The sequence below is a fragment of the Rhinopithecus roxellana genome, chromosome 9 (assembly GCF_007565055.1).
Source record: "Rhinopithecus roxellana isolate Shanxi Qingling chromosome 9, ASM756505v1, whole genome shotgun sequence".
Taxonomy (NCBI): domain Eukaryota; kingdom Metazoa; phylum Chordata; class Mammalia; order Primates; family Cercopithecidae; genus Rhinopithecus; species Rhinopithecus roxellana.
The window spans coordinates 21,568,070-21,689,965 of NC_044557.1; the positions used below are offsets into that span (position 1 = coordinate 21,568,070).

Below are 121,896 nucleotides of genomic sequence, written 5' to 3' on the forward strand. Positions count from 1 at the left end.
TAGAGAACTCGAGTTCTAAAAACATTACTCCCAAATTTAGGAGTATTTATAGACTATTGAGTTTCAGAAGACACATAAATATAAATGTCATTAGGAAAGAACCCTGACGGGTGTGTTATCTCAGCTGGAACTGGGCAGGACACCTGCTGCGTGCGAGGATCCTTTCTGCCGGTTGCACAATTTCCAGCTAAAGTCGTCAGCCACACCCTTTCCTCTCTTGGTCACTGCCACCTGTTGGCACAAAACGTCCTACACTCAGTAGTTCTTCATTATCCCTCACAACCAGGACCATCGCTGTTCTGGAGACAAAGCTCTATCACCCTTGCGTTCTGAGAAACAGACACAACGACAGCACTACCCAAAGGCTCATCTCTCACAACCACTAACATTTTCAAAAAGACAAACATCACCTTCAAAATCAAAAATATTGTTCTAAAGTATTTTTTCTAAGAAAGGATCTTGCTATTTTGCTCAGGCAGAGCTTAAACTCCTGAGCTGGAGTGATCCTCCTGCCTCAGCCTCCCAAAGTGCCGGGATTACAGGTGTGAGCCACTGCACCTGGCCTAGGAAAGGACTTTTTGCAGCAGGTAAAGAAGTTGACAAATTATGCTTAAGGAACTGAATTTAAAAGAAATCAGTATCTGCTCTTGGGGAAAACATTTCTGCCTATTAAAAATGGAATGAAGATGACAGTCCACCAGCAGGGTAAGTCACAATTTCCTAGAAATGTTTGAAGCAGAGTTCAGTCTGAGGATGTAAAACAAAGTACCCATTAAATCTGAAATTGATGAAGTTCGAAAATCTACAACTGGTGAGGTCCATGCCATTCAAAGACCCGGTTGGATAGCCATCAGGTTCCACATCACACCTGCCCCAACTTTCCTCGGTGAAGGTGGGCAAGATAGTTATTTAATCTCATAATCAACCCTGTGGAAGAGCTATCGCCTCAACCTCACAAATAAGTAAGCGAAGTCAGACTGCCAAAGAGCCACTGTCTCACCCTAAGGAAGCGGAGTCAGAGAGAAGCGAGATCATTTTACTTCAGGGCTCTGGCACTGATCACGACACTGCCATGAGTAAATAATCGGCTTAGATCATTTTCATTACTGAAACATATTGTGGTTGGAGCAAACAGGGATTGAATATTTTGTACTGAACTCTCAGTATTTAGAACTTAAATAAAATCAGCCGATTAGAGCAGCAATCAATGAACTTGCATTTATTTCACTCCACCAGCCAATGAGATGTTGATGATATGGAGACAGACAAAAATGTTTTAGGCAATTCTAGAAACAGTCCACTCTACCCAGAATCAAATAAATCCTGCCTACCAAACAGAACAATTGAGGATATTCTCTCTCCACAAGATCACTATATAACAATTTTCCTACCATCCTACTAAAAATGAGATATAAGATGTTCCAGTAACCATTGGAGACAGTAGGGAAGCTACTGGCCCTCTGATTTGGGAAAACAGCAGGTGAATGAATGAATGGTAGGTCAGGGAAACTTTCTGGATAGCATCTGCTTGTTTGCTGAATGAAGCCTTGGGCCAACCATGGAAAAATGAACCAAGTTCTAATGTTCACTTTGCCTCACAAAAGCCAGCCTTTTATTATGTGGGGATAACTGTATCCTTTGTGTAAATTTAAATGCATTTCCTAAATACCAAACCTGTGCCAACATTTCCCCTCTTCTAGTTACCCTCTCCCTTTTTCACGCAAACCATGTCACTGTTCACAGAACACATCAAAGTCAATGGCTGGTAGGTCTCCCCTGCCAGTCTGCCTCGAGGTTACTGCCCCCTGCATCCTTGCTTCTGAGGCTCTATTCTGTACCTCTGCTGTGACACCCCTCTTAGTATATTACCTCCTTGATTTTTCACATATCTGCCTCCCAACCAGAGAGAGGGGCTTTGTTATGAGGAATAAATGATAAAATGCCTCAAACAGCAACATGGTGGATAAGGTCAAATGAGGCAAATAATTGACACTATAAACACCTGTTCCAAAGTAGGACACCATGTAAGCCCGTGACTGGAGGAGGAAGGAACAAGAAAGGCTGCAGGTTGTTCCCTGGTTGGGGAGGGGTTGGTGGGTTAACCACTCTCAGGAGGTCAGCAAAGGGAAGAGACCACTGGCCTCCCTTTCCCCCCAGCTCCCTGGGCCACTAGAAGGAAAAGGAAAGGGGAAAATAATGGTGAGGAAGTCCCAGCTTCAAGGGAGTTTTGCAAATGTCTGCTTCCTGAAATTTCTGGTGGGGACAATGAAGCTCTGGCTCAGGAGAGCACTTTTCCCTGAGACTATGGGAGGGAGAGCTCAGAAAACTACATGTGGCTTATCCAGGAACTGGCACTGTCTGCATGCTGTGGGAGGAACTGAGAGCATGCAGTGAATTTCTTTGCAGTTTTGGCTAATTTTGACATAAGCACCTATGTTGGGGTCCGCGTGTTTCCTAAACAAAGGAATGAACACACAAGACAACACAAGACAAGACAAACATGGCGGCCGCCCCGAAAGACACGCTCTGCTTTATTTTATACAGTCGTTTGTGGAATGTTACCAAGTCACAAGACACATTGTTGTTTTTCTGACCTTTCCCTGACTTTCTGGATTTTCAAGGTATTTACACATAAACAAGCCCCCAGGGTCTGCTGTTTGCAGCTGGCTCCTATCGGGAACGCCCTGCTTCGTTTGCAAGAGCAGGACTTATCGGGAACGTCTCGTTTGCGAGCACGTAGTCCTCTACACACCTATAGTATCTTCAAGCTGCTGTGCCTGCGTATAGGACAAACCAGACCTCACTCCACTCGCCATGTGTGCTGGACATTCTAATGCTTGTGTTCAGCTCGTGTTTTACAGTTTAAGAATTTACTTTTCTCACCTGAAAGGATGTTTTACTTGTTTTTAACTCCTCGACCAAATAAGCCCTTGCAAATTGGGTCTCATCAGGTTTCGTGTTAAAGAAATAAGATAAAGTAACCTTTCAGAAAGACTGTTATAAACATGAGAGAGATAATTATAAGGTATCAATTGTGAAACTGATTAGGTTAATTGTTCCAGGCAGTATATGGTGTTGCACTGTGTTTTAATTAAACTCATAATCCTAAAATGTTCTGCCAGGTGGGATATGAAGTAACCAGAAGAAAAGATTTAAAATCAAGAACAAAAACACATAAATTTTCTTATCCCATAGATGCTTTACGAATAGTGATGTTTCAGTGCATATAATAAATACCAAATTTATATGGAAAACATACACACACACATTAAATATTTAAAAGAAGAGACAATGATTCAACAAAGAGAGATCTTGCCATGGCCAGGTGATGGTGGATGGCTTTGTGACAGGGCTAGATCCTGAACAGGCAGGTGCAGAAACTCCTCAGAATGCCAAAATATACTGCATCTGCCCATGATTACAGCCAGCCCAGGGACAAGGCACTGCATAGCCTTAGAGGTCCTCAATGAGTGTAGGTACTCAGAAAATAACACTTTTTTAACCCCCTGTTCTCAAATAATGTGCAAACGTTTATTAAACTGAAATTGTAGAAACTTGACAAAAAAGTGACCTGTTCAATGGAACTATGAATTAAATTGTCATAATTGACATGTAAATAATACCATAACTTTGACAAAGCTCTTTCATGAATATTTTTCTTATTCTAGATACCAAATGCATTGAAGGGAATATAAATAAACTTGCTGAGACTTAGCCCAGATCTCTGCTACCCTGGTGGGATTTTTCTGTCTTTGATTAGATATGATAGTATTTGATGTATTCTTTCATCCCTTTGACCTTGCAAGTAATGTTAGGCAACAACCACATCTTTGTCATGCATTGACAATTTTGCTCAAACGTTATTATGTATGTAAATAAGAGTCTAAATCCCTCCTTTCCTTGGAAAGTCCTCATTTTACTTAGATTACTCAAGCAACCATCAAGTTCCACCTCTTGGACATAGCAAACAATCTTGTCAAACTCTGGAGTGGCTAATTTTACCATCCTGCAGATGAGAAAATGAGAGTCATTGGCTCATACCTGACATTGCTGCCGTCTTTGAAACTCAAGATTTTCTGGTTCCAAGATCTCTGGACTTTGTTCTTGCCTTCACATTGGATGGCACCCAAACAACAAAAATATTAAAATATTGCAAAATGTTAATTTATACCACTCCTTAAGCTATTATTATAAGGCAGGTCTAGTGGTGATAAGTTTCCTTAGCTTTTGTTTATCTGAGAAAGTCTTTATCTATCTTTCATTTTTGAATGGCAGAATTGCTGAGCATACTATTCTTGATCAGAAGGTATTTTTTTCTTTCATCACTTTGACTATATCATCACACTAACTTCTAGCCTGCAAAGTTTCTCCTTATAGTCTTATGAGAGTTCTTTGTACACAGCAAGTCACTTTTTCCCACTACTTTGAAAATTCTCCCTATTAGCAATTTGATTATAATGTGTGTCAGTGTGGATCTCTTTGTATTCATCTGACTTGCTATTTGACTTCTCAGATTGAGGTTTCTATTTCTTTCTCCATGTCTCAGAGTGTTCAGCCATTATTTTCATGAATCAGCTTCCTGCCCTGTTCTCTTCTCCTTCTTGAACTCCAGTAATGTGTCCATCCACTTGATGGTGTCCCACAGGTCCCTTAAGCTATCTCCACTCTTATTCCTTATTAATTTTTTCTCCTCAGATTGATTTCCAATGCACTCTCTTCAAGTTTGCTGATTTTCTCTTCTGATTGATATCGTTTGCTATTGAAGCCCTCTATCGAATGTATTAGTTCAGTTGTATTTTTAGCTCTATAATTTCTATTTAGCACTTTTCAATATTTTCTCTTTGCTGAAATTCTCACTTTGTGCATGCATTGCCCTCCTGACCCCAGTGAGCATTTTTATCACTGTTATTTCAAATTCCCTATTGGGCAAATCACTTATCTCCATTTCATAAGGGTCAGTTTCTAAAAATGTATCTTGTTCTTTTATTTGGAACATATTTCCCTGTCTATTTTCTTCAGCTCTCCATGTTGGTTTCTGTACATTGGATAAGACAACTACCTCTCCCATTCTTGTCAGAATGGCCTTCTGTAGAAGATGGACCTCACCAATCAGCCTGATCAGAGATTCTAGGTGCCTTTCAAAACTTTGTGCTTGTCTAGCTGCTCTCTTTGCTCATAATGGCCCTTATGAGATTGGTGTGGGCAACATCTTGTCAGCCCTACAATAGTCAGGAAAGAAGCTGGTCCCTCAAGACACAGCTGGGAAAGCTGGAGTGGTAGATGTGTGCTCCAGTACTTTTGATCCTCAGGCAGAAGCTGAGAGCTGGAGTTTATCTCCCACTTATTCTGCATTAAGCCTAGGAGAGGATCCGTGGCAGACGGCTGCACACTCATTCAGACCACACACTCTGATCCTAGGTGGTGTAGCCACTGGACACGCTTGCACACCTGTTTAAAACTGACACATTTGTTCTCTGTGATCTAGGGAGACTTGTGAATTCCAGGTACCTTTTGCTTCCAAAGCTAGGCAATTTAGGAAGCAGTTCCTCAGGTGGGAGCTGTAAAAGTTGGGATAACCAATCTGTGGAAAAAAAAAAAAAAGAAAAGAAAACTTCCAGGGAGAATCTGGATTTATTAGTAGAAGGAGCCAGGGAAGAAAATGTAAAAGTTCACCAATTCCTGTTCAGGCTCCTTCACACGCTCTTGTTTATCTGCCCTGTAGACTCTCAGATGCAGGCTAGTGAAAGCTTGACCCTCAGGTATGTGCAGAAAAGCCCCTCCCAGGAAGAAAATGGAAGCCGTGCATTTTAGTCTCTTCTCTGCACTAATTCTGGGGTGTGTTGTCACTGAAAAGTCCTCAAAATGCTCCCTTAAAACCACCTCTTTGCTCTCTGTGGTCTAGGAATGCTCACAAACGCCCAGTCCCTTTTGCTTTTAGAGCTAGGTGACTTACAAAACAAAGCCTCCAGGAGAACCATAAAAGCTGGAGCACCATATCTGTAGTTGAAGCCTTTCACTCCTCAGGAGTAGTTGGGAGCTGGGGGTTCCTTTTTGGTTATATTGCACAGGGCTTGGGGAGGGATGTGTGCCTGGATATGGCTCATCTTTTCCTACATGTTTTGATGCAGATGTTTTCTCAGTGACCCATGGTGTAGGAGTGTCTCAGCCAGTTTCTGAATTCTCTCAGAGGAAATGTTCCACATGTAGATGTTTATTTAGTGCACCCATGGGAGGAGGTAAAGCCAGAAGCCTCATTCTGTAACTCTCCTGACACCCTTCCTCCTGCTGCATTTTTCCATCAGTGGAATTAGAGGCCTCTAAGCAGCATTTTTGTCTGTCTGTGTGGTTTGTTGTTGATGCTGTTGTTTGTTTTTGCATTCTTTCTGATAAGACAGGTGGTCCAACACCAGCAAACATTTAGGCGATGCCTACAGTGTGCCAAGGACTGCACTAAACCCTCATATGCTTCTTTGGCAATAGTATCTCTTTAGTATAGAAAAAGACAAGATTCAGCTGATCATTTTTTTTTTCCTGTTGGGCAAGAAAATATTTAAGGCTTTATCTTCAGCTTACTCATATCTGGGAAGAGTGTTATCTTAAATCTTTCTTTTCCTGGTTAAAAAAAAAAATAGTAGCCATGAAAAAGATTTCCATAACCCTTAGGTTTAATTTGTTCCCAGGTTAGTAATAGGTGTTCTGTTGAGAATCACCTTTACTAGAGTCTACCAAAAGAAACACTATTTATTATTTTCCTTCTATTTCTATGGTCAGTAAATCGGTGTTAAGAGTACCATGTAAGGAAATATATTTTATTTGCATTAATTTTAAAAAGTTATCCAACCTCGATGAAATGTCTGCAATAACCCATTCCTACGGCATGGAAGTGGTTTTGTGGTTAAAGGATATGAGGATATGTGGCCTAATTTTCAGTCCTCACACAAGTGACATGGAGTTGGCTTTGTGTTTGTGTAAAAGGGAGCTGATGGGAGACCGAGCAAGGTGAACCCCAGGCCTGCTCAAGGAAGCACACGCTTCCCCAGAGAAGTGCCTGGACACGCAACTGATCCACTTCCAGTTTCTCAGAGTTGGAACGGGAGAACAGGTCCCATCTCATGGAGTCATGAACGCCAACCACAGAGGTGACTTAAGGCTTCCATGGCCAGCCTGTCAGTGGTGCAGCCCCTCCTGGGAGTCCCTCTGCTCTGCTGACCACTGGACATTACCTCCCACGAGCAAGGGAGGTCCTCTCTGGTTGGCCTACCCTTTCCTTCCATTTCTTCCCTTTCTTGCTCCTATTTTCATAAGGAGCAAGTTCAATCACACACCCAGGTAAACTTGTAGTAAGCATCAACCAAATACCCTGAATCTAAAATAAAAGTATAAATATATCTAAATATTTCAGTTCTCAAGTTTCCATTCACTTTTAGCAACTAGTGACTTGTTTCTTCTAACATACAGAATGTCTGATATTCCAATCAGGATAATGATTTAAAAGCAATGTTTATGGGATCCTATCATGTGACATGCCCCGAGTTAAGTATTTTACAAATGCAATCTCATATATTCCTCATGGAGATCGGAGGAAAAGGTGACATCAGCCCCAATGTACAGTAAGGAGTCTGAGGCCAATGAAAGGGGCCTGCAGCCCTGGTCACAAAGCCAACCAGATCAAAGCCAGCCTTGTCAACGTGAATATCCACATGCTTTCATTGAAAAGTTTTGTTTTTGAGGCCGAGACGGGTGGATCATGAGGTCAGGAGATCGAGACCACCCTGGCTAACACGGTGAAACCCCGTCTCTGCTAAAAAAAAAAAAATACAAAAAACTAGCCGGGCGAGGTGGCGGGTGCCTGTAGTCCCAGCTACTCGGGAGGCTGAGGCAGGAGAATGGCGTGAACCCGGGAGGCGGAGCTTGCAGTGAGCTGAGATCCGGCCACTGCACTCCTGTCTGGGCGACAGAGCGAGACTCCGTCTCAAAAAAAAAAAAAAAAAAAAAAAAAAAAAAAAAAAAAGAAAAGTTTTGTTTTCTCACAGATCCAACTTCCCTGACTTATATTATTGTTTTGTGCTGGGTACCTAAATCATATTTCTTCTTTGCCAAGGCAAGAGTGAATTTTCACTGAAAATAAAGACAAGCTGACTTGAGTGCAAATCTTGAATCAGGTTAAGGGAAATACCACCTATTATGGTCAAAACCTTAAATATATACAATTTTTACATTTCAGTTATACCTCAACAGAGCTGGAAAAATAAGATTACTACAACCTCAGCATCAGTGTTTCTACCCAATTCCAGTGAAGAACACATGATCCTTTAGACAGATAAAAGGGGCGCTAACTTTCTCCCTAGAAATGTTCATTTTTCTTCTGTATTTTCCCTTTATCTCAGTTGTCTTGTTTACTTTTACATAATTTTATAATAACAGGAGCTCTTCTTGAAATAAATATATATATGACAGATATGACAGCAACAACTTCTAGGAAGCAACTTGTTGATCAAATGACTATATATTTATAGAATTCTGTTCAGTTAATGCCATTTTGGTGCTTAATGTGTGTCACAGAAATATTTGAGGAAAGATGGCTGAATATCAAGGCATTTCTGTTTTCTAAAGCTCCACAGCAAATAATGAACTCACAAATTAAAGCCACCTAAGGGGAATATTTGAGTCTGAATTGAAGGCAAATGACATGTTGATTGAGAAGCACTTTCGACAAAAATCAACGAGAATAAGAGTGTTCAAGGGAGCAGAAAACTCAATGGATCCCTGGAGGACCACACCCTCCAGTTCCCTTGGAGATGGATCATTTAGCTCAAACTTCTTATTATCAATTACTGAGTAATATCACTGAGATACACTAAGATACAATTTCTGTCTGATACATTAAGTATTAATGTCCCTACCCAAATCTCATGTCGAATTGTAATCCCTAATGTTGGAAGAGGGGCCTGGTGGGAGGTGACTGAATCACCAGGGTGGATTTTTCCTTGCTGTTCTTGTGATAATGAGTTCTCAGGGCAGCTGGTAGTTTAAAAGTGTGTAGCATCCTCCCCTGCCTTCACTCTCTTCCTCCTGCTCCAGCCATGTAGGACTTGCCTGCTTCCCCTTCGCCTTCCACCATGATTGTAAGTTTCCTGAGGTCTCTCCAGCCATGCTTCCTGTACAGCCTGAGGAAGGAAGGAAGGAAGGAAGGAAGGAAGGAAGGAAGGAAGGAGGGAAGGAGGGAAGGAGGGAAGGAGGGAAGGAGGGAAGGAGGGAAGGAGGGAAGGAGGGAAGGAGGGAAGGAGGGAAGGAGGGAAGGAGGGAAGGAGGGAAGGAGGGAAGGAGGGAAGGAGGGAGGGAGGGAGGGAAGGAAGGAAGGAAGGGAGGGAGGGAAAAAAAGAGGCAAGAGAATGTTATGTATCAACTTCAAACAAGACAGTGGTAAACTCTGGAGTGGAAAAGAGGGAAAGGATGGGCGTCCAGATTTAACGACCTCGAATATTTAAGTGTGTGCACATGTGCCTATGCGTTTCCCTGTCACATATTTTTCTGAAGTATTCTAAGTGTTTTAAATTTTTAATTATAAAGCTATAAAACTAAGATAGATCAATGCATAGCAAACACAGAAGGGAGAGAAGGAGAAATGGAGGGAAGAAAAATAGAAGAGAGTACCCCAGCAAAAATTTCCAAAATTATCCTTTAAAATTTACAAAGTGGCACAGTTGTTCTTGATTTGGCTATATATACAGGGAGAATAAGCTCATCTGGGTTGATAAATTATAATATATGCAGTCATGTTTGCTTTAATATGTATCAGGGCTGATTCACAGGTTATTTTTAACTAGATATTTCCTCAAATGTCTCTAGTCCTGCCAGGTGGACTAATAAGAACAAATTTAGCAGAGGCTCTGACGTGATTTGCTTTGATTTGTTTACACTTTAGGTAATATTGGTGAAGCACCTGTTGTGGGCCAGGCAGGACTCTCAGAGCAAAGGTGCAGCTGTGAAGAACACAGGTGTGCTGCCCTCATGGCACCATGGCACCTAAATACTAAGGATTCCGTGCGTTAATTGCCGCATGTTTGCAATAGTGCTGTAAGTTTACCGGAAAACAGAGTTAGTGAGCGTAAACATTTCTTCTATGACCTTGTTCACGTTCACTCTTTTGCTCAGTAAATCTTTTGCTCATGGATAATCCTAAACAAAATTTACGTTGGTGCCAAACTAAGTTATCTCACATTTCACGGTAAAGGGCCCAAAGAAAGTAAGATTGTACCAGCATTGTGCAGATCAGTCAATAACGTGAACTCTTGCTGTAATAAATGCAGTGTCCACCCACTGGCAGACTGCTTGATTCCAACCCCTAGTGAGCAACTATTCTGTGCACTGACGGCACTAAGAGGCAGCGGAGCCCAGGGCTGGGTGGTCTCAAATGTTTGGGGAATGAGCGATGGAATGAATGAATGGTGTCACTGCTTGGATAGAGGCAGGACGTATTTTCTCAAAACACTGTAAAGCAGGTAGCAATGGTGTAGACATGGAACATTTTTTAAAAGCTTGCTTATGGCCGGGCACAGTGACTAACACCCGTAATCCCAGCACCTTGGGAGGTCGAGGCCAGCAGATAGCTTCAGCCCAGGAGAGACCAGCCTGGGCAACATGGTGAAACCCCATCTCTACTAAAAATACGAGAACTAGCCGGGCGCAGTGGTGCATGCCTGTAATCCCAGCTACTCTGGAGGCTGAGGCATGAGGATCACTTGCACCTGAGAGGCAGAGGTTGCAAGGAGCCCAGACTGAGCCACTGCACTCCAACCTGGGCGACAGAGGGAGATTCTGTCTCAAAATAAATAAGTAAATATAAAAATAAAAGCCTCCTTGTACTCAGGTAGCCTAGTTGACAAATAGAAGGACTTGGGGTTTTTTCTTTGTTTTAATCTTTAAAAGAAAAAACATAGAAATACATACCTGCAAGTTTTCCTCTATTTGGGCAAAAGAACTGAAGCCATACTGAAAACAGCCACTCTGTGACAGCAAATGGCAGCCTGGAGGTGGGGTTGGAAGGTGCCCACTTCTGGAGCAGGCTCTGCTGATGCAGGCCCCACCCACCTGGTGGAGCTGACCACGCCCACCTGCTGAAGCATGTCCCTGGGTTCCTGTCCCTCTGGCAGGCTGCAGCCTGCCTGAGGCTACCACAACTAGCATACAATCCCTTTCCAAGTCAAAGAGCAAGAAGGTTGGTGCTGGACCCAGGCTCCCTTCTGTGCCACCAGGGAGCTTTGAGATCGCTGGTGCCAGAGCTCCAGAAGATTTAGTCTTATTTTGCTCCTAGGTCTACACCCTGCTGCTGTCCCCACTGTCCCGACATCCAGTCTGGCACTTCCTCAGCACCTGCCTGGGAGGCACTCTCTGCCTCATTAGCGAGCTCACCTGGGCTGGGTCCTGGGTGCTGCTCCCTCCTGTCTGGGCCTGATTTCTGCTGGTTGCAGGTGAGTCCTGCAATATCAGGATTTACCTGCTCAAATACCACCTGATTCTTAGTTTCTCACTGAGTGGGGGCCTGGAGACCCACCATCCTCATTAGTATGGTGATCTGTTTCTTTAAACGTTGTTAACGGTTTGACTAGCATATGGGAATGAAGAGGAAACAGACAAATGGTGAGGGCTGCTGTTACAGCCGTGTGTCTGAATTGATGGTGCAGCCTCTGCTATCACTGACCCAAGAGAAGATCTCTAATGGACTTGAGATTTCTGCAAACTGACTTGGACAAGGAGCCATGAGTGGTCAGTGCAGAAGGCCAAGGGCAAGGGTGTGTTTATTCCCAGACACTCACCTGATGGGCACAGCTGCGTTCAGCCCTCAGCACAGCTAAAGGTTAGGAGCAGAGATTTTGAATTTGCTAGTAATCAAAATGAGAAAGACAGAAATTATAACGCCTTAAAATTTTAGATCTGAGAAGTAGCTTAGAAAACCTTTGAACTACATGATTCTACCTGAAAAACAAAGACCCAAGAACCTTTGGGAGAGGATTCTTGTGGGAAAGAGCAATATACAAGACGAAACCCAAGCCTGTGACCAAGGGGTGTGACCGGGGGGTGTGACTGGAGAGTGTGACCAAGGGGTGTGACCAAGGGGTGTGACTGGGAGGGTGTGACTGGAGAGTGTGACCAAGGGGTGTGACTGGGGGGTGTGACTGGAGAGTGTGACCAAGGGGTGTGACCAAGGGGTGTGACTGGGAGGGTGTGACTGGAGAGTGTGACCAAGGGGTGTGACTGGGGGGTGTGACTGGAGAGTGTGACCAAGGGGTGTGACTGGAGAGTGTGACCAAGGGGTGTGACCAAGGGGTGTGACTGGGGGGTGTGACTGGAGAGTGTGACCAAGGGGTGTGACTGGAGAATGTGACCAAGGGGTGTGACCAAGGAGTGTGACTGGGAGGGTGTGACTGGAGAGTGTGACCAAGGGGTGTGACCAGGGGGTGTGACTGGGAGAGTGTGACCAAGGGGTGTGACTGGGAGGGTGTGACTGGAGAGTGTGACCAAGGGGTGTGACCAGGGGGTGTGACTGGAGAGTGTGACCAAGGGGTGTGACCGGGGGGTGTGACTGGAGAGTATGACCAAGGGGTGTGACTGGGGGGTGTGACTGGAGAGTGTGACCAAGGGGTGTGACTGGGGAGTGTGACCGGGGGTGTGACTGGGAGATGGGGGCCACAGCAGGGGAAAGCAAAGTCCCCTTGGGCACGTGAATGGAGCTCGATTTGAGAACTGCTGACCCAACTTTTACAGAGAAGAAAACAGGCACAGAAAAAGAAAAGCAATTTGTCCAAGGGTGCGGTATTAGTCTGTTTTCGTACCGCTATGAGGACTGCCTGAGACTGGGTAATTTATAAAGAAAGAGGTTTAACTGCCTCACAGTTCAGCATGTCTTGGGAGGCCTCAGGAAAGTTACAATCATGGCAGAAGGTGAAGGGGAAGCAAGGTGCCTTCTTCACAAGGTGGCAGGAAGGAGAAGTGCCGAGTGAAGGGGGAAGAGCCCCTCGTAAAACCATCAGATCTCGTGAGAACTCATGATCAGGAGAACAGCATGGGGGAACCAACCCCGTGATTCAATCACCTCCACCTGGTCCCTCCCTTGACACGTGGGGACTATGGGCATTCTGGAGTGAGAATTCAAGATGGAATTTGGGTGGGGACACAACGCTGAACCCTATCAGGTACACAGCCCAGGCTCCAACAGAGCCAGGACCAAAGCTGGATTCTGTGTTCTTCCTGTTGCACTTCAGGTTCACTGTTTTTTGTCAGCAATATATTAAAAGAAGTGATGTTTGTGTTACTGGGAAGTAGACTCACATCTTAGTAACATAAAAGCAGATATGAATGAATGTGAATGATGAACCAGAGTGGACACAAGGAATTAAAGAAGCATGGGGGGCGGGGGGCTGGGTGTTTCTTTTGGTGTCATAAAGTTCAATCAGTTTGGGATTGTCTATTTTAATTTTCATTTTAATGTACCTTTCTAATATTCCCTTTTATTATTCCCTTCAATATACCTTTTAAATATGCCTGCTTTGTTTAAAAAAAATGGTCATGATCCCACAGGTAAAATGATGTCTAAGTAGAATATTCATCTATTTTTAAGCCAGTGAAAAATGAGACTATTACATGCAGTCTTTCTTTCCATTCATTATTTAACTGCAGCTCAAAAAGGCAATTTAAAAAATAAAGACCACAAGTGTTGACCATGTTTAGCCTCTACAAAACAAAGGATGAGAGAAGTTTCTAATGGCTCCCAGCCACTGCTTTATCCCAAACATGAGAAAGTCTTTTTGAAAATTGAGAGGCAGAACCACCACGGAGAAAATGTTCAAGGGCAGATCAGGACACCGAGGTGAACGCAGTTCCCTGAAGACCCAGAAACTCCTGACTCAGGTCCTGCCTCGCCCTGTGAGAGCTTTGCAGCATCATATGCTTAATGCGAAGTATTTCAATGCTGTAATTTACTGCTTTGAAAAATGAGTGAGCCTGCTCCCTTTGACATGCCTCTTTGAAACATGGAATATTTAAAATTCATACCCAAACTTAATGTATAGATAGATCACACATTTTTATGACTTCACTGATATAATAAGAGCCTTGTAATATCTCAAAAGATATGTTTTATCCCTCCTAATGTGTATCATGTGCAGATTAAGAAGCTATATTATTGCCTTCAAAATGACCTGCTATTTCCTGGAAACTGTAATTTGCTGGACCTGTCCTTGTCACTAGGGTAAGGATAATGCCTTTAATAATCTTCCATTCACTAAGTGATGTGTTTGCATCAAAAAGACGGATCTGGCTTGGTGGTGGGGCAGGCGCTCCATGTCTGTTCTCCCAGTGACATCTAGAGGCTTCACAGGGCCTGGAGCAGAGGGAAGCAGGTTGGAGGACTTTTCTCCAGGTTCACTGAATTTAGTCATAAGAATGTTTTAAAGACTGAGAATGACAGCATTTCAGGGCACGATTGCCTCACAGCATGACTCCCAAGGCACGCAGAGAGAGAAACCGGGTGAGAGGCAGTGTCCACAGGAAGGGGTCTGGGCAAATCGTATGAAAACACAGAGAAGCCACTGAGAGCTCTCCCATAAAACGCCACCCTCAGTTGAGCTCGAAACTCCAAGACACTGCAAACTAGCCTCGGAAGGGCTTTGATACAGAGTTCCTTTCCTAACAAGGTGGACATCAAAGGTGATCTAAGCGAAGCAGATGTGTTTTTAAAACACCCTCACACCTGTTTTCCCAGCACTATGGGAGCCCTGGGCAGGTGGATCACCTGAGGTCAGGAGTTCGAGATCCGCCTGGCCAACATGGTGAAACCCTATCTCTACTAAAAATACAAAAAATTAGCCAGGTGTGGGGGCAGGCCCCTGTAATCCCAGCGACTTGGGAAGCTGAGGCAGAAGAATCTCTTGAACCCAGGAGGCAGAGGTTGCAGTGAGCCAAGATCAAACACTCCAGCCTGGGCGACAGAGTGAGACTCTGTCAAAAAAGCAAAAAACAAAAAACAAAACAGCAACAACAACCACCAAAAAAAAAAAACCCACCCCAAGTGGCCCATGCTTTCAGCCCGAGAGTCTCAGAAGAAAGCACAGAGGCCCGTGTGATTGGCCAACGTCCAGCCCACCTGCCCCAGGCCACACTGTGCTTGAGAGTGAGCCAGAGCGGCCAGTAGGGGCATCTCAGCACCAGGGCTATCGGCTGGAGTTGACTGCAAGCCGAGGGCTCCACACTGAGTCACCTCCTGTGTGCTGTAGTGCGCGTGTGCCCCAATAGACAAAGGTAAACCTGGGTGTCGGTGATTTACTTTATGTGGGAATCACAAATGTCATCTATAGTTTTATCTAGACATTTGTGATGGAGATACATACTTCAACCAGTTGTGTTAATTTAATTATTGCCAGCAATGTATGCAGAAGTGAACTTTCTACTCCTGGGGGTACAAAACAATTTTGAAAGCAATGAAGAACAAGCCCAACTTTCCCACAGCCTCATTTTGAAAAGGATGTGAAGAGGAAGCCTAAGGACAGAACAGATATACCCCTCAACATCGATAAGACCACATACAAGTGGGACAGGAGGAGAGACCCAGACGCCACATAAAAACTTCCATGAAGATAAATGGTAAACAGTGACACAGGAGAGGGAGCCCCGAAACACACCCGCACACGTATGGTTGATGGTTTTTGACAAAGGTGCTGAGAGCACACAATGGAGAAAGGACAGTGTCCTCAATCAACGGTGTTGGGGAAACTGGATCTCCACAGGCACAGGGTGAAATTGGCCGTTATCAGACACCATATGCAAAAATCAACTCAAAATAGATGAAAGACTTCAACGTAAGACCTGAAACTGTGAAGCTCCTAAAAGAAAACAGGGGAAAGCTCCAGGACACTGGTCCAGACAAAGATGTTTTTAGATATGGCCCCAAAAGCACAGGCAACAAAAGCAAAAATAAACAAAAGAGATTGCGTCAAACGGAAAAACTTCTGCACAGCAAAGGAAACAACAGAACAAAGAGGCTGAGGCAGATGGATCACCTGAGGTCAGGAGTTCAAGACCAGCCTGGCCAATATGGTGAAATCCCATCTCTACTAAAAATACAAAATTTAGCCGACTGTGGTGGCAGGTGCCTGTAGTCCCAGCTACTCGGGAGACTGAGGCAGGAGAATCACTTGAACCTGGGAGGTGGAGGCTGCAGTGAGACAAGATCGTGCCACTGTACTGCAACCCGTTCGACAGAGTAAGACTCTGTCTCAATAAAAAAAAAAAAAAAAGAAGAAGAAAGAAAGAAAAAGAAAAGAAAATATTTGCAAACCATTTATCTGACAAGGGACTATTATCCAAAAATGCATAAGGAACTCAAACACCTCAGTAACAATAAAAGAAATAACTCAATTAAATACTGGGGCAAAGGCTCTGAACAGACATATCTCAAAAGAAGATATCAGAATGGCCAATCTGAATAAAATGCTCAACATCACTAATCATCAGGGAAATGCAAATTAAAACCATAATGCGCTGTCACTCACACACACCTGTTCAGACACTGTTGTTGAAGAGACGCCACGTGTTGGTGAGGGTGTGCAGAGGAGGAACCCCTTGTGCTTTGTTAGTGGGGATGTAAATTAATACAGCCATCCTGAAGAGCAGTGTGGAAATTCCTCAAAACACTACAAATAGAATTACCATACAACCCAGCAATCCCACTTCTGGCTACGTACCCAGAGGAAATGAAATGAGTGTGTGGAAGAGAACCTGCACCCCCGTGTTCATGGAGCGCTGTTCACGGTACCCCAGACGGAAAATCAACCTCAGTGTCTATCAAAGGATGAAAGGATAATGGAAGTGTAGAAATGGAATACCAAAGTGAGTCTTAAAAAAAGAAGGAACTCCTGTCCTTTGCGGTAACATGGATAAGCCTGGAAGACATTCTGCTAGGTGAAATAAATCAGGCTGAGAAAGACAAATACCACATCTTCTCATTCATATGTGGAATCTAAAACAGTCAGACTCATACAAGTAGAGGGTAGAATGGTGGTTAAATGGTGGTTACTGGAGGCTGGAGTGAGGGCTGGATGGAGAAAGGAGAGATGATGGTCACAGGGTACAAAGTTTCAGTAGGACAGGAGGGATAAGCTTAGAGACTGATTGCACGGAACGGCCAGTATCATAGATAATAATGCATTGTATATTTCAAAATTGCTGAAAGAGCAGAATTTCAATGTTTTCACCACAAAAAAAATGGTTAGTATGTGAGGTGATGGATGTGTGAATTAGCCTGATTAGTCACTCCACATGGTAAACATATAGCAAAACTTCACAGTACACCCTGTAAATATATAGTAGTTATTATTTGTCAATTAAAAAATATTAAAAAATAATCATGTAGACACACACGCACAAAGAGAAATGGTAAAGAATAGCCTAAAATTGGATGGGTGAGGTGGCTTACACCTGTAATCCCAGCACTTTGGGAGGCTGAGGCAGGTGGATCACTTGAGGTCAGGAGTTTGAGACCATCCTGGCTAACATGGTGAAACCCTGTCTCTACTAAAAATACAAAAGTTAGCCGGGCATGGTGGTGGATGCCTGTAATCCCAGCTATTTGGGAGACTGAGGCAGGAGAATCGCTTGAACCAGGGAGACAAAGTTTGCAGTGAGCTGAGATTGTACAACTGTACTCCAGCCTGGGTGATAGAGTGAGACTTTGTCTAAGAAAAAAAAAAAAGTATACACAAGTATGCATCTGTTCCTTTGTTGAATGTCATCATTACTGTAAGTGTACTTTTATGAAATTTAATTCCTAAATCTGCTTATGGTTTTTAATTTTCTAAGTCCTTAAAGTTCCCATGATGACTCCCACTGTATTCCTGGGTTAAAGGTTTTTGGGGGGAAAAAAAAAATACATGCTTGACCGGGCATGGTGGTTCACATCTCTAATGCCAGCACTTTGGGAGGCTGAGGCGGGCAGATCACTTGAGGTCAGGAATTCAAGACCAGCCTGGCCAGCATGGCAAAACCATGTCTCTACTAAAAATATAAAAATCAGCCAGGCGTGGTGGTGGGCGCCTACAGTCCCAGCTACCTGGGAGGAGAAGGCTTGAACCCGGGAGGCACAGGTTGCAGTGAGCCGAGATCAATCATGCCACTGCACTCCAGCCTGGGCAACAGAGTGAGACACCATCTCACAAAAAAAAAAAAAAAGAAAGAAAAGAAAGAAAAAAAGAAAAAAAAAATGCATGCCCTGCCGTCAGCCACATATTAGTCACCCATGGAGTGAGGCTGGCGTGTTCCCTGTGTGTGGTGTGTATTTTCACTCTCAGCCATCGAAACACATATAGAATGATCCTCCTTTTCAGAAAATGGACGTGCAGTTGTGATACAGTATCAGGAACAGGTCTTGGCTTAATGTTTGTACAGTAAAGAAACCTTGTGTGAATCCTTCAGAAAGTAGCCAATTTTTAAATAAATGGTATAAATGCCTCTTCGTCTATCTGCAGTACATCTCCCTGTTCCATATCCATTTAACGTAAAATGAAGTCTACTTAATCCTACAAAATAAATGGTGTCTGTTCCTGGGTCTCTCTCTCTCTGCACAAAGCAGCACTTCCTCCAACATGCCCTTCTGAGGCATGGAAAAAAAACGTGGTTCCCAGTAAGGGATCTTGGGCTCATTTTGTAATCTTTTTTTTTTTTTTTTTTTTTTTTTTTGAGACAGAGTCTCGCTCTGTCGCCCAGGCTGGAGTGCAGTGGCCGGATCTCAGCTCACTGCAAGCTCCGCCTCCCGGGTTTACGCCATTCTCCTGCCTCAGCCTCCTGATCATTTTCTAATCTTACACAGTTTCATTCTGGCGAGGCCTGAGAAGGTAGAGTTGAAATGAATTAATTGGCTTCAAAATTATTTCTTAAAAATGGGATATGACCACTTCTCTGCCTTTGGCTAAAATCAAGCCTAAAAATTAGTCTATGGGCAGTCTTACTTTCTTACTTCTGTAAAATGCAAAATCCTTCTGTTTCTCACATGACCTGAACACACTAGCACATTCTCCAGGAAATAAGCAGGAATGAGTTAGTCTGCAAAAAATGTTTGTCTCACTCTTGTTAGCCCTCGCCTCCGTTTTGGAAGCCAATGACTCCTAACATTGTTAGTTTGATGAACTATTGTTTTTTTTTTTTTTTCATGCTGAGTCAAATTTCCACTATTTACACTCCCACAGACACAACTTTTACTCTCTTGGGCTCAGCATCTCCCAGGAAGATCACTTCTTCAGCTGGGTGTCCGCAACTTTTATCTAACGATTCTCAAGAGGTGGCCACAGAAGTTGTTGAACTGATAGACATTTTTAGCAGATACTTGATTTATTTAAAAAGCCTCACTTCCACACCCACGCCCCACATTTCATAATCATGTGAATGCCAAACTCATTCTTTCTGTAACTGAGCTCTCAGAGTACACGTGCAGTCACACACCCGGGATGCACAGTCACACCCCCAGGATACGCAGCCCCAATGGAGTCAGGAGGAGCCCTCGGCAGGCCCCGGCAGGAGAACTGCTCTGTGGAACAACTGGCCTGCGTGCTCCAAAATTACCCACGTGACTAATGACAAAGCAGGGTCTTCCAGAGAAATAAAGCTGTGGCAACTAAACCTAACATGTGAGCCCAAGCTGCATCCTGAACTCCAGCTGGGGAACCCCTCCAGGGACGTTGTCGGGATGACTGGCGAGGTTAGCCTATGGATTTACAGATGGCGCTGCTGTGTGATGGTCGGTCCCTCAACGTTGAGAGCTGTGCTGTGGAAACACAAGGGAACACTCTGCTCCTTGTTCCTGGGAAGCAACCAAGACAGAGAAGTGTGACGCCGACGATGTATGAAATGTATTTCCAAATGGCTCTAGGAAAAGTTAATTTTTTTTTTTTCACAGAATCAATACCCCGGCAAATGACTCTGTACCCTCCCGGTGTCATCCTCACAGCTGTCAAATGAAAAACTCAAGCAGCGAACTCCGACCACCGCCCTCCCCGTGCTGAGCCTTTGCTGCCTCCCCTGCCACATGCATGGATTCATAAAAAGCGACGAAAGGGCGAACACTTCCTCCGAGAGGTAAGCCCAGTATTTCCAGGGACAGGCAGTGGGCGATCTAGATGCCTTTCCAGGTGCCCAGTTCTCCTGAGGTGGCCGTGGGTGATCCGAGTGGCATCACCTATATCTTGAGACATTCATTTGCATAAACACAGCAGCACCCAGATCTTGGCTTCTAATCCCACCCTCCAGTAAAAGGAACCAGGGGTCGTTGGAGAAATGGGTCTAGGACCAGGGCAGGGAACACACAGACGAGCCTGGGTGTCCTACAGCGCCAGAAAATCAGGCTGTGCCCAAAGACAAAGCCATGAACAGATGCAGGAGGCCGGCAGCAAAGGGCTCCCCATGGCCAACACTGGAAAAACCTGAGCAAGAAAGTAGGCTGGGCATGGTGGCTCACGCCTGTAATCCCAGCACTTTGGGAGGCTGAGGCAGGTGGATCACCTGAGGTCAGGAGTTCAAGAACAGCCTGGCCAACAAGGTGAAACCCCATCTCTACTAAAATACAAAAGTTAGCTGGGTGTGGTGGCAGGTGCCTGTAATCCCAGCTACTCAGGAGCCTGAGGCAGGAGAACTGCTTGAACCTGGGAGGCGGAGGTTGCAGTGAGCCGAGATCATGCCACTGCTCTTCAGCCTGAGTAACAAAGGGAGACTCTGTCTCAAGGGGGAAAAAAAGGAAAGAAAGAAAAGAAAGAAAGGAGGGAGGGAGGGAAGGAAGGAAGGAAAATGCACGGCGGAGCATGGGTCACATCCCAGAGATGAAACACAGCACAAGAGTCCATGCAGATATCAGTAAATGACGGGATAAATAAATCGGGAGAGGAGACAATCTTTCTTGCAGAAGAATTATAAATAACAGAGGTAGATGCTCCTGCTCCGAGAGGTGAACGTGATTCCATGCTCTTCCTTCTTTGAGGGTGGCCTGGGCTGAGACAGGCTCCCAAGGAATAGAAGGAGAAGAGGAAAAAAGAGGCATTTCATGGGAGACAGCAGGCAGACATCACCTGAGCCAGTGACGAAGGTTAGTGGATGTCGGGCGCCATGGTGTCACGTGACTCCTCTTCCCAAAATCACTCACCCCCAATCTCATCACAGGAAGATCGTCTTCCATGGACTGGGAACCTCGACTGGGGAACATCCTACAAGATACCCAGCAAGCCTCCTCCAAGCCACTAAAGTCATGAAAGGCAAGGACAGACAGAAACCGTCGCAGGCCGGAGGGGCTGGGAGACGTGACCAGCAAATGCATCTGGTGTCCTCGATGGGTCCTGGGACAGAGAGAGGGCGCTGGGGAAACCCAGCAAGGTCCAAAGGCCGCGTGGAGGTGAGGCCATCATCTCGCCCCACAGCAACACAAGAGGTGAACAACAGGAAGACTGTGTGGAGTCCACTGGGGCTCTGCACTGTTGTAAAGACACTTCGCTACATGTCTGAGACTATTTATTTAAAAAAAAAAAAACTTATTAAAAAAATATTATAACTCAAAACTATAGAGGCAGTAAAACGCTCAGGGACTGAAGGGAAGAATTTTATGCCAGAGAAAAGACTGTGCGTGATGCAACAGTGGTGGACATGAGTCCTGGTCACCCAACCAAACCCACAGAGCCAACAGCACCAGGAGTGAGCCCGGAGGAACTCCAGCCCCGGACAGTGGTGAGGCTTCAGTGTGTGTGCAGTGGTTGTAACAAGTGCCAGGAGTGAGCCTGGGGTAAACTCCAGCCCCCGGCAATGGTGAGGCTTCAGTGTGTGTGCAGTGGTTGTAACAAGTGCTAGGAGTGAGCCTGGGGTAAACTCTGGCCCCTGGCAACGGTGGCACTTCAGTGTGTGTGCAGTGGTTGTAACAAGCACCAAGAGCAAGCCCAGGGTAAACCCTGCCCCGTGGCGATGGTGATGTCAGTGCAAGTGCAGCAGGTGTAACAAGCACACCCCTCTGGTGGGAGGTGTTGGTCGTGGGGGAAGCTGTGGTTGGGGTAGGGGCTGGAGTGGAGATCTCTACCTTCCTTTTAACTTTGCTGTGAACCTAAAACTGCTCAAAAAGGGGATCTATTAAAAAGAGTATAGATGGCTTTAAGAAATTCACAACCATTTGAATTCTTTCCCATGAACCACAATTGCTAAACAAAAATGACTGTTTAAACTGGAAAATAAACAAAATCTGTTTACCTAAATCAAGGTCAAATGGAGACAAGCCTGTCTGTGCCTACCCTCGCCAAGCCACTTTGGAAAATGTGGCTCCACCAGGCAGTAAGAACAAACTCCGCTGAAGTTCACCTGCTTGACAAAGGGAGAAATAATAAAAATAAAATTCTTGCTGACATTCACTTTACTGCCATGGAAACCAGCTCAGCCAGCTTTATGTTACTGGGACATATTTAGTTCTCAGGATTTGTATTATTACCTTAGAAAAATATAACAAAATCTCGTAAAATTTGGATTGCCCTTAATGAGACAGAAAGGCAAAACATTCTTAATTATCAAAGCTTTTCCTGTTATAAAGCAACAATAAAACTAAAATACTGAAATGGGATTTTTATGCCAGAAGAATTTCAGCCTCTTTCCAAACAAAGGAAGAAGAAGTTCAAAGAGAGGGTATGTTCCTCCTAAACATGTTTTTTAACTTCACCAAGAGGCCTTGTGTAGGCCGCCAAGTTTTTATTTTTCCTCCATGGCTACTACAGTGATCATTCCAAAGGAGTGCCTTTTTTCTTTTGATATCCCTCCCTAATTCATTAGCACACTGAAAAAGAACAGAGCCATCTATGCATTTTGTTTTCCCTGTGGTATAATCACTAGGTGACCTTTCTAAGCCTTGCACAAAACGCACACTTCTTAAGACTGGTGCTGTCTTGGGTGCCACTTGGGGCTGGCAGCCCAGCCCCACAGGTCGGAGGGGCTTTGGAGGTGTGATTCATCATGCCCTACCTCTGGAGTGTGAGTGCACTGTCTGCACCCCACCAGCCACGAAAGTGCATGATAACCCATAATTAAACAAGCCAGGAGGGTGAGCAGGTGCAGGTAGGTGTGATTTGGCACAGGAAAACCACAACAAGGTAATTTTTGAAGTTTTATTTGCCTAAAGCAAGAGAAAACAAGCTTAACCAGGTAACACACGCTTCAAAGGCTCCACAGCCAGGATTTCAGAACTGCTAGATCCCGCGGCCCCCAAAGAGCAGCACGGCGGCTTCTCGGTGGCTTCACACAGACCACCACATGCTCCACACGTCCAGGTGCCACGCCCATATGCCCACACCCGTGCAAATGCTAGTGTGTCATCTGCCAACCCACTCTCTGTCAGGTACCTGCCGTCTACCCTCGTGTAAACACGTTGTTCAGTCTTGTGGAAAATATTAGCTTTCTCCCTTAGACGAGTATAATCATCACCAAACGCAAAAATCAAAAGCACAATGTGTGATCAACTACCGGCCCACACAGGATGCCACTCGGACACCGGCTGCTCCTCTGGAACAAGCACACAGCACTCCTGTCTCTGCCACGCATATTTTCCCATCTCCAGGCCGGGAAAACGCCTTCACTGGCCTGGCGCCGAGGCAGATGCTGGGATGAGCTTGGGTTTGGCTTGCTGGGGTGGGGCCACGTCCGGGATCTTCTCCCCGTGTTTGTACACGCTCACCGTCACATCAATCTTCTCCCCACCATACTTGTTCTTCACGTTGATGCTGTACTTGCCCGAGTCCTCAGAGGTCACGCCTTTGATGGTCATGCTGACGTACTTGGCCTGCTCCACCTTCACCGAGAAGTGCTCGCTGAGCTGGATGTCCTGGTCATTCTTGAACCAAACCACTTCGGGGTCAGGGTTTCCAAACACCGTGCAGGTGAGATTCAAGGTCTTTGGAAGGAAGAGGTTGGTGGAGAAGGAAGAGTTAGGAAAAGGAAAGTCCTATCACTCCCTCAGACGGTGTGCTCCAGGTCACACTCAGTGACACCCCCTCAGACGGTGTGCTGCAGGTCACACTCAGTGACACCCCCTCAGACGGTGTGCTGCAGGCCACACTCAGTGACACGTATTGGTCCTTCAATCGTTTGTTTAGCAACAAGTCTTTATGTACATAAGCGCCACTCTAGACAGAGCAGCCAGAGGACATCAGGGAACAGGTTCACTATGTCACGGGGAGCTCATAAAAAAAACAGTGAGCACATGTCCTATTTATTCTCAGCTTTTATCCATAGCCTAAGTCAATTAACTAATTTGAAAGTAATTTAATTAAGCTCTATGTTTTATAGTAGATATAGCCAACCTGCTCCCAAATTCCTTTCTATTTAGACGTATGGGTCCCTTTTACCAGTTCCTCTGGCAGACCCCATGAATATATTGTCTTATAACTGGTAAATTGGAGGCAAAAAAAAATGCATTCTTGAAGCTTAGTTAAAATACGCTTTCAGCCTAGAATAAAGTGAAACGATTGCTAATTTCTCAATTACATCCTAAGATGACATCTCAAGAGCTCTACAGGCTTTTCCTTTAACTGCTAAAGAAGAGGTCTATAAACTTTTGTCTTCTGGCCTAATAAAATTCTCTCAAGTATCTCTGTCCCTGTGACATTGAGTCAGACCCGCTGAAGCAACCAGAGAAGTGTCAATTAGATATCAATAATTCTCCTGACAGGCAACAAATTACACTGCAGTAAGTGGCTTCCACGATGTGTTCCACAGTGACCTTGAGAGTGGGAGCAGAGATTTTTTTCTTCTGTGTAGTAAAAGCTGTGTTCTTTCACACGGGAAGAGGGGGCCTGCACCTTCATACAGGCAGGCAGGCCACAGCGGGTGTGGCCGCCTCGTCCTGCACTTGCTCCTCTGGGTGAATGGCCACAGGAGCAGGTGGCACCAGACCCCGGCAGACCCTGAGGGCCTAGAAACACCCATAGCCACAGCACCTGCCCTGAGGTGCCCAAGTGGCACAACGTGTTCCTGTGACCACAGGTTTGTGGATTCAGAATGTTACGCGATTCCTTCCTTGGAGAATACAGGGGTTATCCCAGGCCGTCTAGGAGGGGCAGGAAAGTAGGGGTGACTATGGGTTCCCTGCAGGTTGAGTGAGGACACAGAAGCCCCTCGCTGGGTTCCCTCTGCTCTGCCCCAAAAGGAGGGGCTGCATGCACTGCACCGTGCTGACGCCCCGCCCCGGCCGAGTTTAGAATCCTCACCTTCCCTTCCATGATGGTCACCACATCAGGCAAGCCGCCAATCAACCTGCCACGATCTGCGATGGGAAAGGAAAAGCACTTCAGTTAGGAAAACATATGTGGGACGTTCCCGCGGAGCAGGGGCCGTGTAAGCAGCAGCGGGTACCAGGGTGAACGTGGGGAGGAGTTTATGCTCAGGAGAGAGAGCACCAAAGAAAAAGATTTATACGTTGACAGTTGAGGGATAAACCAAAGCCAAGGGAAGGTAGGTGAGGAGATAATAGACTCTGTGAAGGCGAGGGGGGTGAAACACTCCAGAGGAAATGTGAGATAGGGGCTGGTCTTGAAGGGTGAAGAATTCACCAAGGACTGAAAGCCTGGAGAGCCGCGTGTGTCCGAGTTGGGCAGAAAATGAAGGGGTCCTGGCCGCGCCTGGTGGCTCACGCCTGTAATCCCAACATTTTGGGAGGCCGAGGTGGGCAGATCATCTGAGGTCAGGAGTTAGAGACCAGCCTGGCCAACATGGTGATACCCTGTCTCTACTAAAACTACAAAACCTAGCCGAGCATGATGGCGGGAGCAAGGCTCTGTCAAAAAAAAAGAAAAAGAGAAGAGAAGAGAAAAAGGGACAGGGACAGGGAAGGGAGGGGAAGGGAGGGGAGGGGAGGGGAGGGGAGAGGAGGGGAGGGAAAGGGAAGGGAAGGGAGGGGAGGGGGGAGGGGAGGGGAGGGGAGGGAAGGGAAGGGAAAGAAAAGTGAAAGGACCCTGGGTGTCTGGGCTGCAGATTCCGCAAGGGAAGACGGAGGACAGGAGTGAAGGTGGGGGCCCAAGGGGTAACGGGGCTAAGGCCAAAAGCAGTGCAGGGACCAGCAGTGCAGGACGTGGGGCTCCAGGACAGGGTGCAGTGTTGGTGGCATTGTTACATCAGGGTGGGGGGTTGCTGGTTATTATTTAATACACAAAGTTGGTACTCTAAAATATAGACCTTTTTGCCCCACCCAAAATAATTTACCATCCTGGTTACAATCTAACAGGTACTTACTCTTCTCTGCAAAAGCAGCAGCTCTAAAAGTTAAAGGGGACAGAGAGGAGAGAATGAAAAAAGAGTATGAGAAAGTGCTTCCAACAAAATGTACAGCTGAGAGACTCACTAGCGATGAGAGCAAAAGAAAGAAGGAAATACGTTGTCATTCTCTTAGAAGAACACGTTCAGATCACAGGATCCCAGCATGGATATCATCACTTTTCCTGATGGTTCCCACTGCCCATTTTGAGGTGGAAAATGCCCTATTATCCAGATGCTAAAACCCACAGAAAAGTTTAGCATTCCAGTTCACAGGTTGAAGAGATTTTTTTCTTCCACAAATTCACCAGATTGCACTGGAGACTTGAGATATTTTTGGAACTTGTCAGTTTCTGATCTATCTTGCTCATCCCTGTACCCAATCAACAAATGTTTATTAAATAAGCTAGCACAGGCCAAGGACTGTGGTCAGCTTTGGATGTGCGAAAACTCGATCGTGCATTTGAAAACCCCGAATTTTCCTTAAAAAGTTGCTCTGTGTGATGTGCAGACTGATGATAATTGACAGCAGCAGCATCACCATCTTGGACTAGCATCGCCATTTTAAGTTTTCCTTGATTAGAAACCGCCTAAGTCCAGCTCAAAAACATCAGCTTAAAGGCTAATGTCAGCAGGACCATAAACCACAAATGACACCTCCAACCAGAAACATACCAACCTTGGGATAACCAACCCTCCAATCAAAAACATTCCCACCCTTAGATAACCTCCCCTCCAACCAGAGGCATTCCAACCCCACAATGAAACTCTCCTTCACACAGAAACACTCCTAGCCTGAACCAGAACCTTTAAATACCCTTAGTCTGTAAGAGAAAGTGGTTCTGACCGAAATCTGCCAGAAGACCCACTCAGGTCTATTCTCCAAAATAAACCTGTCTTTGACTGTTAAGCTGCTTTGCGTGTCTCTTTCCTCTTTCTTCAACTCTTACAATAATGATTTTCGAAATTCATCCAGGGTTCCGATGACCCTGGACAGTCCGTTGATAAATGCATTTCTGGTTTAGGAGAATGCCCACCCCTCCACATACTGCATTGCTTAAATTGCCACTTCTGTCCCAGGAATGGCTCTTTCTTTGGGTCACCCAGGCTTCCATACAGATTCCCACATGCAGCCAAATTGACTGGGACTCAACTGCCCCCAGGATGATATCACAGTAACCAAATACGCAAATCTTACTTGAGTTGCTGGAATTCTGCAAATGCTTCATCAAAAGCTGTAAGGAAATAGTTCTTATGTTAGTAACCATTTCAGTGTTCAGATTTTATTTATTCACTCAAATATTCTACCAGTGAATCTGGTTCATGAAAACTGATATACTGAAAGAATGAATAAAGTGATTTTTTCATTTTCTCTAAATGAAAATCATAAATTCCTATTGTCTCCTGTATTCATATCGTATTCCCTCCCTTCAGCATCTAAATGGATTTCTAAATAGAGATTGTTAAATGCTAAAGAAGAATTCTCTTACCTTGGCCGGACAGGTCGAGGGAGCGTTGATGGTTATCTTTGCCATCGAAAATCTCAAAAGTGTATTTTCCTTTATCCTTCTCTGTCGGCTCACATATCTGCAGCCAGGCCATCTCTTCACTCCCCCCGATTCTCATATGCTCACTGGATGAGATCTTAGCATCTCTTTAAAATAGCAACAGGAATGTATCCAAGTTAGGGTCTCCATGTCACATGCACAATGTCTACGGGGCAATGTCCTGCTGCTGTGACAGCCTTCTCTAACTTGCTGATGCCAATATCACAATAGATTATTCTGGCTGTTACGAATGTATTGACCACATCAGTAACTCAGATCTGAAAACCTTCAAACATTAAATGATACTTAATTTTCAAAGGTATATTATTATTTACTTGTCACAACATAATAGACTTAACATTATTCTCTACAGTATGGTAGTTCCTCAAAAAATTAAAGCTAGAACTATTATATGATCCATTAATTGCACTTCTCCATAGATGCCCTGAAGAATTGAATGCAGGGTCTTGGAGAGAGATTGTCACACCCACATCCTTAGTAGCATCGTTCACGACAGCCCTGGTGGGGAAGCAGCCCAAGCGTGCATTGGTGATGAATGGATCAACAGATTGTGGCCCATAAATACATGAGGGAAATCCCAATGCCTGCTGCAATGTGGATGAACCCTAAGGACATTTTGCTGAGTAAAATAAGCCTGTCACAAAGAGACAAACATGTACTCCTATGAAGGGCTTAGGTAGTCAGATTCACAGAGACAGGAAGTAGAACTGTGGGTACCAGGGGCTGGGGGAGAGGAACAGGGAGTGAGGGTTTAATGGGAACAGAGTTTCGGTTTGGGAGGATGAAAAGGTCCTGGGTGGTGGTGGTGGTGGCTACACAATGATGTGAATGTACTTAACACCACTGAACAGTACCCTTAAAGATGGTTAAAATGCTAACTTTTACATTATGTGTATTATGCCACAATTTTTTTAAGGTTAGATAAAAACAAGGTGCTCATACCATTCCTGCCTTCTAAGATTCCCACATCTGCAACGTATAAGGCCAACCTGTTTACTGCAGACAAATGGGTATAAGTTATTTCCTAACATTACTTCAGTTTAGAGGGAGCCTGAGAGATTTGTGGAAGTCGTAGTCACGGGCGCATGAAAACAGGACTGACTCCAGGGCCACACAAGAGCTGGAATGTGGACCTGTTTCTCTCAGGCACCAGCTCCAGAACAGCTGGAGCTCGGGGAAACGGGCTATGTCAGTTGCACAGAAAGCTAGCTGTGGTGCTTGTGGCATCTTTCATTACCCTTGCCGGCAACCAAGAATGCCTTGAGTTCCATCAGGAAAAAGAATTCTCCAGCCCTCCTCACCATCATAGCCTTTTTCTCTGTTATTCTTTCCTTCAACAAACATATCTTAAGCCTATAATAAATGCACAGCTCAGGCCGGGTGCAGTGGCTCATGCCTGTAGCCCCAGCACTTTGGGAGGCCGAGGTGGGAGGATCACATGAGCCCAGGAGTTCGAGACCACCCTGGACAACAAAGCAAGACTGTCTCTACAAAAATACAAAAATTAGCCGGGCATAGTGGCAAGCACCTATAGTCTCAGCTACTCAGGAGACTGAGGCAGGAGGACTGCCTGAGCCAGAGAAAGTCAAGGCTGTAGTGAGCTGTGATCACACCATCGCACTCCAGCCTGGCCAACAGAGTGAGACCCTGTCTCAAAAAGTATATATGTAAAAATAAATGCTTGGCTCTGTGTCCTGGTCTCTGGTGGTGGTGCTGGCAGTGTGTGTCAGAATCGAGTCTGTCCAGATATAAAGTGGGAGCTCACTGAGGGCACAGCAGGATCCTGGTGCACACTAAGCCAGAGAGGACGAAATGGCTGCTCCCAGGGATGGTTTTGTGAGATTGGCTTCAGCCTGAGACTTAGCATCTCAGATCCTGGACAGAGAAGGGAGGATCTAACGCTGCCCATGTGGGGTTGTTTTAGGAATCCAAGAAGATATGATCAACATCTATTGAAGCAACTCTGGAACATAATTGATACACATTTGTCTACAATAATCAGGTCGGCCTCCCCTGTTGCCGATGTGGGACGAGCTCGTGCTGCCTTAGAAGGCAGGGCAGTGTGAGCACTTTATTTATATCTAAACTTTTAAAAATGGTGTTAGAATGCACATCATGTAAAAGGGACCCCTTTAGTCCTTCACAATATGTTAATTATCTCCCTTTTCCCATGAGCTGACCCTCCCCGGAACGAGGCAGGAGAATCGGACCGGGCAATCCTTCAGGACTCTCTCAGTCCCACACCTGGAATTCTGTACGTTGCTGACCCGGGAGCCTCACAAAGGCTGAGCCCGCAACAGAGCCCCGTGCTCTGCCCAGCTGCTCTCAGTCCACCGTCAGCACGGGCTGCGCGGGGAGCGGGGGAGGGAAGGAGAAGCGATAAGGCCAGGACCCCAGGACCCCAGGACCCCAGCACTCCGGAGCCAGAGAGGGCCAGGCCGACAGTGCCGTGTTTGCAAGCTGCAGGCTGGCGCTCACATTCCAGGCGACACGGACTCGCCAGGTTCTCCATCCGTGGTGTGGCCCAGGGCAGGTGAGCATCAGTGGCCACACCAGCCGTCCTGTGAGCTCACAGCAGGTCGCCAGTACTAAAGTGATTGATGGGCCATTCCAGCACTCAGACCTACTTATCCCTGTGTACAAAAGGGAAATTAGACTTTACATGGTGATTCTCAGCTCTGCAGAAAAGAAAAACCTTGCAAGAACATATACCAAGCAGTGGATTAGCCAGTCAATCCCAAACCCTGGCGTGCGAGGAGCAGCAAGAAAGCCCATCTGTGCAGAGACCTGAAGGTAAAGAGACACTGGCACACTGTAGGGACATCACAGCTTGATTAAGAAAGACTTCTTTATCCCCCCCACCCCCCGCCTGTATGCACTTACAGCTGAACACTTTACAGACCAATCAGCGGATTGGAAATTACAGATCAGTGGGGAACTGACCCCACTGTAATCGTTTATTGACTAAATGTACCCCATCCAAGGAAACGGTTCACCAAGGGTGTGGAACTCTTCTGGTCAGTCAGAAAAACTTGTTTTGCCAACACCGATGGGCCTTAGTCATCTTGTCACCTTCTCTTGTTGGAACTGATGAGGGTCAAAGTTCTAACAAATGCGCGCGCACACACACACACAACCAGGCACTGCCAACTTGGCTATATGTGCTTCCTGCACACACAAAGACTCATGGGGCAGGATTCCAGCCTGAGACTCCACACATCAATAAGTCCCTCAGTCCTGCTTGGCCCCACCCTGCTTCCCTGCCCTGCAAAGCCTGGATGCTGCTTGGGGACTTGTGATGAGCTCCCTGCTTGTGGGTAAGGGGACGATTTTTGTCATGCCTGGTGTCTTGAATCCTGCACCAAACGCTGTGTTTGTGCTGACGCTGGTCAGTCTCACTGAGAGGACGCAACAATCGCTGCCGCCCTGTGTGAGCTCATCCCCCTGTATGAGCTCAACCTCCCACACACCACATGGGTGTTAGGGAGAAGACAACGTTTTCTTGATCTCCATTAACTCAAATATGTCTTCTTCAAAGAGCTAAATTATGCGCCAACACTGTTGCATCCTAGATGTATAGACGAAGATGTTCAAACCTGTGCTCTGTGTATGTGTATGTGTGTTTGTGTGTATGTGAGAAAGAGAGAGAGACTAGAATTTCTTCCACGGGGTAAAACTGTAAACAGCCCCGACATCTCACTGTTTAGATTCGGAGCCATGAAGAAAAGCTAGTGAAGTTTCCACCGTATCAGCCACGTCGTACACAGCTTTGTCCAACAGGTGAAATTCACTGGGCCGCTAAGTCACCTTGCAAACGCTTCATGAAGTGGTGGATTTTAGCCTTTGCGGCGTTTATGTTCTGCTGGACTACGTCCCATCCCAATGGTGATCCGTTCTACTCACACAATTAGCAACTTGCTTATAGACAAAAGAAAGATAATTTTATTTTGATATAGGTGACAAGGGAAAAAGGTACACCTTCACACAAGCATTCATAAAATAGCTGTAAATGTGTCCAACCGGCCTCCTGACTTTGGTGTAACTGGACACACTGGCTTGGCAGCAGTGAAGACAAGGGCCCCCCTGCAAACAATTGCTTCACTGGCCTCACGTTGATGGCCCTAGGCCTTTGGAGTGACTTATCATTCAGGTTTCACTTTTAAAAAGTGACCCTCTACTTCAATGAGAGATTCTTTACAACAGCCACACAATTTGGGGAAGGAACACTTGAACCCAAATCTCAGCCAGTGACAAAGGGTAAAAACCACTGTAATGAAGGAATGGTGTCCACTGACCACCAGATCACACACTGGCCCACTTGGTGCCCTTCTCGGAACCCACATGCTCCTGGCCCCACCTCCTTCGTCACAGCTGCGGCCTCCGCTGCCACCCCGGGATCTGGGTAAACATGCACGCATGCAAGATGCCCTGAGCCAGGACCCCACAGCCTGCAGCTGGGACACTACCCTTCCCTGAGCTGCAGGTGCAGAAAGGTAGCCATGAGCCTGGGATCAGGAGCCTGCTTAAACCCCAATCCCAGCCTCGAGCTGCCCATGTTGGTGTTCTGACCCTGGCTTCTCTTGCATTACACACACTTCTCTTGGACTGGGTTCTAAGTCTGTTCCCTCAATATGACTCAGACAAAGTCACTCACAGAACATGGACAGCCATTAGCAGAGGCTCCTGCTGTCCCTGATGTCTGCAACCCTGGCTGCTCACCTTGAGGGCAAATGCTAGTTTCCAGCTTCCTACTCCTAGCTTCAGGGTCTCACCCTAGACCCCACGCCCTCTCATTTGGCTTCCCCTGAATGAGCAACTTAAAAGAGGGCCAAACACGTCCTAGTGCTCAAAAATAGCTGTTCATTTCTTTGACTATCTGGTTGCTGAATTATAACTGTTGTCTTACCTAGACAATGACTTAGACATACAGGGATTTTAAAAGTATTATTATTGTTGTTTGAGACATAAATGAGCCAAATATGACAAAACCTCTTCTTCATATTACTTGATTACAAAACATGACCAAATTCCCTCATTCCAAACTAAAGTGAAAATGGTTTGTATTAATACAAGACAGTGGAGGATAGAAGAAAGCACACGTTTCTGCTCCTTCGTGCAAAAGCAACCAGCAGTTCAGTCGCCTGTGACGGGGTAGGTGGGAAGGAGACAGGTAAGGGGCATGGGGGCAGGTGAGCAGGGAGGAGGAGAGAAGGTCTGGGCTCCAGTTCTGTAGCTCAGACTCTTGCAACCACACTGCCTTTCACATTTCCCAAAATAGATGAGGAACATCAGCGTGAAAGCAAGGGGACCCCAAAAGAAAATACGAACAGTAACAAACGAACGTAACTATGTCGCAAATGAATTGCTTATCACCCAGAACACAAAGAAATACAGCAGCTTTGGAAAGCCATATTTTGATTTGATACTGCATGGCTAAAGATGAAAGGAATTAATTGCAGGAAACACTGAACTCTAGTTTGCACATTTCTTTCTCACAGAGATATGAGTTACTAATTCTGAAACTGCTTGATGTAAATACTAGGATTGGGAAGAAAAAAAAAAAAACAATAGATGATAGCCAGGCTCCTCCCTGGGGAACCGAGTTACAGCTCAGGAAAGGGGCAAGGCTTGAATGAAGCCTGTGGAGTTGGACTGGACTGGGATCCTATCAGATTCTAGTACACAGACGGTGAGATGCAGAAGTGGACATGGATGTACAAGTGTGTGCCTCCGCGTGCACCCACATGTCACCCAGTCCTGTCTCCAGAGCGTGTAAGACCTGCGGCTCCCTGAGACATTGACAGTCTCTGATGCCACCCTTGGTTCAGGAGCCAGGGCTTCTGGGATTGTAGAACTGGGGCAGAAAATACAAGACGAGTTGGGAATGTTTTACGGACCCAGAAAATAAGGCACTGCTGCTAAGAAGACACAGGTACGCATGCTGGAGCAAGCAGGTGACAACCAGAAGGAGCTCCCAAAGGCCAGAGCTGGAACAATTTGAGCAAAGTCACAGCTCACAACATAAAATCAGCATCCCTGAGTCCAAACGGATACAGCCAAGCAGCTGAATGAGGAGGTACACAGAGGAGAGGCCAGCACCTCCCAGCAGAACAAACATAGGAGGAAGAGGGAACTAGAAAATTACCCTCCACCCAGCCCCTCAGAAATCAGTGCTGCAGGCCAGATTCACTGCTGAACCTCAAATCTCAGCACACAGGTCTGCAGAGGGACAAGAGACTTGCCAAGTCCTAAAGTATTTACTAATTACCAAGGGAAAAATAATAACGTTCCCAAGAAGAGACAGGGCAGACATTGCCTTAACCCAGTGATCAGATATCAGCATGGCTTTTGTTGTATTCCAGCTAAAACTGAGACACCAACCCAATCATGGGAAACACCAGGTAAACCCAGACGGAGGGCATGCTTCAAAGTGACAGACAGACGGCTTCAAGGCACCCATGCCAAGAGAGATAAGGAGAGCCTGAGGAACTGTCCTAGACAGGGGGAAACCAGGAGCCAGGACACCTGGTTGCAACATGGGACCTGAGATTCAACATGAGAACATGGAAAAGGTCATTCCTGGAAAAACAGGTGCAACCAGAACTGGTCTGTAGCGGAGTTAATAGCATTACATCATCATTCAGCTCCTGGTTTTGATGGTTATAAGGTGGCTAGACAAGACGTTAACCTCAGGGGAAGACGATGGAGGATATAAGGGAACTCCATACTTTCTTCCCAACTTGTTTATGAGTCTAAAATTATTTCACAGTGAACGATTTAGAAATATTATATATTTGTAACTTAATATTATATATAGTAAAATAAATGGTTGGAACTAACACAAGTGCAAAAATCTAAAAACTAAGTCTGAGATCAATAATGGCTGACAGACCAGGCGTGGTCGCTCACACCTGTAATCCCAGCACTTTGGGAGGCTGAAGTGGGTGGATCACCTGAGGTCAGGAGTTTGAGACCAGCCTGGCCAACATGGTGAAACCCGGTCTCAAATAAAAATACAAAAATTGGCCAGGTGTGGTATCACGTGCCTGTAATCCCAACTATTCGGGAGGCTGAGGCGGGAGAATCACTTGAACCCAGGAGGCAGAGGTTGCAGTGAGCCGAGATCACACCACTGCACTCCAACCTGGGTGACAGAGCAAGACTCCGAATGAAAACAATAAAAACTAAAAAATAATAATAATAACGACTGACAGAGGCAGGTAGATGGAAGCACAAGAACAGAGCTGGAGCCTCAGAGGCAGTGCTTCCGTGGAGTCCACTGAAGGTTGTTACTGATGTTAGCCCTGAGGTTTCAACAGCACTGTGGTGTCGGAGCTGGAAAGGCAGACTTTCGCTCTTCCCAGTGCGGTCTGACATTCAAGTGAACTCCACCTAGATCTTGCTCCCCTTTTGAAGGGAAATGTAGATAAAATGGGAAAATTCCCAAAAGCTAGGAAATATTTGCTTCTAGGCTGGAGAAGACAGCATTGAGGAATGCAGACCTCCTTCGGGAAGAGCCTCACAAGACGGGACAGCCTGCGGGGACCTTAACATACCCAGCAGCCTTTTGCTACTGCTAAATAGTGAACATCAGTGTCTAATAGTGTCTAAATAGTGAACATCAGAACACATGCAGAGAACGGGAGATGCCCTGTGCTTTCTGAGAGGGGACTGGACACACCTGGAGCTCCCACCCCTGCAGCTGTCACAGGCCAGGACTGCAAGGCAGCCCACACGTAGGCTGAAGCCACGCCCAGGCCAGAGGGAAGGCCCCATCACCGGCCCAGCCCTTCCCACTGGAGACACGGCCAGCCATGGCCCCTCCCACCCTGTGGACATAAGGACGAAGATGTGCCAGGGAAGGTGTCTGGGGTGTCAGGCAGGCATCTCTCCTCCCAGTTAGTTCAATTTAGTTGAGATTTTAGGAGAGCATTTACAAAGTCAGGCTCTGTGTGTGAAATTTCCTGAATTGAATTAAAATACACATTTGGAGTTTGAAGCATGCTCTTATTTTTATGCCACAAAGACACTGTGGGGCATGCAAGGTGGCTCATGCCTGTAATTCCAGGGTTTTAAGAAGCCAAGGCAGGAGGATTACTTGAGCCCAGGAGTTAGAGACCAGCCTGGAAAATATAGCAAGACCCCGTCTCTACAAAAAATCTAAAAATTAGCCAGGCACGGTGGTGTGCACTTGTGGTCCCAGCTACTCAGGAGGCTGAGGCAGGAGAATCACTTGATCCCAGGAAGTCAAGGCTACCATGAGCTAGAATGGCACCACTGCACTCCAGCCTGGGTGACAGAGCAAGACTCTGTCTCAAAAACAGAGACAGAGAGAGAGAAAGAGAGACTGAAATTTCTTTAGTTTCTGAGATACTTTCAAGACTTCAGTGGTCAATATGTTAAGAATCTGAGATCTAGCCATGTCTAGATGATATATTAATCTCACTTTTGAGTAGGAGGACAAAATCTCTTTTCTGAAGAACATTTTTGCTGAATTCCTCTTTGCCTGCTTCTAACTCATGTTGAATAATTTCCAACCTTCCCTTAAAGTGACATCTTCTATAGCCTCTGATGTATTACTCAGCATTTTTAACTAAAGAACAATTGTCTTTGCTTATGTCTGCATTTCACAAAATTCTCATTGCACTCTATTGATTCCATGTCACCCATTAACACAAAATATTCCAGGACCCACAGCACCAGTCTTTGGCAGCTCCATTCCCTGGCTTCATAGGTTTTGTGAAGTGAATTATTTAGCTTTAAATGGCTAAAGTATATTTCAACAAATTTTCCAACAAATTTTCGTATTATTCTTTTTTTCCAGTTGCTATCTAGTAAGAACGCATTTAGTCATCAAGCAGTGAATTACAATCATACATAATGGCTACCTAATATAGTTTCACGTTGTTTAATAGTCAAATAGTAAGAAGTTAAGGTCTTAAAGTTATAGTTTAGTTATAAAGGTGCTAAAGAAATGCCTGTTTTGTTGTATAATGAATTTGTTTGGGGAAGAGAAAACAGAAATAATGTTACTTTTACAAGTCTGTGGAATTTACAATAACACCTCCTTCCCTTTTTGTATCTAGGGATGCTTTCTACTGATCCAGGGTCACTGAAGAATCAGATGCGTGAGCTGTGCCCCAATCTGCCTGCCTGTCCAGGACCCATCTCCTCCAATGGGCTTGGAGCTTCTTGGGAGAGCACTGATTAGAACCAGACCAGCCAGCATTCTAATCCCTGCTCTTTCACTTAGTAGGCTGTGACTGACAAAATGACATGTTTCTCTCCCTGAACCCCAGTTTCCACATCTATAAAATGTGGGTGTAAATACCTAACTTACAGGGCATTTGTGAAGATTAGATAAAATAACGTGTGTTGAATGTGTAACACAAAGTACCTGCTTGCTAACACTAACACGACCTATATCTACACACACATTTCCTGTGTGTTCACACACATACACGGGGCATGTGTTTAATCCTGTGTGTGGACGTGTGTTTAATCTCTGTACCCCCCAGAGCCAGCACAGTGCATGGCCTGTACTACAAACCACACAAGGCTGAAAAGGGGGTTGGCCTCTCCCAGAAGATGAACATGTTTACGACGGATGACAGGACACACATTACAACTGTGTACAACTTACAGCAAGACAATACGCTGTAAATAACAAGGAAGCTCAAAGATGCTGATGATTAATTCTCCTTTTCCAGGGGAAGGTTTGATTCAGCTAGAGACATAGATTTACTCATTGTCCTACAAAATAAATCCTGATAAACAATTATATCACAAAAACACACCAGAGTTCCAGTCCTGTAAGCTCCTGTTATCACAGTCCTTTTAAAAAAGACCCTGCCTTTAATACACTTTCCTAACAAATCCCTTAACATGGGATCTATAGGGACTTCCTTTGAGTTTGAATACCAGACTAGTAAACTTAAAGACGTGCAAGATTCCAAGCATGGATGTACTGACTCCATTACAAGATGAAAGCATAGTATATCAAAATTGAAATAGGAAAAAGAGCTAAGAACATATATGCTTTCAACACTTCAGTTTACTTACAAATACAGTCACCTAAGCAAACCAGTGATACTAGGGGCGTTAATATTTGGGTGCCTTGACACCATCAAATAATTGGCCTGAACACGTTGTCCTTTGGAAAGCAAAGAGATCGATAAAAAGCCACCATCCCTGCTCTGTCTGTCCTTCCCACCCACCTGAAGTCCACTTTTATCTGCGGTGACGTCTAAGGGGTTGGTGACCCTGATGCGAGTCCTGTTTTCGGGGACTCCTCAATTCAGCCAGTGGTTTGCCTGGTTGTTTCAGATGTTGGCTTGTGCTTTGGCTGGGAAGAAACCAGATGCCCGGGGCAGGGCAGCAGGGACCTGCCCAGTGCTATGGATTGCATGAGAAGTCTCTGGTAGTTTTCTCAGTGACCCGTACCAGCCCAGAGAAGCATGAAATACAGAAAACCTTGCTGGGTCTTCAGACTTGGTCTTGTTCTCTTCCTTTTTTAATTTTAATGATTGGGCTTGTTTTGGTCCTTTTACTTTTAATCAAATCTAGTGGAATCCAACAGACTGGAAATTTGGAGTCTGGTTTCTACACATTATTTATCAGTTCTGCCTCAGCTCTCTGTTCGCTTCCAGAGAAAATGTGTTACTAGCAAAGCCACCTTTGGTGACTGAGACATTGGAGAAATTTGTCTGTAACACTGTCAGGAATTTCACCTCTGCCTCCTTCTTCCACGTCCTCCCCACTGCCGTGAGGGATCCCTTCCCTGAGCTAAAAGTTGTCATCATTGCTTAAAATTATAAAATTTTGAGAGGAAATGGCAGTGTCTTGATGTTCCCCAGGGAACGCCTGGTCCCAGCTGTGCGCCCTGGACAGCCCCGTCTACAGCACAGCTTCCATCGGCTGCTGTCACACTTACTTGTGCTGCCAGTTCACTTTCATTTCTTCTGTAAAATACTTCATGAAACACTGAAGTCGTATTCCTTCTGGGGTGCAGAGTATCTTCAGTGGAGAAGCAGATTTCCCTGAAGAAAATAAAACATCCTCAGATCTAAGAAAAGGAGTGCTTGCTGTATGATCACAGAAGGCGTCGCTGCGGCAAGCCCTCCTGTCCCCACCTGCAATCCTGTTCACACGTGTGTCTCTCATAAAGTTGGCCAGCCACAAATTCTTATACTTTATTCCTATGCTGTATCCATTCATTAAACAAGCTCTTACCATGCTAGAATTATCTGAAAGCTCTTTGCGGAACACTGTGAAAGACACAGAACTGTCTAACAGATTCAGCATCTGCCCCTCAGCAGCTTTGCTTAAGAAAAGGAGGCAAAGTAACAACAGCGCATGGCAAATGCTATGTCAGTTGACCCTACGCTGAAGTATTGTAGAAAATCCGCAAAAGGATTTAGCAGGACTCTTTCAGGTGGCAGTCCAGGAGATGGGAGCACCTCGGTTGGTTCTTCAAGACCAATGAAGCTTGGGTCAGAGGAAGGAAAGCAGAAGAAATCCCAGAGGCCACAAGAAAATGCAAGAAACGAGAACACACATAGTGTGCTTGGAATAAAAATGTAGACTAATTCGATTAAGGTAGGTGATCTATGGGTCAGATGTCAGCAAGGAGAAGATAAGGAAGTAGCATTGATGAACGCAGAAGCTCTGAACTGGGTAGAGATTGTTATCAGATATTCAACCTTTGGAAATTTACATTCACATAAAGTTACCTAGAAAACTAGATTTACATAATTAGCACAGATAATGGAAAATAAGATGGTCACCAACTGTTGCGGAGGATATTGTAGCAAACAGCGATTTTAAATAGTATTTTTTCATTTTAGTAAGCAACTTGAAATTTATATTATATTAAAATTATTCTTAGTTTTCTACATAGTTATTGTGCTTCTAGGAGTTCACTCAAAGAACATATTCCTAAATATTGAAAGAGCCTTTTCTTGCCCAAAGATGTGCATTGTACAATTATTTAAAGTAACGAAAAATCATTAATTTCTCAATAGAAAAGAGCTCAAACCATGATATTGTGATTCATGAAACAATAAGTAATTATTTTCAAAAGTTAATGTGAATGTCACATCTATATAAAACAAAGAAAATTATTATAAAATATGTGGAGGAAAAAAACAAAAAATGAACGCTGTTTGTGACTCCAACTATGCAAAGAAATAAAACCAAAATAAAAACGCTTGTGATAGCAAAGCTCTTTGTTTTCCTTTTATCCTTAAATGCACATGAGGAAAGAAAGAACATCAACCAAAACTAAATAAATAAAGACCCCTTCCGTGACAGAGTTGGGGAAGAATGAAGAGATCGTGCGTGAAGCTCTCTGCGGCTGCGTCACCGCGTCTCGCCAGAGTGCTGCCTGCCTGCGGCTGCGTCACCGCGTCACGCCAGGGCACTGCCTGCCTGAGGCTGCATCACCGCGTCTCACCATAGTACTGCCGCCTGCTGCTACGTCACCGCGTCACACCATAGTACTGCCTGCCTGCGGCTGCGTCACCACGTCTCACCATAGTACCGCCGCCTGCGACTGCGTCACCGCGTCACCTCGCGGTACTGCCGCCTGCGGCTGTGTCACCGCCTCACACCATAGTACTGCCACCTGCGGCTGCGTCACAGCGTCATGCCGACGTACTGCCTGCCTGCGGCTGCGTCACAGCGTCACACCACGGTACTGCCGCCTGCGGCTGCATCACCGCGTCATGCTGAGGTACTGCCGCCTGCGGCTGCGTCACGGCTGTCACGCCGACGTACTGCCTGACTGCGGCTGCCTCACGGCGTCACACAACAGTACTGCCGCTTGCGGCTGCGTCACCGCGTCACACCGAGGTACTGCCTGCCTGCGGGTGCCTCACAGCGTCACACCACAGTACTGCCACCTGCGGCTGCATCACCACGTCATGCCGAGGTACTGCCTGCCTGGACCTCCACACCTCCCTAAACCCCGCTAGTCCACTGCAAGGGAGGAAAGCACCCAGGAACCCAAGGGACAACAGGGGAGGAAATGGCCGACTTTGAGCCCATCCCCAGAGCTTCCGGAGGTGGGGGGAGGGGCATGAGGTCTAGGGAACTGTGCGGGGCTAAGAAAGCCAAGAAGTGCCCAGGGAATGGAGTGAGCCCAGGACTCGGAGGGTCCCTGCATCTGGGCCGGCTGCAGACAAGAGGGTTACTGAAAATCTGTAAGAAGCAGAGATCCCTGACCACCATCTCCCCTCCCCAGTCAGGTGGGACTCTGTTTCCTCTACCAGGAGACAGCAGTTCACCCTTCAAGGAATCACAACTTGAAAAACAGCTTGGGAACTGGGTGAAGTTAACAGACTGCAGGGCCATATTCCCCCACCCGACCCCCTTCCCTCCCCTCAAATTCGCTGACACTGACTCATGAAACCAACACCACCCTAACCAGGTGGAACACGGGAGGGTCGGAGCAGCCTGAGAGCAAACCACAGAGACCATAAGCAGCTCCCCCAGCCTCCATCAGCCTCTCCCAGTGCTCCCCCATCCTCCCCCAGTGTTCCTCCAGCCTCTATCAGCCTCTTCCAGTGCTCCCCCAGACTTTTTTAGCCTCCGGCAGTGCTCCCCCAGCCTCCATCAGCCTCTCCCAGTGCTTCTCCAGCCTCTATCAGCCTCCCCCAGTGCTCCCCCAGCCTCTATCAGCCTCCCCCAGTGCTCCCTCAGCCTCCATCAGCCTCTCCCAGTGCTTCCCCAGCCTCTATCAGCCTCCCCCAGTGCTCTCCCAGCCTCCCAGGGCTCCCGTGTATGAGTCTGTATGCATCGGTGTGTGAGAGTCCACATAAGTGTGTGCCCATATGCGTATGTGTGTGTGTGTATGAGTGTGTGGGCGTCAGTGTCTGAGAGTTCACGTGTGAGTGCATGTATAAGTGTGTGTGTGTCGGGTGTGGGTATACTGGTTGTGTGTGTGTGTATGAGTGTGAGTGGGAAATCGTGTGTGTGAGACTGCTGTGTGAGTGTGGGGATGTAAGTGTGTGGGTGTGAGTGTGTTGACAACGTGGCTTCCACTTCTTTCATTCTGATATGTCAGGGAGAGACTATGGCCCACGGTGTCTGGTTTCCCATGACAATAAAGGTTCCCTAGTGATGTGGGAAGTTCTGGGCCTGTCCCCTCTGTCCCTATCCAACTCCCAACATAATGTGTATGTCCTCTCAGTGGCTGCATCTCTGCCTCGAGGTGACGAGCACACAGTGAGGACTCTGCCTTTTACATTTGCCTTATACACACTCACTCTTCAAGACCTTCTGGTCAGTTCTGTTATCCGTGAGTGACCCTTGGGCACATAATGAGATATTTTAACACAAAATAATTTCATGAGTATAAGAGTAAAGCCACATTTTTACTACCCAAAACAATCTAAAGATTTAATGCAATTCTTATCAAAATTTCAATGTTGTTTTTCACAGAAATAGAAAAATAATCGTTGGCCAGGCACAGTGGTTCAAGCATGTAATTGAGGAGTCTGCAGCAGGCAGATCACACGGTCAGGAAATGGAGACCATCCTGGCCAGTGTGGTGAAACCCCGTCTCTACTAAAAATACAAAAAAATTAGCTGGGCATGGTGGTGCGTGCCTGTAGTCCCAGCTACTCTGGAGGCTGAGATAGGAAAATTGCTTGAACCTGGGAGATGGAGGGTGTAGTGAGCTGAGATTGACCCACTGCACTACAGCCTGGCAACAGGAAAGGACTCCATCTCAAAAAAAAAAAAAAAAAGGAAAAATAATCCTAAAAGTCATATGCAATCAGGAAAGCCTCTAATAGTCTAAGCAATCTTGAGGACAAAGAACAAAGCTGGAGGCATCGCACTCCTTGATTTCAAAATATATTATATAGTTACAGAAACCAAAACAGCATGGTACTGACATGAGAACAGACAGATCAGCCAATGGAACAGCATAAAGAGCCCAGAAATAAAACTAAACATTGATGGTCAATTGGTTTTCAACAAAGATGCCAAGAAGATACAATAGGGAAAGACAGTCTCTTTAATAAATGGTGCTGGGAACACTGAATATCCACATGCAGAAGAGTGAAATTGGTGCTTTAACTTACGCCACAAGGGAAAATCCACTCAAATTGGATAAAAGACTTAAACGTAAGACCTGAAACTGCGAAGCTGCTGGAAGGAAGCTTGGGGGAGATGCTTCACCCCATTGATCTGGGCAGTGATCGCTTGGATAGGATGCCAAAAATACAGGCAACAAAAGCAAAAGTAAATAAATGTGACTGCACAAAACTAAAAAAGCTTCTGCACAGCAAAGGAAACAATTGACAGAATGAAGAAAGAACCCATGGATTGGGAGAAAAAATATATTCAAGCTATGCATTAGCTAAGGGACTAATACTTAAAATCCATAAGGAACTGCACAGGAAGAAAACAAGTAACCCATTAAAAATGGGCAAAGGATCTGAACAGATATTTCTCAAAAGAAGACAGAAAAATGGCCAACAGATACCTGAAAAATACTGAACATCTTTAATCATCAGGGAAATGCAAATTAAAACTGCAGTGAGATATCATCTCATACCTGTTAGAATGGCTATTATCAAAAAGACAAAAGATAAAATACTGGCGAGGAGAGAAGGCTACGCTTGTGCACGGTTGGTGGCATGTAAATTAATACAGCCATTATGGAAAACAGTGTGGAGGTTCCTCCAAAAACAGGCTGAACTGACATGTGATCCAGCAATCCCACCTCTGGGCATTTATTTGTAAAGATAACATAATGATGTAACGTGTACGACGCAAAGTGAGAGTTTTGAAAATTCATTACGGCTATTCAACACGTGTACAAAGCCGCTCACAGCAATTGTGTACAAAGCAATCATGCCAGTTAACCTAAGGCAGGATAGAAGAAGTGGCTAATCAGGAAGCCCAGACAGTTTCTTAAAGTAAAATTCAAACTCCAGACAAAACTGTGAGAAGTCCTTGAAGAAGCCTCATGGGCAGCAGATCACCACCCTGCCCTTCAATCCAGGGCCTCACACAGAACACCCACCGCAGCTCCATCGTGCCCTCTTTTGCAGCAGTGACTGCCCATCTCAGGAAATAGTGATTTCAGCACCCCAAATGACTTGAAAATTAAAAGGCATTTACTTACCACAGACTCTACTCATTGCCAAAATCATGTCGTCGTACACTGAAAATGAGAAGGGATACGCACCATTACGACATGTAATTTTAACAGAAAGCCGCATTTTCAATGTTTAATTAAATCGATACAGGAAATTGTGATATTCAGTTGAAAAATGAATCATTAAAATGGCAATCTTTATCCATAAAAGGCTTATGTGTGCAATAAATCCTTCTAACCTCTTCACTTTTAAACAAGGATGCAGAACGTTTTACTTAAATCCAACTCTACATTTAACTGAATCACTGCCTCGGTGTTTCTATCATTTTAACTGCATTAGTAATGGGTTACTTGGCTTCTGATGATGGACCAAAATGACATTTCATATAAACCCAAAGTAATATCATACATTATTCTAAAACACTGAAAAAACTCTGAAGGCAACCAAAGAACAAATATATTTTCTTGTACAGTGTTACCGCTAAAGAAACAAGGTGTGCTATAGCTGAGGCTAGAGATAGACCTGCCTTCAGAACACATCGCATCCTGTTGGTGAAAGGAACTTTTTGTTCGCAGAACAAAGAAGGTTTTCTTTTACCTTTGCCAGCTATTTCAAGGATGGACGCATCTTGGCCTCTGTCATCTTTCAAGGTTGCCTTGTATTCACCATGGTCCTTCTTTGACAACTACAAATAAAACACATTCCATATTTATGTAAAATCAATACAGCAATAGAAAGTGTAATAAACTCTAATACATTTTCTTTGCAAACCACTGAAATTCAGGATGCAAATTAGAGGAATACAGAATTTCGAGTTATTTGAAAGTGCCGTTTTTGCTTTGCTTTCGTCTTGTATTACTCAATGCCTGATACCTTTGGGATGAGCAGCTGACAGGTTCCCCTCTCCAGGTCAGGCAATGTCTCCGTTTCATACAGAACGTCATCCTTGAGCCATTTGAAAACGGTTTCTTTCTTGGTGTTTGCAACCTATGAAATAGAAATCTTAAGTTTAGTATGTAAATCATTCTGACTCATGAGAAAAAGTCTATTAGAATTTTAAATCACAGAGTCCCCTCAAAAAACCTTAATTTTTACTATAGACGGTCTCAGACGAAGGCTTATGGAAAAGCTGTCGCTCCTAATAACGTCAAACACATTTCTAAATTCCAGCTTCTAAAGTTGTTAAGTCCTCACAGTTGCTCACAGAAGGACAAATGATTCTCGTCATTCTAGTCCATGAAATTAGAGGGCGTAAAGATCTTTTGGTCTATATGAAATGTCATTAACAAAGACAAGTCTTAAGCAGTATATATAGGGATTTCTAAATAATATAGAATATTATGAGGGTCTATAAAGCTGCTTGGCAGCTGCTCTTTTAGCAGCATCACATTTCAGGTACAGGGACACAAAGGAAATGAAACCTTAACATAAAAAATGTCCACTAGAGGTGAGGACCTTCCCTTAACTGAAATTCCTCACAATTCAATCACTGGCTAGAAACTAAGCTTTGTGGACTCCGAAGATAAGTGAGCATTCCAATTCACATGCTCTGGCATTCGTCTGAGGGACAAGGAGGAGTTCGTATTCAGCATGGCAGGATATACGAATCCCATCGGACTATGCGAGTCTGACAGTTCTACATTCACATCCATGTGGGTTCAAGAAGAGTGAGGGACGAGGAAGAATTCAGATTCAGCATGGCAGAATATACGAATCCCATCAGATTATACAACAACAACAACAACAAAGAATAAACTGACACCATAACCGAGTCACTCTGACTTGCTCTGGGCTTTGAGTTGTTGACTCCCTAAGGAACTGATTTTTGCAGTGCTGATGTCTAAAATTTTGAGGAAATATACCTTTCTGCATAGGGTAAATAATTGGAGAAAGTTGTTTTTCCAGTATAAATGGACTATGTACATAGGCTATCATCAGTCACCTGATGGGTTTCTTCCCTTTAAATATCCATTGTGCTTTTCATTTGTTGAGAAAGACTTCTAAAGACCACCTCCCTTGCAGCTTCCTTGCAAGTAACCTTCTTCTCTTCTTTTATCAATGTTTTCATTTCTGAGTCTTCCTTTTAAACATACTAGTGCAAGAAGTTCACTACCAAAAATCTAAGTATTTAATAAATTTACCACAACCTTGAGTGTGTTTGATATTAAAGCCTTAGCTCTAGTTATCACACACACATATATATATATAAACAGGAAATCAAATTGCAAATTAATTACCAATACGGAGGATGATCAAAATAGCAAGAAAGGTTCGTTTCATCACACAAATTTCTACGAGCAACCTGCACCTATCTAGGGTGTGTTCAACACCCACCTAGTTCCAAACCTCCGTGCCCACCCTCCTGCAAATCCCTGTGTCTAGGTCCACTCCCGAGTGCACTGCAGGCCTCTTCATGGCAGGTCCCCACCCAACGCTTACGCGCATCAACGAGTTCACACCCCAGTGTCCCCACCAAGGTGGCCCAGTGGAGATCACCAAGGCTTAGCCCTGCCTCCTCTCCATTTGTCCCACTTGGCCTCACTTTCCTGCTCAACTTAGACAGCTGGTTGACCAACTAACTACAGTTAAGCAAGACCCAAAGTTCCTATTCCATCTTCCCTTCTTGCAACATCCATCCAGCAAGACCCCGATCATGAGTCTATCCCCTGACTCACACCAGGGTCACCGGCCACATCTGGAAACATCAACCCCAGCACCCCTATTTGGGCCACTACGAGCTGTCTCCACATTGGTGCACTCAACAGTGATTTCCATTCTTAATAAGGAGCTCCTGTCATGCCTCCTTCAGTGGCAATCACAGTCCACTCCTGCCACCCACCCCACCATGGGCCACCTTCCTCATCTTCAACACCCTTCAACCTTCCCTGGAAAGAGCGTGAAACCAACTGGCTACACTGGTGGATCTGCTGCTTGCTCTGCCCTGGTTTTTGGCATCACCCACACCCCCTCATTGTCTTTCACGGGGAGCTGCCCTGGGGGCCAAGCAGCCCCCTGCACAGCTGTGCTGACCTCCTGGTCTCATCACCCTCCAGGTCAGCACTGCCCCTCCTGCATCCCCATGCCCTCCCTTTCCTTCACCTGTGACTCCTCTTCTACTGACCCCTCTGCCTATAAATAGGATTGAGTGTCCCCATCCAGAAAGAGAGAAAGACAAAGCCGCCCTGACTCCCCTCTCTCCCTCACGGCCCGCTGAGCACCTCAGAGGGCAGCGGGCTCCTGCTCACATTCTCCCTTGTCTCTCATCTCCTCAGCCCACCACGTAGAGACCCCGCCTTGCCAATAGCACCCAGGCCATGCTGCCTCCAGCCACCCCTCCTCACCCAGCCACGCAGCACTTCCTCCAGCTGCCCATCTTCACCTGGCCATGCAGCGCTTCACTCTGAAGTCCCTCCCTGCCAGCAGCCACCAAGTCATTTGCTTTCCCTCTGAACTCTCTGAGGGTTTCTGCTCAATAATCCCAGAGCTGCTCTCCTCTTCTCCTCTGACAATCTGAATTTTCCAGAATGCCCCAATTGTCTGTGATGTTCCTGTCTCTAAAGGCTGTCCTTTGGCAGCTTGACCGATTTGTGTCATGTCCACAGCCAAGTATTCCCAATATCTCATGAATCCACACCCAATATCTCATGAATCCACATGCTCCAGTTGACTTTCCCATTGCTGCCAGGTTCACATGTCCCGTTGTGAGCTGGTTATGCCTTATTGCCCATTCCACGGATATAACTAAATCTTTGTGAAATTGAATGTATTCTCAAAACCCTAAAACTTGGCCCTCCCCATACAGTGCTGATCTCAAGTAACATCACACCCACTCGGTCCTTCCCTCTCACCCACACCCAGCTACTTGCCAACTCCTGCTGGTTTTAACTGCTGGATGTTTATCCTAAATCTCCTTCTCTCTGTGGATATGAAACTGTCCTGCTGGAGTTACCCTTTCTCAGCAGCCTGCTGAAGCATCGTCCTCCAGCCCTGCCACCTTCAGCCTTCCTTGTCAACAAGCAGCCCATGTCACTGCACTAACAGCCCTCAGGTGCTCTGCACCCTCTCAGACCATGGCCAGCCTCTGGGTCCTGCAGGAGAATGCCCCACTTGCCCATCAGCCTTGGGTTTTTTTTTCATTGTTTTTATTTTTAAGTGCATAGTTCAGCTTCTCTGTCCCTCCCTGCTTCTCTGTCCCTCCCTGCTTCTCTGTCCCTCCCTGCTGCTGGATCTTCCTGGAACCATCTTTTCCCACTCTCTGGCCTGCATAATTCTTAGTCCCCTTGGCACACGCAGCTCAGGAATCATCTCTTTGTTGAAACTATCTGTTTACTTTTCTCTCTTATCCAGTAGACAATAAGAAACTAGTTTGGGGGTAAAAATAATGCATTATTGATCTTTTCCCCCCATCCCCTCATCCTGAGACAGTCAAATAGTAGGCAGTTATTAAATTGAAGGTTTGCTGCTTAAAAAGCAGATTTTTATATTTAGTAATAAAACATTTCATTACTACATTGTTAAATGAAACTGAAAAAAGCATCTTGTCTCCAAAGCATGCCTTTTCTTTCCTGATGAACTCGTATGAGCAGCACCTCCAGGTGTATTTCACCAGGGCACGCTTTCTCATAAACTCAATAATAGTTTAAGTAAAATTTTTGTAATCCAACCTTCCATTGCATCCCATAACACTGTAATCTTTTCATGAAGAAGAAAAGACAAGCACTAAAGTCCAAGTAATAAAAACTCCACAGGACCCAAAAGCCACTCTGCCCATCCGCAGTTACACAGACACCACACGTTTCATCACCAGCAGCACAGATTTGGCCACAGCTGCTCCCTGAAAGGCCCATCTGATAGGAACCAGAATGAGACTTAGTGTTTCCCTGTTAGAACCAGGTTTCTCACCTTGCAAACAAGTCGAACTTCACATTCTTCTGTGACGTCCCAGTGCAATTGCTCAGCAAAATGAGGGCCTAAGGAGGAAAAAAAGGAAAAAAAAACTTTTTAAAAAGGAAGTAAACAAATAAATATATAGCTATTATATATATACCTACACATATACGCATGGTGTGTATATATAATACAAAAGCATGTATTATATATATTTATGTAATGCATTTTTGGTGGAAGACAATAGCTGTGCAGAATGAAACTGAGATAGTTTTCAGGCCTGGGATGTCGACACATGTTAACACTGATTCTCCACTGGAATCTGTGCTTCCTGGTAGGAGCACACCATCTGATGGCTCCTCCTTACTGACATCTCATATCTATTGCTCTTTAGAAAGGAGACTATTGAAATAATTATATTTTGTTTCCCAAAGTATGTCTAACCGAACATTCGACAACACGGTAAATATCTTTAAATAAGAGCATAGACATGAGATGAAGAAATAACAGTTTGACCTAGCAATTGTGTAAAACACATTTTCTTTAGATAGCATTCAAAATCAAAGATGGGTTTATGTATGTTTTTTTAAAATGTTAATCATTTTTATTTAAAATACATGTAGGAATAAGTCATACACTAATACCCTTTTGCCATTCAATGCAAAAATACAAAGCAGATTTGGAAAGTATGTGTTGACTTCTTTCATATACATGAATACATCCTACAAAGTTGGCCAAAAAATGTTCATAATGTAGAAATAAGGAAAATAAAATATTTGTGACTATTAGAAATAAAAACAATGAAAAATAAAAATGAATGTTTTGATTTTATGTTTCATACTTCATATTCTAATTTTTCTCAAGAAGTATAGAAATCCCATATATAAAAATATTATTTGAATAAACTCTTGGGGTATGTTTGAGAATCTAAAATGTATTCATTTTCCTTTGTATCTAGTTAACATGTATTTGTAAAAGCAATCTAGTTAAAACATATTGTTTGTCGTCAGAAAATTTAAAAGCTCCCACAATTTTAAGTAGACTGAACAATTTCCTGTTGATAGGAATAGCCTCTACTGCCTTCTCTACATTTCAAAGCCAAATGATGCCCCTGCCTCCTCCACCTCCATTCTTTATTCTTTTTCATTAAAAATGCTGAATTCTGTCTGGACATTAAAGCTAGAGGCACGCTTTCTTCATCACTCATGGCTATAAAGTGGGTTCCTTTCCCATGCAGTTGGTAAGCCCCATGTATCTACGAGATGCTCAGCCACATAAGAAATGTTAGGAATTCGACAAACAACGGAAGAGCCGGCCTGTCCTCTGAGTGCAGGGTAACATCCAGCCCCTCACAAAGGCTCAGAGCCGGCAAAAGGAACAGCCAGGGCCCCTACAGTCAGGGAAGGCCACAGCGGGAGGCCACAGGGAGATAGGAAGACCCACTTTGGACTTGGGATTGGAAAGACCTCAAGAGAGACAAGACCACAGAGACAGGCATGGATGCCCAAGAAGGGGCAAGGTGAAGAAATCAGTCCGGCCCATCCAGGAAGTTGTCCCCATGGTGGGAAATGAGATCTGGTTAAGCCGTGGGTGCAGATTGTGGAAAGCCTGCGTTTATCTGGTGCATGCTTTATGGGGCTCTTAAAGTGTTTTATGCAAAGGGGCGCCTAAAAGAAATAAGTGTATCGGAAGAACCACCTCCCAGCAGCAGTATAGAAGAGAGTAGTTAGTCAGCAAGTCAGCCACAGATCCTGGTTAGACTGATGGTTTCTTTGACTTAAGATAATAACGGGAAATGTGAACATTAAACAGACGAGTCTGGGGCTTTTAAAGGTAGAAGCATTTTTTAAAATGCAGGCAAAATACATGTAAAGGACAAAGAACAGAAAACTATACACATTTCTAGTGCTAAGAAATGGCAATGGTCTAACTTTTCTTTTTTTTTTTTTTTTTCTTTTTTTGAGACAAGGTCTCACCTGTTGCCCAGGCTGAAGTGCAGTGGCGTGATCATAGCTCACTCCAGCTTCCACCTTGGAATCAAGCTAGGACTACAGGCATGCGCCAACATGCCCAGCTTCTTTTGATTTTTTTTTTTTTTTTTTTTAAGACAGGTTCTGCTTGTGTTGCTCAGGCTGGTTTTGAACTCCCAGGCTCTGGTAATCCTCCCACCTCAGCCTCCCAAAGTACTGGGATTACGAGCGTAAGCCACCATGCCTGGCCTGGCCTAACCTTTAATCATTTAGAACAGCCTTTAGGGTCGCTTGGGATCACGTAGGATCTGCTTCTGACAAATACTCCAATCGTAAGTCTTTGCTTTATGCTGGGGGCAGGGGAGCAGGTCAGTGACTCACCTTGTTTCCTGAGAAATTCTTTCCTTTGAAACTCAGCCTCTTCCAGCACAGTCCTGAATGCTAAATTCAATATTTAAAAAAAAAATACATATGAAACATGTTTGCTTCTCTCCAAAAGAATTTCATTTGAATTATCTTTTATGGACATATGGAAATATTCAATATAGCATACCATCTCCAATAAGGACTAGAGAAGACTGACTTTTGGCTTTTCCATCATGAATCTGCACAGTGTAGGTCCCCTCATTTTCAATAGTAAATCGATCCATCACCATCTCAATAATGCCAGTAGCTTTGTCACATTTAATTCTGTGTATCTGCAAGCAAAACAAGGGAAATGGAGAATTATACAAGGAAATCTCTCCTAGTTTTCCCTCTCAGCATTTAACAATTACATCAGCCATGAGATCTTAAGGGATTATGACAGGAAGAAACCAAAATGAAATTTTATCAAGAAAACCTCCCGCTGAACAAGGATCAAACTTGTGGGTATGAGCTGTCACTCAGTGACAAAGCCTGGCTGCGTGAGGAGATCTGAGAGTCCAAACCAGGTACCTTCTAGGCAGACTCCACACCTACCCAAGAATGAGTTACTAACGTGAAGCAGATAAAATTCACAGGAGAAAATAAAATGATATGCAATTGATATGAATTATAACGATCACCAGCTGATGACAAAATCCCACATGGATAGTGGCAACAGGCAATCTCCACAGCCACTGTCAGCTTCAGTTCCTGAGACACAGCACCCACAAGCCCCAACCTGCTGCTGTCCATTAGGATGCAGGGGTTTCAGGTGAGGAAAGGATAAATGGACCTCCAACAGGTGTTGACTTTTTTAATCACTTTTGATTTTTTATTTTTTAAATGTTTCACTTTATTCTACAGTACATGCACAGATATATATGAACACATTTTATTTAGGTAATCCTACAAGTTGAAGAACAAGTGTTTCTCTAACACACAGATGCATTGAGCAAATCTGATCATTTTTTTCCCTCAGATTTTGTGATGTTTATTTATTAAATTTTTAACTTCACTAAAACCATTTTCCCTACCTGTATTAATGCTTATTTCTCTTTTTTATGTTTTATTTTTATTTTTTATTTTTTGTTGGTTTCCTTATTTGGGGGTTTGATATTTTTACCTTTTTGTGCTTGATAATTATTAAAATTATTATAAATTAATATTAGTAGTTAAATTTCACTTTTTCACTTAAATAACTCTAATTCTAATGGAACCTTTCAAAACATCAATCAGTCTGTGTAATTTTTAGAACTGTTTCAAACCAATTTCATATGGTATTGGTCTTTGCCAATATATGTTCTTAATATATTCAACCATCTCTTCTTTGTAATTCTGAAAACAAGTTTTCCTTTGTAACACTATATAAATGTCACATCCCTGTGGTCCCAGCTACAGAGGAGGCTGGGGCAGGAGGATCGTTTGGGCGACAGAGAAAGACCCTGTCTCAAAAAAATAAAAAGAAATTTTGTTGGGCTGGGTGCAGTGGCTCACACCTATAATCCCAGCACTTTGGGAGGCCAAGGCGGGCAGATCACCTGAGGTCAGGAGTTCCAGACCAGCCTGGCCAACATAGTGAAACCCCATCTCTACTAAAAATACAAGAATTAGCCAGGCATGGTGGCACATGCCTGTAATCCCAGCTACTCAGAAGGCTGAGGCATGAGAATCGCTTGAACTCAGGAGGCAGAGGTTGCAGTGAGCTGAGATCACGCCACTGCACTCCAGCCTGGGCAACAGAGTGAGACTCTGTCTCAGAAAAAGGGGGAAAAAAGAAATTTTGTCATATATAGTGCATACGACCAAACTACAAACATTTGCCCACACAGTTCTCCCTTCCTGCCTGCAGTGCAGCTGTCTTATTGCTAAGATGGGAGAAAGATTGGGAGGGGAGGCTGTTGGTTGCTCTGAGAACATTAAACTGCATCGCTTCATGATTTCTAGGTTTTACTGTATGACAGGAACAGTCCACAGAAGCCTGGACTACCTGCCTCTCTGCTGCTTTGGGGATGAATGTAGGGATACATTTCATGCCTTGGAGTTCCCCGAGGGCCATGCCCCACAGTTCTGAGCTCACAGGCCTCTCTGCAACCGTGCAGCAGCTTCTGCCCATCCTTGCCGTGGCCACCTCACCCGAATGCAGCCCTTGTGACTGGCTCCAAGGGAGACTTCCCTGATGTCTCGGGGTGAGGCTTGGTGTTTTCTGGGGTTTCCACAGCTGTGCCTCCCCTCCCCCAGCAGCACCCTGCCCTCGGGAGCACCCTCCCCGGCCTACCTATCCTCCTGCCGTCTGTCTCGCTAGACATTGAGCCCCTGAGAGCAGGCACAGCCTTACTCATCCCTGCAGCCTCACGCCGTGCCTAGCATCATGCCTGGCAGTAAGAAACACAAAACACACATCCGTCGAGGTTCTGATGAGAAAGTCAGCTGGAGGGGGCTTAACTCATCCTGCCATCCGTGGTGTTGAGGTGGCTGTGGTGTCTGACACTACTGAGTGACACTGAACAATTTTAGAAGATAACTATCCTTCTAGGTGAGAGCCCACGGACGTGGTCAGGACCAGAGCGTCCTTCCCAGTGCAGACCCAGGAAGCCTTCTTGATCAACTGAGACCTTCCCCACCAGATCAGTCATTGGCTGAAACTACAAACCTGCCGCAGCCGGTCCTTCCTCCATCCCTGGCTGCACCTGTCACCTCCCTTCCTTCAACAGCTAACCCCCTGCACCACCCTCTTTGACCTCCCTGCCCTGGTGCAGCCACACCTTGGGCACAGAAGCCCCAACCCAGGCAGCATCTGGGGTAGAGGCCTCCCAAGGCCATCGCCTGCTCCCAGCTCACCTTCCCATGCCTCTGCTCGCTCAGCGTTTGGGATGCGCTAAGATACTGAAAGGTTTTATGGCTGCTAGTGGATTGCATTGTACTCCACCTGGATGATACAATGTCTGACATTGAGCAGGGTCTTGACAGTAGAAGGACCACATCCCAGTGTGTGACTCGTCCTAAATGCAGCAGTAATGCAGGGCAGAACGGCGTTCAGGACATCCAATGTCCAATGTGGGACTCGCCCCAGCCATGCCACCGTAGAATCACGGGAGTCTGGACGCCCGGCCTCGGCGTCCTCATGCCCAGAATTAGCAATACGGCAGTCTCAGCTGCTGTCAATATTTTCTGCAGCTCTTCATCTACCTTTGGATTGATCCCAGCTGGAATTGGGGCAAAGGCTTTGCAGCCTGAATAATTATCTTACCCAGGATCCAGAGAGGCTCTTGGAGCCTCATGAGCAAAACAAAACACTAATAGTCTGTGGCGCTCAGCAAATGTGGCAGCAAAGGAGACTCTGTCAGCCCTTAGAACCACACTCCTCTTACAACCCTTGCCATAGCAGCAATACTAGAGAATTTCTATCTGCAGGTGACAACGTAAGTTTAGCCAGAAAATCAGCAACCTCCTTCTGATAAATCACATGCATTTGTTTTCACAATGTTCTTTCTGAGTTTACATTTCTGTTTTGATATTGCAAATGCCAGTGCCACCAGAGAGGCTTTAGAAGAGGAATATTAGCAAACTAGCCACTTGGTTCAGTTTCTCTCTCTGTTCATTTTCTTCAGCATTGTTTCTAAGTTCTTCTGCCTGACATTCAAAGCCTGTATCTTCTGACCCATTCCATTCCCAACAATACTTCCTAAGATCACTCAGGCAAACAGCCCCCTCCGTTGAGCCCACCCCTCCACTTCCCTGTGTCCCTATTCCCTGATCATTCCTGGCTCCCTGTGCACTTGAGCGGCTTGGAATGTATCATTCTCTCCCTCCCATCCCCAACCCCCACCCCTTGACCCCCGATTTCTACCTCCTTGACACCCATTTCAATAACCCTCTACCCTTGAAATCCTTCCTGACTACTTCAGCCTCTTCAACTCTCTGCCTTCTCTGAATCCTGAGAGTGTTTACTGCACTGTTTTAATAGAACCTGGGTTCTATCTTTCTTCTCTGTCCTCCTCTCCTTGAAGGTGTATTTCTTTGACCCATGACAGTCTCTGTAAGGGCAGCTTCACATCTGAATGTCCCTGCTGGTGCGTTGGCCAAGCGGATATTCACCAGGTGACGTACAGGATAGGTGCTGCCATCCACTGGGAAAGGAAGAGGACCGCCCAGGCTCCCAACAGCTCCCAGGGATGCTGCAATTGTTGCTTCATTGAATCTGACTTTCAGGGTTTACGTGAATAAAGTCTGCTCCACTCCTACCCCAGGTTTTGATTTCCCATAAACACAAAAATCACCTTCACAATTAGAAATTCCAGTATTATATCAGAGATGTAGACCACACAATGTATACTGTGTAAGATCACTGAGACTTTTTCTAAACAGAAAACTGGCACAGGAAATTGGTACACCTAAAATGATAGAAAGAGACAGAAATGGATGGGAAGGCATGACCTCAGACTGTTTTTGAGGGAGGGAGATTATTTTAAGAAATGGCGGCCGGGTGCGGTGGCTCAAGCCTGTAATCCCAGCACTTTGGGAGGCCGAGACGGGTGGATCACGAGGTCAGGAGATCGAGACCATCCTGGCTAACACGGTGAAACCCCGTCTCTACTAAAAAAATACAAAAAAAAACTAGCCGGGCGCGGTGGCGGGCGCCTGTAGTCCCAGCTACTCGGGAGGCTGAGGCAGGAGAATGGCGTAAACCCAGGAGGCGGAGCTTGCAGTGAGTGGATATCGCGCCACCACTCCAGCCTGGGTGACAGCGTGAGACTCCGTCTCAAAAAAAAAAAAAAAAAGAAAGAAAAGAAATGGCTCAGCTGGGCGCGGTGGCTCATGCCTGTAATCCCAGCACTTTGGGAGGCTGAGACGGGTGGATCACGAGGTCAGGAGATTGAGACCATCCTGGCTAACATGGTGAAACCCCGTCTCTACTAAAAATACATTAAAAAAAAAAATTAGCCGGGCACGGTGGCGGGCGCCTGTAGTCTCAGCTACTCGGGAGGCAGGAGAATGGCGTGAACCCAGGAAGCGGAGCTTGCAGTGAGTGGAGATCGCACCACTGCACTGCAGCCTGGGTGACAGAGCAAGACTCCGTCTCAAAAAAAAACAAAAACAAAAAAAAGGAATGGCTCAATTGCAGGAAGCACAACAACTTTGCCGCCATCCCTGGAGACTGATGTCACTCTTGGAGGTGCCATGAGCAGGAGAGGGACCTGTGATTACAGTGGACACACTGTCCCATGGACCTCGGGTTTCTTTACAGTGTGGAGTATTTACTTTCAAATATCAAAAGTAAACTTCAGGTTGATCAGACAAATGCACTGTCCTTATTTGTACGACATTATCCTCACTTCGAACATCTATGAGTAGAGATTTAATGATAGGAACTTACTCTAACTGGCTCTGAGTAAGAAAAAGGTATGATTCTCATCAACTAGATTCTTAGTAATATAGCAGCTTTCTCCATTTTCTTAGCTGCTGTGCTGCAATGTCTTGGTAGGTTTTAGAAAATAATTAGGCTTCTTGCTAATGCCATTACGCAGCAAGATGAAGTTCAATGATTTTACCAGTGTCATAAATACAGGCTTTCATATGGCTTCCACAAAATAGCATCAATCTTCAAATGTAAAAGGCACCTATGGATGGTTAATTGAAGAAGTAAAATATATTCCAAAAGATTAGCCATGGAGCCAGGCCACCCATCCTGAAAGGAAGCTCTATACAGCAGGTAGGAAATGTTCATCAAAAGATATCCCACAAATAAAGTGCACTTCCCCTAAATTCCATTTCATTTCATGGCATGGTCTCTGCTCAAAGAAGATTTCTCCAATTACCTGGATCAGAAACTAAGTCTCCCATAGGCAATAGTTATATCATTGGCTTTTTTGCAGCCCAAAAGAAACTAGATGTTTTCTACTTTCTAGCCGACTCTCCCATGTAGGAGTGAGTCTTAAAGTGTGTCATGATTCTCATGGAAAAGATTGACTGAAGAAGAAAATTCTATGATCCTTGTCCATGCAAGACTTCTGTCTGATCAACATTCATCTAACTGAGTCCTGCTAAATGCCCATCAGACACAAAGGCTGGACTACAATGAGGGGTCCAGCTTAGAAATATAGTAGGTGGGCTGCCTGGGAGAGTGAGAGGCTCCTGCATCCCACGGTTCCCCTAAAACTTGTGTAATGAACAAACCAATCAACACTGAGGACTTAGTAGGCATCTAAGGTTGCCAAACACACTCTACACTGGGCACTAAGGGAAAAAGGCAGAAGCAGTAAAGATGGGGCCTCTGAGAGAGCCCCAAGTCACCACTGAACAATAAAGTCCCCAAGAAATAGGGCTGTCCTTTAACTGGGTCCCAGGCATGCTGTACTTAGAAAAGAGGACATTTATCGAAACACAACCAATGGCTTCTCAAATATTCTTGGGACAAATAAGGAGTACCTATCATAATTGTTAAGACTCATTTTATACAACCAAAAGCAGAACCAGGTGGTGTCTGGACCATGACATAACATGTGCCTTTTGTTGTTGTTGTTTTTGAGACAGAGCCTTGCTGTCACCCAGGCTAGAGTGCAGTAGTTCAATCATAACTCACTGCAGCTCGGACCTCCCAGGCTTCAGTGATCCTCCCACATCAGCCTCCTAAGTAGCTGGGACTACAGGCAAGCATCACCATGCCCAACTAATTTCTTAATTTTTTTGTAGAGATAGGATCTCTTTATGTTGCCCAGGCTGGTCTTGAATTCCTGGGATCAAGCAATCCTCCCACCTTGGCCTCCCAAAGTGCCGAGATTACAAGTGAGAGCCGCCGTGCCTGGCCAGAACATTGCGCTCAACAGCCACACTGTCAGATCAGTCTGCCACACCAAGATTACTGCCCAAAACAAGTAGGGAAGCTGCAGAAACTTATTCCCCAGGGATGCCTTCCATGGGAAGCTGTTGGCGGGGGTAGAATGCAGGGAGGCCTTTCTCACAATGGAGCAAAAAATAGATACCTTCAAAACCACTATCAAGAATAAGTGAACTGATTCATCAAGGATATTTTCCCCACCTAACCTGAACCTTTTTCACAAAAACAAGCTCAAAGTCATTTTTAATTCCAACGGGCTCAGATTTTAAAGACTCCTGATGTCTCCTGTAACCCAGACCAAACCTTTGAACATTGTAAGAATCAACCATCTCCATTCATCTTGTCAACCTCCCACGCCCCAACCTTTAAGGCTCAAAAAGGGATGGAAACAGACAGAGTGTTGACACTCAGTAACTGACCTACCACAACAAAGGCAGGCTCCCTGCAAAGACAGAGATCACTCACACAGGAACTCACCTCGCTGTCAGAGACTTCTCTGTCGTTAATAATAAATCGGTAGCTGGCGTCTGGTGATAAGTGCTCAGCCTGGAGCCAGAAGCGAACCTGCCCCTTATCAAAAATCTCATAAGCTAATTCTGATTTCAGAGGAATTGCTACAGGAAGAAAAGAAATCGCAAGTCAATAATGCATAAATCCTTGTGAGGAAGAATAGCTGAAAATTGTAGGGAAATATCAATCCTAGTTATTAAATTTTTTGAGAATGTGAAACCCTGGAGTATTCGATTATGGAAGCCAAAAATAAAACATAAAACTTGAGTTAGCCTGTTGTTGCCTCTAAAGCCTCATACCACATGAGTTCTCAGTTAGCTTTCCGGACATGTTCGATGAGTAAAGATGCCTGGATTATTTCTATATTTAATGCAATTCAATAACAGAAGATTTCACTTGATAGGAGATGAAATCTTGGATTTCACTTGGATTAGGAACAGCTATACTAAACCCAAAATTCAAATCACTCTGTACGCAATGCCAAGTTTCAACAAGCTATAATATAAGCTAATATTTGTTTTAAATCAATAGGTTTCAATCCTGTAAGCTGGGATCAGGAAATGAGGCCATCCTTTCCCCAAAGCTGTTCCTCCAAGAGCTCATGCATTAATGAACACGGCTCTCCAGCCAGCGGCTACAAGCAGAGGTGCAGGGCTGGAGGCTTACTTACTGGGGTTCTTTATTTCATTGCTCAATGCCATCAAACGTTCGAGCTCTAAAACAAAGAAAAAGTATTTCAATTGATTTGGACCTGCACATTGAGAGGTTTGTAGACATCAGCCAGGCTACACACGAGCAAGATTGGAAACCCCCAGGATTTAATTGGAGGACATGAAAGAAATGTAAACTACAAGTCTGAGGGACGTAGAGGATAGCTTTACCAAAACTTCACCATTTTAAGAACCCACCTAGTACAGGGGCAGGTGAGGACAAGGCAGGGTACAGTCATGGGGATGAAGGAATTGGGGGCAGGGGCAGGTCTATCCCTGGAATATAGGAAGACTTGGAAGACAAAAGGTTAAAGGGAGCCTTTTCCAGTTGCTTGCACTTAATGTGAGCTCTTTCCCAAAATTGATTGGACCGGCTGAGAACATGCTTGTGGCCTGTGACTTTCCTTCCCCTCTCAAGATTTCCTTCTTCAATCTCATTGAAGAAAAGTATACATACCACTCATTTCATCACTATAGCTTATTACCGTGAATTTAAAAAAAGGAAGGAAGGAAGAAATAAACCAAAAAAATAAAAAATAAATAAACAAAATACACTGCATTCCTGAGAAAGTCCCAAGAGCAAGATAAGAAAATCTGAGGCTCTAAGCCACTTCATGTTTACTCCTTCCTTCCTAAAATTAGAATCAGAAACAAGATGGTGGTCTCCAAGGCCTTCAAGAACATGTCTTTGCAAAATAGAAAAATGAAGTCAGATTTTTCTGACCAAAAGTAAATTCACATTGGCAGCAGGTTTGACAGGGAGGACAGGCTTTCCCAGTTAAATCTTCTGGTAGGAATTTCCATACATGGAATGAGCTAAATCTTCAACTGCAAAGTTTTGCCTCAAATATATTTGAAGTCTATATACAATATAAGAGAGGTGGAAATTTTATCTTTTGCAAATATTTAAAATATTTAAAATTAAGATGGAAACTTTGAAATGGTACAGAGGAATGCATAGCTTTTCAGAATTCCTTCAGGATGTCTTGAAGGTACAGAACTGTGCTGACCCTGGAGGCAGGGCCAGCAGAGGCTGCTTTAAAAGCATGCAAGTAGATTTTGGGTCCTTCCCCGCCCTGCCTGTGAGCGGTGAACTGAGGACCCCAGAAAGGCAAGACAATGCGGCCTCCTCATTTGTCCGGCTGTGTCTTGTTAAATATGCATGAGTTTTCCCGAATTTAACCAACATTGAGCCAGACCTGCACACTCGACAAGCTGGGAGTATGATTCTGGCTGCGCCCTCCATGGGTCCCTGCCCATCCTCCTGCCCAGCCCACAGCACCCATCCTGGGTCAGATGTTCTCAGATCACAGCCTCTGCATGATATCAACCAGGACAGTGATTGCTAACTAAAGGATCTGCTTGTCAATCGTAGGGCATCCCTGGAGATCATTTATGCCATCCGTGGAGACCATTTTAATAGAAAACTTTTGGAAACTCACATGCCTTAAAGACCCAAAGAAACCCAGAGATCTGAGGATACCATCCAGCCCTACAAGGTCACGCTGCATCACTGCCCCTTCATTTTAAAATGTCTAAGGCTGACGCTGCCCTGTGAGTGAGGTAGATGAGGGGCCACACAAATACACGTGATACCAGACAGTTAAAAAAAATCAGCCCTGCCTGCCTGAGACTGTGTGCCTGGTGAACTCAGATCTGTGAACCTACCTAAGAAAACTGTTATTTTTCCCCTTGATTACTAAATAGACTTTTCTCATTTCTCTCTGCTGTCTTCCATTTGTAAGAGAACAGCAGGTTTTCACTATGGCAGTTAAAAATTATTTCACACGCATAAAAAAATTTTTCTTTGATCATCCAGATTTCTCAGTGTTGGAAGGAAGGGAAGACTCTTCCATCAGTAGGTCTCATTAATTTCATGGATTTCTTAGCTAATATGTTACCCTCTGCATACCAAACTATTAAAATGTGGCTAAGATTCAACTTTAAAAGTACAAGTTGAAGGCTGTACAAGCAATATATCAGGACCAGAGACTATTGGTGGAAACAGTATAAACTTTAGAGTTTGTTTAATTTCTAAAGTAAGTTTTGGCTTACATACATAGCCCCCACTGCCAGCCTCCTGCAAACATACATCTTTTTTCTAAGCAAGTAAGTCTTTTCTATGTTGGCATCAATCTTTAAAAGTGTGATAAAACCAAAACAGGCAAGGTTCTGCCATATAAATATTACCTTCTGGGTCCAGAACAAAACTGGAGGACACTCCATCTGTATCACTTACAGACACAGAGTAAGTCCCTAAATCCTCCTTATCCGGATTCTTTAAATACAGCTTGGAGCTAAAAAGGAAGAAGAGTAGGTGAATGTCGATCATTTCTGTTGGCAGGAACTTCTAAAAGTTTCCAATATCCAACTTCCAGGCCTGACTTACTGATCCCCCACGGTTTCGATTTTAAACCTCTCATCATCTGCAATCTCCTCATAGGATTTACACCAGGTGAACTGAGATGCGTCTGTCATTTCCTGGCAGTCGAAGGCCAGGTAGATGTTGCCTTGCTCGTCGACACCAGCACTGATTTCCTTGGTGCCTGCGTAAGAAGAGCGTGAGGTGAGCGGCTCAGGGACATGGCGTTCTTTCAACTCTTTTTTTGGGAGAGGGTGATATGGTTTGGCTCTGTGTCCACACCCAAATCTCATCTTGAATTGTAATCCCCAAGTGTCAAGGGAGTGAGGTGATTGGATCATGGGGGTGGTTCCCCCATGCTGTCCTCATGATAGTGAGTGAGTCTCACAAGATCTGACGGTTTTAGAAGCACCTGGCATTTCCCCTGCTGGCACTCACTCCGTCCTCCCGCAATGTGAAGAGGTACCTTCTGCCATGACTGTAAGCTTCCTGAGGACTCCCCAGCCATGAGGAACTGTGAGTCAATTAAACCTCTTTTCTTTATAAAGCACCCAGTCTCCGATATTTCTTCATAGCAGCGTGAGAATGGACTAATACACAGAGGTTAGCCAAAGCAGAGACCTCATCTCACACCAAATCATCCGTTGCATTTAATGACCTAGGGCTGATCAGAGAGTCATAAGACAGAAAACACTTTAGGGAGGACCTGGAGGGGCTTGGTTGTTTTGTTGTTGCTGATTTTTTTAATTTATCACATTTCTGCCCACTTCCTTCTCTGCATCTCATACTACCGCAGAAAACCTATCAGGGCTGCCTCTCCAGGCCCTGAAGATCCTGTTCTCTCTGGAATCTCCTCCTCTGACCCTCAGGAGAAGCCCAGCAGCCATGTGCCCACCACGGAGCTCCCCCTTCACACAGCTCTGCCTTCTGCAAGGGGCCTTGCCTTGTCTTGTTTGGGAGTGGGGATTGTTTGTGGTTTATTTGCTTCTTTTTGACCCAGGTGAACATCTAGCCATGTGCAAGGCAGAATCTACCTCTTAGGAAGTAGGAATTGGACAATACACATCTCAGCCTCTGCTGGTGAGTGGAACTGAGGCCATGAAGTGTCAATGCTCTCGGGTTATGAAGAAGACACAGATGCAAGGAAAGACAGGTGGCAGGGTGAGATGAAGCAACCAGAGGCCACCACAGACAGCCATCAGGATCTTCACAGTCTGAGGCTGCACTGCTTCCTGACACTCAGGTCACACTCTTGGCTGTGGTTTGGATGTGGTTTATCCCCTCAAAACTCATGTTGAAATGTAAAAGCCAGTGCAATGGTGTTGGGAGGTGGGGCCTTTAAGAGGTGATTAATGACTGGGGGCAGCAGCTCATGCCTATAATCCCAGCAGTTTGGGAGGCTGAGGTTAGTGGATCGCTTGAGCTCAGGAGTTCAAGACCAGCCTGGGCAACATAGTGAGACCCTGTCTCTATAAAAAATAGAAGGCTGGGCGCTGTGGCTCACGCCTGTAATCCCAGCACTTTGGGAGGCCGAGGCGGGCAGATCACGAGGTCAGGAGATCGAGACCATTCTGGTTACCACGGTGAAACCCCGTCTCTGCTAAAAATACAAAAAATTAGCCGGGCATGGTGGTGGGCACCTGTAGTCCCAGCTACTCGGGAGGCTGAGGCAGGAGAATGGCGTGAACCCGGGAGGCGGAGCTTGCAGTGAGCTGAGATCGCACCACTGCACTCCAGCCTGGGTGACAGTGTGAGACTCTGTCTCAAAAATCAATCAATCAATCAATCAATAATAGAATAATAAAAATCTTTCTAAAAGAGGTGATGAGGTTGTTGAGATAGACTCATGTCTTTCGGGAAAGACTGGGTAGATTCTTGCTAATAACTACAGATGTTGGTTAGTTAAACTGGAGTGGACTAGTTCCAATGAGAGTAAATGTTATAAAGCAAGGCTGCCTCCCGTGCTGGGTCCATTTCCACACACACCCAGTTCTCTGCCGTGTTGTGGGGCAGCGGGAGGCCCTCACCGGAGCCGCCGGAGCCACCACTACAGATCCTGGCGCTGTGCTTCTTAGACTTCCTGCCTCCAGAATCATGAGCCAAATAAACTTTTAAAAACAAATTACCCAGCCTCAGTGTTCTGTTACAGCAACACAAAATACACTGTGTATCCTGTGAATATGTGTCCTGCCTTCAGAAGTATTCACCCTTTTAAGGTTGACTCCAGGGAAGTTTTATTCATTGAAACCAAGAAAATTACCAACAGCTTTAAAATTTTCTGATAAAAATCCAGCAGTAATATTTTTTAAATGCCTTCCTTCCTGCACATGGTTTGATCATTCCAAGAACAACCGCTGCCAACCATGAAGATGACCCAACGTGCTCTCCTTCTAATCCAGGCCATTAATGCACAGGCAGAGATTGAAGTGCATACTTCATTTGCCCATCCAAATCTTTTTAAAATAACGACAAGACATCCATTCATTTATCCGTACACCCATCCATACATGCACACATAACATATGCATCCTCTCCCATCTATCTATCCATATACCCATCCATACATACACATGTACACATAATACATGCACACTCTCCCATTCATTTATCCATATACCCCTCCATACATACACATGTACATATAACACATGCATACTCTCCCACTTATTTATCCATATACCATACATACACATGTACACATAACACATGCATACTCTCCCATTCATTTATCCATATACCCATCCATACATACACATGTACACATAATACATGCACACTTTCCCACTCATTTATCCATATACCCCTCCATACATACACATGTACATATAACACATGCATACTCTCCCACTTATTTATCCATATACCCATCCATATATACACATAATATATGCACACTCTCCCATTCATTTATCTATACACCCATCTATACAAGTATACATAATACATGCACTCTCCCATAAATTTATCCACATACCCATCCCATTCATGCATGCATAATACATGTACACTCTCCCATTAATTTATCTACACATCCATACATAAACACATAATACATGCACACTCTTCCATTCATTTATCCACACATCCATCCATACATACATACACAGTACATGCACACTCTCTCTCATTTATGCATACACCCATCCACACATCCACACATAATACGTGCATACTCTCCCGCTCATTTATTCATACACCCATACAAAAACATATAATCCATGCACATCTCCCATATATTTATCCACACACCCATACATACATGCACACATAATACATGCACACTCTCCCACTCATTTATCCACACACCCATCCATACATCCATAATACATGCACACTGTCCCCCCAAATCATTGCTGTTCTGTAATTTTTGTTGTTTTGAATGACTGACAGCAAAGCCTTACCTGGTCTCGCCTCTACCAGCACGGGCTCTGACATGTCCGAGGGCTTTCCCACGCCGTTTGCATTGACTGCCCGGACCCTGAAGACATAAGTCTTACCTTGCTGCAGGTCACAGACCTTGAAACAACAGAGGAAACACCAGATGTGTGGAGGTAAAATAAAGATGACTTTGGAGTTTTTCAGATTGTATTATGAATAGACCTTTTCAAAAATAGCTTATTTTTCCAGTTGGAAAAACGATACTTAATGAGCTAGAAAAGGAGGGAAGAGGAGATTCACAGTGGTGCAGAATTTGACTTTGGAGGAATAAACACATTTGCTACCAATCTGATAGAACCTCTTTCATTTTTTTATCTCTGCATATTTTAAAGCAGAAGTAAAATCATACTGACTAGTTTATAATCTGGTGTTTATGTTTAACACAATTCTATGGAACTAATACAATTTTAAGTGTGACATTTAACTGTGTAAAATCATCATTGGGACATCAAAATTAAATCCATCTCTCCTTGTACATACCTGGGTTATTCCTATTAAAACCTGCTTGGATAAACATCAATATATATTTACTAAGCTTCTAGTTGATTTATGTAGCTGATTTCCTAGAAGCTGATTCATTCATTCTAAAGAAACTGGCTGTTTCCTGTAGTCAAAGGGTTTCCAGAAGGTGTCACCTGTGGAAGGCCCTCTCAGCCTGTGCTCGGGCACCGGACCCAGACGTGACTGTGCTTTAGGGAAGGACGCAGGCCCGCCCCACCACAGGGCCCAGCACCCAGAGAAGAAAACCTCTGGGTTAAGGCAGTTGGCAACTCAGCTGGAGCATGTAGGCCTCCTGGGGCTCAGTCCTTACACCTGACCCAGTTACTGAGGAACCGCAAGTGCTGAAAACCGAAACATTTGGAGAAAGAGAGGCTGGCGGAAGTGCCACATTATAGTTTTGCTCCATGTATGAAAACTGTGTGTATATCTGTGTGTGATGTTTATCAAATGGACTTTAGCGATCACATGAATTAAGTAAATTCAGGGCAGGGCATGAAGTGGAAGGACATAATACAAAATGCATCATCCCTGTGGAAAGCACACAGATGTAGCCCATGAACAGACAATTAACAGCTATTAGACTGCAATGTGGAAGAACACAGGCATGTCTGCGCAGCTCCCCAGGAGCGAACAGCATGTTGGTGTGAATGGAAGGAGGGCTCTGCGTCCTCAGGGCGCTTCTCCCCATCTGCTGGGACCCACGATGCGCATGGCGGCTGCACCCTCTGCAGCCACGCCCCTGTCCTCGGAACAGGTTCACCATGGGGCTCCGTGCTGGCTTGCACAGAGATCGACAGCACTTTCACACACAGGGAAACTCCAAGACAAAAGACTTACCTTTATTTTTTGTTGTTTGTTTTGTTTTGTTTTTGAGACACAGTCTCGTTCTGTCACCCAGGCTGGAGTGCAGAGGCTCAATCTCAGCTCACTTCAACCTCTGCCTCCCAGGTTCAAGCGTTTCTCCTGCCTCAGCTCCCCGAGTAGCTGGGATTACAGACGCCTGCCATGGTGCCATGCCTGGCTAATTTTTTTTGTATTTTTAGTAGAGACGGGGCTTCTCTATGTTGGCCAGGCTGGTTTTGAACTCCTGACCTCAAGTGACTGGCCCGCCTCTGCCTCCCAAAGTGCTGGGATTGCAGGCATGAGCCACCACAGCTGGCCAAGACTCACCTTTAAATAACGGTTGGCTGTTGTCGTCTGATTGACAGTGATCCACTCTCCAGCATCCACCTCCCTGAAGTCCACAAAATATCCAGAAACAGGGCTGCTGCCAGAGTACACGGGGGCCTTCCACAGCATGACCAAGGACGTATCCCTGACCTCACAGAACGTCAAGTCATAGGCAGGACCTGCAAAGTCAGATGCCACCTTGTTTCTGTGTGCATAGCCAGCCCAGCACACCCACCGCCCGACCCAGCCCCGGGGACCTACTGCTCCTCCGGGACGCCCCCCACCAGGACCATCCGTATCTGTTCCCCATCTGATGTTTATCAGCCTCTCTTGGAGAGCGGGTTAAGGAGGGTGCTCAGCATGATATCGGGGGTCGGGGAGGAGGGCCCAGCCTAATGCTCCTGCTACCCCCTCTTTGGGCATTGGGGCCATTGTGGATCTACGTAGAATCATTCAGAAGTCCATGCTGCATTGTCGGGACCAGCAGATGCTATCACAGAGAGGAACCGTGTGCAGAAAAGGACGGGTTCTCAAGTTACCCTCCAAGGGACTGGATGCCTGTCCGTCAGAGTCACTTAGGGAGCCTGCCCACCTGGCCAGAAGCACATCGCTGCAGCCCTGTCCTCTACGAACACCCACGGCAACTCTGAGGGCGTGTGGTGCAGAGGCCCAGGTCCAGGCAAGCACCAAGCGGTGCAGGGGAACGGAGAGGCAGCCCCGCCCCATCCTCAGTCAGTCTCACTGCGGCCTTGAGCCTTGAGAGGCCGTCTCCTACCAACCCTCAAAAAAGGCTCGGGAAACTAGAACAACTTTTTCTTCTGCTCGTTTTCTAAGGTCCAAAATTTAATTTCATTAAAACAAGAAAGGCAGGAAGGCAGGAAAGAAGATGGGAGGGAGGGAGGGAAGGAGGAAGGGAAGGAGGGAAGGAGGGAAGGAGGGAAGGAGGGAAGGAGGGAAGGAAGGAAGGAAGGAAGGAAGGAAGGAAGGAAGGAAGGAAGGAAGGAAGGAAGGAAGGAAGGAAGGAAGGAAGGAAGGAATTTTCTAATTGACTTATTTATCTGGATTCTTAGCAGCTGATCTGCTAAGTCAAAAGATGCTGACTGAAAGGAAAAAGGCAGTATACTCCAGCCATAACATCGGAAAACATTCTGAACTTTGATCTTTCTCAGCTTCAACTTTCAGGATTTACTTTGTCAAAGTATGAGCATATTATCCATTGCATTTGATTCCTGATAGGTTAGAGACAAAGAAATCAACATCTGGTACTTGAGAACTTGTGAAAACAGAGAGAAAACGTTAGCGGGGCACGGTGACGTGAACCTGTGATCCCGGCTATTCATGAGGCTGAGGTAGGAAGATGGCTTGAGGCCAGGAGTTCAAGACCAGCCTGGGCAACATAGAGACCTCATCTCAGAACAAAAAATCAGTAGAGTACTAGCTAAATAAATGCAGATCTGCAACAATTGGCCTTTTAGAACTGGAAGCCATGAGATCCCCAAATGGCGTGACAGGACAGCAGGAGCTAACCCATGAATTAGAACCCTGTTGTGCCTCCCAGCTGGGGCCCGGGCTCGCACCTTCCCCTCCACCTGTGATCCTCTCTGCCTGCTCCTTTGGGGTAGGCGACCTGGGTCAAATCCTTATCATAGGTCAGGGATGCATGGGAAGCTGTCCCTCCCCCACAGTCTGGATCCTCCTGTGCTCCCTCCCACCTCACCCTCAGGGCCTCCTACTCTGCCCTCACCACTGGCCTGTGGACCATGCACAGCCCAAACTAGATCCTGGGTCTGCCTGATTCACAGCCCTGCACTGCACCTGGCACACGGCGGCTCTGCGGCTGCGGGTGTCAGAGGAACAGACGTGCCGTGAAGGCTGGCGAGGCCTGAGCCACAGCCACAGAGGCCCCTTCCCAGCCAGCCTGTGTGCTAGAAGGCAGGTGTCCTGGGGGCAGCGACTCACCGGGCTCTGGCATGGTCCAGGCCTCACACTTGAAGTGCTCACTGGGGTCCGAGGGCTCCCCAATGCCAGCCAGGTTGATGGCAGCAATTTTGAACTCGTAGAGTGAGCCTTCCTGTCAAGCCGTCCACCTATTCAGATTTTGTTTAAATTAATACATGAGATAAAGGATGCATTACAGTCCACTGAGGGGGAGGATTTGTTATAACTGGTTTGTGAAATAAAATATGAGAGGAAGGAACCGTGTCGGGAAATTGGACCAAATATTTCAGGAAGGCCCTTGATGGAGCCCGACAAGCAGCAGCCGGGTGAAACCTTACGTGTCCCTCACTCGTCCCTCACTCAATCCCCACAGGCTCCTACGGGGGTCGGGGACAGGTGATACCCCAGCGGCAGGTAAGGAAACTGAGGCACAGAGAGGCGACAGTCACCCAGGGCCAATGCAAGGGCAGAGGCCTGGAGGAGACAGGCACTCAGGCCACGTACTGTCCCCTGAGCAGGCCCTGCCCTGGACCCAAGGGGGGTCACCCTGGAGACAGAGCCCACCACGTCCCCCACACTCAGACTCTACAGGAAAAGAGCCCCTGGGCTGCCCAGGTCCCTGGGGTGCTGCAGTCCAGGGCCACCCACCAGGCTCTCAGGGACACTGTCTGGCTGGGGGACAAAGCACGAGGGAGGCCTTTGGCCAACACTACAAGCCTCGACTCCACAGGGCTAGTGGGACAAAAACACTATCTGGGTAAACACTGTCTCGAAAAATAGCTTCCAAAGTAAGATATCTGAGGATAAATGGCTTCGGTCCACGGTGACGGCCTTCATCCTCCTCACTGGATGAGCTGTGAAGCATTCAGAAAGTAAGCAGGTGCTTTTATCGGGAATCTCGTACCGAGTAAAGAACTGTTGTGCTGAGCGAGATGACCCCAGGACAAAAGGAGAGACACTGTGCGATCGCGCTCAGATGTGGAATCTGAAACAGCAGCACTCACAAAGACAGAGAGCTGAAGGGCAGGTGCCGGCTGCGGGGGCCGCTGGACAGAGGGACAAAGTTCCAGCAGGAACAGGAGGGGCGAGTCCTGGTGCTTCCTGCACAGCTTGGGGATGATTTAGCCCATAATAATGTGTTGTAGACACATTTCAAAAAAAATTTTTTTTTTTTTTTTTTTGAGGCAGAGTCTCGCTCTGTCGACCAGACTGGAGTGCAGTGGCCGGATCTCAGCTCACTGCAAGCTCCGCCTCCCAGGGTTTACGCCGTTCTCCTGCCTCAGCCTCCCGAGTAGCTGGGACTACAGGCGCCCGCCACCTCGCCCGGCTAGTTTTTTGTATTTTTTTTAGTAGAGACGGGGTTTCACCGTGTTAGCCAGGATGGTCTCGATCTCCTGACCTCGTGATCCGCCCGCCTCGGCCTCCCAAAGTGCTGGGATTACAGGCTTGAGCCACCGCACCCGGCCAAAAAATTTTTTAAATAGATTTTAGGCTGGGCATGGTGGCTCATGCCTGTAATCCCTGCACTTTGGGAGGCCAAGGCGGGCAGATCACCTGAGGTCAGGAGCTCCAGACCAACCTGGGCAACATGGTGAAACCCTGTCTCTACTAAAATAATACAAAAATTAGCTAGACGTGGTGGCACGCATCTATAATCCCAGCTACTCGGGAGGCCGAGGCAGGAGAATTGCTGGAACCCGGGAGGTGAAGGTTATAGTGAGCCAAGATCATGCCACTGCATTCCAGCCTGGGTGACAGAGTGAGATTCTGTCTCAAAAAATAAATAAATGCATAAATAAATAGATTTTAAATGTTCTCACCACAAAAAAATTATAAGTACTGGGAGGCAATGGAGAAGTTAATAGCTTTATTTAATCATTCCATAATGTAAACATATATTAAAATATCACATTGTACCCCATTTATACATACAATTATTATTTGTCAATTGAAAATAAAACAATTTTTAAGTTGAGAACATTTAGACATTGTAAGGGGTCAGAACAGAGGTTGAACGTGGGCAAAATATCAGTCATGTCACAACAAACTGGGAAGTTGCCTACATATCATAATATGTGTATAAAACATTGAAAATATAAAGAGATATATTTATAAGGCAGACTTTTCTAGTAGACAAAGATTAGATCTTCTAAGGCCTTACCCCCTCCACAAAGGAAAGCCCTCCTGTTGGAGTGTAAGTGAATCCCCAGGGGTCTGTGGCTCCCCAGGGTCGGGATGGGAGCTGCCGTGTGAGATGAGGGCCGTTCATCCATGCTCAGATGAGGGGTCAAGGGCCAGACAGGGAAACAGGACAATGGCTACCAAGGGTATGTCTGGATCTGACCCCAGATCTCTGAGCTCCGAGTTGATGTCCTTGCCACACTCTGCACCTGAGCACCACGGGCACCACGGCAAGGGACTCTCTTGGAGGCTTGACATACAAGAATGTCTCAGGGAAGTGGTGGGTGACAAGCAGAGAGCCAACATCACTCTTCCTAAACAGACATCCAGCACGACTCTCCCCTCAGACTCACACATGAGACTCCATCCCTGCCCTCAAGGCCTCAGAGTCTGGGGCAAGGAACATTACCACGGTACTGGGACCAGATGCTGGTCACACCAGAGGTCATGGACTCATTGTCAGACCCACTCCACCACTGAGCTCCCTTCTTCACTGCTTCTCAAAAAGAAAATGATTCCTAGGATCTTTTTAGCTCCAAAACTTCATGATTTCATGATACTATTTTTTAATCCATTTTTGTGTCTATCAAATTATCTAATGTCATCAAACGCGGAAACATTGCCCAAAAACTGTAAAGAACCACCCAGGCAAAAATAAACAAAGAAATAAAAACCAACCGACCGTTAGGATTGTCTGTTTGCTGGGTGAGGAATTGACCTCGTGCCAGTTTTTATGGTGAACTTCACGCTTGTCCAGGTAGTAGCCCAGGATGGGCGAGCCACCGCTGAATTTCGGAACCTTCCAGCCGAGGGTCATGGAGTGGCCGTCACAGTTGAGGAGTGTGATCCCATAAGGATGGGACGGGACGGCTGCAAGGAAGCACAGCCAGGGAGTTACTGAGGACCTCAGCTGGGGGTTTTGTCCCAGGGCAGCCAGCTCTAGTGTGGCGGAGGGAGGAGGAAGCAACCTGGAGAACGGCCTGAACACTGTGCTCTCTGATCCCTCTTAACCCACATTTAACCACCTTGGTCTTTACACCCTTTTAAAGGGGATGAGTATAAAAATAAATCAAAAGTTTATCTCCTGTATATGTATTGCTATTTCTAAGTGTATCTACTAAGGTTTCCATAGGACAAGGGTGATGAACGGTTTGAATCTGGTGTGAACATTTGACACAGCAGAAGATGGCCTGTCCTCCCTGCCCCGTGAAAGAAGCTTGGAGAAGGAGCTTTCACCTTTACAACCATAAGGAATAACCACTCAGCATCTGTGGCCAGAGATGACAGATACGATTCCAGTTTGTTTTAATTTCCTACACAGTTACAGGAGCTTCAGGTTCCTTCAAATGAGTGTGAATTTGTGTTTGCCTGTTTGAGCAGGGCATTCGAAACAGACCGGGCCTGAGTCTGCTTTGCCCAGCTCTGAGTCACCTCGATGTGGCCATCCTCTGTCACCCGAGACACAGGTGACTAGAGTTAAGTGATTCTTATTGTAGAATAAAAACAGGTCGGGTGCGGTGGCTCATGCCTGTAGTCCCAGCACTTTGGGAGGCTGAGGCAGGAGGACTGCTTGAGCTCCTAAGTTTGAGATCAGCCTGGGCAACATGGTGAAACTCCATCTGTACAAAAAATCAAAAAATTAGCTGGGCTTGGTGGTGCGTCCCTGTGGTCCTAGCCCATCAGGAGGCTGAGGAATGAGGATTGCTGGAGCCCAAAAGCTCAAGGCTGCAGGGAGCTGTGATTGCACCACTGCACTCCAGCCTGAGCAACAGAGCGAGACTCTAAGTCTAAAAAAAAATTACGGGTTTTCCTTTAGTAGGAATGACTTTAAAAAGAAAATGGGAATGTTTGAAAGTCCCTCATGGAAAAAATTGAGAGATTAATCTTAAAACAAAAGAGTCAGCGCTATTGTACCTAGCTAAGTGTTACCAGATTTGACATTCCTTGGAAATCCAACAGCAATCTCATTAGAAGATAAATTTTAATTTCTGAAAACGTTGCAAATTTAGTCAGAGATGAAAAATCATCAATGAGCAACACAGTTCCCTCTGAAGTGGGAAGATAATACTGTGAATCCAAGTGTGTCGTGTGTGGCATTTGTGTTTCAAAATGTTTCTGAGTATGTGCACTTACTTGGCATGGTGCATTTCATGAGAAAGCAAAGCCACGAGGCTGCAGCACAGCTTGACACAGCCAACTGTTCTAGGGAGGGTCCCTGAGATTTAGGATCCCAATTGTCTCGTTGCATCAAAATAATAAAAACTGTCAAACATCACTATTTACCAACAAAGTCACAAAGTTACATAAACATGACATTCTCTGAAGTGATTAAAGTTCCTTAAACTGAGAACAGCTAAAAAGGCCATTGATGTCACTGTATTTTACCACATATTTTGAAAAGAGAAATGTAACCCCTACAGCACACATATACATACATATACATATATATATATATATATATATATATATATATATATATATTTTTTTTTTTTTTTTTTTTTTTTTTTTTTGAGACAGAGTCTTGCTCTGTCACCCAGGCTGGAATACAATGGTGCGATCTTGGCTCACTGCAACCTCCTCCTTCCGGGTTCAAGTGATTCTCCCGCCTCAGCCTCCCAAGTAGCTAAGACCACAGGCACGCACCACCACGCCCGGCTAATTTTTCTATTTTTAGTAGAGACAGGGTTTCACCATGTTGGCCAGGGTGGTCTCGATCTCTTGACCTCATGATCCAGCCACCTCAGCCTCCCAAAGTGCTGGGATTACAGGCATTAGCCACCGTGCCCGGCCTACAGCATACATTTTCACACGAGTACAGGTATTTGGCAACACATGTGACCTCTAATAATGTTTTCTATTTTTAATTTGTGTTTTATTAGCGTATTATCATTTCTCCCTCATTTCCAAGACGAGCAGTCAACCGAGAGGCTTCAAAGAAATGCATGTTCTCTGTTCAACAATTGAGTCCCCTTTTTCCCTCCAATAAATTTCCGAATGGCATCATAAATGTTTATTCATGCAGAAATTACAGTGTACGGGAGCCATCGGCCCAGAACAGCCTGTGAGTGACTTACTGAGTGCAGCCTGCACTTTTATGACGTCTGATTCCTGGGAATTTTCACTCATCCCCACGGCATTGACCGCCTTGACTCGGAAGATGTACTGCTCTCCCGTGGTTAAGCCGTGTACCACGAACCTGAGAAACACAGGGATCAGGGTCAGAACTGCCAGGCTCCACTTTTTCTCTACTGCAGCAGAAGCGAAAATCATCCTGAATGCTCCATAAAAACTTTTTATGGACAACATACATCCTTCATTTTCAATTCCAGTTAATTAGCTCAACATTTAGAGTCTAAAAGTAAGGTCACAGCACCCAATTATAGCCGGAGCTGACTACACGTGGCGTCAAAGCCACTTGTTCTGTGAGTTCACCTTTGCTTTTGCACTTTCTAGGCCTCGTCTGGATCAAAGGTCCATTATCCAACAGTATGCCATTCCTTATCTAAAAGAACCTATGTATGTAAAACTTAGTGAGCGGTAATCACACTGCAGTGGTTAGAGGCCAAGATTTGGAAGTCAGATGGACTAGACTCGAATACTGGCTTTGACACCTCACAGATCCTCACAGATTTTATGGCCTTAATCAAGCTCCTTAACCCCTGTAAGACTTCGTTTTTCTATCTATAAGATGGGGATAATTCCTACCCCACAGCATTGTTGCAGGCACTACAGGGAAAACTCTCGGTGAAGAACTTAGCACAGGTGCCTTGTGTATGGAAGGTACGCAGTCTGTGTAAGCAATTATTACTTATCATATATAGTCAATAAATATTCACTAACCATTTCCCTGTACTGGAATCATGTTTTAAGTTTCTTATTCTGATCGATATTTCTGCATTTGGTGTGGGCTGTGAAGAACATCTAATTGTTATTCTCTTCGATGACATCTCTTTTTGTTAGCCACCGCTTTTTACAGTGTATTTTTTTCAGATTGTAAAAGGAGAAATGGCTGAGCCATAATTGATCATTCATCCACAAGGGTGGTTCTGACAGCTGCCGACATTTTCCTAAGACGTGTATCGCAGAGAAGCCTAATACCTCAGACATCCCTGCACACTCAGCAGACAGCAGGAGGAAGGATCTCCAAAGGCAGGGTCACTGGCTTTCCCCTGCAAAGCAGCCAGCATCCCCCCAAGCTGCCCCCACTTCCCAACAAGTGAAGAGTTGGCGCCTGGTGGGGTCTCCATCAGGCGCTAGAGAATAGAACTACCAGGCACGTGATCAAAGCAACTTTCAAGTCAAAAAAATCAATATGAAAAAAATAAAACGACTTTCACATTGTAGTCGCTATTTTTAACTCTGTTATTCAAAGAAAAGGGCTAAGTGCTAATTATGTCGGAAAAAAAAAAACAGGTTCTGGAACTCTCCTTTCATCCATAAATAAATTGTTTCGGTCAAGATGAGCGAGTGCAGTAACTAGCTCATCCAAGTGGTCAAACTGTAAAATTATACAGTCCTCGTGCGTGGCTAAGACAGACTCATTTATGCAGAAGCCTTGTGGCCGTGGTACTCCCTAGTGCCAGGGCCACAGGGGCCTCAACAGTCTTGCTTCTCATGCTTTATTTCAGGGCTGACTGCAGGGCTGGGGAAGGAGGCCGCACCTGTTGTATCCGATGGGCTTGTGGTTGCAGGGCTCCCAGTGGTTGGTTCCGGCCACGCAGCAGTCCACGTAGTAGCCCAGCAGGTCCTCCTCATGCTTGGGTCGGTCCCACTGCACCACCACCGACGTCTTGGTGTTTCGGGAAGCAAGAACCCGACCCGGAGCAGAAGGGACAACTTTTTGTAGGAAACAAAGGGAGTGGTGAGATGGCATCAGAGCTTTGGAAGCTGCACCAGAGATCTTCCAGCCCTTTCCACAGGGAACTGGACGGCCAGGTTGGAGGCTTTGGAAGAAATTCAGACGAGGGGTCTGGGAGCAGGAGAGGAGCCCGGGGCTGACCACCCAAGGGCCGTTGGGAGGTGCTGGTCTCTCCTATCTCTTCCCAAGCTCCACACAACTCCTAAAGACACAGGATGACATCTATCCTGAAGCCTCCTGTCCCCCACCAAAGCAGTTAAAAAGATCCTCTGTTGGCACTGGGGATGAGGACACCTGGGTAATAACTTTTTTGAACTGGAAATTAACCAATTTTAAGAAAGTTAAGACTCAATTTTATCAGATCTGTTGGAATCTCCCAGGGGCACTCAACATTCAATCATGACCTGACCATTAGATCCTCTCATCTCGTGCCAGGCCCCACTAGTGGACTGTGAACTGGGGTCCGGTAAGGCCTTGGGGCCACCTGTGTCCTCCATGCTAGCCACCTGGGCCACACCCCACAGTGTTTCTCAATGATGGACACTGTCATTTTTCACATGTGTCATAAAGCACAAGAAGGCTGGGCCCTGCTAAGAGACAGCTGGTCTCCTCAAGCCTGTGGTTCTGGGTATGAGTTCTAAGAGCTTTGATTAAAACCAGAGCCAGATAGAAACTTGAGGATGCCCTGGAGGCAGCTGGCCTCGTGACCTTGTTCACTTCCATATCTGGCTTTCTCAGGAAACAGGACATAGAGAGAGAGGGAGGAGGGCACCCGGGCACTCAGAACTGTGTTCCTGACACCAATGTGCCTCCCACGAAGGCTTCTGGGGATTTCCAGGGTGCCTCTGCTTACATGCTAGTTAATTGTCATCCATGAAGGAGTTATGACTCCAGGGACTGCAATTCAGAATTTCTGTAATTTGTATTTGAAACCTTCCAAGAGGGACCATCAAGCCAGATGGACAAGAAACTCTAGTGCCTGGCTGGGCACACTGGCTCACGCTGGCATCCCAACATTTCGAGAGGCCAGGGTGGGAGGATCCCTTGAGTTCAGGAGTTCGAGAGACTGGCCTGGGCAATATGGTGAAACTCTATCTCTACAAAACAATTAAAAAAAAAAACTAATTAAAAAAAAAACCCTAGTGTACTTAAAATTTGAATTACTTTAAAAGTGACCATTGCAGAGAAAAGGGAACACTTATACACAGTTGGTGGGAATGTAAATTCATTCAACTACTGTGGAAAGCCATGTCATGATTCCACAAAGAGCTGAAAAAAAAAAAAAAAGAACTATCATTCCATGCAGCAATCCCAGGACTGGGTACACACCCAGAGGAACATAAATCATTCTACCATAAAAGACATGTGGATGCAAATGTTCATGGCAGCACTGTTCACGATAGCAAAGACATGGAATCAACCCAAATGCCTATCAATGACAGATCGGATAAAGAAAATGTGGTACGCATATACTGTGGAATACTATGCAGCCATAAAAAAGAACAAGACCATGTCCTTTGCAGGAACATGAGTGAAGCTGGAGGCCATTACCCTTAGCAAACTAATGCAGGAACAGAAAAACAAATACCAAATGTTCTCACTCATAAGTGGGAGCTAAATGATGAGAACACGTGGACACATAGAGGGGAACAGCACACACTGGGGACTATCAGAGGGTCTAGGGTGGGAGGAGGGAGAGGAGCAGGAAAAGTCACTAATGGCTACTAGGCTTGGTACCTGGGTGACAAAATAATCTTTACAACAAACCCCCAGGACACAAGTTTAACTATGTAACAAACCTACACATGGACCCCTGAACCTAAAATAAAAGTTAAAAAAAAGTTTAAATAAAACAATGAAAGTAACCATTTCCTAACCATATTTTTCAACTCACTTACTGGTTTCACTGAAAAGAAGATGGAGCTTTGGAGAAATGTCAAGAACCAAACAAAACATGACAGAGAGCTCTTAATCTCTTGTAAAGTTGAGTTTTAAGTCCACTTGAACTTCAACTCGTTTATAACATTAATGTCTTTATTCACATAATTTCAGGCTATTTGGCGTCACCCCACTCTTAGCCCGTCCTGACTTGGGACCACCCAGGGTGACAGCTCACCGGTCATGTCCTGGGCCTCAATGGGGGACGTTATCTCCGACGGCTCGCTCAGGCCGTGCCGGTTGGCTGACAGCACTCGGAACACGTATGACTTCCCCTCCATGAGGTCAAACACAGCATATCTCGGGGACCTCACGGCCGTCTGGGCGTTGACTCTCTGCCAGCTGCCGCTCCCCACCACGGACTACAAAGAGAAACAAGACTGGCGGTGAAAACCGAGAGGTTCCCAGAGGCGTGTGGAGGAGGAAGAAATGCTCTGTTTTCGCTAACCCAGGTCCACCAGGCGAGCCCACCGTGTCTCGCACACAGAGGATGGCCATGCATCTTCTCTGAGTTTTATAAAACATGATGCCAATTTGGAGAAGGAAGTCACGAATTACCCAAAGTTGATCATATCTACTAATAAATATTTTTCCATTAAAGTAAATAATTAAACCATAGAAAACGTAAGAGAATCAACACGTAGGTGGTAGTTTTAGCAAAATAGAATTAACCTGCAAATAATAAAAGATAATTTAGAAGTATATTTGCAAAATTCCACCATAACTCAGTGGTTCACATTTCAACTTAAAATTATTACCATATTGCAGCTACTTGCGGTAGTGATAAATGACAGCAATCAAAATGGCTGTCAATACAGTAAGACACATGGTGATATGTTCATAGATTAAAAACCACATAGCCAGTTAAATTACTGTAAAAAGATATTTAGTCTGATAAGAAGAATTATATTATTTTGTGAAATGTAACACAGAATGCAAATTGTATGATATAACAAGTACATTAAAATCTATGGAGAAAAAGACTATAAATATATGTACCACACTTTAATACGGCTATTTTATATGATGGAATTATTGCTGATTTTAATTGCACTCCATGTAACTTCTCTGTCTTTCCCAAATTTTATATACTGCTTATTTATTTATAATTACTTTAAAAACCTTGATTACATTTTATTTTTTCACACAGAGATAAAACTCCTTTTTTGAAAGTAGTTTTGTGGTAGTAAAAGTTGGATATACACTGACCCTGGTAAGTCTGCTGAAAATTTCAGATAGCAACTCAGACTTCTAGAAATCAGACTCATATTTGAAGGGGTTTTCTCTCCTTTTGGTGGAAGTGAAAAGTCGCTATTTTGCATCTGCCCCAGGCGTTCGCAGTGGCAGCCTCCAGGGCATCATGGGCCTGAGGCCCTGGCGACCCCAAGCCACCGCAGTCCAAGTGTCTATAGGAGAGCTTCCTCTCCTACCTCAGAATGTGGGTCCACAAAGGGAAGGCTTATCTACTGCTGGGGGAATGTCAGTTAGCTCAGTCACTGTGGAAAGCAGTTTAGAGACTTCTCAAAGAACCTAAAGCAGAACTACCATTCCATCCAGCAATCCCATTACTGGGTATGTGCCCAAAGGAAAATAAATCATTCATCCAGAAGATGCATGTGCTTGTATGTTCATCGCAGCACTGTCCATAGCAGCAAAGACATGGACTCAACCCCGGGGCCCATCAACGGTGGACTGCAGGGAGAAAACGTGGTGCCTCCACACCATGGAATACTAGGCAGCCATAAAGAGGAACAAAATCATGTCCTGTGCAGCCACATGGGTGCAGCTGGAGGCTGTTATCCTAAGTGAATTAACACAGGAACAGAAAACCAAATACTGCATGTTCTCACTTATAAGTGGGAGCTAAACACTGGGTACGCATGGACACAAAGATGGCAACAATAGACATCGAGATCTACCAGACAGGGCAAGGGCTGAAAAACCACCTATGGGGTGCAATGCTCACTACCTGGGTGATGAAATCAATTGTACCTCGAAATCAGTATCACGCAATATACCCTTGTCAGAACTTGCACAGGTACCCCCGAAGGTAAAATAAAAGTTGAAATTACATTTTCTTAAAAATGTGTTTACTGCAAAGGCATAAGAATGACACAATGGACTTTGGGGACTGGGGAAAAGAGTGGGAGGGCGGGTGAGGGATAAAGGACAACAAATACGGTGCAGTGTACACTGCTCAGGTGATGGGTGCACCCACATCTCACAAATCACCACTAAAGAACTTACTCATGTAACCAAACACCTCCTGTACCCCAATAACTAATGGAAAAATAAAATAATAAAAATTACCAAAAAAGTATGTCTGCCATGTCATCAATACTGACCGCAGGTGGTTCTGCCCACACACTGGTTCGACGGTACAGTCCACTTTCTAAAACAGTGTTTGCGGGACAGGTGTTGTGGCTCACCTGGCCTGTGAACATATTGAAGTGCCTGTAATCCCAGCACTTTGGGAGGCTGAGGCAGGAAGATTGCTTGTGCCAAGAATTTGAGACCAGCCTGGGCAACATGGCGAGACCGCCTCTCTACATAAAAAATTAAAAATCAGCTGGGTGTGGTGGCGCACACCTGTGGTCCCCGCTACTCTGGGGGTTAGAGGGCTGGGGAAGAAGGACTGTTTGAGCCCGGGAGGTGGAGACTGCAGTTAGCCATGACTGTGCCACTGCACTCTAGCCTGAGTGACAAAATGAGACCTGGTCTCAAAAATAAAAATAAAAGTGTGTTTGCAAACTTGGTGTTTCTGGTATTGGTGGAAGGTGAGGGGAATGAGGGGCCTGAGAAAATACCTTCCACCCTAGGAGGGCCCCACAGAGGGACTGACCACTTGTATTTTCGTAACACAAATAATTACATTTTGTCACCCAGAATTAATAATGTAATGTTTACCCTGAAATAATTCCAGTTTCTACCCCCTAGATAGCACACACTGCAAACAAGCAGAGAAGCCCAGAGGGTCCTCCTCCATTCTGGAGTCTGAAATACAGTTCATTTCCATTTCTGTTTCCGCCATGCTGCATTGAATGGTGCTGTATATGATTATTGTATTAGGTGGCATAAGCTTATATATGTTATATTCTCTGTCACGTGCATACTATCTATTGTATTACATATTATAATATAAATTTTGTATCACAAAACCATAGTTACAGCCTTTGTAGGACTTTGGAGGCTTATCCAACTGTGGTCTACAACCCAATAGAGGGTCACCAAGTCAGATCAGTAGGTCACAACCTGTGTTTTTAATGTCACAGGACAGGCTAAAAAGAGAATGTGTGCTGGGTGAGGTGATCATTTGTGAAATTCTGTAGGTTACCTACATACACGTGTGTGTGATTGCAGAACTGCAATATACAATGTATTTTGTATTTCTTTGCATGCATTCAGTGAAAAAAAAAAAAGCCTTCTATTGGATGATCTGGCAATTCTAAGGCTTCTCCGTCTTGTGTGAATTTCCTCTACACGACTGCCACCCAATGGCCATATGGCTTGTGCACAAGCACGGCCAGCAAGGAATCTGGAATCACCAGCATGTAGGTGCCTGGAATGCTGCAGCAGGAAGGAGATGGTGGAACCCTCTCCACAGGGCAGTGGAGAACACGGGCAACCAGAGAGGGAAGCGACTGCCTGCTCACACCAAGGTGCAACGCTAGGCTAGGACGCAGCCCAGCCCCTGGTGCCAATTTCCGCCCTGCTGTGGTGTCATCTCATGTTCCCCAGCAATGGTGCAGGGTCTGGACCCACTGATGGACCATCTTTAAAACACAGCAAACACGACAGTGTGGGGCCATGCTGAGATCACAACAGTGGGGCCATGCAGAGATCACGACACTGGGGCCACACAGACAGCATGACACTGTGGGGCCACACAGAGATCACGACAGTGGGGCCACACAGAGATCACGTCAGTGGGGCCACGCAGAGATCACCACACTGGGGGGCCACGCAGAGATCACCACAGTGGGGGACCATGCAGAGATCTGCTTTTCCAGGACACAGACCGAGAGTTTACCTTCTCAATGAAGTACGTGAGCGGGTCCTTGCCGCGGGGAGTGGGTGGCTCCCAGCTGAGGACGACATAGTTTCTGCTGATCTCGGAGGCATGCACATTGGTGGGAGGCCCTGGAACCTGGACGTCACCTGGAGGAATAATAAACTCGGTGAGTGCTGGAGGACCCCCATCAGCCTCGCTGTGGCCCACCTCGGGGCCCTGGAGGACGCTACCACATGGGTATTGCACTTTGCCCACCTCGGGGCACTGGAGGACACTACCACATGGGTATTGCACTTTGCCCACCTCGGGGCACTGGAGGACGCTACCACATGGGTATTGCACTTTGCCCACCTCGGGGCACTGGAGGACACTACCACATGGGTATTGCACTTTGTCTTGTTTCTATTTGGGGGAGGCAAACAAACCCCAAAGATCTGCTTCTTCGGAACCAGAGGATAAGGCACCATTAGATCATTTTTGCTTCCGATACAGATATAAGCCAGTTCGTAAGAAAGGAATCTCATCCGAAAGTCTTCCAGAGATTCTACTGGAAGAGGGGGAAGGATTTATCAGAAGAAACCAGGCATTGCATCCGAAATGGAGCCCTGACTGCATTGGGAATCTGTGCAGGGAACGTATTCGCAGTCTGTGTTTTGCAATACGACACACCGCCGGACAAGGCGGCCCCACCTCTAAGGATCCCCTCTAGGTTCTTTCTTTATACCATGTGCCCTCAGAGCACTTAAATTATGCATCCACTTCTAAAGCACCTTGCCTGCTCCTCCCTCAGAAGGTCAGTACCATATTCACAGGCACTGTATTCCATGTCTGTATGTTTGAATTCTGGAGTGATGTTAATAAGCCTTCTGCAAATAACTTATGCTAGAATATTGGCAGTCAGATGCTCCATATGCCTCTCATCTGACATACATCTTTTTAAAATATACTATGAAGTGTGGGGATTTCTATTTCAATTTATAGGAGATTCTCATAAGGAGTGGAGGTGGGGTTTTTCCAGACCCACAGTTCTTGAAATTGTGATACAAAATGTTATGAACCTCCAATTAGATTAGCACATGATTAAAATGGTCTGAAACCTCCCTGGGACATCTCTGAGCCCTTCTCAAAATCCAGTGGCTCCCTCAGGACTCTGTGGCAGGCCAGGAATTGAACACGGAAATAGCACAAAGCAAGACTGGGCTTCGTTTCCTGAGCCCTACTGCACAGTGCATTGCATGTCAGAGACAACACAGGCTGAGCTGGGGTCATTCTGGTAAGGTGCTGAATTTCACACAAGGGGTCAGCGTGCGGATGTGAGCCGCTGACTACAGAATCTCGTTCACGCTTTCGGAACTGTCTTGCCGCCTTTGCCCCTGCACGTAGCAAAAGACCAGAGAAAGTGGAGTGAGAGACGGTGCCTTTGATGACAAGGTGCGACGAAAGAACACAGCTTTGTCAGCAGGGGATCCCTGGCTGGGGCAAGACACGTGAGTCATTCTTCACATCGTCATCACCTCGGACAATGTGATCACAGGAGCCTTGCGGATTTGCAGATGCTCCCACCATGCAGAGAGGAGAAAAGGGTTCAAAAGGGTCCCACAAGCCAGGGAGAGGGAAGCACGGGGGTGGGCATGAGCTATGACCCTGCAGCTGAGAGGGGAGCCGAGGGAAAGCAAATGAACGTTAAGCACACATGAGACACTGCGAGGTACATGTGAGATACCTCTAAGCACACGAGAGACACCACTAAGCACACGCGAGACACCACTAGGCACATGCAGGATGCTGCTAAGTGCATGTGAGATGCCGCTAGTCACACGCGAGATGCCACTAAGCACACGTGAGATGCCACTAGGCGTTATGTGAGATGCCGCTAAGCACACACAAGACACTGCTAAGCACACGTGACACACTGCTAAGCACACACGAGATACCACTAAGCACACATGAGATGCCACTAGGCACAAGCGAGATGCCGCTAAGCACAGGTTAGATGCCACTAAGCACACAAAAGACACCACTAAGCACACGTGAGACACTGATAAGCACACATGAGACACCACTAAGCACACATAAGACACTGCTAAGCACACCGGAGATGCCGCTAAGCACAGGCGAGATACTGGCCAACGGTTCTACCCCCAGGGCACTGACACTGCCCTCACCTCTGCTTCAGCCCTGAAGGCTCCCGAGCCCTGTTCCAATGGGCCAAGTCAATACTAAATGAAAACAGTGAGAGACAAACACACACATACTTCTTGTATTATTATATGTTATATACATTATTAATATGTAATATATATTATGGTTGTAAAATGCTTTCACATCCAATATCTTATTCTGGGTTCTGTTCATGTATGGAGGAAGATACTATTGGTTTCCTCCACTTAAAAATCCAGAAACTGAACTCATAAAAACATAACATTTTCCTGAGATCGCACAGCTACTGGGTGGCTGAATTGGGGTCCAGACTTAGGTCTTCTGGTTCCAACTTCTGTATTTTGTTTCCTCATCCACCTAAGGAAACCACAACCTCCCCAGGAGATTTTTCTCTAAGTAAATGAAACGCCGAGTTTATTTTAGATTTGACAGAATTCTAGGGTCCTGCAGAGCACAGAGCAAGTGACTGAGCACGTGAGCTGCAGATGACTCAGCCCAGGACAGCACAGCCAACGCTTGCATGCACAATTAGGAGAGAATAACATGGGAAAACAGTAGAGTAAAAACTGCTCTCATTAAATTCTACGAGAGTCTATTCTGGCCTTTGCAAGAATACGGTGTCCATTTTTCAACGAAGCAATTCAAGAAATACTGGGCAAGCTGGGTTTATGTTAAGGGAAGAGCATGGATAGCCGTTTAAATGTTTGAAGGAAGACATTGCCCAAGATTAAAATGATACGGAAAACTTAGCAAAAAGTCAAAAATAGCAGGCGAGCCATTTTTAGCCAACAACAGTACTGAGTTTCTGTTTCAGTAAAACAAGTGGCATTTACCAAGTGTTTTCTAGCTAAAGCAATGGTAAAAGAAAAAAAAATCAGCTGAAGAAAAAAGACACCGGTAGAAAAGGAAACTTCCTAAGAGCAAATTCTTGAACCCTGAAATGGTTCGCTTAGAAACATTATAGATCTCTTTCTTCGGATAAAGACTTTTTAAGTTAGAGGAGTTACTCCTTGTTTAAAATGGCTGAGGTGAACAGATGAACTTTCCAAACCCCCATATCAACGTAGCAGAATTTCAATTTCATACCCAGTTTGTTTCTGACCGTGGAAATTGCCTGTTCACTGTACACAAGGCATCACGTCAGAGAACCGAAGCCCGGGAGGCTGAGCCTCAGGCAGTGTCCACGTACCAAGTCAAGCAATTTTCCATCTAAGAGTCTTACCCTCAGCCTCCCATGACCCACCACATAAACACAGCCTTGGAAAAGTCCCCTGAGGATGAATAAATTCTGCCGCGTTCACAACCGCCTCCAACAGAGGAGGGCACAGGCCCAACCAGCCAGAAACCTGCCTTGCTGAAAGCAAGGAAAACAGGAGACCATGGAAAATAGCATCTGTGTCTTTACTCCAGCGGGAAATGAGAGCTACTGTTTCTGGACACCAGACTTCCATTTTATCAACTGGCAAACCAAGCCTCAGGACACCTGCTCTTCCTTCCTTTGACACGTCATGAACAGCGGGCTACGTCTCTCCCACCACAATCATGTGTCACTAGAAAGATAGACTGTCTCTCCAAAAAGGCAGGGCTTCTGCCTGGGGAAGCTTCATTCCATTACATGATTTCCCTTCCCCAGTGCTCTTCACAATGGCCTTGACAGAAGGCAAATTTCATCACAGATATGTGACGTTTATAAAGCAAGTTACACCTTCTCACCGCGGCTCATTTTTGCCAGGCTGGAATCCCACACATCCACTCAGCATGGTCCAGGCTGCCCGTCTACTCCCTGAATCTGTCTGCCCGTGAGGAGTGAGAAGGGGGACGGCCTGTTCCTCCCACAGGCCAGAACCAAACCTCATTCTACACAGCCTGGGCTGCCTGTTCCTCCCACAGGCAACCAGACCTCATTCTACACAGCCTGGGCTGCCTGTTCCTCCCACAGGCCAGAACCAAACCTCATTCCACAGAGCCTGGGCTGCCTGTTCCTCCCACAGGCCAGAACCAGACCTCATTCTATACAGCCTGGGCTGCCTGTTCCTCCCACAGGCAACCAGACCTCATTCTACACAGCCTGGGCTGCCTGTTCCTCCTGCAGGCCAGAACCAAACCTCATTCTACACAGGTTGGTCAGCCTCAAGCACGCCTTCTCTTCCAAAAGAATTTGGAGCCATTTATCAGTCATTCAAATATCCATGTTCTAATCATCCAAAAAATGGAGAGGGTTTACCATGCATGAGATAGAATACTAGGCTGAGTCAAAAAACCAGATGCCCAGGAAGCTGCAAGAAGTTGCCCTCCCCAAAGCCCTCACTTTCATTCCTTACGTATTGAGTGTGTGTCCTGAGTTCTAGGTCCTTCTGGAGCCAGAGGGTTTGACTAAGGCTTAAAGGTTCCCTTGGCTGGACCAGAACTCTTAACGGTCTTCTTTTGGGAGTTTATGTCCCTCATGGGACACATTGGGACATATGTTTGTTTTGAGATCCTAGAGAAAAATCTTCATGTGGCAGAAAATGCAATGTGTGGATACTAGATGGGGACCTATCTGCTTCAGAAAATCGATCCAGTAAACGTTTTTAAGACTGCAGCTCTAGGAGAGAGAACACAGCTGTGATTTTAAAGAGCAGCTCAAAATCACCGCTCCTTAGCCAGTGGATCCAAACTAATTCGAAATCTTTCTTTTTAAGTTTTCACCCATGGTACTCTATGAACTCTAGTTATAAGTCCAATTAAAATCTTTTGATTTATGGTTAATAATGTTGGATTCTCCTTAACACATCATTCTTTCTAAAGCTCTTTAAAAGGAATATCAGGGAGAAGAAATATCCACAAAATCAAATATAAATAAAGACCAAGAACATCCTTTGGCAGGAATGGCAGGAAAGACTCAATCCATTTCAGTTAAAATGTCAGGAATAAAATTTTTGCTTAGAAAATTAAAATAAATCGATTTCACAACGCAATCTATGAGAAAGGATCTCACGTCATCCAGGAACCAAGTCGTAGCTTTAGTTGGGTTTCTTCTCTACGAATCCCTGAAAGAATGCCTTTGTAAACCCCAAATGAAAGGTGAGTCTAAGACTCACTACTCCTTCACCCTTTCTCCCACCCTTTCACTCTGTCTTGTTTTTTTCTTTTTTTAACTTCTATGGACACTGGGCTTGCAGGCCTGACCTTCAGTTTTCATTTTTCCATGCAGAGGCTGTGCCCAGTAGGGGGCGTTCTCTGTCCATCTCTCCCATCTCTAATTACAACTCCAAATCCCCAGGGGATGAGCAGCTGGAGTGATGAGGAGCTACTTACCTTCAAGGTCATCCTGATAAATGACAATCTCCTTCTCTCCTTCCAAATGAACGGCTGCGGAGAGAAAGGTTGACACTTGATTTGACATGCGAAGGTTGCCCAAAAATCCCGTCTTCCCTAATTCTGTGCCAGCTCTGCATCTCCTCTGCATTAGGACTACAACCTGTGAGTCCTCTGCAGGCATCAGAGCTGATTCTGGAAGTGTCCTGGTAACAGCACTTCTCCGCTCTTGGTGGTGGATGCAAAGGACCATGTGGGTATGGAAAATACAGTGGCTCGCCTAGAACCATAACGAAGGGCCCAGTCCCGTTGAGGAATCTGTGTCACGCAAAATTAAAACTCAGAAATAGGACGGCCTTCTAAGTGTCATTATGTGTTGAAATTATATCACCAATGGAATTTTAAAAAAGGTCTAATTCTGAGCCAATTTAACTGGATTCCAGCAAAGAGCTTTCTGGAGGTGAGGCACAATCATTTTAGAGTGTACATGTCAGCCTGTTCCCATTCCTGCTGTGATGTTGGCAGAGATGTTGGAGAACAGTGAAACAGCCTGTGCTACACTCTGCACACAGGGCGGTCTCTCGGCTCACATCGAGTTGGGAGGGAAAGAGAGAACAGATCACACACAAAGCTTCCTGGGCACAGTGGATACTGAGGCATGAGCGGCTTACCTTGTAACCTTCTCAGGTCCAAGGGGTCAAGTGCGGCCACCGCATCAGAGACCCTGGAGGGGCGGCTGATGCCTGCACTGTTCACCGCCCTCACTCGGAATATGTAAGACCTTCCTTCAAAAAGCCCCGTGACCGGGTATTTGCAGATTTTCACTGGTGCATCATTGCACTGGACCCAGTTGTTCGTTCCTACTTCACATCTTCAAGTTAATAAAAGAAAAACAACAGAATAACAAATGTGGCAACCTACTAAATATATATAGGTATATACATTTATGCACACACCGATTATAACAGGAAAACATCTCATGCCAGTAAAATCTATGCTGCTAAAATATTGTCTTATATAGATAAACTTTAAAAGACAGAGCTATTTAGAAAATTCAATATATATATTATATGTATTATGTATTATATGTGTAATATATACCCATGAATCTTAATAATTTATAGTTGAAGATCAATTCCTGTCATCAAACACATTTAGGCAAAAATCTCCTCAAAAAGTTATTTTAGACATATCCTGAACAGTTCTTTTTCCGAATTATGTGACGTAGTCAAGGCACCCCTAAGCTGCGGCATGACCTGTCTGAGGCCCAGGCTGGGGAAACAGGCTCAGCCCCCTCTGCCTCCAGCTCCCGTCCGACTCTGTGGGACCAAGGGCCCGGGTCCTCGGGAAAGCTGGCTTACAGTCTCCTGGAATAACATTACAGCATTTCTTTCTAGAATGCTTCTCATGTGGAATTTAGAAGTCTTTTGAAAATATTAATTCCTGACCAGAAACCTGGAAATATAGGAAAGATTAACCTCCATTTTTCACAGGTTGAAAAATGTAAGAAAAAAACCTTCATGTTAAATCCCCAGGAGAAAAGAACCAGTTCAGAAAATCAGTTTTCGGAGGGAGCACTTCAACCCCAGAGTGGTGCCTTCATCTGGGAAAGAACCGGCTCTCCCGCTAAGGATCTAGCACTTTTAATGAAAGCTCTCTGATCCACAAGTCATGGGCTGTTTTAGCCAAAGAGAACAAGGTCAAAACCAAAAGTCTGGTGGGAAAACCTTCAACTTCAGGCAACAGCTGGCAAGTTGTAAGCCTGAAGGAAGGACAGAGGAGTAGCTGCACCCCCCACTTCCAAATGCACCCCCATTCCCAAAACGTTCAGTTGCTTTGATGTTCATGTTTGCTCTTTTTGTAATGAGGGGAGGAGTGCGGATTGTTAACTGAGACAGTGCAGGAAATGGTTTGTGTCAACATGGCCAGAAAAGTCATCAGCTGTCCCAGGAGAAAAGAAGATCACTTTGAGGGTTTGTTTTTCTTGTTGTTTTTCCTGTTACTTAATTCAAGGTAAGCCCTGAACAGCAGTCCCTGCAGAACTGTCTCTAGCGCATCAAAATATTACTTGGATGGGGAATGTTTAAGCCAAACCAGTAGCTTTGTTGGAACAGAATTTAATCAGCGTAAAAAAAAATTAAGCCAATTCCCTCTTTTTTTCCTGAAATAATCACCTTATTTTTCTGTTTAATATACATATAAAATTTTGCATTTCTAGCAGGAACCATCCTCTTTTTTTTTTTTTTTTTGAGAAGGAGTCTCACTCTGTCGCCAGGCTAGAGTGCAGTGGCGCAATCTCAGCTCACTGCAACCTCCGCCTCCCCAGCTCAAGAGATTCTCCTGCCTCAGCCTCCTAAGTAGCTGGGATTACAAGCACACACCACCACACCCAGCTAATTTTTGTATTTTTAGTAGAGACACGGTTTCACCATATTGGCCAAGATGGTCTTGATCTCCTGAACTCGTGATCCACCTGCCTTGGCCTCCCAAAGTGCTGGGATTACAGGTGTGAGCCAACGTACCTGGCTAGAACCATCCTCTTATACTCTCTAATTTCTAAATTCATTTTCTTCAACTAGAATTTACTCCAGTAACCGGAATTTGTATTTAGGGCATAAATTGCATATCCAGTAAACCCCCCGGCTCTGCTCAGTATACTTCCCAGCCTCCGAGTGCTGTCCCCAATACAGGAAGTCAAAGCGTTCAAACTCCACTGGCTCCAGTGATGACCTAAACGTAAGTTATCAACTAAAACACAAACTCCAATATTTCAAAGCTCAAGATTTCTCCCTTGAAAACAAGAAGAACACATATTCCTCAGAAGAGAAAAGGAAAGAACTTCGGTAGAAATGAGCTGGCATTCTTTACACTACTTTGTCTCTCAGGAGGGAAGGACAGTTCCAAACCTGAACTCTGCTAAAGCCAGGGCCCTCTCCAGTATGAGGCATAGCCTGTACCTCAACAGAAGCACAGCACGAGGCTCAGAGCAAGCCTGAAGACATTGGTGGGATTGGTTACTGGCAATTGGTTACTGTGCAACAGGCAAATGAGGCCCCACTTTCAACAAAAAGAAACCCAGTGTGGTTATGCTGGGCTCAGCCTACTTGGCCGTATTTACCAATTGCCTAAACAGGACCTTATACGACCAATTAGCCACGGACCTAGAGTCAATCAAAACATTGGAACGTCAACCTGTGTTGAGAAGGATTTCTCAATATATCATCCATGGTAAGATTCCAAGCAGAAGACACTCACCGGTCCACAAAATAGCCCATGACGGGGCTCTCAGTGGTGGTGTTGGGCGGCTTCCAGGTCACGATGACGTAGTCTCGGTTGGCGTCAGTGGCATTGCAAGTCCATGGGTGCGCCTGGGGCCCCTGTGACCAGCGGGTCAGCATCTTGGGGCAGGGAGAGAAAGGGCACACACCTGTCATTTAAAGGCTGGGGTCACTGCAAAGCCTGTTTACAGCTCCTCCAAGCTCCAATTCTATCCCCTTGATTTGATCCACTGTTTAATCCTCATGTTCCAAGTACTAGACTATTTCTTACTCTGGTGGAAATTGGTGACAAGAAATATAAAATTATTTATGAATTAAAAAGTTTCAAAACATAGAATCCTCAATAAAACACTTAAGTCTACAAATTTTTATCATTAGATCCCGAATTCAGTTCATCTTCTCTTGGTGCTGCTGTGTTGTATAATGGCACGTGGCCAAAAATGTGGGGATGAAACAGTGACAACAATTCAGCATTTCTAACACCTGAGAAATATCACCTGAGATACTCTTCTATTTCAAAGTCCTTAGGAAATTGGGTGATTTACTCTTTGGGCCAATTTTGAGCCAATGTTTGGGACAATATTGTATCATTCATGTCTCAGTCTATTGATGACCATATTGCAATTAGGTTTAATTACAGCTGCATGAAAACCAACAGAGCAACTTAGAAAGTTAATACACAGAATGTTAACCCTCTTATCTGAACTATGTATTTATTCAGTAGCCACGGCTGTCCTGTGACACATCCTTAGCAGTGTAAGCACTATCCAGTTTCCTGCTCACATATCCTCAGGGTATTAAAAGCTGAGAATTTCCTGACATTGAGCCAAGTAGTTTCCTCTCGCATTCAAAAGCCTCAGAAAGCAATTGAAAATGGTTAAAACTCCCCACCCTCGCCTTAATTTCTTCCTGTTGTTGGTGCTGAGTAAGCAAGGCAATTTGAGCCGTGTTGCATTTATTGCCTTTTTATGGGGTGGAGCGTCATACCAGCAGGCACATGCAGAGGATGGAAGGGACGTTTAACGCCCACCTAATAATAGCAGTGAAACATGGCGGAAGTGTCTAACCTCACAAACTTGCAAGCTTAGGCTATCGTGTGGGAAGTGAGGAGGGTGAGATACGTTTGGTCGACATTTCTTCTACTTCTTTTCAGATGAAATATTCTTTAATGATACAGTCCTTCCTTTAAGTTCTGATCTAATGGATGCAATGGAAAAAATAATCATGACGATGTACAGATGCATCCTGCACCCCACTGGAGCTGGAGGCAGGTGGGAAGGTGAGAACCTGGGCAGCAGGTAAGGACACCCGGCTGATCAGGATGGAGCCAGGAGCCCGGGGACCCGGAGAGGAGCAGCAGCCACATGGCGCAGGAGCGCTCCGACGCCTTCCTTGTAGGCCAGCTGTGCCTCAGCAAGGAGGCTGCCCCTAAACCCAGAGGCTGCCGAGATGCCGCCCAGGGCAGAAGCGGGAGGGGAGTGAAACAGACACTGATAAAAACGTAGGTGAGGCCAGGCATGGTGGTTCACGCCTGTCATCCCAACACTTGGGAGGCCGAGAGGGGGGCCGATCACTTATGGTCAAGAGTTCGAGACCAGCCTGACCAACATGGTGAAATCCCGTCTCTACTAAAAACACAAAAATTAGCCAGGCATGGTGGTACACGCCTGTAGTCCCAGCTGTTCAGGAGGCTGAGGCAGGAGAATCACTTGAACCCAGGAGGCGGAGTTTGCAGTGAGCTGAGATCATACCACTGCACTCCAGCCTGGGCGACAGAGTGAGAATCCGTCTCAAAAGCAAAACAAAACAAAAAAAAGGGTTGGGGGGTAGGTGGCCCCTCCTTCTCAGTCACATGATGCCAAAAACATTACAACTGTATAGCAGGAGCTCAGGCTCCAGCAAAATTTAAATCCCAGCTTCTCCACCCTAGAGACATTTCTCCTGCCTCTGAGCCTCAACGGATTCATCTGGAAAACTGAGAACAGTATTTCCTTTAGCTGTTATTGTAAGAATTCTAGCTTATGTATACACGGATGTTTATGTAAGTATAGACACATACATGCACACCTATAGGATGTATACAATAGGCATTTAATAAATATATATATGTATATCACAAATTTTGTCTTTCTTTTCATAAAATGGAATGAGTGAAGCCTCCATAGTGAGTCTGTCGTGAAGACTAAATCTGTGTAGGACCCCAGCACACTGCCTGACATAAAGCCTCCAGTGGTGATGGTGGTTGTGGCCACTAACGTCTTTTTTTTTTTTTTTTTTTTTGAGACAGAGTCTCGTCCTGTGGCCCAGGCTGGAGTGCAGTGGCCAGATCTCAGTTCACTGCAAGCTCCGCCTCCTGGGTTCCTGCCATTCTCCTGCCTCAGCCTCCTGAGTAGCTGGGACTACAGGCGCCCGCCACCACGCCCGGCTAGTGTTTTGTATTTTTAGTAGAGACGGGGTTTCACCGTGTTAGCCAGGATGGTCTTGATCTCCTGACCTCGTGATCTGCCCTTCTTGGCCTCCCAAAGTGCTGGGATTACAGGCGTGAGCCACTGCGCCCAGCCACAAACATCTTAAGCACAAGTTTCACTAAAGCGGTTGGTGGAGGTCACAGCACTGGCTGTCATCCTCACATCTGTTTCTCTTAAGCCAAAGTCCAGAGGCAGTGAGTCGCTGGCAGGAGAGTAAGGAAGCTCTTCCCTGGGACTCCAACACTGTGCCCCTCTTTGTCCTCGGGCTACCTTCCCTGAGAATCAGTAAATCTGGTGCACTCACTCTTGGGAACTATTTATCAAATGCTCATGAGTATATAAATGAATGACGATTCTGGTCTATTCCGGATTGTGTCCTGATTCTTCTGTCTGCTCATCGGCAGGAAGCGCATGGTGTGCCCGTGCACCAAGGGAAAATCGATGCCGCATGGGGGTCTCCAAGGATCAAAGTGGTCTCACACCCTCCTGACTCCTTTTCCCAGTGCCTCCCTCCTCCCAGGGCCGCCTCCCCTTCCCGGGCACACACAAGGTCTACGCCCTGACAACCCTGCCACACCTCTGACAAACAGGAAGGCGCTGTGGTCGCTGACGCCGCCCCGAGACACGATGCGCAGGGTGTACAGGCCCTCGTCGTCCTTGTGCAGGTGGCTGAAGGACAGGGAGGCCTGGCCTTCTCCAAAGAACATCTTCGTCCACTTAGACTCTTTCACCAGCACGTCTGAAAGAAAGAGCATTTACACGGAAGGTTTGCATCCGAAATCACCCCGGCAGGCAAAGAAAGCCTGAGGACACCAGCACCGTCTCAGAGCGGGACAGGACGGTGGAGCTGCACACCACGGAAGGCAGAGCCTCAACCTGGTAAAATCCCAACAGCTGCACTTTGTGGAATCACATGCATGAACGGAGCACCCACTGCCCAGAGCACGGGCTGCCACCCCACTGCCCAGAGCACGGGCTGCCACCCCACTGCCCAGAGCATGGGCTGCCACCCCACTGCCCAGAGCACAGGGCTGCCACTTGAGTGGGTAAAGGTGGGACGTGCTGCGAGCGGCCGCCAGCTTTGTCCTCAGGTAAGCTGGGTTCACCTGGGGGCTCCCTGATTATCTGCTGGGTGGCCACTGCACCAACCAGCTTCCTCTGCCCGTAGGGAATCACAGGGGCGTGCGTCTGAAGGGGCTACTGTCACATCTCCAAAGAACCCAGCATAGACCCTCCGCATCATCAAACTCTAAAAACAAAATGACTGGACTGGAAGGAAGAAAAGAATCGCAATAGGACTAAGGTAGCATTTCTGTCTAGAGATAGTACACAAGCTGCTAACCAGCCCCTTCCATGCAGTAATGTGCATTAAACTCAATCTCAATAGCACGAGATCATTCTGTCTGTCGTTGTACGAGCGATCAGTCTCTAAGTGGCTGCTCTAGATTTGGTATCTGTCTCCAGGATTCTCCTGGATGAAGTTCAAAGTCAACGGTGGGCTGCCAAGTTCTCTACAGTCCCTCAGTTTGTTCGGCTGTCTGGAGCTGACCCAGTGGTAGAGACAAAAGCCACACTGACACCCACATTTAAAGGACATTTTGACCCAAATCCTCCTGGCGTGTGCCTGGGTCTGGGCTGTGTCCTACTCACCATCACGGTACCACTCGGCTCGCGGCTGCACCCGCTTCAGGTCCGGCGTCACCAGCATGGTGCACTTGAGAGTGACCGTCTCGCCTTCCCTCCTGAAGGTGACCCCAAACTTCTCCAAAAACTGGATGTCAAAGTGTGTGTACGGAATCACTGATGACAGGGGCACTGCACAGAAACTGATGGAGGCTTTCAGGGCCGAAGGGCAGAGAGCATCTTTGAAGGCAGACACACTCGGGCTGTCACCGCAAAAGCATGTCTTTGTCACCGCCCCACAGCATGGAACACCCCTAGCCAAGTCTGTGCTCCAGACGGAATATCTGTGTCCCAAATTCTAGGGTTGAATCCCTGACCCTCAGTGGGATGGTGTGAGGAAGTGGGGCCGTTAGAAGGCGATGAGGGTGGGATGAGATCATGAAAGCTGGGCCCCGGGGCGGGATGAGCGCCCTTGGAAGAGGAGGAAGAGGCCAGACCTTCCTCCCTTCCCCATGAGGATGCTGTGGGCAGGTGCCGTCAGCAACCCAGGAGGAGGGTTCTCACCAGAAGCTATGCCTGCTGAGTGTCAGGCTTCTGCCTCCAGAACAGAGAGGATAAGTGCTTATTGTTCGTAAACTTCCCCAACCATGGCATGTTGTTCCAGCAGTCGGAGCTGAGACAAGCCACTGCTGAAGAATTAAATGTCACAAAGTCGACCTTGTAGGTGTCGTTAGAGGCAGGGCTGAGAACCTGATCGTGTGTGAAGACTAAAGGTTTAAGTCCAACCGTCCAACCTCAGCCCCAGACTGTGGCTTCTGGCAAGTCACACGGACTTGGAGGCCACGGCTGCCTCCTCTTCAAAACAAATGGTGGTATTTGCATCCGTAAATTTTAGAGTTCACCCAAATGAAGTAACTAGATCCAGAAGTGTCAGCCTGGTTAAATTTCAAAAATATGTGTGGTAGGGGGAGTACATATGTGTCAGGAAAAAATCTATATTGAATTTTTAAAACCAAAAAAAACTGTATGATTTACAGATATATGCACGTAAGGAAGTTTAAACAACAGCTGCCGGCCAGGTATGGTGGCTCATGCCTATAATCCCAGCAATTTGGGAGGCCAAGGCGGGAGGATCACTTGAGCCCAGGAGTTTAAGACCAACATGGGCAACATGGTGAAACTGCATCTCTACAAAATACAAAAAAAACAAATGAGCCAGGTTTGGTGACACACGCCTGTAGTCCCAGTTACTTGGGAGGTTGATTTCTTGAGCCAGGGAGATCAAGGCTGCAGTGAGCCAAGATCGCACCACTGCACTCCAGCTTGGGTGACGGAGTGATATCCTGTCTCAGAAATAAATAAATAAATAAATAAATAAATAAATAAATAAATAAATAAAAATAAAAAATTTAAAAAGCCACTGCAAATGCCAGGACCGTGTGGGAGACGGACAGGAGCAGCATTGGGTGCTTTCATCATCTCTGATTGTTTCAGCTCTTGGAAAACAATTGAAGCTACCCTGAATGGTACAGTGTACAATGGCTAATGTTGTGTTATGTAAATTGGACTTTGATGAAAAACAACTGAAGCAAAAATAGCAAGATATTTCCCCCTGTCAAACACGGGTGGTGAACACACGAGCATTCTTACATGGTGATCTATGCTGTAACTGCACCACAGTTCTTGTTTAGGAAGATAAAATGTTCATAGGTAGGAGAAACCCCGGGATGGGACCAGGTGACCGCCAGGACCTACCCAGCTCATCAGTGCCTGGGGCACCTCTCCACACGGACTCTGTGCTGTCGTTAGGGCCAGAACTGCACACAGATGCCCAGATCTCCCGGCCTCCCCAGGCTCACCTTGGCCTGGTCCCTGCCTGCCCTTTGGTGGTCTTGGAGGCTCACCGAGTGTTGGGTGTAGCCCAGCAATAAAAGTCACACATAAATAGCAAGCGGAGGCCACGCCCACAGTGTCCAGCAGCTGCCAGGAGGCTCCGCCCTCCATCGTCACTTTGGTCAACTCTCCACTCCCAGCACGTGGCCCAGAGCGTCTAAGCTTTGCATTACAGTAAAATCAGTGCTTCCATCGGAATGTACAGTTCCTTCCTGGGAAGTTCAGGCCAATTCTAAAACTCACTCCCAAGCCATAAACAAGCTGCGTTGAAAGTGCATCCATCATGGCCCAGTTCTCAGATGCCCTGGTGAGGACCTCCTCAGCTCACCCAGCATGGGTCACCCAGCACCACGGGACTGCTAGGGTGAAGCCAGCCCCGGGCCACAGACAGCTTCGCCTCTTCACAGGGCCACGGCAGGTCCCAGGCCTGGGGCGGGTTTCTGGGCCAAAGCCTGCTGCACTGCCCTCATTTTGACCTGAAGTTATTTGTTACAAGGACCAAGAGACTTCTGGAGGAAAACAAAAAGAAAAACAAAAAACAAAAAACACCACATCTCCTTAAACACGAAACAGCAACGTGATGCATTCAGGTCAAGAATTTGAATGTGTCTCTTTTTTTTCCAACTCAAAAATGTAGTCTCTCCAAGTGATGTTTTCACCTGTTTAAAAATACCACCTAGCCATAGAATGACACGGGAACAAATTGTCAGCACGCTAACACTGGTCAGGAGAAACTTGGAGGAGTTTCTCTGAAATATGATTTTTGTAAAAAGGAGTTGGCCCTTAGGTGTGAGCCCGGGAGGCGGGGCTTGCCGTGAGCCGAGATGGCGCCACTGCACTCCGGCCTGGGTGACAGAGCGAGACTCCATCCCAAAAAAAAAAAAAAAAAAGATTTGGCCCTTAGGAAACCATGTTTTCAAATTGTCTGCTGTGTCACTAAACATTTCACCACACAGAAAGGAAATGAAAACCCACTTACATCCTATCGGGAGTCCCACCGAATGGAGCGGTTCCTCGTCTCCCCGGAACCCTGCAAGACAGTGAAGTGAGTGCAGCAAGAAAGAGAAAAGCAGGAGGAAGGTGCTCCGTGAAAGCCCACCCGACACTCACTTCTCACCACCACTGCCGCGTTGGTGGACACCTGTCCGTGGCCGTTGGTGGCCACTGCTGAGTACGTCGCGGTGTCGTCAAAGTCTGCCCTTGGAGAGAAAAAGCAAGAGAAAGTCTGCAGGACCGTTCTGTAAAAGTCAGTGACCCGGATTGCACAAAGCATTCCTCGAAAGCAAATCACATGGCGTGGGTTATTTGTTCATGAGTGATTTGTACAAGAACAATGCCAGCTCTGTCCTTGGAAAGGTGAGGCAGCACTCGGTATTAATTATAGACACAGATGAAGGCCTGATCCCAGACGATGGTGCAGCTTTGGCCTTAAGAATAAAATGGTACTGGCACTCCTGAAAATCCTTTGTTCATTCTCAAGGAGAAGTCTCTATTCCATTCTGGTCCTATTTTTTCTACCTCTATAGAATGTGAGGTTTCATCTTGTCCATGGACAGCCTCCCGTGACCTCAAGCTCCAGCAGAACCGCTTGTGATGGGGTGATACAGAGCCTTCAGGGAGGCCCTGAACCATGGTGGGGGGTCCATTCCATGAGGGAGTTGTTCCCATGCAGGGAGTTGTTCCCATGTGGGCAATCCATCCCATGACAGTTCTAAGGTAGTCCAGGAGCTTGAGTTTTGCTCCACTCTCCCAGGTGATCCTGGTGCACAGGGGCATTGAGGGGCCGCCCCCGGAATGCTCTCTGCCTGGTGCACACGGGCATTGAAGAGCTGCCCCTGGGATGCTGTGCGTCTCCACCTGGTGCACACAGGCATTGAGAAGCTGCACCTGGGATGCTCTCCACCCTTTAATGCCCCGGGATGAGAATCCCAGAACGAAGCCACTGAGAACCAATCAAAGCCCTCAACACAGCTTGTGCGTGGCACACACGAAGGGTTCCAAGGTGCAAACAGAGACTGATTAACTCCTAAGTGACAAGCTCCCTGTTCCAAAAGCCGATTCTACAGCCCGACCTGGCTCCCCAGCAGGATTCCCATGCTAATAAGAGGCTACTGTCCAGAATCCCAAAGTAATATGATCCCCAGATATGAATCACCCACTCAAGGGTGTATTGAAATGTCTGAGTTGGACTCCACCTGAGACACTGACGTATGTTTACCCCTGGGGAAAAAACAAACAAACAAACAAATGAAAATGACTTAGGAATAGCCAGAGACCCCAGGCTCACAAACCCCAAGTCCCTGTGGGGGTGGGTCTTCTGCTTCCCCATATCCATGGTACTAAAGCTAAAACTTCTTCTCTTGGCTGTGAACTGTCTTCCCACCAGCTTCCCCAGGAAACAGAGACAAGAGGGGGTAAGGAAGAGGCGCTGAGATCAGCTGAGCTTTTACTCAACACCAAGCCCTCTTCATGTCACGTTACATCACGTTACGTCAGCATTTCCATGTTCATCCTCAAGTAGCCTCGAAAATAGGCGTCATTATCCTGCTAGGATGGTGAGCAATCAACATGGCAGGCTAAGAAGCTAGGTAAACAAGGTCCACGTGACTCCAAAATTGCATTCTTTCTGGTAGCTCCTTTCCAAGCCATGGACACCTGAGCAGAATCTTAATCTGGGAAAAGAAACAAAACCAAAAGTCCCCACTTTTGAGAAAAGCAAGAGTTACTCAAGTCTGACTTTTCAAATGCGTCAAGAAACCAGTGCCTCCAGAGACAAAATCCATTCCTGCGAAGTCATTAGTAACTTTATTTTCTTCTCTGTTCCACTAGGAGCTGAAAATATTTTCTTAGACCAAAAATTTCCATTTCTCCAACAAAAGGGAAAGAACATGTCTGAGACCTGTGCTATCTACCAAGAATTCTTTCCCCTCCTCCTGAAGTTCAAATCTAGTCTCAATATGTCAGAGAAAGCCATCCAGTCCCCCTAGCTGCCACTGTTCAAGGGACAGTGACACCCCAGAGCCCAGTCCGAGTAGATCTTCAAACCAAGAGCATTATCTTCTAGTTCACCTTGGAGGAATACAAGCCGAACTACAAAGCCATCGGCAAAGCTACAATTCCAGCCTGAACTCATTAGAAGCTACACTGCTATGCAATTTCCAGACTCACCACAAGTACAGCCATGTCTCCAGGGGCAAAGAAACAGTGTGTGTAAAACACATAAAAATCCCATAAGTAGAGGCGTTCTCCAATGCTAAGCGTTAACAACCTGTGCTGATCTACCCATATAATTCACACATAATACTCGCATACACATTCCCACGGAGAGCGCAGCCTGCCACTGCCTCTCGGAATATGTCTGGGACTGGGGTCGGGGTGGAAGGAGGAGCTGCTTCTCTGCAGGACCCATGGGCATTTCTCCATTTTGTTTGTTTGTTTGTTTTGTGCTTGTGTTACTTCTTCTAAATAATAAAACCATTATGTTTTCATAAATGCATTCTCCAAACCCAAAGAGAATCTTTTGGGATTCGCCCTAACCCTTCCTCTCCAACAATCCCGCCCCTACTAGCAATAACACAACAGATGAGAGAAACAAGGGTGACAGCCTCCCACAGACACTGCTGGAAGGATTCGAATGCCAGCGTATGTGGAAGTGAGCAAGGCGGTCTGTAAAAATCTGCTTGATCGGAATCTGCTGACCTGGAGCCTGTCCTGTGAATGCACAACCCAGGTGGACTCGGACTCTCAAGGAGGGAGCCATAAACCAGAGAAGCACAGAGCAGGTGCACGGGCAGTTTCCATGCAGGAAATGCCGGATGTGACCCTGCTGGATCAGGGCAGGACTCACGGGACGTGACCTGGCTGGACAAGGGCACAGGCTGTCCTCAAGCCCAGCAGGTCACCATCATGACCAGTTCCTGAGTGAGGAGGGGTGAATGTCTTGACCCACCCTTGTCCTCGAGGAGCCAGAGTGTGGGCTGCATGGACAGGGCTCCAGCCAGTCCCCTCAAAAACTCTGCTGCTGCCTGTTATGTAACATCGACAGCATTCACACTGCGCCCCACGGCTCTCAACTCAAAACTCCCTGGTGTGCTGCACATTCCTTCTTTCGTGTGTTTTAGCCGTTTTTAAACTGTGGTGTCAGTGTAGACTCAGCACATCACACACCAGTCAGGTGTTGAAGCCCAACTCAAACCTCACTGCAGCCACTTAACTCACGGGTACCAGGGCCTCAGACAGAGCTTCTCCTACCACCTCTGTGTAATTGGATAACATTCTGAGATGTCAAGGTAAAAATGTTTTCACTTGCAACTACTTGTCTGGGATTCAGGATTTTTTTCAATATGGGGCAAGGAGAAGAATAGAGATAAGAAGAAACATTGGGCAATAAGAAGAAATAAGAAAACTCAGGGCACAAATAGTTACCGACGCTCTTTTTTCTGAGACAGAGTCTCACTCTGTCGCCAGGGCTGAAGCGCAGTGGTGCGATCTTGGCTCACTTCAATCTCCGCTTCCCAGGTTCAAGCAATTCTCCTGCCTCAGCCTCCTGAGTAGCTGGGATTACAGGTGTGTGCCACCACACCCAGCTAATTTTTTGTATTTTTAGTACAGACGGGGTTTCACCATGTTGGCCAGGCTGGTCTCAAACTCCTGACCTCGTGATTCACCTGCCTCGACCTCCCAAAGCGCTGGGATTACAGACATGAGCCACCGTGCCCGGCCTGCCAAGGTTCTTACACACCAGCATCTGCCAGCCTCAAATTCTCCTTCCAAATCGGTGCCTTCATGAGACCAGCCCAATCATTCTTATCTACTGACTTTCCAAGAAACACATCGAGGGTGTTTTAGACTTCTAGAGTACATGTATTGAGCACCCACACCTTACTAGGGTGACTTTGGTGATTAAATAAAACAATGTATTTGCAAACACTTTGTAGTTTTATCATGTAATGTTCATCTTACATATCAGTAATGAAGAGATATTAGCTGAATTCCTGATCCAAAAGTTCAAAGATGATTCCTTCTGGCCTCTCGTCCACGGAAATCCCTCCTTGCCCTTATAGTCCTATATAGCAACACAATTTCCAAGTCTTTTGAGAACTGCCACGAATTACTGTTTCACAGCTCCTTGGCAGGGGATAGCTGGGAGGGGCCCGGGAAGGGGATAAAGCTTGTCTTAGAATGAAGGAAATAGGATCACTGGTGCCAGGAGAGGAGAAGGAGGAGGGGGATGTGTTTCCCAGGCCAGCAGCCTCTCCCAAAGGGCAGGGAGCTTGTTTTTCAATTGACTTAAGGTATTAAGATCCCAGGGGAGTGCAGCCTCACGCATTAGCACTGATTAGCTCGTCAAATCACCAATTAGCGCTTGGTGCTCAGAGGCAGGAGCCACTGGGGAAGAAGCCCTCCATCCACTTCGCCTCCCGCAGCGACTGACTGCAAAACGCTTGGGCTCCTGAGCATTGATTCCGAAGAGAATTGATACTGAAGAGAGCGCTCTCCTTCCTTCTGTAAAGAAACCCATCCCCCGGCCAAAGATCCCGACCCACTGACGATGGCAGTAGCCCCAGTCCAGCCAGGGTGTGCCCCGCTAAGGAGCTTGCGGTCACCCCCAGGGTGGGCACGGGTAAGTTAGGCCTTCTGTTTATGGTCCCCGCTATCTCACTCTTTTCTATTTCTCTTTCGTCCTTGTTTCATGCTGTATGATGTGTGTTGGAACACAGGTCCCTGTGTAGATTATAAACAAACGCACAGACCTGCCCTGGGAAGGAGGTAAGGGTGAAACGGGGTTTGGCGGGTTTGCCCCCTGGCTGCCCCGAGACCGGGAAACAGGGGGCCTGGGCAGAGGACAGAGCAGACCCAGGAGGAAGGTCAGCCACTCTTGCGTGGAGGCTTCCTCAGCTTAGCCTTCGTCCACTCGGGATTTGGAGGCAAATCACAGCTTTGGTCCATGGGCAGTTCCCAAAGGACCCCGGTCTTCCTTCCCTTCCCAAGGCCCCACACAAGCACTCAGCTCACCCTCAGTCTAATTCCAGCCTTTGCTTCATGCTGTGAGAACTTGCAAGCAAGTGAGGGAGAGGCAAGGGTTTTATTTCCTTTTCGGACAGGTTCCCAGAATAGACGGAGAGAGTCTTCTCTGGTCTCAATTTATACAAACATCCACGGGGCCCTTTGCCACCCCAGAGTCTCTGTTTAAAGGCCCCCAAAACAACCCCTGGGAGAAGCTGGTCCTGTCCTGTCTTGAAGAGGAGCAGACATGAGGTTAAGTGCCATACCCATTCTCATGGGCCTCATGTTCTCACATTGTAAGCGGTGATGACACTGGATTTATAATTTAATTAAATCAAAATTTAAATAGCAAACTCTACAAATAAAGTACAAGAAATGTTTCACCCTAAAATAATTCAGCAAGGAGTGAGGGGGAGCAAGCCTGTTACTTATAGAAAACCAGATAGACTGTTCTATTATAAATATTTTTACAAAAATATGAGAACATCCTATTCTTTGAAGAATGAGGGCTCACATCCTGAGTCCCATGAGAAAATCTTACAAGCGTATAAAACAGTGTCAACCACAAATTTAAAATCAAATAGTACCAAGGGGGAGCTTCTTTTTCGGCACTTGAAGAATTCAGCTCACAGCGGCCAAAGAATATTCATAGGAATAAATGTCACTCATATCACAGATGGAAAAGCTCATTCCCAAGCCAATGAAGACGTGGGTGCCAACACATTCCACCCCTGAAAATGGCCACAGATCTGATGACCGGCGGCTCAGCAGTTTGGAATGAACAGCTGAGACAAGCTGTAATTTGTGGGCTTATCTCATTGCTCTTTTCCTGAAGAATATTAACATTTCATTTGCTTGGAGCTTCCCAGGACCAAGAAGAATACTGAGAGAAAAGTTGGTCTTGGAAATTTCCTTTTCCCAAGTTTCCCAAATATTTGCATAATCAGGCAAAATCCAAGTCCACCAGGGGAGACCTATATTTGGGGATCATGGAGTCGTGGTGTTCCCGGGGCAGATTAAACTACTTTATCTCACAAATGAGTCCATTCTAGAAGTTCACAGCCCATACGGTTCCCAAGGTAAAGTTTGAATGATGACAACACCAGTGTCAATGTGACGTTTTTCATTCTTGAGAAAGGAATATCATTATTTTCTTTTTAAAACAATTATCAGAACACAGCTTGGGAACAAGCTGATCTGGAACTCAGAGCCACCTACTTACCCCTAAACAGTCACAGCACACACAGGGTAGAAAGCAGACAACCCCACACATCCATGAGCTGTCCGAAATGAAGGCAGATGGTCTCTTGCCAGACATGACGGCCTATGGCCCATTAAAACTCCCCCAACTTTCGGAAATCCAAGGAGAGAAAGTTTCTCCCTGAAAAACCTGGCGAGGTCCCCGGGTGAGGCATCCCGTGCAGCCTGTGCCTGACTCCCCTGCCCACGCCAGGGCTCACCCCGCTGTGACGGCCACAGCTCTGAGAATACTTGGACCCCTCTCTTCACTAATGTCCAGTCGAGCCCAGCAGCAAATCCTGCCGGCTCTGCCCTCAAAATCTGCCCAGAGCACCCACTTATTCCCGCTCCCCTGTGCCCTCCTGCTCCTAGGCCCGTGGTCCTTCCTGGATTCTGGCAAGGGCTCCCCACCAGGCCTGCCAGGCCCTGCAGCCTGTCTGCAGTCAGAGTGATCCTCTTGAGGTGAAGGTCACATCCTTCCTTCTCCCCTCTGCCCTCTGGGGTCTCCCTGCCTCCCTCCAGCAAAACCAATGTCCCTACAATGGCCCACGGGGTCCCCTGATCTGCAGGGCCACTGGCTATGCCCGTGACAGCTTGTCCCCTGCCAACCCTCTAGCCCGGGACCCCTGATGCACCTCTCAGAGCCTCTATGCCAGGGACCCACCCACTCCACAGCTCTGGGTCCTCTACTGGCCTTCAAGCCTTGCTCACATGACATCTCCACAAAGGTCCACCTGGCGTCTATTTCACACCACAAAGGGCCACAGCCCCTCCCCGTGCCCAACACTGCTGCTGTGGCTGGCTCTGTCCTTCACTCACAATTGCCTCCTGATGCCAAAGAGTGGGACCTGGAAGGCAGTATCCAGGTCTTGACCCCTGAATCCTCCTGAGCCTCCAGGACAGCACCAGGCACAGAGCAGGATCTCCGTGAGCAGGGCCAAGGAGCCTGCCAGAAGGAGAGCTTTCCTAGAGAAACTCGGATTTATCTGGGGAAACAAGGTAGGATGCCCTGCAAATTTCAATCTTAACTATCGCCTTTCAACAACCAACGCTAGTGAATCTGCAGAGGGTGGACAGTTCCAGCAGGAGAAAGGCCACAGGCCTCATGCAGCCTCCTTGGAAGAGGAGGCAGGAGGGAGTCTCACCCAGAGGAGCTGGTGGACCCCCTGACTCAGGGAGGGGCACCACCAGGCAGATGCCATGCTCAGGCCACCGGGGCGAGCATCAGGAAGAACTGGCTCAAGCCACAGCCCCAGGCACAATCAGAAACAGGAGGAAGGGAAGGCAGGAAGAGGAAGAGTTGGTGAAGATACTGGGCGAGGGCACAGGGCAGGAGCCAGGCAGAAGGAGAGAAGCCAGGCAGAGCCTGACTTTCCGCCAGGCTGGAGGAGACAAAGACTAGTCTCTTACTAAACGCCAGGCTGGAGGGACAGAGATACCCTCCCTCACTAAACACCGGCTGGACAGGACAGAGACGCCCTCCCTCACTAAACACCAGGCTGGATGGGGACAGAGACACCCTCCCTCACTAAACACCGGGCTGGATGGGGACAGAGACGCCCTCCCTCACTAAACACCGAGCTGGATGGGGACAGAGACACCCTCCCTCACTAAACACCGGGCTGGATGGGACAGAGATGCCCTCCCTCACTAAACACCGGGCTGGATGGGGACAGAGACACCCTCCCTCACTAAACACCAGGCTGGATGGGGACAGAGACACCCTCCCTCACTAAACACCGGGCTGGATGGGGACAGAGACACCCTCCCTCACTAAACACTGGGCTGGATGGGGACAGAGACGCCCTCCCTCACTAAACACTGAGCTGGATGGGGACAGAGACGCCCTCCCTCACTAAACACCGGGCTGGAGGGGGACAGAGACACCCTCCCTCACTAAACCGGAGACAACTCATTGGAACCCTCTTCTCAACCAGGCCCCATGCTCGGTGGGCCCTCAAGAGTACGAATCCCACCAGATCAGCCGACCTCAAGCCCCTCCCTTGACAGCAGATGGGCTCCTCTCCCCTCCATCCCCAGGGATGTCTGATGGCCCCAGCCTGACTTCAGCCAGAACCCTGCTGGGGAGGCTTGGCGTGAACCCCGTCACCCCCGTCTCTCCTGAGTAATTTCCCATCCACCCTACCCTGCTCCTTGGTCTCACTCCCACTTTCCTGCTGTCCTCAGAGCTGAGCCCGGTTTCTCTCCCCCAGGGCAAGAATCCCTCCCTGTGGTCCTGGAAGGAAGTCTCTTAATGTCCTTAACAAGTGTCAAGATAACTTTTTAACAGGATCCAACGTATACAAGCTTTAAAAAACAAAAAACAAACAAACAAAAAAAAAAACAAGACTTTCATTCTAAGCAGGCTTCTGGGGAGAAGAGGCAGGGATGATCAACGTTTGCATTCACCCTTCTGAGCTTCTCCCAGCTCCCTCCGAGAATTAGTGGGCACCTTCTCCTCTGAAGAAACAAGGCCTAACAATGGCACACTCACTGCTTTACAGTTTAGTCAGAATAAAATCAATCAAACAGTATATTCCAATGTCTCACTTACTTTTCATCTTATTAATATTAACATCCCTCATGTTTTCCTAGAAGGGATTTGATATAACTGACCACACACACAAGCACACACACCCCAAACATCCCATTATACATATAAACATATATATATATATAAACATATATAAACACAAAGTGCATCTTCTTGCAGTAACTCTGTGAGTCCTATAGCGAAGATGAAATTGTTACTGTCTCTTGATAATTGTTTTCAGGAGGCGTTAATGGCTTATCCAAAGTCACACGGTCAATGTGGCCTTCTGGCTCCTGGACGAGGGTGTGCTCCTTAAGTTCTATAACAGGCTGTCAGGTTCACTGGAAAAATTAGCATTAGAGCCATGGGAAGGTGCCACTGATATACTACTGGTGAAAAAAGCTGACTTGTGTAATGTCAGGGTCTTTTGTGAAAAGTAAAAACCGTGTATACAGAGAAACAGAAAAAGAACAGCAGGGTCTCCCTTTTATTTAAAAAATGAAATGTGTGGGCCAGGGGCAGTGGCTCAAGCCTGTAATCCCAGCATTTTGGGAGGCCGAGGCAGGCAGATCACCTGAGGTCGGGAGTTCGAGACCAGCCTGACCAACATGGAGAAACCACATCTCCACTAAAAATACAAAATTAGCTGGGCGTGGTGGCCCATGCCTGTAATCCCCACTACTCGGGAGGCTGAGGCAGGAGAATCGCTTGAACCTGGGAGGTGGAGGTTGTGGTGAGCTGAGACAGTGCCACTTCACTCCAGCCTGGGCAACAAGAGTGAAACTCTGTCTCAGAAAAAAAAAAGAAGTGTGTGTGTCACGTGAGAAAAGAAGAAATGCCAGCTATACAGCAACATACTGGGTGCTGGATGTATAGATGATTGTTTTTCTTTTATTTGTCTACATTTCATATACTTTTTTGATTTGTTATAAGAAAATCAAGGTTATCATTTTTTGAAGAGTCTGAACTTAGGGTGTGTTACTCGAACCTGGCAGCAGGTGTCAATGAAACCTTCTTGCACTGCATGGCAGCCTTTCCACCCAGATGCCATTACCTTTCCCTAAACTATCTACTGTCTTTATTCCCAGACGTTTGCACTTCTTCTGGCCAGACACTAAGGAAAAACAAAGGGAAGCTTCCAGCACCAGTACCATTAACTCATAAATGCTATTTAAAGTCACCCGGGGTGCAAACAGCCAGGTGTGACTTGGCCTCCAGTTACCCATCTGACTTCTTCTTTGGTGTCTGCAATGCTGATTACTGGACACCAGTGTCCAGAGCCCCCACCGTGGCCATACCTGTTGATCTGCAACGTGTGCACGCCATAGTTGCTCTCAATTCTGTACTTTCCCGGTTCAGCCGCCTGGCAAATCAGACTGCCATCTTTGTACCTAAATGAGGAAAACACGTTTTAGTTTAAAGGCAGAGTTGTATTCTGTGTGTGTGCAATTCTGCCCCAGCTCCCCCGCGCCCCTCGGACGTGCTGCTGCCCACTTCTGCGTGTTTCCCTTAGAGCCTCAGGTGGAAGGAGGACAGGAGCCCCAAGGGCGAGGCCCAGAGCTCGCACTGGTTTTGATTTCTAAGGCGAGAGCAGCACTTGCCTCATTCAGACTCTCAGGGGATTCCCCACCTGGCAGATCCAACACCTGCTTGACTTTTGTTGGGAATTCAGGACTTGTCATTCCATGAGGAAAACTGGGGCGCTGGGTCCCAGACCCACCTACTTAAGCTGCAGTGGAGCTAGTGTCTCAGGGAGTTCTGCGGGACCTAACGCACTGACCCTGGGGAAGGGAAGCTGGCTTTATGGCTCCATCCAGAAGGCAGGACCATATCCACCCCAGCATCTCCACATCATGAGCAGGCGAGCCTCAGCCTCCCAAGCCTGCCTTCCAGAGAACCTCAGCATCCAGCCATCAGCCACAATGCGCCTGGTCTGTGGCTCAGAGTCCCAACCCCGCATATAAATGCACATAGATATAGGTATAACTTTAGCAATACATGTTGATACAAAAAGGGTCTCGAGGGCTTAAAGATGTAATTCTTCAATTATCACAGCTTGATTAACTGCAGCCCTGCAGTCCCAAAGCTTCAGAGTTTACGCTTTCCACTTATGAATTTTCCATATTGAAAAGCAGACTCTCCAGCTTTGTGTACCTTCAGCAATCATGCATGTGCTCTTGCAAACAGGACAACAGCCATGCTCATTTCAGGGTAGTGACTTTTAAATAAAACCCTCTGGCCAGGCATATGGCTTATGCCTGTCATCCCAGCACTTTGGGAAGCCAAGGCAGGTAGATCACTTGAGGTCAGGAGTTCAAGATCAGCCTGGCCAACATGATGAAAGCCCATCTCTACTAAAAATACAAAAATTAGCCAGGCGTGGTGGTATACACCTATGGCCCCAGCTACTTAGGAGGCTGAGGCAGGAGAATCGCTTGAACCAGGGAAGTGGAGGTTGCAATGAGCTGAGATTGCACCATCTTACTCCAGCCTGGGCAACAGAGCAAGACCCCATCTCAAAAAAAAAAGCCCTTGAAAAATTTGTTGACTCAATGTCATGAAAATAAAAATGTTTGCATATTAGTTAAAGTGGACGTTCAGAGTTTCTAGAAACATATTTCTGCATAGAGTTTCAACACAAGCAGCCTCCAGCACAGGCTCAATGGCATTTGTCTCCTTAACTGGGGTCTTTCTTAACAAAAACACAGAACGGACTTCTTAACCCCCTAGGAACAGAACCCCTCACCACTGCACCACGGGTGTGGGAAATCCTTGCACGGTAAAGCAGAGCTTCACAGACATCCTCTCCCAGACGGTATGGGATCGCAGCCGCACCAGGATCTCAGGAGCCCTGCTTATCCGCTCTTCGAATGTGTGTCTCTCCCAGGCCAGCTTGTCCTCCATCTGCCCCAAGAAGCAAGGATGGTCAGGTTCCCACACAGCGAGCCACGCTCCACCCTCGGCCCTTCGAGCACCATGCAGACAAGCTAAGATCTAGTCCATGCATCCCAGAGACCCAGTCGCCCTGAGACCCTCCTACCATCTGCTGAATGGCGTATTTGTCCAGCTTGTCGCGGGCCTGGGAGCGTGCCAGGTGGACGTTCTCCTCCATGTGGGCCAGCTCACTGAGGAAGCGCTGTCGCTTGGCCTCGCCATAGGCGGCCACCAGGGATTGGTACCTGCAGGAGCCAAGAAGTGGCCTCCGTTTCAGGAGTCGCAGAGAAAACCACGGGGCCCCTGAAGGCTAGAAAGAGCAGGCCGTTCTCTCCCCTGGGGTTTCCTTAAGTGCATTCAAGAAGAGAACAGGAGAAATGCTACTCCTGTTCATCTGTATCTATTGTCAAGAGTATATTTTGGTGTGTGAATGCCATGCATGATGAAGTTGTAAAGAAGAACATGTATGTGATTTATTAATAAAAAAAGAAATACAGGAGGTGGCGGCCCCAACTTTCTTTCACCACCGAGAGTGCACAATTGCAACCGCTTGGAGGCCCTCAGAGATGCTTTGGAGAATTGCTGTGAGCCACAAAAGACAACAGGCACCCACTCAGAGTCGGGAAGTTAATCTGCTCTCTTAAAAACAGAGACATTTTTCCTCATCTTCGTGTGCCCAGAAACTCGCATGCCGCAGATGCTCGGTAAAGACAGGGCACCTCGGGAAATCAGGGAAGCTTTGTGGATTTATCAGACAAAGGGCTTGATGCTTTCCCAGGTCTGAGACTCAAAACTGTTAGGTGCTGCTGGATTAGGGGTGCTTCTGAAGTCAGTTCCATGATTTGAAAATTTAGGAAAATGGTGATCTCCCTTTGTGTGAGTTTTCCTCTGCAGGGCAGCAAATAAAAGCTATGTGTTTTCCTGGGAAGGATGCAGTTTCTGAGGGATTTTAAGACCGAATTAAAGTATTTTGAGTTCAAAAAAAATACAGATAAGAAAAGTCTGAATGCTAAAAATAAGAATAAATAAAGGATTCAGCATCTTCAATCTGTAGGGACTGAGAAATGTCCACATCCTCACGGCTCACGTGCCATCTTGTGAACCCCACAAATCGCACCCCAACACTGCCAGGCCCGGGCTGCCTCCATGCTCTGAGATGCTCCGGAAACCCTGTGGCAGCTCTTTCAGCCTCATCTCCCTCCCTCACCATCCATCGTGTTCCCAAGGTCTCCCCGAAATTAGGACGCTCACTATTCTGCTGCCATCTGGGGATTCTGTCCCACTCGCGAGAAAAGCCTCACTGCCATCCCTTTCAATCAAAACTCTATCCTTCCTTCAACGCCCGTCTCAAAGGCCATCTCTCCCATGGAGCCATTCCTAATTCTCCCCGCTCTGCCTTAAACGCCAGACCTCTTTTTATTTCTCTTAGGGCCTTTATGATTGTAATTTGCATACATTTTATCCTTCCCAGGAGAAAGGATTGACTACTTCTCACTTCTGTATTCCCCAGATTAAGTACACAGAAGATGACTCATAAATACTCAGTAGTCTAAGTTAGGCTGGGAGAGGTTGGTTCCCGAGTGGCAGGGACGCGAAGCTGCACAGACTGCCTGGGAAGGAGGTGGTGGAGGGAAAGGTGGTGGAGCCGGAACGCTGCCTGCGGTACTGTGTGAGCCACCAAGAGGCTGTGCGGCCAGGGCCACACCGCACAGAAAGTCCCAGTGTCGAAGCTGGAGCGGACCACAGGGTCACGGCTGTCCAGAGACATGGGGAGAGCTGTCCGAGACCTACTGCAGGTTGGCGGTAAGGGCTGTCGGAGGCCCAGGGTGCAGGGCCTCTGTCTGAGGTGCTTCCACACCCCACACAGCTCCCATGGACCAGCGCTTCCCTGCAGCGAATAAGACTAAGGCCTGGTGTGAGGCATTTGGGATGTTCGCAATCAGAATTGCAGAAAAGTCTGCAGCCTCTTCGTACAGAAACAGGGTGGGAGGAACACTAAAATCTAACCATAAAAGGAATGTGGATTTACCTCCTTAGGAATCTGGGATCTCACCTCCCACCTGCCTGTCCCCGCTCAGATCAGACACACTGCCTTTCCCTCCAACGTTTAGGGAACAGTCTCTTTGGGCCTCAGCTGTTCTGCATGCCCTCTGCCTGGGGCAGATTCTTCCCAACCCCTAACGGGCTGGCTTCTGCTCCTCCTGCTTTCAGCACAAAAGTCTCTCCCTCAGAGACTCTCCCCTGGGGCCACCCTCAGATCACAGCCCTGCTGGTCTCTTTCATATGTCCTCATCCTCCTCCTGCACAGCACTTGCCACTGCTGTCAGCACATGCATGTGCGTGTTGAATGACACCAGCCCTGTACTGTGACTCTGAATCCCAACCAAGCGGGAAAATGCCCACTTTGTTCCCCCAGTATCCAGGTACCAGATGCCAGGAGGAATTCTAGGAATATGTGTTCAAGAAATGAGCTGTGGCGTCAGACATCCTGCAGGGAACAAGCCTTCTTACGGGGAGTGAATCCCACTGAATTGCAGGGATCGAGAAGACAAAGTTTGGTCTGTGCCATGCAGCGCTGTGAACGTCTTCTCTTGATGCCATTTACATTTCTATGGGCTCTTTATGTTTGAGTTACAAGAGCCTCAGCTTATTCTTAAGTCAACAGCACCACTATCCTCTAACTCTCTATGATTCAGAATAACTAATTGGTCTGGAATTCCTCCCACACCCAACCCCAAGTCAGGTCATTGAGGAAATATTTCTGCCAGTTGATGATCAGTTGACTGTGACTTCAGCCCACGTGTGCAGAGTAACGTCATTTGTCATGTACTGATTGCAAATGACAAGCCCTGGGACAGGTTGCTTGCAAGATTAGGGGAGGCCCATTTTTCACTGGAGCTGAAGGAAGATGACAGAGGGACATTTCCAATGGGCTATATCTTCCAGAAGGATGTGTTGAGTGCCTTCAGAGTGCCGGGGCCATATCTTCCAGAAGGATGTGTTGAGTGCCTTCAGAGCACTGACATCTCTTCAGTATTTATTTTACACAGGGACATCAGCAGTAACTCACATCAGTGAGCCCACAATTTCATCTTTTGCAAAGGACCCACTTGTCCAGTGCATTAAACTAATATCCACCTTGGGAGGTCGAGGATAAATACATGCTTGCAATGCTTGCAGCCCATGAGAGTGGTGAATTCTAATAAGGGCTGGAATCCACGGAGCTGCTCACATCGCTCAGCACGGGGCTCACTCATCCCTCCTGGGCCCTTCTACATGACAGTAATAGAAGAGGCTTCACAATAAATCTCAATTAGTGCTTGCCCAACTCACCGAGATCCCCGCGACTTATGTTTACCTTTAAAGGAGGAAAGAATTGATTTCAAAACCACCTTCCCCGTGGAAGACATGCACATGGGTTAGGAGAATACAACACTGGGGGACTGCTGAAGAAAATCTCATGGAGAGCGTGAGCCGTGGGCTCCACACAAAGCTGGGACAGCCCCTGGGCTTCATCCCCTGTCTCTACTATGTACAAGAGGGACTGGCATTTAACGTGAGCATCAGAGGTGCAGTGAGAACATAACCCATCACCAGCCATTCAAATCCCTTCTTTGAGTCAGATTTGGTATTGCAAGAGCATAGCCCAATGTGTTTTAGGACAATTTTCAACAGCCAAGGCTGTCATGAAAGTCCTTGCTGCCGAAACCATATGAATCACAGTAAGCCACTCACTGTTACCATTTTACCAGTGGGGAAATTGAGCAATAGAAAGTTTATGCAATATGTTCAAGGCCACATCAATGTTTAAATGATAAAAAATTAAATGATAAGCTCAAGTATTCTACTTGTGGCCCCCAAAACCTAAATATAGGTAGAAGAATCCTATAATCCAATCCATCAAAATCTGGATGGTATTAACGTCTATATTTCAAACAGATTCTTTCACAAAAGACATCTTCACTTTAGAATTCATTTACATGGCAAAATTATCCTATGATATTTTTAAAAGTTCAAAATTTTTAAAATAAAGGTTAACCTCCTTGGCTATACATTGTTTATGTTCAACAGATGGCTTCATCATTCTGAAACTTCCAAAGTGAAAGATGTTTACTCGAATCTCATTTTTCCTTCAGGTTTTAAGTGCTTTGAAGCTATAGATAAAATTCCCAGAAGTAGCAGGGGGAGATGAGGGGAAAAAATATAGCAGGTATAAAACAAGGCATCCGTGAACATTTAACTGTTCACTTCGTCCTTAAAAGATCAAAGCAATATCACCACCTGTTTCTCCGTCATCTGGAAATAATTTTAAGACTGGCATTTTTATTAATCCATCCCGTTCCTATGACATTTAGCCCCATGAGCTGCCTCTGTTGAAATGTAAAGCATGACAATTTATAGAATCCCTTCCCAACTCTTTAGTTTCCACACAACAACTGTTTAAAACCCTGGCTCCCACTTAGGAAGATGACCTTGCTTGAATTTGCAACCCTCCACGGCTGTTCCTGCATAGCTGCAGAGGTTGCAAGTGGAAATTCAGAATTAATCTCACACTGCTACATGTTGATATTTTCAAGCATGCTTATCCTGCTCTGTGTGGAGAGGGGCTGAGCTTGGCTTAGAAGCCACAGACCCTGGAGCTCTAAGCCCGGCTGGGACATGCGTGAGACATGGAACCCTGAACAGTGGCATGAGCGCTCTGGACAGCAACGCTCTCTTCTGCAAAACGGTGGGAAGCTTGTGCCCAGTGGTTTTCTTGTTTGGATTAATTGAGATAATGATGGTAAAGAGAAGTAGGTGATTGAGAAACAGCAGGGTTCTCCCTCGCCCCAGGTATGGCCTGTGTTCCTCGGTCTTCCCTCTCAGCTAAGGTCGCTCTTCCCTTCCCTCCTCACTGTCCCTCCACTGCGACACCACGCAGGGTACAGGCAGAGTCAGGGAAGCCATGCGCTCACCTGCTTCTGTTCTCCTGCTCCTCCTCTTCCTGCGTGCTCACCCGCTTCGCACAGACTCTGCAGGTGGTTCCTCCCAGGGACGTCTGGCTGGAGGCTCTCTGCGAAGATGACCGTTGACTCAGGGACTTCTGGGAAGATGCCTGGGTGGAGGCTCGCCTTCAGGAACATGGACACAATTAGGAGATGCACGCGCAGGCACAGTAAAGAAATTTATCCTGACACACATCACTTTCTCTCTACACACCCCAAACCACTCATATATGCAGAGCACACACAAGCACACACATGCACAGGCATATGAGAGGCATGCACCTAAACACATATATGCACACATGCACATGCCCACACACACGTGTGCAGCCACACATGCACGCATATGCACATACAATATACACATACACACGTGTATGCAAATAAATGCATAAATGCAAGGACATCCCTTCCCACAAGCACATGCACATGCATACACACACTCGTGTGCACACATAAACACACCTACACAAGTGCACACACGCTTGCACACAGGCAAACCAAGCCTGTGTCCCTGTGTGCCCACACCCACATCCACACACACCCGCCCTGGGGTGCTTTCTCCCTGAGCTCACTGTGGCTGGTGCCACCTCCCCTCAGAGCCAGCCAGTGCTGGCCACGGTCCTTCTGGCTCCATGCCAGGATTATATATATCTTGAGGGATTTGAGACACCCCAAGGCTGCTGGGAGGGGCTGCAACTGTTTGGCTTTGTTTAGTACAAGGGATGGCAACTAAATAAAAGTACCCTAAGCGTTTCTAAATATAGGGTGTGGGTGACATGAGGCAGGCACCTGGGCCGCAGAACGCCTGCCCGTGGTCCCTCCCTTTCTTCACTACAGCCTTCCAATCAGCCCATTAAGATTGGAGATTTGCTGCTAGACAAACAGTGTCTATGGGGGCGTGAGCTGCCATCCTGGATGAGGCCATCCCCAAGAAGCTTCCGGAAGGTGCGGCTGCACACCAGCCCCAGAGGCAGGGATTCTTGATTTTGGCACATCCATGATCAATGTAGCAAAATCACTAATATTGCCTCCCATTCCGTCTTTACTTTGCCACCCATTAATTTCTCTCCTACCGACAGCCTTTCCCACTAGTTTCAACCTCATTTATCTTTATTTTGGGTGGCTTTTTAGATCCTAGTTCTGGAAGGCATGCGATGAGCAGTAGAATCAGTGAACTCATACAAAGCACTTCCTGCCTCCCCACCTCAACCAGGAGCTCAGAGCCCGGCCAGCAGGACCTGCCAGGACATGGCGCCAGCTCCACACAATGCGGCTCCGTGGCAGGACCTGGGCATGGGAGAGGCTGCCATCCCTGCTCTCTGACTCCCTGCAAACCCATGCCTCTGCAGGGCTGACAGGACTGGAAAAGCTGTTAAAAATCAGACCCCCATAATCAAAGCTCTGCACGTCTCATCAGCCAATGTCAGCTTACTTTTTTGACGCATATTCATCCAGCAGGTACCGAGTTTGAATATTACGGTAGGACTGGTCAAAGTGCCTGTGTCTCTTCTGGTAGAAGGGGACGGCCACAAGGGACATCTTGGCGTCCTCCTACAAAGAGAGTCACACACAACACTGAGCTCCCTCGCAGGCATCATTCCCAAGGGGAAAATGAACTCCAGTTAATAAAACCCCCTTGGGAAGGGAAAAAACGGAAGATTACATAGCCAGAAATCACCTTAGACCAGCAGTCAGGAAGCCTATTAACTTCCCAGGGATCCAACTTTATTTTTTGTTTTCTTCCATAACAGTTGGAAGATTGGGCTGGTGTTTCATTTAACTGTGAACTCAACAAGTATTCCTAGAACCCCTGGCGTGTTCAGGGCAAAGTTCAAAGCAATGTGAGTGGGAAGGACAAAAAGAATTAAAGCAGATTAGAGAAGTAAACAAACACTTACAATACAAGAGAACATGTGATAAGAACCAAGAGCCTGGGGGAGATAGAAGGTGTCCTGGGAATGGCAGGAGCCGAGGACGGCCGAGTGGCCCACGAGGCAGGTGACATTTGAGAGGAGCCTTGGTGGACAGGCAGGACTGCCAGGTGGAGGTAGGAAAGGAGTCCAGCCCGTGAGCAAAGGTCGGGACAGGAGAATCCAGGATCGTGGGAGATTTGCAGGGGTGTGACCAGAAATCACTCTGGAAAGATACAGCCACAAGCAGAGGTGGCTGGTGTCTGGCTGGGGAGCCGGGAGTTGTTCTACCACGCAAAGGGGGCCGCGGAAGAAGGGATTGGCTGGAGATGCCCCCTGGAATTGGCCGTCTGAAGTCTCGCTGGTTACAGTAGACGGGTGTGGCAGGAGGTGAGCAGGAAAGTGAGGACGGAGCCTGGCATCAAAGCCTCAGGGGTGTGGGGAAATTCGAGAGCGTGGATGAAATTCTCCCCAAACAAGAAATCATCGAGTTCCATTCTTTTCTCTGGGAACTTGTAGCATTACAGATATTAGACATGGCAATCTGTTGTACATGTTCACCCAAAATACGTAAAATGCCAACATGCTGAGTGACTTGATCATCGCTACAAAGTGATGCAGGGACCGTATTGCTAAATCTCTACAGTCATTAGTTTCCCAAACAAGGTGTGGAAGGACTCACAACCTGAGCTCCATTTTTGACTCTTCTGTTTAAACGAGGAGAATCTGTCCTTATTTAAAGACAGAACTCCTCGGTAAGACCCCATGGCACAGCCCCAGGGATGCCACCCACATCCCGGCCCATGGGAACGAGACTCGAGTGGAAAATGCCAAGGGCTGCTGGGAGATGAATGTGTCATTGTGCGAATCTCCAGAGTACATGCTAGAAAACCTACCACAACACATAAATTGCCCCAAGGACACTCCTTACGATCTGTTTCCTTCGAACTCTGTGATCTCCGAGAATGACAGTATTGTAGAACTTGGAAAGATCACTAGGGATTATCCAAACTCCTGTTCTACAGGGCAGAAAACAGGACACACAGGCCAGAAAGGAGAAATTCTTCCTCAAAAGCATGTAGAAGAGGCTACCCCTGCCCCAAGGCCATCCTTATTCTGGGCCTTTATTACTCTGCCACACTAACTCTCTCAATATTGCCTCTTAAAATTCAACTAGTCAACCACCAGCCCACCCCGGGAGGGCCGAGCCGTGTTTCAGAGTGTGCCAGCATGCATTCTACTCCAGGGATATAACAGAACGTGGCACCTGACGGAACACAGCAAAAGCATATCTCCTCCGCCCACCCCAATACTGAAGGCGGCATCATAGCGCAGAGGTCAAGCGCCCAGGTTTTGACGTCTGGTAGACCTGGGATCGAATTCTGACTCCAGCATTCTGATGAGGCCTGGGTAGCTTCTAGCTCCTCTAGCTCTGGTGTTCCATATTCAATCTGCACCACGCCTGGCACTGGCCCTGGTACCGAGATCGGTAGCTGTCTCTGTTCCACTGTGACTGTTATCATGGTTCAAGAATTCTGCAGACAGGAAAAGGTATCTGAGAAAATCTATGTATTGCTTTACTATTTGAAATCTCCCCAGATGCAGCTCACTGGGATTTTCCAATGAGTTAATCAAGGTGGATCTTCAAGAAACGCTTCCTGCTCGGAAGCCCATTTACACTCTCTGGAGTTCACCAGCAGGGTGCTGGGAAGAGCTCTCTGAACTGAAGCTGGAGCAAGGTTGGGGAAGATGTTTCAGCTTCCATCCAGTTTCCTATCCAAGGTTCTTCTGGGATTGGCCTGACGAATACCAGGCAGTTACACTCCAGCAGACACGTGAACCATCCCCAGTACCTGTTATTGCAGCACAGGCTCATGTGTCATCACAGCATTTACTTACATTTATGTTGAGTTACACCTCAGATGTGTTTGTATTTCTTGGCAAAGGGAAGAGTAAAAATACGACCTATTAGGTCAAAGGAGAAAAAAGAGGAGAATCACGCTGGATGGAAATCGCCCTCCTTAGACCTAAGACCTGGAACAATGTGAAACAGCTCAGGCCTTGAGAGCTCACAGACTAGCTATCCTTCAACTAGTCTGGAACGTCCTGTCCAATGTGTGTGCAGAACCAGCAGCCCACGTATCACTGACTTGACACTGCAGTCCTCTGGGCCTGGAAGTCTTCAAACACTTCATGTGTGAGGGGCTACACTTTGTAGTGCTTAGCAAGGCAGAGCTGGGATCAAGTGTGCACACTTCCTGCACTCCTCACTCCAATGGTACCTGACTGTGGGGAGTCTCCCTGGGCATCTTTGGATGGGGGTAATAGGCACTTTGCTGCCTTTATCCCCACGTGTATTCCCTGCTCACTTCATGCTCAGGACCACCAAAATCAGGAGGCTTTGCAGACTCTATCAGCCTCAGTTCATTCCACAAGAATGGCAATTGCCATGTGCCAGCCAAGCCTGAATCAGAACCCTTGGATTTCAACAATGAAAACATCTTAGAGCTCCTGGCTCAGAGGAGTAGCAGGTTCAAGTCTTCTGTGCATTTGACTCCCAGTGCCAATGTGCCCTCCATTCCACCTTTATCAATCTCATGCCCCACCCAGAAAACCAGCAGGACGGCACGTCCAGCCTCACCCACCCTGAACGTGTGTCCCCGTTGCCATCTCTTCACTCCTCGGGGACTTCCCACGTTAGAACCTCCCCAGCGTCCCTCACCCAGCCTGGGCCACCACCTCCTGGCCGGGTGTGATGACCCTCCTGAGTCAGTGGGGAAGCAAATTCCCACAGACTCATCACGTGCTGGGTGCCTGCAGCCCCGGCAGCACAGGGTCCTTCTGTGTGCAGGGAACCCTGGAGAGGACTTGCCAAATGCCCCCTGCAGATCCAGCATCCCTTATCCAGAATGCTCGGACCAGAAGTGTTTCCAATTTCTGATTTGTTTTTCAGACTGTGGAATATTTGCATTTATACTTACTGGTTGAGCAACTCAAATCCAAAAATCAGAAACCTGAGATGCTCACACAAGCATTTCCTTTGAGAGTCACGCCAGCGCTCAGAAAGTTTCAGAATTTAGAGCATTTTGGATTTCTGATCTTCAGATTTGGAATGATCAACCTGTACTATTTATGACACTATAAAGAAAATGGCAGGACCTAGGCCGATCAGCACCCCAATGTCCCTCCACTGCCTACACAGAAAGCTATTTTCCTTTTTAGGGAACTATCTCAGACGTGTTAAATACCCCCTACACACACCAAAAAAAAAAGAGAGAGAGAGAGAGAGAACAAACAGCCTTTCCTCACAGGGCAGTTTTTGGTGTGAGTCCCTGGGGCTCAGGGGCATTGGGAGGCTGTGACTCCAGTGGGGACCTGCTGACCTTGAGCTCAGGGGCCTCCACCTGCTCTGCTGTAAAACCAGGGGGCTGAGCAAGGTGGCAGCTAACAGTCCCACAGCTCGGACAGTGTGTGTGTAGGTAATCCTGGAGCCACGCTGCGCTGTTAGCACGGACCGTCCCCAGGGAAATATGACTCGCCCAGGTCACCCGCAGGGCCACGGCCGAACCCAGGCGCCAGCTGAGTCTCCTGACAGCGTCCAGCCCACTTTCCACCACAGCCCGGCTCCCCAGCCACTCCCGGAATGCTCCTGACACGTTTAGGAATCATGACACCAGGATGAAACGTGAGCCTGTCCTCCAGTGCAGGGCACTGTGTGTCTGATATCCCCATCCTAATCCTCCTGCGAACAGTATGTGGAGCCCATTCCTCATGTCACCAGATGTGTTTTAATTTGCAAAAAAATGTTTGAAGTACAAAACATTGACTTCCACTTAATGAAGAAAATTGTTGTTTGTACAGTTAAAAATGTCAAAGTTGGCCAGGCGCGGTGGCTCAAGCCTGTAATCCCAGCACTTTGGGAGGCCGAGACGGGCGGATCACGAGGTCAGGAGTTCGAGACCATCCTGGCTAACACGGTGAAACACCGTCTCTACTAAAAAATACAAAAAACTAGCCAGGCGAGGTGGCTGGTGCCTGTAGTCCCAGCTACTCGGGAGGCTGAGGCAGGAGAATGGCGTAAACCCGGGAGGTGGAGCTTGCAGTGAGCTGAGATCCGGCCACTGCACTCCAGTCTGGGCAACAGAGCGAGACTCCGTCTCAAAAAAAAAAAAAAAAAAAAAAAAGTCAAAGTCAGTAAATACACCAAATTAAGCATTTCTAGAGGGGAAAGGGACTCCCAGACACACAGCGTTGGCCTGTGCCCCAAGTGGCTAAGCCCTTGGCTCCCAAGACAAGTTTTAGCTCAGGACTTGGTTTATTAAATAACGCCTTAAATTATTTTTGTTCCGCACTTTCTTTGAGTCCTGTTTTACTTCTACTTAGAAAGGAATGTGAAATGGAGAATTAGAAAAAGCCAGGTGTTCCCAGCGATGGCAAAACCCCTTCCTTCCGTGTCACCTCTGGTGCCTTCCACATGCAACCACCCAGCCCCACTGTCTTTCTCCAGCAGGTTTCATCAAGAGTGCACCCTGAGAAGGCACAGCCTCTATCAGCAGAATGGAGCTGTGGAAGTCTGTAGGTTCACAGCACACCCAACGGCGCCAAGAAGAAAACAGGCATGAGAACGCTGTCATTTTTGGGCAAGGATTATTCTCTTTCCCATACCCTGGATAATATAGACTAGGTCTAAGCTGAATGACTCTCCACTCTTTTTTCCCTTAAGAAAATGTCCAGTTTTATTATTTCACACTTTTATAAGCCAGCCCTCTCCTCTGCGGAGGCTTTCATTTCAGAGAATCTCATGAAAATTGCAGACATCAGTCCCCTGACTGGGGGCCCCGTGGGGCCATGCGGAGACCAGGGTTAAAATCCAAAGCACACGTTGCAAGGTGCTGGACGGCACTTAGCAAAGACCACGGCTGTGGGAAATAAAATGTTAGTTGAGCATAAAGTCTCGTCAAAGAAATACAGAGCCCAGAACTAATTGCTCTGTTTTCCACGGTAAAGGGTGCCTGTGAGGGTGTGCACTGGCTCTCTCTTCTTGACCCTGAAGAAGAGCTACTTAGAAAATGTGAGTGCAGAAGTTACCAGTCCTCCCCTTAAAGCCACAAATTAGAAAAGGAAAGAAGAGAAAGACACTCACCCAGACAGAAAGGAAAATTGCAAGGAGAAGAGAGAAGCCCTGGCCACCGGCTCACCAAGCCACCCACACTCCAGCCGAGGAAGGCAGAGCTGACTCCTGCAAAGCGCCTGTGCCTCCCTCCAGTTTAAGGTCTGAGGAGCTGCTATATATAGACGTCGGGGCCTGCCTCTTCCCACATCCATGCCCACATCATAAATCACCAGCCTGACCTCAGGAGGAAAAGCTTCTTATACAAATTGAGGGCGGTGGAAATCACGATCCAAACTGGAACGTGTCCCTTCTGAGTCCCAAAGTGCACTTTTCCCAGGAAACCGGGTGTGACACTTCAGCCTCTGACCCAGAAAGAGAGGGCAGGGCGCTGACTTCCCACGCTCCCTCCTCAACTCTACTCCACGAGTTCTAATCCTTAGGCGTGAATCCTCAGACATATCTTCAACCCTTTCGAGCTACAGGTTCCCTGGCACATAAACTGATACCCCCGAAGGAATCTTTGATAATGACGGGGATTTCAGTGAGCATGTGGGCCATTCGCAGGCCTGGACTCCGGAGTTGGGGTCAGCTGTGGCGGAAGCAGGTGCGCAAGCCCACGGGTTTGTGTGCGTGTGTGTAGCGCGCGCGTGTGTGTGTTTTTGTGTGTTTGTTCGTTTTTTCATTTCAAGAACGACTCAGGTCTTCACTCGATTGTATCTTAGGGCTATTTTAGCAAGAACTGCCGACCCAGAAGA

General features: G+C 46.5%; 1 protein-coding gene across 1 annotated transcript; it reads right to left on the reverse strand.

Annotated features, from left to right (window-relative positions):
• Window positions 1-23,151: 23,151 nt before the first annotated feature.
• Window positions 23,152-121,369, reverse strand: MYOM2 (myomesin 2). Its single transcript, XM_030937489.1, is given in 38 exon segments — window positions 23,152-23,947; window positions 25,263-25,318; window positions 26,284-26,306; window positions 27,503-27,539; window positions 27,795-27,958; window positions 38,806-38,911; window positions 44,011-44,049; window positions 44,582-44,669; window positions 44,858-44,971; window positions 48,887-48,954; window positions 51,223-51,282; window positions 51,395-51,539; window positions 58,559-58,695; window positions 59,262-59,306; window positions 61,492-61,598; window positions 61,691-61,847; window positions 65,065-65,179; window positions 66,773-66,951; window positions 68,732-68,843; window positions 71,574-71,761; window positions 73,966-74,087; window positions 75,553-75,727; window positions 77,866-78,049; window positions 81,718-81,845; window positions 87,157-87,210; window positions 87,828-88,027; window positions 90,412-90,497; window positions 90,499-90,554; window positions 93,480-93,641; window positions 94,553-94,717; window positions 97,398-97,448; window positions 97,529-97,617; window positions 107,495-107,587; window positions 108,943-109,100; window positions 109,237-109,375; window positions 114,086-114,241; window positions 115,551-115,669; window positions 121,172-121,369. Coding segments are annotated over 37 exon segments (4,383 nt in total). The 5' UTR covers window positions 115,658-115,669; window positions 121,172-121,369; the 3' UTR covers window positions 23,152-23,629.
• Between the last annotated feature and the right edge of the window lie 527 nt (window positions 121,370-121,896).